This window comes from Coregonus clupeaformis, chromosome 31 (assembly GCF_020615455.1).
Source record: "Coregonus clupeaformis isolate EN_2021a chromosome 31, ASM2061545v1, whole genome shotgun sequence".
Lineage (NCBI taxonomy): Eukaryota > Metazoa > Chordata > Actinopteri > Salmoniformes > Salmonidae > Coregonus > Coregonus clupeaformis.
The window spans coordinates 14,359,819-14,489,167 of NC_059222.1; the positions used below are offsets into that span (position 1 = coordinate 14,359,819).

General features: G+C 43.6%; 3 protein-coding genes across 5 annotated transcripts; 1 reads left to right on the top strand and 2 right to left on the bottom strand.

The window, feature by feature from the left end:
* Positions 1-11,804: 11,804 nt before the first annotated feature.
* On the bottom strand, positions 11,805-25,418 carry LOC121547602 (cystatin-like protein). Its single transcript, XM_041858952.1, has 4 exons — positions 25,197-25,418; positions 24,687-24,800; positions 12,272-12,358; positions 11,805-12,173 (listed from the first exon to the last, which is right to left on the bottom strand). Exons 1-4 carry the CDS (start codon positions 25,404-25,406, stop codon positions 12,063-12,065), a joined length of 522 nt encoding a protein of 173 aa, XP_041714886.1. The 5' UTR covers positions 25,407-25,418; the 3' UTR covers positions 11,805-12,062.
* Positions 25,419-51,949: 26,531 nt separating this feature from the next.
* Positions 51,950-68,804, bottom strand: fam120b (family with sequence similarity 120B). Of its 3 annotated transcripts, none has more exons than XM_041858953.1 (11): positions 68,743-68,804; positions 67,308-68,329; positions 67,009-67,189; positions 66,762-66,863; positions 66,467-66,639; positions 64,308-64,397; positions 58,610-58,816; positions 54,976-55,078; positions 52,848-53,126; positions 52,548-52,605; positions 51,950-52,432 (listed from the first exon to the last, which is right to left on the bottom strand). In XM_041858953.1, the coding sequence occupies exons 2-11, from the start codon at positions 68,322-68,324 to the stop codon at positions 52,402-52,404; spliced, it is 2,241 nt and encodes a 746-aa protein (XP_041714887.1). In that variant the 5' UTR covers positions 68,325-68,329; positions 68,743-68,804; the 3' UTR covers positions 51,950-52,401. The 3 variants fall into 3 exon arrangements, with proteins under 3 accessions (XP_041714887.1, XP_041714889.1, XP_041714888.1); XM_041858955.1 differs by having other exon boundaries at positions 67,308-68,326; positions 68,608-68,793; XM_041858954.1 differs by having other exon boundaries at positions 68,608-68,793.
* A 4,606-nt stretch (positions 68,805-73,410) lies between these two features.
* dld (deltaD) lies at positions 73,411-79,143 on the top strand. The gene is made up of 11 exons (XM_041858956.2): positions 73,411-73,919; positions 74,039-74,329; positions 74,766-74,826; positions 74,932-75,189; positions 75,929-75,989; positions 76,103-76,233; positions 76,515-76,684; positions 76,882-77,098; positions 77,218-78,049; positions 78,170-78,296; positions 78,424-79,143. The coding sequence occupies exons 1-11, from the start codon at positions 73,866-73,868 to the stop codon at positions 78,427-78,429; spliced, it is 2,208 nt and encodes a 735-aa protein (XP_041714890.2). The 5' UTR covers positions 73,411-73,865; the 3' UTR covers positions 78,430-79,143.
* The last annotated feature ends 50,206 nt before the right edge of the window (positions 79,144-129,349 follow it).

The following is a 129,349-nucleotide window of genomic DNA, read 5'->3' on the forward strand; positions in this document are numbered from 1 at the left end:
ACTGAAGAGAGTTGGAGGAGAGTCTGAGGAGAGGTGTCGCAAAGAGATTTTTACTTTTCAATTTACATTACATCCTTGCCTTACCTTTGGATTATTATAAATTACAAGACAATAGCACATATAGCAATGCTAGCTGCCTAACAATCAAGTAACGTTAGCCTATAAAAAATGAACGATTACCCCTCCCATATATAAAAATACAGTAATCTTATCATACAGTGTCATTTATATTATACAGAGATATAAAAAAAAATCTGCATCCTCATGGAACATTTGCTACTATTTAGCTGAATGCTAACGTTAGCTGCTAGCTGAATCATAGGTAGATAGCTTTTACATTACAACTTTAGCGTATTTAAGTTTACTTAGAACAAACTAGGGGTGCGTTCAGTTCGCCTCATCATTTGCTAGGTTGTGTGACGGTTTTTACTGAATGACACGTTTCCCCAAAACGGTGTGCACCGTTCTAAAAGAGCCTTTGAGGTACGTTTGCTCCCGTTCGGTGGGTGTGGCAAGGTGTGGCCTGATCAATATGGGTGTCACCATTTGAAATCTTACAACTTGTGCAGCACACCATATGGTAATTGCCCTCTGGGCCACCAAAATAAAAATACAATTTAACTGGTCATTCAGTACAGTACCGTTTCTGTTGAATTCAACGTTGCACACCGTTCTTTCATAATGAACGCACCCAAGGCTTCATTTAATCAATATCATGCGAATCATTACATGAAATAAATGCAAAATTGTGAATGAAAACGTTGTTCATTCACTGGGGAGTTGACCCTGCTTGCCGTTGCATTGAAATGACTGTGTTCTGAGATTCCTTTATTTTAAAAAAATTAAAGCTACCGCAAAAATTTCAGAATGTAACAGGCTATAACTGGGATTATAGGTAAAAACTAAATAAAACACGACTCAAATAGAGGCCTGAGAATAAGCAGAGGCCTAAGAATAAAGTCTACTGAAGTCCGAAAAATAAGGGCGTGTGGGAAGGGGCTGGAAAACAATCAAATGACGTCCTTTTGCTCTCTTCCACCCGGGTTTTGTAGTTATTTTTGTTTTCTCACCCCTCTTGTTTGTGGAGAGGGCCAGTCTGCTCAATGGGGTCTGCTGTTGGAGAACAAACAGATGTGGGCTGTGGGAACCCCACTGCTGATCCATCTACATCAATTACAGCCTCTGGGAACACAAGTCTCCAGAGAGAAATATAATAACTGCCGTCCACCTTTCCCTGCTCCATTCACAGTGTCTTTTCACACTGTCACTAGGCTCATCCAAAAGTCTTTGTCTTTGAATGGACAAGGGATTGTTTGCTCGGTTTCTTCCTCTCTCTCTCTCTCTCTCTCTCTATCTCTCTCTCTCTCTCTCAATTCAATTTCAATTTCAATTTAAGGGCTTTATTGGCATGGGAAACGTGTGTTAACATTGCCAAAGCAAGTGAAGTAGATAGTAAACAAAAGTGAAATAAACAATAAATATTAACAGTAAACATTACACTCAGAAGTTTCAAAAGAATAAAGACATTTCAAATGTCATATTATGTATATATACAGTGTTGTAACAATGTGCAAATAGTTAAAGTACAAATTGGAAAATAAATAAACATAAATATGGGTTGTATTTACAATGGTGTTTGTTCTTCACTGGTTGCCCTTTTCTTGTGGCAACAGGTCACAAATCTTGCAGCTGTGATGGCACACTGTGGTTTTTCACCCAGTAGATAAGGGAGTTTATCAAAATTGGATTTGTTTTTGAATTCTTTGTGGATCGCTGTAATCTGTGGGAAATATGTGTCTCTAATATGGTCATACATTTGGCAGGAGGTTAGGAAGTGCAGCTCAGTTTCCACCTCATTTTGTGGGCAGTGTGCACATAGCCTGTCTTCTCTTGAGAGCCAGGTCTGCCTACGGCGGCCTTTCTCAATAGCAAGGCTATGCTCACTGAGTCTGTACATAGTCAAAGCTTTCCTTAAGTTTGGGTCAGTCACAGTGGTCAGGTATTCTGCCACTGTGTACTCTCTGTTTAGGGCCAAATAGCATTCTAGTTTGCTCTGTTTTTTTGTTTGTTCTTTCCAATGTGTCAAGTAATTCTCTTTTTGTTTTCTCATGATTTGGTTGGGTCTAGTTGTGTTGTTGTTGTTGTTGTCCTGGGGCTGTGTGGGGTCTGTTTGTGTTTGTGAACAGAGCCCCAGGACAAGCTTACTTAGGGGACTCTTCTCCAAGTTCATCTCTCTGTAGGTGATGGCTTTGTTATGGAAGGTTTGGGAATCGCTTCCTTTTAAGTGGTTATAGAATTTAATGGCTCTTTTCTGGATTTTGATAATTAGCGGATATTGGCCTAATTCTGCTCTGCATGCATTATTTGGTGTTTTACGTTGTACACGGAGGATGTTTTTGCAGAATTCTGCATGCAGAGTCTCAATTTGGTGTTTGTCCCATTTTGTGAATTTTTGGTTGGTGAGCGGACCCCAGACCTCAGAACCATAAAGGGCAATGGGTTCTATAACTGATTCAAGTATTTTTAGCCAGATCCTAATTGGTATGGCAAATTTTATGTTCCTTTTGATGGCATAGAAGGCCCTTCTTGCCTTGTCTCTCAGATCGTTCACAGCTTTGTGGAAGTTACCTGTGGCGCTGATGTTTAGGCCGAGGTATGTATAGTTTTTTGTGTGCTCTAGGGCAACGGTGTCTAGATGGAATTTGTATTTGTGGTCCTGGCAACTGGACCTTTTTTGGAACACCATTATTTTTGTCTTACTGAGATTTACTGTCAGGGCCCAGGTCTGACAGAATCTGTGCAGAAGATCTAGGTGCTGCTGTAGGTCCTCCTTGGTTGGTGACAGAAGCACCAGTTCGTCAGCAAACAGAAGACATTTGACTTCAGATTCTAGTAGGGTGAGGCCGGGTGCTGCAGACTGTTCTAGTGCCCTCGCCAATTCGTTGATATATATGTTGAAGAGGGTGGGGCTTAAACTGCATCCCTGTCTCACCCCACGGCCCTGTGGAAAGAAATGTGTGTGTTTTTTGCCAATTTTAACCGCACACTTGTTGTTTGTGTACATGGATTTTATAATGTCGTATGTTTTTCCCCCAACCCCACTTTCCATCAATTTGTATAGCAGACCCTCATGCCAAATTGAGTCAAAAGCTTTTTTGAAATCAACAAAGCATGAGAAGACTTTGCCTTTGTTTTGGTTTGTTTGTTTGTCAATTAGGGTGTGCAGGGTGAATACGTGGTCTGTCGTACGGTAATTTGGTAAATAACCCTCTCTTCAGGATATCCTCTACCGGACTTGTCATACACAGAGGCTCTCCAGTGTTCCCTCAATAACTCTTTAGTCTCCACCCACACACCATGCCTTCATAATCAATTTTAGAACTGTCATCAACTATCTCTCTCTCTCTCTCTCTCTCTCTCTCTCTCTCTCTCTCTCTCTCTCTCTCTCTCTCTCTCTCTCTCTCTCCCTCTCTCTCTCTCTCTCTCTCTCTCTCTCAAAAATCTAATCAAATCAACTCAAATAAAATTGTATTTGTCACATGTACCAAATACATCAGGTGTAGACCTTACCATGAAATGCTTACTTACAAGCCCTTAACCAACAATGCTGTTCAAGAAATAGAGTTTAAGAAAATATTTACTAAATAAACTAAAGTAAAATATAAAATAAAAAGTAACACAATAAAATAACAATACCGAGGCTATATACAGGGGGTACTGGTACCGAGTCAATGTGCGGGGGTACAGGTTAGTTGAGGTCATTTGTACATGTAGTGACTATGCATAGATGATAAACAGCGAGTAGCAGCAGCAGCTCTCTCTCTCGCGCACACACAAACACACACAAACACACACAAACACACACAAACACACACAAACACACACAAACACACACAAATCCACGCGCATGCACACACACACTGAGCTGCTCATTTTGTTTTGCCTTTAATTGAAAGAACTTCCCCAGCACTTAAGTGGGGATCCTTCTGGTGAGTTATTAATACTTTTTATTGTTATTTGCGACAGACACAGGACACGGGCCTAACCCTCTCTTCAGGATATCCTCTACCGGACTTGTCATACACAGAGGCTCTCCAGTGTTCCCGCAATAACTCTTTAGTCTCCACCCACACACCATGCCTTCATATCAATTTTAGAACTGTCATCAAGTTTAGAACGGTTTAAAATGTTTTGCATGTCAGCAATCAAGTTTTCAAGATAGAACTTTCAAAATACAGAAAGTGTCACAGTATCTGTATTTTGAAAGATCTATATCTTGAAAACTTGATTGCTGACATGCAAAACATTTTGGGACTGTATCAAGAGTGGACTAATTAAACAAATACTAAAATACACTTTTCCTTTAAGGACTGAGTCCTTGGTAATGTTAAATTCTCATGAAAGAGTGAAGATAATCTGATTCATTTTCTTCTTTCATGGCTTTTGGTGTAGGGGAGAATGGGGTAAGTTGAGACTTTTTTTAAATTCAGCATCACTCCGTCAAGGGAAATATAGTATTCTTTCTAACAAAGATACTGTATCTACATATATTTCAGGATGTGTATCCCTGGAAATAATCAGAATTTATGTAAACATTAAGGTTGAAAAGATTTTGTATGTGCCCTCAAATCCTCAAAATATACAGTTGCACCATTAAGGGCATCTTGACTGGCTGCATAACTGCTTGGTATGGCAACTGCACCGCCCTCGATCGCATGGCGCTACAGAGGGTGGTGCGGACAGCCTAGTACATCACTGGGGCTGCGCTCCCTGCCATCCAGGACCACTATATCAGGCGGTGTGAAAGAAAGGACCGGAAAATTGTTAAAGACTCCAGCCACCCAAGCCATAGACTGTTCTCTCTGCTTCTCCACGGCAAGTGGTACCAGAGCTAGCTAAGTCTGACACCAACAGGCTCCTGAACAGCTTTTATCCCCAAGCCATAAGACTGCTAAATACCTAATAAAATGGCTACACGGACTATCTGCATTGACCCTTCATTTTTGTTTTGCACTGATTGCACACTCTACACACTCACACCAACACACTCTCTCTCTCTCACACACACACACACACTTAATTTGCTCACACACACAACACGCACACACATTCATACTGAATCTACGCACATGCACACACACTCACATACAATCATCATGTACGCTGCTGCTACTCTGTTTACCATATATCCTGATGCCTAGTCACTTTACCCATATACACGTCTAACCCTACCACTCCAGTATCCCTACACATTGTAAATATGGTATTGGCACTGACCCTGTACGTATATACAGTGGGGAAAAAAGTATTTAGTCAGCCACCAATTGTGCAAGTTCTCCCACTTAAAAAGATGAGAGAGGCCTGTAATTTTCATCATAGGTACACATGAACTATGACAGACAAAATGAGAAAAAAAATCCAGAAAATCACATTATATGATTTTTAATGAATTTATTTGCAAATTATGGTGGAAAATAAGTATTTGGTCAATAACAAAAGTTTCTCAATACTTTGTTATATACCCTTTGTTGGCAATGACACAGGTCAAACGTTTTCTGTAACTCTTCCCAAGGTTTTCACACACTGTTGCTGGTATTTTGGCCCATTCCTCCATGCAGATCTCCTCTAGAGCAGTGATGTTTTGGGGCTGTCGCTGGGCAACACGGACTTTCAACTCCCTCCAAATATTTTATATGGGGTTGAGATCTGGAGACTGGCTAGGCCACTCCAGGACCTTGAAATGCTTCTTACGAAGCCACTCCTTCGTTGCCCGGGCGGTGTGTTTGGGATCATTGTCATGCTGAAAGACCCAGCCACGTTTCATCTTCAATGCCCCTTGCTGATGGAAGGAGGTTTTCACTCAAAATCTCACGATACATGGCCCCATTCATTCTTTCCTTTACACGGATCAGTCGTCCTGGTCCCTTTGCAGAAAAACAGCCCCAAAGCATGATGTTTCCACCCCCATGCTTCACAGTAGGTATGGTGTTCTTTGGATGCAACTCAGCATTCTTTGTCCTCCAAACACGACGAGTTGAGTTTTTACCAAAAAGTTATATTTTGGTTTCATCTGACCATATGACATTCTCCCAATCCTCTTCTGGATCATCCAAATGCACTCTAGCAAACTTCAGACGGGCCTGGACATGTACTGGCTTAAGCAGGGGGACACGTCTTCACTGCAGGATTTGAGTCCCTGGCGGCGTAGTGTGTTACTGATGGTAGGCTTTGTTACTTTGGTCCCAGCTCTCTGCAGGTCATTCACTAGGTCCCCCCGTGTGGTTCTGGGATTTTTGCTCACCGTTCTTGTGATCATTTTGACCCCACAGGGTGAGATCTTGCGTGGAGCCCCAGATCGAGGGAGATTATCAGTAGTTTTGTATGTCTTCCATTTCCTAATAATTGCTCCCACAGTTGATTTCTTCAAACCAAGCTGCTTACCTATTGCAGATTCAGTCTTCCCAGCCTGGTGCAGGTCTACAATTTTGTTTCTGGTGTCCTTTGACAACTCTTTGGTCTTGGCCATAGTGGAGTTTGGAGTGTGACTGTTTGAGGTTGTGGACAGGTGTCTTTTATACTGATAACAAGTTCAAACAGGTGCCATTAATACAGGTAACGAGTGGAGGACAGAGGAGCCTCTTAAAGAAGAAGTTACAGGTCTGTGAGAGCCAGAAATCTTGCTTGTTTGTAGGTGACCAAATACTTATTTTCCACCATAATTTGCAAATAAATTCATTAAAAATCCTACAATGTTGTTTTCTGGAATTTCTTTTCTCAATTTGTCTGTCATAGTTGACGTGTACCTATGATGAAAATTACAGGCCTCTCTCATCTTTTTAAGTGGGAGAACTTGCACAATTGGTGGCTGACTAAATACTTTTTTTCCCCACTTGAAACTTGTTTTGAAAACATAGCTTGTCCCACCCCCCGCCCCCTCCACCACCTTCAAAACCAGCTTTTAATTGCATATCTGAAGAAGTGCAAGCTATTGTTAATCACTCCCTGTTCAGGTACTTTCACCACTGCATTAAACTGCTATGGTGAAACCCCGTCTGAAGAAAAGTAATCTAGATTCTTCAGCTCTTAGCAATTCTTCAGCTCCTTCCATTCTTAAGTGAAATTCTGGAGAAATTGGTTTTTAAACAGCTAAATTATTTAAGTGGCAAGTATATTTTTGAAAAATTCAAATTTGGTTTTTGTGCTCACCACAGCACAGAGATCTTAGAGTCAACACAGATGCCAAAAAAGCTCTCTGTATTCTTGGATTTACAGTGGGGGGGAAAAAGCATTTAGTCAGCCACCAATTGTGCAAGTTCTTCCACTTAAAAAGATGAGAGAGGCCTGTAATTTTCATCATAGGTACACGTCAACTATGACAGATAAATTGAGAATTTTTTTCTCCAGAAAATCACATTGTAGGATTTTTAATGAATTTATTTGCAAATTATGGTGGAAAATAAGTATTTGGTCACCTACAAACAAGCAAGACTTCTGGCTCTCACAGACCTGTAACTTCTTCTTTAAGAGGCTCCTCTGTCCTCCACTCGTTACCTGTATTAATGGCACCTGTTTGAACTTGTTATCAGTATAAAATACACCTGTCCACAACCTCAAACAGTCACACTCCAACTCCACTATGGCCAAGACCAAAGAGCTGTCAAAGGACACCAGAAACAAAATTGTAGACCTGCACCAGGCAGAAGAGGATTGGGAGAATGTCATATGGTCAGATGAAACCAAAATAGAACTTTTTGGTAAAAACTCAACTCGTCGTGTTTGGAGGACAAAGAATGCTGAGTTGCATCCAAAGAACACCATACCTACTGTGAAGCATGGGGGTGGAAACATCATGCTTTGGGGCTGTTTTTCTGCAAAGGACGACTGATCCGTGTAAAGGAAAGAATGAATGGGGCCATGTATCGTGAGATTTTGAGTGAAAACCTCCTTCCATCAGCAAGGGCATTGAAGATGAAACGTGGCTGGGTCTTTCAGCATGACAATGATCCCAAACACACCGCCCGGGCAACGAAGGAGTGGCTTCGTAAGAAGCATTTCAAGGTCCTGGAGTGGCCTAGCCAGTCTCCAGATCTCAACCCCATATAAAATATTTGGAGGGAGTTGAAAGTCCGTGTTGCCCAGCGACAGCCCCAAAACATCACTGCTCTAGAGGAGATCTGCATGGAGGAATGGGCCAAAATACCAGCAACAGTGTGTGAAAACCTTGCGAAGACTTACAGAAAACGTTTGACTTGTGTCATTGCCAACAATGGGTATATAACAAAGTATTGAGAAACTTTTGTTATTGACCAAATACTTATTTTCCACCATAATTTTGAAATAAATTCATTAAAATCCTACAATGTGATTTTCTGGATTTTTTTTCCTCATTTTGTCTGTCATAGTTGACGTGTACCTATGATGAAAATTACAGGCCTCTCTCATCTTTTTAAGTGGAAGAACTTGCACAATTGGTGGCTGACTAAATCCTTTTTTCCCCACTGTATGTGCTGCATTCGACACTGTTGACCATGATGTCCTTCTAGACAGACTGGAGAGGTGGAATGGCCTCTCCGGTCCAGTTTTAAATTGGTTTAGGACCTATTTAACCAGTCTAGTTTTTTGTCACCCCTCGGTGAACATAACTCAAAGAAAATAGATATCACATGGCTTTCCACAAGGTTCGATTTTGGGTCATTACTGTTCAGTTGTTACCCCTTGGCAGCATTATCAGAAAGCACAAGATTGATTTTCATTGCTACGCAGACGATACATAACTTTACATTTCTGTGTCACCAGAGGATTTTAGCTCCACGGATAAATTATTAGACTGTATTGGTGATTTAAATACTTGCATGGCTCACAACTTCCTCCAGCTAAATAAAGATAAGACTGAGGTACTTATTGCTGGAGCCAAAGCACAGAGAGCGAATCTGGCCACACATTTTAATTCACGGGCAATAAAGATAAAACACTAGGTAAAAAACCTAAGTGTCATTTCAGATTCTGAACTCAATTTCGAATCCCACATTAGGAATGTGACCAAAATAGCTTTTTACCACCTAAGGAACATTGCCAAGGTGCGGCTGTTTCTCTCTTTGGCTGATATAGAGACTCATCCATGCTTTTATTACAAGCAGGCTTGACAACTGTAATGCTCTCCTGTCTGGTCTACCCAAGAAAGCCATTGGTCAACTGTAAAACATACAGAATGCTGTTGCACGGGTAATGACAAAGACCAGTGTCACGACTTCCTCCGAAGCTGCCACCTCTCCTTGTTCGGGCAGGCTTCGGCGTTATTCGTCACTGGCCTTCTAGCCACTGCCGCTCCTCATCTCATCATTCCATTTGTTTTGTCTTGTTGATTACACACACCTGGTTCTTATCCCCTCATTAGTACTTGTATAAGTGTTCCCTCTGCCCCCTTGTCCTTGTGTGTGATTGTTTATTGTGAGGAGAGTGTAGCTCGGTTGAGCTCCGTGTATTTTGTATTGCCGGGGTATTTTTCCCCGTGTGCCTGTTTGGTTCCAGTGCGCCTGTTTTCCTCGTAACTCTGTTTTCCAGAATAAATTCTGTATTCTGTGATTTACCCTCCTGCGCCTGACTCCTTCAAATCACCCATCACAACCAGATGGAGAGCACACATTACACAGGGTTTTAAAGTCTCTGCCTGTGAGTTTTAGAATAAATTGTACGATTCTTCTATTGGTTTTAAAATCAATCCACAATTGTGCACCACAATACATGTCAGACATGCTTTTTAGTTATGTACCCAGCAGGTCCCTCAGGTCCTCTGGCACTGGCCTTTTAACTATCCCAAAGCCTAGGACCAAAAGGCATGGAGAGGCCTTTAGTTACTATGACCCCAGCCTCTGGAATAGCCTGCCAGAGAACATGAGGGCGGCCGAAACTGTGGACATATTTAAAAGGGATCTTAAAACACTCCTTTTTAGCTCTGCTTTTCCTTAAGGTGCTTTTTAGTCTTTCAATTTGTATTGTTATTATATTTTAATCCTTTGTTTGGGATAAATGTGGTTTGACCTTCTGCAGTCAAATGACCCGGCTTCAATCAAATTTGACCAACCAGGTTAAAACAGACTAAATTGAGAATGTACGCCTGTGCAAAGTTCGGTTCTGGAATTGGAACTGTGTTCGGCAGTCTCATCATTGGATATGTCAGGAACCCATCTCTGAAGCAGCAGCTGTTCTCCTATGCTATCCTGGGATTCGCCCTGTCTGAAGCCATGGGCCTATTCTGTTTGATGGTTGCTTTCTTAATCTTGTTCGCTATGTAAAAAATCTGTCTATAGAAACTGTAATTACAGATGTGACTACACATTTTATCGTGGCTACCAAAATTGTTCCGTGTTGGTGTCATGGAAATGTACATTTTCAAGTCTGTCCGACACTCTAAAAATAACGAAAACATGTATTGTAAAAATGTAAGAAATTACATAATTAAAATGCATGGATTTGACTATTTAACATATGGCAGTAAGTTTTCTATGTTAGGAATTATGTTTCAACACAATCAAGAAGACAAGCTTCTATTGAATGTCAACATGGGATTATACAAAGGAACTGCTTAGACTTAATGTAAATCAGTGTGGTGCATTTGCCATTAATGTTGTCGTTGGTTCAAGTGCAGGTCAATAGCATTGTTAGTAGGCAGCAAGTGGGCGCTTGCACTTGTAAATGGCATTAAATAAATCTAGACCACAATTTGATTGTGCTAAATAGTGGTCACTAGTCCAGATTATTTGGGATGTTCTCTGTATGAATTTGTGTAGTCTGTCAAAAAGCCTGGAGATCATGACATAATTGCCATTAACAACTATTACAGTTTGGTTCACGCAAAGCATAAAGTTGGTTTATCCCTTGGTGATAGATTTTAGAGCTTTTCAATGTGCCTAAGAACACTAGAGGTACATTGTCAAATCGGATGGGCCTAGAGGAAATTGGATCTATAATGTATTTGACGCAATGGTTACATTCTCATACAAATGCCATAAAAGATCAGAAAGATAATGTAAAAGGAAAATGTATGTATTTTCTGGAGATGGTCACCCTTCATACCCCGGCTCCCGGATGTCGCATCCAGTTTTACCCAGGGAACAGAACATGTTAAAACTGAGGATGGTACTACTTGAACTTGTCCAACAAGAATACTAATTTTCGCTTTCAGTTATTTGAAAGGTTTTGCTATTTTGTGTGCTCTGAACAAGACCATGGTGTGTGTACATGACTGTAAGTCGCTTTGGATAAAAGCGTCTGCTAAATGGCTTATTATTATTATTATTTGTGTAGTAAGTATTTGTATTTATGTTTTTTCCCGTGAAGCACATTTCGTTGCATCCACGTCTGAAATGTGTTATGTAAATAAAGCTTGATTTGATTTGAATACCAGTAATGTCCGCAAAAACACTACAGTAAATACTGCAGTAAACTACAGTCATGTCTGCAAAAACACTATAGTAAATACTACAGTATACCAGTCATGTCTGCAAAAACACTACGGTAAATACTGCAGTAAACTACAGTCATGTCTGCAAAAACACTATAGTAAATACTACAGTATACCACAGTCATGTCTGCAAAAACACTACGGTAAATACTGCAGTAAACTACAGTCATGTCTGCAAAAACACTAAAGTAAATACAACATTATGCTACAGTCATGTCCACAAAAACACTACAGTGAATACTATAGTACATAAATATAGTAATACTGCAGTATTTAGACCATGGTATAATATAGTATTTTTTAAATGGGAGGGTTCGAAGTGTGAGCTTCACTTTCTGGCATGTTGACTTTGTGTTCTTAGTTTATTAGGAGATTTGACTCTGCTTTGCAACAAACCACACATAACTGTTAGTTCACAGGCACCATTCTAGTAATCCCACTCCCTCACCATGATTGTTTTGAAGTATATACTCTGGTTACAATGATTCAGGTAGACCTTTAAGGGCACATCAACACAACTTTCACCTAGTCAGCTCAGGGAACACTCGCCTATAAGGACTGCCTCTGAACATCAGTGCTGGACAATGGCTTTCATTAGTTATCAGAAACATCCAAGGCATCCAGTCTGAAGGTCTTCTTCATTGGTTGAGGCTAAAATTGTAGCCCCTCCACGATGCATCAGAGGTGAACATTTCTCGTGTTGGATGGCAAGCTGAAAAGTGTTTTAATTAAATTAGGATTCTAACACATTGTTGTAAGATAGACTAGAAGTTAATGTATGACACATTTTTTAAATGTTTAGAAGCTTACCTCCTTCACATCCTTGTAGCGAACACAGTCAATGTGGGCGTCAGTGCTGCTGATGTTTTTGTTGCAAACAACACAGATTATATAGGGCTACAGAGAAAGGAGATAAAGTAAGATATTATAGACGTAGACAGTGGTTGATTGACTATATCAAATACTAAAGTGCTGCATTCGGCATGGGTGAACTTCAACTGTCCCCGTTCGCTTTGAATTCAAAGTCCAGAGTCCAGATAAATTACTTAACTGAGGTCTACACGTCTTGTGCTTCAGTTTCATTATCTACACCAATCAGAAATGATCACAGAGGGCTACACCTCTAATCACACACATGGAGGAGCCAAACTGCATGCCCCCATCCACATCGACGGGGCTGCAGTGGATCGAGTCGAGAGCTTCAAGTTCCTCGGCGTCCAAATCACTAAGTACTTAAAATGGTCCACACACATGCGCACAGCCGTGAAGAAGGCGTGACAGTGCCTCTTCCCCCTCAAAAGGTTGAAAAGGTTTGGCATGGGCCCTCAAATCCTCAAAAAGTTATACAGCTATACCATTGAGAGCAACTTGACTGGCTGCATCACTGTGAGCTCTCATTCTCCATGGCCGACGTGAGTAAAACATTTAAGGGTGTTAACCCTCGCAAGGCTGCCGGCCCAGACGGCATCCCTAGCCGCGTCCTCAGAGCATGCGCAGACCAGCTGGCTGGAGTGTTTATGGACATACACTATTTATACAAAAGTATGTGGACACCCCTTCAAATTAGTGGATTCGGGTATTTCAGCCACACCCGTTGCTGACAGGTGTATAAAATTGAGCACATAGACAAACAATGGCATTAGAATGGCCTTACTGAAGAGCTCAGTGACTTTCAACATGGCACCGTCATAGGATGCCACCTTTCCAACAAGTCAGTTCGTAAAATTTCTGCCCTACTAGAGCTGCCCCGGTCAACTGTAACTGCTGTTATTGTGAAGTGGAAACGTCTAGGAGCAACAACGGCTCAGCTGCGAAGTGGTAGGCCACACAAGCACAGAACCGCCGAGTGCTGAAGCGCGTCTGTCCTCGGTTGCAACACTCACTACCGAGTTCCAAACTACCTCTGGAAGCAACAAGAATTGTTCATCAGGAGCTTCATGAAATGGGTTTCCATGGCCGAGCAGCCACACACAAGCCGAAGATTACCAAGCGCAATGCCAAACGTCGGCTGGAGTGGTGTAAAGCTCTGGACCAGTGGAAACGCGTTCTCTGGAGTGATGAACCACGCTTCACCATCTGGCAGTCCGACGGACGAATCAGGGTTTGGCTGATGCCAGGAGAACGCTACCTGCCCCAATGCATTATGCCAGCTGTAAAGTTTGGTGGAGGAGGAATAATGGTCTGGGGCTGTTTTTCATGGTTCGGATTAGGTCCCTTAGTAACGTTACAGCATACAATGACATTCTAGACAATTCTGTGCTTCCAACTTTGTGGCAACAGTTTGGGGAAGGCCCTTTTTCTGTTTCAGCATGACAATGCCCCTGTGCACAAAGCGAGGTCCATACAGAAATAGTTTGTCGAGATCGGTGTGGAAGAACTTGACTGGCCTGCACAGAGCCCTGACCTCAACGCCATCAAACACTTTTGGAATTAATTGGAATGCCGACTGCGAGTCAGGCCTAATCGCCCGACCTCACTAATGTTATTGTGGCTGAATGGAAGCAAGTCCCTGCAGCAATGTTCCAACATCTAGTGGAAAGCCTTCCCAGAAGAGTGGAGGCTGTTATAGCAGCAAAGGGGGGACCAAATCCATATTAATGTCCATGATTTTGGAATGAGATGTGCTGTCCTCACTTGCTTCAAGATGCCCACCATTGTTCCTGTACCCAAGAAAGGAAAGGTAACTGAACTAAATGACTATCGCCCCGTAGCATTCACTTCTGTTATCATGAAGTGCTTTGAGAGGCTAGTTAAGGATCATATCACCTCCACCTTACCTGACCTCCTAGACCCACTGCAATTTGCAGATGATTGATTGATTGCAAATCAATTTATAACCATTTTTGACATGCGTTTTTCTGGATTTATCTGTTGTTATTCTGTCTCTCACTGTTCAAATAAACCTACCATTAAAATTATAGACTGATCATTTCTTTGTCAGTGGGCAAACGTACAAAATCAGCAGGGGATCAAATACTTTTTTTCCCTCACTGTATGTCAGAATGCTGTTCATAAACTACAGCTCAGCCTTCAACACCATAGTACCCTCCAAGCTCATCATTAAGCTTGGGGCCCTGGGTCTGAACCCTGCCCAGTGCAACTGGGTTCTGGACTTCCTGACGGGCCGCCCCCAGGTGATGAAGGTAGGCAACAACATCCCCCTCCTGTACTCCCTGTTCACCCATGACTGCGTGGCCACACACTTCTCCAACTCAATCATCAAGTATGATTACCGACATCGACGAGACAGCCTACAGGGAGGAGGTGAGGGCCCTGGTGGAGTGGTGCCAGGAAAATAACCTCTCCCTCAACGTCAACAAAACGAAGGAGCTGATTGTTGACCAGGAGACAGCAGAAGGAGCACGCCCCAATCACATTGACGGGGCCGCAGTGGAGAAGGTGAAAAGCTTCAAGTTCCTTGGCGTACACATCACTGACCATCTGAAATGGTCCACCCACACAGACAGTGTGGTGAAGAAGGCGCAACAGCACCTCTTCAACCTCAGGAGGCTGAAGAAATTCGCCTTGGCCCCTAAGACCCTCACAAACTGTTACAGATGCACCATTGAGAGCATCCTGTCGGGTTGTATCACCGCCTGGTACGGCAACTGCACCGTCCGCAACTGCAGGGCTCTCCAGAGGGTGGTGCGGTCTGTCCAAGGCATCACCAGGGGCACACTGCCTGCCCTGCCCTTCACAACATCTACGGCACCCTGTGTCACAGGAAGGCCAAAACGATCATCAAGGACCTTAGCTACCCAAGCCACGGCCTGTTCACCCCGCTACCATCCAGAAGGCGAAGGCAGTACAGGTGCATCAAAGCTGGGACAGAGAGACTGAAAAACAGCTTCTATCTCAAGGCCATCAGACTGTCAAATAGTCTCCACTTGCCGGCCTCCGCCCAGTATCCTACCCTGAACTTTAGTCACTGTCACTAGCCGCTACCACTCGATTATTCAACCCTACACCTTATAGGCTGCTGCTTATATACATAGACATGGAACACTGGTCACTTTAATAATGTTTACATACTGTTTTACCCACTTCATATGTATATACTGTATTCTAGTCAAGGCCTATCCTATTTAACTATTGCTGTACATACAGTGGCTTGCGAAAGTATTCACCCCCCTTGGCATTTTTCCTATTTTGTTGCCTCACAACCTGGAATTCAAATAGATTTTTGGGGGGTTTGTATCATTTGATTTACACAACATGCCTACCACTTTGAAGATGCAAAAAAATTTTTTCTTGTGAAACAAACAAGACCCGAAAACTTGAGCGTGCATAACTATTCACCCCCCCAAAGTCAATACTTTGTAGAGCCACCTTTTACAGCAATTACAGCTTCAAGTCTCTTGGGGTATGTCTCTATAAGTGTCACGGATTCAGTCAAGGCTGCCCCTCCTCCTTGCTCGGGCAGGCTTTGGCGTTCGTCGTCACCGGAGTACTAGCTGCTACCGATCTATGTTTCTGTGTTCGACTTGTTCTGTCTTGATTGTGTACACCTGTTTCCCATTATGTTGTATTGTTTTCCCTATTTAACCCTCTGTCTTACACTGTGTGTTGTGTGTGATTGTATTCCTGATCGGCAGTCGTTAGTGTGCGGGTTATTTCCTCCCTGTGTGGAGTTTGTGTATTCTCAGTTTACTTTCAAGTAAAGTACGTTTTTGGATCTGCTCTGTGTCCTGCGTTTGACTTCGCCCACCGCATTTCACTGACGCCTTTTGACAGAATCACACACCAACGACATGGAGTCAGCAGGAGCAGTGGTGCCAGCCAGATCAATGGAAGAACGCGTACAACAACAAGCGGCCATGATCCAGGCTCTCGGCACCGCCATGGAATGTGTGGTGAACACAATGGAGCGATGGGAGAGAGGAGGTCTTCCTATACCTCCTCCGATTACACCACCACCATCATCGATACCCATCGCTTCACCTCCGGGGTCCAGTGGGATTCGTCTCTCGCTCCCGAGGGCTTATGACGGCACAGCTGCCGGGTGTCAGGGTTTCCTGCTCCAGGTAGAACTCTACCTGGCAACCATCCACCCGGCCCCCTCGGGATACGAGAGCGTGTCCGCCCTCATCTCCTGTCTGTCCGGTAAAGCGCTGGAGTGGGCCAACGCCGAGTGGGGGGGAATAGACGCCGCTACTGTCAGCTATGTCGAGTCTATCCCACCTCAGACAGGGGAAGAGGAGCGCGCAGGAATTCGCACGCGACTTTCGGACTCTGGCTGCCAACGCGGGATGGAATGAGAGGGCCCTCATCGACCACTACCGATGTAGCTTGAGGGAGGACGTGCGTCGGGAATTGGCCTGCAGGGACACCAACCTAAGCCTGGACCAACTGGTGGACATGTCGATTCGACTGGATACCCTGTTGGCTACCCGCGGACGTCCGGATCCGGGGCCGTCCATTCCATCCCCCAGCACTTCCGAGCCGACCCCTATGGAGCTCGGAGGTGCTGCTATGAGGGAGACCAGGAGAGGGGCCGTCCCCTGCACCAACTGTGGCCGCAGAGGACACACTGCTGGTCGGTGCTGGGGAGGGCCTCCTAGGAGTCGAGGCAGTAGGCAGCGCACTGATGAGCCATTCCAGGTGAGTAGGCACCCAACTCACCCAGAGCTCCTTGTTGCGCATATGTGTATGAATGTTGTGTTTCCCGAGTTTTCTCCTCAGTCCCAGCATAAGGCGCTAGTAGATTCAGGCGCAGCTGGGAACTTTATTGATCGTCAGTTTACCCATAAGTTAGGGATTCCTATTGTGCCAGTCAATGTGCCCTTCCCTATCCATGCCCTAGATAGCCGCCCTTTAGGGTCAGGGTTGATTAGGGACGTCACAACGCCTCTCAGGATGAAAACACAGGAGGAGCATGAGGAGATAATTAGTTTGTATCTGATTGATTCTCCTGCGTTTCCCGTAGTGTTGGGGCTTCCCTGGTTAGCTTCTCATGACCCCACTATTTCATGGCAACAGAGGGCTCTCAAGGGATGGTCTGATCAGTGCTTGGGGAGGTGTGTAGGTGTTTCCGTAGGGGCAACGACGATGGAAAGTCCGAACCAAGTTCCCACCATGCACATTCCGCCTGAATATGCCAATTTGGCTCTCGCCTTCTGTAAAAAGAAGGCGACTCAATTACCACCCCATCGACAGGGGGATTGTGCGATAAACCTCCAGGTAGGCGCTGCGCTTCCCCGGAGTCGTGTGTATCCTCTGTCTCAGGAGGAGACGGCGGCTATGGAGACATATGTCACCGAATCTCTGAGACAGGGATACATACGGCCGTCCACTTCCCCTGCGTCATCGAGTTTCTTTTTTGTGAAGAAGGATGGTGGTTTACGCCCGTGCATTGACTACCGTGGTCTAAATCAGATCACAATAAAATACAGCTATCCACTACCTCTGATTGCTAGTATGACGGAGTCATTGCACGGGGCACGCTTCTTCACAAAATTGGATCTCGGGAGCGCGTACAACCTGGTGCGTATTCGGGAAGACAGCATTTAGTACCACCTCGGGGCACTATGAGTACCTCGTCATGCCATACGGTCTGATGAATGCTCCTTCAGTCTTCCAATCGTTTGTGGATGAGATTTTCCGGGACCTGCATGGACAGGGTGTAGTGGTGTATATCGATGACATTCTAATATACTCCGCTACACGAGCCGAGCATGTGTCCCTGGTTCGTCGGGTGCTTGGTAGACTGTTGGAGCATGACCTGTATGTGAAGGCGGAGAAATGTCCGTTCTTCCAAGAGTCCATCTCCTTCCTGGGACACCGCTTGTCCGCGTCAGGTGTGGAGAAGGAGATTGACCGCGTTTCGGCCGAGCGTAATTGGCAGACTCCAACCACGATGAAGGAGGTGCAGCGGTTCTTGGGTTTTGCCAATTACTACCGGAGGTTTATCCGGGGCTTTGGGCAGGTAGCGGCTCCCATTACCTCCTTGCTAAAGGGAGGGCCGGTGCGTCTGCAGTGGTCGGGTGAGGCAGACAGGGCTTTTAGGCATCTGAGGGACCTGTTTACTTTGGCTCCGGTGCTGGCTCATCCGGATCCTTCCTTGGCATTCCAAGTTGAGGTGGATGCATCCGAGGCTGGGATCGGTGCTGTACTGTCTCAGCGCTCGGGTACGCCACCAAAACTCTGCCCCTGTGCTTTCTTTTCTAAGAAGCTCAGTCCGGCGGAGTGCAATTATGATGTGGGGGACAGGGAGCTGTTAGCTGTGGTTCAAGCCCTGAAGGTGTGGAGGCATTGGCTTGAGGGGGCTAAACACCCTTTTCTCATTTTGACTGACCATCGTAACCTGGAGTACATCCAGGCGGCGAGGAGGTTGAACCCTCGTCAGGCAAGATGGGCTATGTTTTTCACTCGATTTGTGTTTACGCTCACTTACAGACCAGGTTCCCAGAACGCTAAGGCAGATGCCCTGTCCCGACTATATGACACAGAGGAGAGGTCCATTGAGCCCACTCCCATACTCCCAGCGTCGTGTCTGTTGGCACCAGTGGTGTGGGAGGTTGATGCGGACATCGAGCGGGCGTTACGTACCGAGCCTACTCCCCCCCAGTGTCCGGAGGGTTGGATGTACGTGCCGCTCGAGGTTCGTGATCGATTGATCTATTGGGCTCACACGTCACCCTCCTCTGGTCATCCTGGTATCGGTCGGACAGTGCACTATCTTAGTGTGAAGTACTGGTGGCCCACTTTAGCCAAGGACGTGAGGGTTTATGTTTCCTCCTGCTCGGTGTGCACCCAGTGTAAGGCACCTAGACACCTGCCCAGAGGGAAATTACAACCCCTACCCGTTCCACAATGGCCGTGGTCTCATCTATCGGTGGACTTTGTCACGGACCTTCCCCCCTCACAGGGGAACACTACGATCTTGGTCATTGTGGATCGGTTTTCGAAGGCCTGCCATCTCATTCCTATGCCAGGTCTCCCTACAGCCCTACAAACGGCTGACGCCCTGTTTACACACGTCTTCCGGCACTACGGGGTACCTGAGGATATAGTGTCAGATCGGGGTCCACAGTTCACCTCTAGAGTCTGGAGGGCGTTCATGGAACGTCTGAGGGTCTCGATTAGCCTTACCTCAGGTTTTCACCCCGAGGGTAATGGGAAGGTGGAGAGAGTGAATCAGGATGTGGGTAGGTTTCTGAGGTCCTATTGCCAGGACCAGCAGGGGGAGTGGTCGGGATATATCCCCTGGGCAGAGATAGCCCAAAACTCACTTCGCCACTCCTCAACTAACCTTACGCCTTTTCAGTGTGTGTTAGGTTATCAGCCGGTCCTGGCACCTTGGCATCAGAGCCAGATCGAAGCTCCTGCGGTGGGACGAGTGGTTTCGGCGCTCGGAAGAGACCTGAACGCTGCGCATGTACACCTGCAGCGGGCTATCAGGCGACAAAAGGCGAGCGCCGATCGCCACCGCAGTGAGGCTCCGGTGTATGCACCGGGAGATCGGGTCTGGCTCTCGACCCGAAACCTGCCCCTTCGCCTGCCCTGCCGGAAGCTGGGTCGGCGGTTTGTGGGGCCATTTAAAGTCCTGAGGAGATTGAACGAGGTTTGTTATAGGTTACAACTTCCTATTAATTACCGTATTAACCCCTCGTTCCATGTGTCTCTCCTCAGGCCGGTAGTAGCTGGTCCACTCCAGGAGTCTGAGGTACGAGAGGCTCCTCCGCCCCCACTGGACATCGAGGGGGCTCCGGCGTACTCAGTCCGTTCCATCTTGGATTCGAGGCATCGGGTGGGGGGCCTGCAGTATCTCGTGGAGTGGGAGGGGTACGGTCCGGAGGAACGGTGCTGGGTCCCTAGGAGGGACATCCTAGATCCCTCCATGTTGAGGGATTTCCACCAGAGTCATCCGACTCGCTCTGCTCCGCGTCCTCCTGGCCGTCCCCGAGGCCGGGGTCGGCGCACGGCTGTAGCCGCGCGTCAAGAGGGGGGGTACTGTCACGGATTCAGCCGAGGCTGCCCCTCCTCCTTGCTCGGGCAGGCTTCGGTGTTCGTCGTCACCGGAGTACTAGCTGCTACCGATCTATGTTTCTGTGTTCGACTTGTTCTGTCTTGATTGTGTACACCTGTTTTCCATTATGTTGTATTGTCTTCCCTATTTAACCCTCTGTCTTACACTGTGTGTTGTGTGTGATTGTATTCGTGATTGGCAGTCGTTAGTGTGCGGGTTATTTCCTCCCTGTGTGGAGTTTGTGTATTCTCAGTTTACTTTCAAGTAAAGTACGTTTTCGGATCAGCTCTGTGTCCTGCATTTGACTTCGCCCACCGCATTTCACTGACGCCTTTTGACAATAAGCTTGACACATCTAGCCACTGGGATTTTTGCCCATTCTTCAAGGCAAAACTGCTCCAGCTCCTTCAAGTTGGATGGGTTCCGCTGGTGTACAGCAATCTTTAAGTCATACAACAGATTCTCAATTGGATTGAAGTCTGGGCTTTGACTAGGCCATTCCAAGACATTTAAATGTTTCCCCTTAAACCACTCGAGTGTTGCTTTAGCAGTATGCTTAGGGTCATTGTCCTGCTGGATGGTGAACCTCCGTCCCAGTCTCAAATCTCCCTCAAGAATTTCCCTGTATTTAGCGCCATCCATCATTCCTTCAATTCTGACCAGTTTCCCAGTCCCTGCCGATGAAAAACATCCCCACAGCATGATGCTGCCACCACCATGCTTCACTGTGGAGATGGTGTTCTCAGGGTGATGAGAGGTGTTGGGTTTACGCCAGACATAGCGTTTTCCTTGATGGCCAAAGAGCTCCATTTTAGTCTCATCTGACCAGAATACCTTCTTCCATATGTTTGGGAAGTCTCCCACATGCCTTTTGGCGAACACCAAATATTTGCTTATTTTTTTCTTTAAGCAATGGCTTTTTTCTGGCCACTCTTCCGTAAAGCCCAGGTCTGTGGAGTGTATGGCTTAAAGTGGTCCTATGGACAGATACTCCAATCTCCGCTGTGGAGCTTTGCAGCTCCTTCAGGGTTATCTTTGGTCTCTTTGTTGCCTCTCTGATTAATGCCCTCCTTGCCTGGTCCGTGAGTTTTGGTGGGCGGCCCTCTCTTGGCAGGTTTGTTTTGGTGCCATATTCTTTCAATTTTTTAATAATGGATTTAATGGTGCTCCGTGGGATGTTCAAAGTTTCGGGTATTTTTTTATAACCCAACCCTGATCTGTACTTCTCCACAACCTTGTCCCTGACCTGTTTGGAGAGCTCTTTGGTCTTCATGGTGCCGCTTGCTTGGTGGTGCCCCTTGCTTAGTGGTGTTGCAGACTCTTGGACCTTTCAGAACAGGTGTATATATACTGAGATCATGTGACAGATCATGTGACACTTATATTGCACACAGGTGGACTTTATTTAACTAATTATGTGACTTCTGAAGGTAATTGGTTGCACCAGATCTTATTTAGGGACTTCATAGCAAAGGGGGTGAATACATATGCACGCACCACTTTTCCGTTATTTATTTTGTATAATTCTTTGAAACAAGTTAATTTTTTCATTTCACTTCACCAATTTGGACTATTTTGTGTATAATAATATGCCATTTAGCAGACGCTTTTATCCAAAGCGACTTACAGTCATGCGTGCATAAATTTTTTGTGTATGGGTGGTCCCGGGGATCGAACCCACTACCTTGGCGTTACAAGCGCCGTGCTCTACCAGCTGAGCTACAGAGGACCATTACATGAAATCCAAATAAAAATCCATTTAAATTACAGGTTGTAATGCAACAAAATAGGAAAAACGCCAAGGGGGATGAATATTTTTGCAAGGCACTGTATATGTATACTATTATATCCTACATATTCTTCTGATATACCACATATTCTATCCATATACTGTCCATAATGTCTATACATCCCATCATATATATATATACACAGTGGGGAGAACAAGTATTTGATACACTGCCGTTTTCCTACTTACAAAGCATGTAGAGGTCTGTAATTTTTATCATAGTTACACTTCAACTGTGAGAGACGGAATCTAAAACAAAAATCTAGAAAATCACATTGTATGATTTTTAAGTAATTAATTTGTCTGGGACTCCATGTAAGATCTCACCTCGTGGAGCATCAATGATCATGAGGATGGTGAGGGATCAGCCCAGAACTACACGGCAGGACCTGGTCAATGACCTGAAGAGAGCTGGGACCACAGTCTCAAAGAAATCCATTAGTAACACACTACGCCGTCATAGATTAAAATCCTGCAGCGCACGCAAGATCCCCCTGCTCAAGCCAGGGCATGTCCAGGCCCGTCTGAAGTTTTCCAATGACCATCTGGATGATCCAGAGGAGGAATGGGAGAAGGTCATGTGGTCTGATGAGACAAAAATATAGCTTTTTGGTCTAAACTCCACTCGCCGTGTTTGGAGGAAGAAGAAGGATGAGTACAACCCCAAGAACACCATCCCATCCGTGAAGCAGGGAGGTGGAAACATCATTCTTTGGGGATGCTTTTCTGCAAAGGGGACAGGACGACTGCACCGTATTGAGGGGAGGATGGATGGGGCCATGTATCACGAGATCTTGGCCAACAACCTCCTTCCCTCAGTAAGAGCATTGAAGATGGGTCGTGGCTGGGTCTTCCAGCATGACAACGACCCAAAACACACAGCCAGGGCAACTAAGGAGTGGCTCCGTAAGAAGCATCTCAAGGTCCTGGAGTGGCCTAGCCAGTCTCCAGACCTGAACCCAATAGAAAATCTTTGGAGGGAGCTGAAAGTCCGTATTGCCCAGCGACAGCCCCGAAACATGAAGGATCTGGAGAAGGTCTGTATGGAGGAGTGGGCCAAAATCCCTGCTGCAGTGTGTGCAAACCTGGTCAAGACCTACAGGAAACGTATGATCTCTGTAATTGCAAACAAAGGTTTCTGTACCAAATATTAAGTTCTGTTTTTCTGATGTATCAAATACTTATTTCATGCAATAAAATGCAAATTAATTACTTAAAAATCATACAATGTGATTTTCTGGATTTTTGTTTTAGATTCTGTCTCTCACAGTTGAAGTGTACCTATGATAAAAATTACATACTTGCTTTGTAAGTAGGAAAACCTGCAAAATCGGCAGTGTATCAAATACTTGTTCTCCCCACTGTATACTCCAGACTCTGACATTGCTCTCACTAATATAATTATTTCTTAATTCCATTTGTTTACTTTTTTAGATTTGTGTGTACTGTTAGATATTACTGCACTGTTGGAGCTAGGAACACAAACATTTAGCTACACCCGCAATAACATCTGCTAAATATGTGTATACGACCAATAACATTTGATTTAAACCTCCCTCGATCGCATGGTGCTACAGAAGGTTGTGCGGACAGCCCAGTACATCACTGGGGCCGAGCTCCCTGCCATCCAGGACCTCTATATCAGGCGGTGTGAATGGAAGGCCCGGAGATTCGTTAAAGACTCCAGCCACTCAAGCCATAAACTGTTCTCTCTGCTTCCGCACTGCAAGCGGTACTGGTGTATCAAGTCTGACAACAACAGGCTCCTGAACAGCTTCTATCGCCAAGCCATAAGACTGCTAAATAGCTAACAAAATTGCTGCACAGACTATCTGAGTTGACCCTTTTATTTTTTGCACTGTCTCTATTCACACTCACAGGGCCCTACACACTCATGCACACTGACACTCCAACACACACATAATATGCACATACATTTATACTGACTACACACACACATACACGTTTATTCATATATCCTGATGCCTAGTCACCTTACCCCTATACATACTGTATCTACCTCTATCACTCCAGTATCTCTGCACATTGTAAATATGGTACTGGAACTGACTGACCCTGTATATAGTATGCTTACTTACTTTCTCGTGTTCTTCTTATTTCTTATTTTTATTTCTTATGTGTTTTTGTTCTACCTGATGTTATTTGATGTATTACATTGTTATTGATTACTGCATTGTTGGGTTTACAGCTTGCAAGAAAGGCATTTCACTGTACTTGTGCATGTGACATTAAAACTTGAAACTGCTGCCATGAAGCACTGCTCTACACCAGATCATGCAGTTATCTGGAGCAGTCCAATGTGCTCTTAACAGGAGTTGAATGTATCTTCATAATTTACAAGAAAACTATTTCAAATAGTATGTGGATATTTAAAACTCACAGCTATGATATGTTAACGAGTGATAAGAGCATAGTAGTCACACACATGGAGGATCTGAACTACTCACCCTTCCGGATTTAAATCCACATTCATTTCGATGTTTATGTTCACTGTTACTTCTGGCCTTAAGGCAGTTTGTTGCTTTCAAGTACAAGTTGATTTTAACGTCCTTAGCTTTGATCTATAGACAGAAAAAAGGGAAGGAGTGATTTATGTCAATAGTGAATCATAAACAAAGAAAATAATTACATCTTAGTCATTTAGCAGACACTCTTATCCAGAGCGACAGTTAGTGAGTGCATACATTATTTTTCATACTGGCCCCCCGTGGGAAGCGAACCCACAACCCTGGCGTTGCAAACGCCATGCTCTACCAACTGAGCTACATCCCTGCCGGCCATTCCATCCCCTACCCTTGACGACGCTGGGCCAGTTGTGCGCCGCCCCATGGGTCTCCCGGTCGCGGCCGGCTACGACAGAGCCTGGATTCGAACCAGGATCTCTAGTGGCATAGCTAGACCACTGCGCCACTCGGGAGACCAATAATTCAAGACTAAAATGTATAATTGAATCTTACCACAGATTTTCCCGCAATTCTGAAGAAATTGAGGTGTTCTTTTGGATCGTTTTTCTGAAGCTCGTTATTCTTATTTGCATATGTAATAGCCATGTCAACATATTTCTTCTCAACCTCCCTCAACATATCATAGTCGCTCTGTCCCTTAGCTGTAAACAGCAAGGTTGCTGATGTGACCAATAGGACCCTCAGGAGGCCACTCATCTTCATCTCAACCCTGGACAGTTAGACTCAACGCTAGGTATTTATACAAGCAGATCAAACATTAACTTTGGATTTTGGTCAGCTGCAGTGGAAACAAGGGACTTTTATTTGGTTTGGCAGCCTCATATGTTGTCTTGTCTTCTGCTAAAGTCCAGTGAACTGATGCTAATAATGAACTCATGATGGTTTTGGCGTGCTCTCATAAAAAAATAGTGTTTTTTACGTACACTGAACACAAATATATAAACGCAACATGTAAAGTGCTGGTCCCATGTTTCATGCACTGAAATATTTAAATTTCTGTGTCACCAAAAGCTTTTTAGCTCCACGGATAAATTGTTAGACTGTATTGGTGACTTAAATACTTGGATGGCTCACAACTTTCTCCAACTAAATCAAGATAAGACTGAGGTACTTATTGCTGGAGCAAAAGCACAGAGAGAGAATCTGGCAGCACATTTTAATTCATGGGCAATAAAGATAAAACACTAGGTAAAAAACCTAGGTGTCATTTTAGATTCTGAACTCAATTTTTAATCACACGTTAGGAATGTGACCAAAATAGCTTTTTACCACATGAGGAACATTGCTAAGGTGCAGCCGTTTCTCTAAGGCTGAAATAGAGAGACTCATACAGTGGCTTGCGAAAGTATTCACCCCCCTTGGCATTTTTCCTATTTTGTTGCCTTACAACCTGGAATTAAAATAGATTTTTTGGGGGTTTGTATCATTTGATTTACACAACATGCCTACCACTTTGAAGATACAAAATATTTTTTCTTGTGAAACAAACAAGAAATAAGACAAAAAAACAGAAAACTTGAGCATGCATAACTATTCACCCCCCCAAAGTCAATACTTTGTAGAGCCACCTTTTGCAGCTATTACAGCTGCAAGTCTCTTGGGGTATGTCTCTATAAACTTGGCACATCTAACCACTGGGATTTCTTCCCATTCTTCAAAGCAAAACTGCTCCAGCTCCTTCAAGTTGGATGGGTTCCGCTGGTGTACAGCAATCTTTAAGTCATACCACAGATTCTCAATTGGATTGAGGTCTGGGCTTTGACTAGGCCATTCCAAGACATTTAAATGTTTCCCCTTAAACCACACAAGTGTTGCTTTAGCAGTATGGTTAGGGTCATTGTCCTGCTGGATGGTGAACCTCCATCCCAGTCTCAAATCTCTGGAAGACTGAAACAGGTTTCCCTCAAGAATTTCCCTGTATTTAGCGCCATCCATCATTCCTTCAATTCTGACCAGTTTCCCAGTCCCTGCCGATGAAAAACATCCCCACAGCATGATGCTGGATGGTGTTCTTGGGGGGATGAGAGGTGTTGGTTTTGCGCCAGACATAGCGTTTTCCTTGATGGCCAAAAAGCTCAATTTTAGTCTCATCTGACCAGAGTAACTTCTTCCATATGTTTGGGGAGTCTCCCACATGCATTTTGGCGAACACCAAACATGTTCACTTCTTTTTTTCTTTAAGCAATGGCTTTCTTCTGGCCACTCTTCCGTAAAGCCCAGGTCTGTGGAGTGTACGGCTTAAAGTGGTCCTATGGACAGATACTCCAATCTCTGCTGTGGAGCTTTGCAGCTCCTTCAGGGTTATCTTTGGTCTCTTTGTTGCCGCTCTGATTAATGCCCTCCTTGCCTGGTCCGTGAGTTTTGGTGGGCGGCCCTCTCTTGGCAGGTTTGTTTTGGTGCCATATTCTTTCCATTTTTTAATAATGGATTTAATGGTGCTCCGTGGGATGTTCAAAGTTTCAGATATTTTTTTATAACCCAACTCTGATCTGTACTTCTCCACAACCTTGTCCCTGACCTGTTTGGAGAGCTCTTTGGTCTTCATGGTGCCGCTTGCTTGGTGGTGCTTGTGGTCCTCTGTAGCTCAACTGGTAGAGCACGGCGCTTGTAACGTCAAGGTAGTGGGTTCGATCCCCGGGACCACCCATACACAAAAATGTATGCACGCATGACTGTAAGTCGCTTTGGATAAAAGCGTCTGCTAAATGGCATATTATTATATTATATTATTGGTGCCCCTTGCTTAGTGGTGTTACAGACTCTGGGACCTTTCAGAACTATGTGTATATATACTGAGATCATGTGACAGATCATGTGACACTTAGATTGCACACAGGTGGACTTTATTTAACTAATTATGTGACTTCTGAAGGTAATTGGTTGCACCAGATCTTATTTAGGGGCTTCATAGTAAAGGGGGTGAATAGATATATGCACGCACCACTTTTCCGTTATTTATTTTGTAGAATGTTTTGAAACAAGTAATTTTTTTCATTTCACTTCACCAATTTGGACTATTTTGTGTATGTCCATAAAAAAAAAATCTATTTAAATTACAGGTTGTAATGTAACTAAATAGGAAAAACGCCAAGGGGGATGAATACTTTTGCAAGGCTTGACTACTGTAATGCTCTCCTGTCTGGTCTACCCAAGAAAGCAATTGGTCAACTGCAAAACATACAGAATGCTGCAGCACGGGTACTGACCAAGACCAGACGGAGAGCACATTACACCGGTTTTAAAGTCTCTGCACTGGCTCCTGTGTGTTTTAGAATAAATTATTAGATTATTCTATTGGTTTTTAAATCAATCCACGATTGTGCACCCCAAAAAACATGTCAGTCATGCTTTTTAGTTATGCACCCAGTAGGTCCCTCAGGTCCTCTGGCACTGGCCTTTTAACTATCCCAAAGCCTAGGACCAAGAGGCATGGAGAGGCAGCCTTTAGTTACTATGACCCCAGCCTCTGGAATAGCCTGCCAGACAACCTGAGGGGGCCGGAACTATGGACAGATTTAAAAGGGATCTTAAAACACACCTTTTTAGCTCTGCTTTTCCTTAAGGTGCTTTTTAGTCTTTCAATTTGTACTCTTATTATTTGGTATGTTTTTTAACGTGAAGCACTTTTCTATGCATCTATAAAGCTTGATTTGATTTGAATACCAGTTGTGTCCGCAAAAACACTTTAGTAAATACTAGAGTATACTATTCATGTTCACAAAAACACTACAGTAAGTACTACAGTATACTACAATCATGTCTGCAAAAACACTACAGTAAATACTGAAGTATACTACAGTCATGTCCTCAGATACTACAATAAAATTATATAATATACTACAGTCATGTCCGCAAAAACACTACGGTAAATACTGCAGTATACTACAGTCATATCCTCAAAAACACAACGGTAAATACTGCAGTATACTACAGTCGTGTCCGCAAAAATACTACGGTAAATACTGCTGTAAACTACATTAATGTCTGCAAAAACACTACTGTAAATAATACAGAATACTACAGTAATGTCCGCAAAAACACTACAGTAAGTTTATTAGGAGATTTTACTCAGCTTTGCAACAAACCACACATATCTGTTACTTCACAGGCACAATTCTAGTAATCCCACTCCCTCACCATGATTGTTTAAAAGTATAGACTCTGGTTACAATGGTTCAGGTAGACCAGTAGGCCCACATACATGCCATGCTGTGGCAGACTGACTGATTGGAGACAGTTATTTGTGGCATTCCTCTACAGCTTCAGGAAGCCCATTGTTGTTGTGGGATGGTAAAGGACCACAGTTTAATCAAACTCCAAAGCAGAACCTGCTTTGATCTGCATACCTCTTCTCGAGTCTCTGTCCTCCACACACACACATACACATCACACGTGCACGTGCACACACACACACACACACACACACACACACACACACACACACACACACACACACACACACACACACACACACACACACACACGCACACACCATTGCGCCCCCCTACTTATCACACTGCATCTGTACATGGCCGCTTTCTATTCATCATCCCTGTTTTGACAATTGGGCTCATTAAAGAGGAACAGGAGATAGCAGTGGGGGCAGAGGGAGGAGGTTTGTGGGGAAAGGTAACACCCCGGTGGCGTGAGGCTGGAGCTCAGCCCTGTCTGCTCTAACGGCACCTCTCACCCACATGCTGGCTGTTATCAGGGCTCTTCTACACTCAGGGACTGGGGAGCGTTACTGTTGACAGGGCCGAGTTACCTTCTCTCAGCTACTGCACAAGTAGAGCCATGCTGCAACATGGCCCGCTGCCATTCTCTGTGCTGCTGACTTACTCATTCCTGTTCACTAATATAAAAGATCTTTGTGAGTTTTATAGTGAAGTGCAATTTATTGATTATTTGGATGATTAGATCATCATCATTCTTCAGACTACTGCAGTCAACAAGGTGTCATTTAATATACCAATATTGCATCTCTCTCTCTCTCTCTCTCTCTCTCTCTCTCTCTCTCTCTCTTTCTCTCTCTTTCTCCCCACGCCTCTCTCTATCTTCCTCTTCCTCCATGTCTCCCTCTCTCTCTGCTCATTGCAATACATGAAATTGAATTACCAATTTCAATGCTTTCTCTACCCTGCTAGCTGGATGGCTTTTCCCACAGACAGCTCCAAAGGGAAGGAGAGGGGCGCAGAACCTACACGGAGACAACAGCTTGTGGGAAAGAGATATCATGAAATCAGATCCCAAATGCAGCTTCTCTTTTCATGAAAGAAACCTATAGAATTCTAAATAGTTCATGCATTACGGAAAAACGAAAGAAACAGATGTACACTTTATTAAGTTAGAATGTTGTATTTTGTGGCAGAATGCTGGGTCACTAACAACCAAAGTATGCACTCAAGAAATTAAACCAATGCTCAGAGAGAACTGGGAAAATCTGCTGCTTGCATAAGCAAAAATGTAATGACTTAATGTAATGATTTGTTTAGTGGATAATGACAGATACGTTTTAATTGAGTTACCAAAAAAATTATAGCACATTAATGTTCCAGCATGTGTAAAACTTGACTAATGACAATTGTCATCACATATTTCGGATGACACAATTCACTTCCTGCATTTTGAGAAACGCTATACACCAAGACCCTGTATCTCAACAGACTACAGACAACAACACCATCCCTCCCTGTTGGAAAGATTTCCACTTTACGTCTTTGCCATTATGAGTGTAAAAAGCCCAAAGACAGTGAACCAGAGCACTGTGAAACACACAGGGCTTCATTAGGAGTGAGAGTGTGAGTGATCTGTCCCTCTCTGTCCTCAGAATCAGTTGTGACTGTGTTATCATATGTAGCTCATTATAAGCCTAACATCCCGAGCACTTAACCTCGCTGGAACAGAATGAATGACAAAGGTATCAGTCAAAGGAAAGGTGGGGGGACATAGAGCAGGATGCAGAGTTTCTAAAAACAGCACTCAATCAAGTGATCAGAGATAGGTGTGTGGCTCCAGCTTCCCTTGACAAACCTCAGGGTGGCTACCGAGACACACAGACACTCCCTTTCACTTTGACAGTATGAGATACTCTATCATTTACATTTTATCTAGTAAAGGAAACTGGTGTATGACACTGTCACACGTTTGGAAATAGACCATTGTGTGTACTGGAATGATGTAATGAATTTGTTTGAATCTCTTGGTCTTTGTCTCTCTTCAACTTACAATCCTGTAGCAACTAGAGCCATTTATAGAGATCTATATATATGGCTCTCATATACACTACGCAATAATAATCTAAATAAAGAAAGGATTGCTTATAAACTGACAGGTGTGCGCTTCCGACAGCCCTCTTCTTGGAGAACCCTCTATTAAAATCAAATCAAATCAAATTTTATTTGCCACATGCGCCGAATACAACAGGTGTAGACATTACAGTGAAATGCTTACTTACAAGCCCTTAACCAACAATGCATTATTATTGTTTTCTTTCTATTTTAAAAGAATAAAAGCAAATAATTAAAAAGCAGCAGTAAAATAACAGTAGGGAGGCTATATACAGGGGGGTACCAGTGCAGAGTCAATGTGCGGGGGCACCGGCTAGTCGAGGTAATTAAGGTAATATGCACATGTGGGTAGAGTTAAAGTGACTATGCATAAATAATAAACAGAGTAGCAGCAGCGTAAAAGAGGGGGATGGGGTGGGGGTGGGGGGGCAGTGCAAATAGTCCGGGTAGCCATGATTAGCTGTTCAGGAGTCTTATGGCTTGGGGGTAGAAGCTGTTGAGAAGCCTTTTGGACCTAGACTTGGCGCTCTGGTACCGCTTGCTGTTCGGTAGCAGAGAGAACAGTCTATGACTAGGGTGGCTGGAGTCTTTGACAATTTTGAGGGCATTCCTCTGACACCACCTGGTATAGAGGTCCTGGATGGCAGGAAGCTTGGCCCCAGTGATGTACTGGGCCGTACGCACTACCCTCTGTAGTGCCTTGCGGTCGGAGGCCGAGCAGTTGCCATACCAGGCGGTGATGCAACCAGTCAGGATGCTCTCGATGGTGCAGCTGTATAACTTTTTGAGGATCTGAGGATCCATGCCAAATCTTTTCAGTCTCCTGAGGGGGAATAGGCGTTGTCGTGCCCTCTTCACGACTGTCTTGGTGTGTTTGGACCATGATAGTTCGTTGGTGATGTGGTCACCAAGGAACTTGAAGCTCTCAACCTGTTCCACTACAGCCCCGTCGATGAGAATGGGGGCGTGCTCAGTCCTCTTTTTTTTCCTGTAGTCCACAATCATCTCCTTTGTCTTGATCATGTTGAGGGAGAGGTTGTTATCCTGGCACCACACGGCCAGGTCTCTGACCTCCTCCCTATAGGCTGTCTCATCGTTGTCGGTGATCAGGCCTACCACTGTTGTGTCGTCAGCAAACTTAATGATGGTGTTAGAGTTGTGCCTGGCCATGCAGTCATGGGTGAACAGGGAGTACAGGAGGGGACTGAGCACGCACCCCTGAGGGGCCCCCGTGTTGAGGATCAGCGTGGCAGATGTGTTGTTCCCTACCCTTACCACCTGGGGGCGGCCCGTCAGGAAGTCCAGGGTCCAGTTGCAGAGGGAGGTGTTTAGTCCCAGGATCCTTAGCTTATTGATGAGCTTTGAGGGCACTGTGGTGTTGAACGCTGAGCTGTAGTCAATAAATAGCATTCTCACGTAGGTGTTCCTTTTGTCCAGGTGGGAAAGGGCAGTGTGGATTGCAATAGAGATTGCATCATCTGTGGATCTGTTGGGGCGGTATGCAAATTGGAGTGGGTCTAGGGTTTCTGGGATAATGGTGTTGATGTGAGCCATGACCAGCCTTTCAAAGCACTTCATGTCTACAGACGTGAGTGCTACGGGTCGGTAGTCATTTAGGCAGGTTATCTTAGTGTCCTTGGGCACAGGGACTATGGTGGTCTGCTTGAAACATGTTGGTATTACAGACTCAGTCAGGGACATGTTGAAAATGTCAGTGAAGACACTTGCCAGTTGGTCAGCACATGCTCGGAGTACACATCCTGGTAATCCATCTGGCCCTGCGGCCTTGTGAATGTTGACCTGCTTAAAAGTCTTACTCACATCGGCTACGGAGAGCGTGATCACATAGTCATCCGGAACAGCTGGTGCTCTCATGTATGCTTCAGTGTTGCTTGCCTCGAAGCGAGCATAGAAGTGATTTAGCTCGTCCGGTAGGCTTGTGTCACTGGGCAGCTCGTGGCTGTGCTTCCCTTTGTAGTCTGTAATCTGGGTCAAAAACCTGAACAAAATCATGTTGTTCCCTACTTAGCAAAGCACAAGTTAAAATATAAACACCAAGGCCTTAAAAATGGAATCTGCATTAAGGGAACCAGCGCCACTGTTCTCCCTAGCCCTCTGTTATTGTTATTGTTTTGTTGACGAAACAGAGTTCAGGAGAGTCCAAACGGAGGTGAGCAGCGTGGTAAAAAAAAATTGCACTGCAATGGTGTCCGAGGATTTAAAAAAACAGTGTTTGTTGTTTGCGGTAACTTCTTTGTTGTTGTAATATCCCAAACAGATGTGGCAGTTCCACAATTAAGGATTCCAAAACAATGGACGTAGAAGTCACTGTATGCGTAACCTTGTGTCCCTCCCTACTTCCAGGTGTCCCTCTGTCTGTGTTGTTTCTGCCTGGATCTTTCCCAGGCCTCTGTGAAGTGGCAGCCCAGCAGGCCTTTGGCAATTGGGGATGGTCCAAGGTGAGAATGGGGGTTATTCACACCTGCCTGGCAGCAGGGGATTCTCCTCCACAGCGGTTAACGATGCGGCAGCCAGCTCCTGAGTTCCTCCTCATTGACCCCCCAATTTACTCACTCATGCACCAACACGCACACACAAACACACACACACCAGAACAGCGCCGGAGAAGATGGCTGCCGTTTTACAGCCCTCTAACCAATTGTACTATTATGTGTGTTTTTCCGCGTTATTTGTAATTTATTTTGTACATAATGTTTATGCCATCGTCTCTTATAACCAAAAAGAGCTTCTGGATATCAGGACAGCGATTACTCACCTCGCATTGGACGAAGACTTTTTCTTCAACGAGTCGGACGCTGAAGGATATTCTACAGACACCCGGCAAGGCCCAGATCCCCGTCATTCGCCTGAGGAAGAGACGGAGATATCGTGGGACGTAGGTCGGGGTGCCTTGTAAGATCCGACGGCGAGCGAGTAAACTGCCTCTCCCATCAATACTATTAGCCAACGTTCAATCTTTTGAGAATAAAATTGACGATTTAAGATTACGGTTATCCTACCAACGGGACATTAAAAACTGTAATATCTTATGTTTCACGGAGTCGTGGCTGAACGACAACAATGATACCATTCAGCTAGCAGGCTACACGCTACATCGGCAGGACAGAACGGCTGGCTCCGGTAAGACAAAGGGTGGCGGTCTCTGTATATTTGTAAACAACAGCTGGTGTACAAAATCAAATACTAAGGAAGTCTCGAGGTTTTGCTCGCCTGAGGTAGAGTATCTTATGATAAGCTGTAGACCACACTATTTACCAAGAGAGTTTTCAGCTATATTTTTCATAGCTGTCTATTTACCACCACAAACCAATGCTGGCATTAAGATTGCACTGAACGAGTTGTACAAGGCCATTAATCAACAGGAAAACGCTCATCCAGATGCAGCGCTCCTAGTGGCCGGGGACTTTAATGCAGGGAAACTTAAATCCGTTCTACCTAATTTCTACCAGCATGTCAAATGTGCAACCAGAGGGAAAAAAACTCTAGACCACCTTTACTCCACACACAGAGACGCATACAAAGCTCTCCCTCGCCCTCCATTTGGCAAATCTGACCATAACTCTATCCTCCTGATTCCTGCTTATAAGCAAAAACTGAAGCAGGAAGCACCAGTGATTCGGTTAATAAAAAAGTGGTCAGATGACGCAGATGCCAAGCTACAGGACTGTTTTGCTAGCACAGACTGGAACATGTTCCGGGATTCTTCAGACAGCATTGAGGAGTACACCACATCAGTCACTGGCTTCATCAATAAGTGCATCGATGATGTCGTCCCCACAGTGACCGTATCGTACATACCCCAACCAGAAGCCATGGATTACAGGCAACATCCGCACTGAGCTAAAGGGTAGAGCTGCCGCTTTCAAGGAACGGGACTCTAACCCGGAAGCTTATAAGAAATCCCGCTATGACCTCCGACGAACCATCAAACAGGCAAAGAGTCAATACAGGTCTAAGATTGAATCATACTACACTGGCTCTGACGCTCGTCGGATGTGGCAGGGCTTGAAAACTATTACAGACTACAAAGGGAAGCACAGCCGCGAGCTGCCCAGTGACACAAGCCTACCAGACGAGCTAAACCACTTCTATGCTCGCTTTCGAGGCAAGCAACACTGAAGCATGCATGAGAGCACCAGCTGTTCCGGACGACTATGTGATCACGCTCTCCGTAGCCGATGTGAGTAAGACTTTTAAGCAAGTCAACATTCACAAGGCCGCTGGGCCAGACGGATTACCAGGGCGTGTACTCCGAGCATGTGCTGACCAACTGGCAAGTGTCTTCACTGACATTTTCAACATGTCCCTGACCGAGTCTGTAATACCAACATGTTTCAAGCAGACCACCATAGTCCCCGTGCCCAAGAACTCTAAGATAACCTGCCTAAATGACTACCGACCCGTGGCACTGACGTCTGTAGCCATGAAGTGCTTTGAAAGACTGGTCATGGCTCACATCAACAGCATAATCCCAGAAACCCTAGACCCACTCCAATTTGCATACCGCCCCAACAGATCCACAGATGATGCAATCTCTATCGCACTCCACACTGCCCTTTCCCACCTGGACAAGAGGAACACCTACGTGAGAATGCTATTCATTGACTACAGCTCAGCATTCAACACCATAGTGCCCTCTAAGCTCATCACTAAGCTAAGGATCCTGGGACTAAACACCTCCCTCTGCAACTGGATCCTGGACTTCCTGACGGGCCGCCCCCAGGTGGTAAGGGTAGGTAACAACACATCTGCCACACTGATCCTCAACACGGGGGCCCCTCAGGGGTGCGTGCTCAGTCCCCTCCTGTACTCTCTGTTCACCCATGACTGCATGGCCAGGCACGACTCCAACACCATCATTAAGTTTGCCGACGACACAACAGTGGTAGGCCTGATCACCGACAACGATGAGACAGCCTATAGGGAGGAGGTCAGAGATCTGGCCGTGTGGTGCCAGGACAACAACCTCTCCCTCAACGTGACCAAGACAAAGGAGATGATTGTGGACTACAGGGAAAAAAAAGAGGACTGAGCACGCCCCATTCTCATCGACGGGGCTGTAGTGGAACAGGTTGAGAGCTTCAAGTTCCTTGGTGTCCACATCACCAACGAACTATCATGGTCCAAGCACACCAAGACAGTCGTGAAGAGGGCACGACAAAGCCTATTCCCCCTCAGGAGACTAAAAAGATTTGGCATGGGTCCTCAGATCCTCAAAAAATTCTACAGCTGCACCATCGAGAGCATCCTGACTGGTTGCATCACCGCCTGGTATGGCAACTGCTTGGCCTCTGACCGCAAGGCACTACAGAGGGTAGTGCGTGACGGCCCAGTACATCACTGGGGCAAAGCTCCCTGCCATCCAAGACCTCTATACCAGGCGGTGTCAGAGGAAGGCCCTCAAAATTGTCAAAGACTCCAGCCACCCTAGTCATAGACTGTTCTCTCTGCTACCGCACGGCAAGCGGTACCGGAGTGCCAAGTCTAGGTCCAAAAGACTTCTCAACAGCTTCTACCCACAAGCCATAAGACTCCTGAACAGCTAATCATGGCTACCCGGACTATTTGCACTGCCCCCCACCCCATCCTTTTTACGCTGCTGCTACTCTGTTAAGTATTTATGCATAGTCACTTTAACTCTACCCACATGTACATATTACCTCAACTACCTCAACTAGCCGGTGCCCCCGCACATTGACTCTGCAACCGTTACCCCCCTGTATATATAGCCTCCCTACTGTCACTTTATTTTACTTCTGCTCTTTGTTTTTCTCAACACTTTTTTTTGTTGTTGTTTTATTCTTACTTTTTTGTTTAAAATAAACGCACTGTTGGTTAAGGGCTGTAAGTAAGCATTTCACTGTAATGTCTGCACTTGTTGTATTCGGCGCATGTGACCAATAAAATTTGATTTGATTTGATTTGACAGTCACACACACACTTCCCTTTGGGTCTATTATGGTCAGTCTGCTTCATTAGAACATGTATTACAGTCACCTAGAGTACAACAAGCAGGCCTTGGGCTCCTCCCTCTAAAATGTATATTAGAGAGTTCCTTGGCAGGATGCTGTTTGACAAGACCCTGCCAACGGGAAGCACATCTTCTTATCAAAGAAACAGGCTGATGTCATGTACCTGCTTATTAGGAGGGATTCCTGTTTACTGCTCAATTACCCAGCTCATGTGAAGGACGTCCTCTGTCCTTAGGATGCTGTGGTAGTTTAGGATGGGATGAGTAAGTGCACTTTACTGCTACAGTAGCAGTGGTGATTTAGATAACTCAACTCAGAGCTCACTATTTAAACAGTGGCATTCTAAGGTCCTTCCATTACAGAATCCTCACACCATGAAATTAGTGTGGAATTCCTCCTTGTTCTGCATTGGTCTACTAGTACAAAACAGTTCCATCTCTTTACGGACAAATATCACGAGGTGACATTGATTTCTTTGTGACTAACTGACTAAATGAGAAACTAACTAAATGAGTAAGCCCGCTTTTGAAGTGGAAAGTATTAGCAGCATACCATGGTTACTGTATAGTGTAATATATTGGTAGGCCTATGTCGCTTGGTTTCCTGTGGAAAGATACATCTGGATCAAAATTGGAGGTTCTCATTAGCACGGCTATAGGAGGACAGGATGGCACCATGGCCAACTCCAAGCACTTCCACTGACTCTCACCTAACAGTAGCCAGGAGGCCACATCCCTTTAAGATGTAAGATCAAGGCAACACCTCCATTCAGAAAGCTGTCTTAGCTTGGAGTCTGACAATGTGAAACATGGACAGTGCTAAAGCAGCTTCAAAGCCTTTTATTGCCACAGAGGCAGGATCAAAGGGTCTGCTCTGTCGAAGAACGGCCGCCACTTCCCCATTATTTATCATAAGGAACCCATGGGAGGGAGAAAACACCTGAGTGACTCTCCCCATGCTGATCTTCCACAGCTCAGGTCATGGAAGAGAGGACCCTGGCCCGTGGTGACCCCTGCGCCTCCCTCTTAACCCCGGGCTTCAAGCATGTGATTGACATCGGGTCAGAGGAAGAGCATGGCATCTCCTCTCCAGGTGCCATCTGGGTGGAATTAGCTAGTCCATTTATAACCCAGTGTTACTGAGTGTGGGGCTGGCTGGCAGGGGCAGAAGTTTCCATGGAAAAAAACCAGGAGGAGGAAGATGCAGGGGAATCTGAGGTTGAGACTGGGAAACCTAGCCGTGCTTGTTGGACCTGTTCAGTTCACTGGCTTTTAAATGTACATGTAATTGGCTGTTTGTGGCGTGACTGCTGTTCGGCCCAGTAGGGGTGACTCCTTGCCTAACTACAAAGGCATATGCTACTGGGAGAGTCTCGCAGCTCCTCAGTCACCGGCCCTGCTAAAGACTTGCTAAATGATCACAGGGCTCATTGGACCCGCAACGCTGCTTAGAATGTTCCAGATGTCATCTACGAGCCAACAGCAGCATGTCCATTTCTCTCACATTATCCAGAAAACATAATCAGAGATAATGATGGCCAAAGAAAAGGGCCACCAATTCCCATTTCCAATAGCATAAATCTTTGTATCATTCTGCCTGTGTCATTAAGGATAATTGGGGGATCACGGTGAGAAAGAGGCAACAGTCCAAATCCTTGGTGAAATCTTCCTAAAGGGGAGAGAATGGCTCCAGTGTTCTATTGACTACATAGCCTACTATCATCCTCACTGTCTTCACCATCTTTCTGGTGGCAATATTCTACAGAATACAGTAGCTGTAAAGAGAAAGAGAAGGGACGTTTAAGTGTAAGAATCTAGGCCACGCTAGTCTTCTGTGACCGGGAGAATGCAGCCGGCTGCAAGCCTGCTGTCCATCCCCTGCTGGTAGACTGCTGCCACAATGACCCCTGACCCACAGCGACCCCTGATTAGCGCCTGAGCACAGAGAGAAAGGGCTGCTGGGCAGCCTGCCTGCCTGCCTCCAGTAAGGCTGAGCTTGAGTCAACACATTTGTGAAGGGATGCAATTTATAAACACTGACAACTAAATATAGTGGAGAGGAATGAGACTTTGCCCAAGCCTTCCTGTTAGGAGTAAAGTTATTTAAATGTCGCTGTGTTGGGACTGGGAGCGAAACAGAGAGTTTCAGCTGAAAAGGCCAGAGTGAGAATTGGGGACTACATAATGAGAGGCTTGGTACTGGGCTAAGCACCATTTTCCCCTCCTTGTTACTTTTTATTGTCTTTTCTTGTCCTTTAGGTTGACTCAGTGTCTTGCATCAAAATACACTCAAGTCTAATTTACAGAAGTCCCTCGAATGTGGGGGGAAATAAGACTGGTTTGGATCAGTTTAGAACCCTGAGGATTTTGGTGGTAAACCACAGCATAGAATCTGTGAGGTTTCATTCTTTTGTTTTCCTAGGGGAGGCTCTATGGCTGTGACTGGACTCACAGTCTCCAGTAAATCACAACTCTGCTATACTTAATGCTTAGCTTGTCTGAGGACATGTGCAGGCAATTTTGGCAGAATATGAAAGACCAACCGTTTTTTTTTTATGTAAGAAAATGAATCCCCCAACAAGCAAAGCGATACTCGCGCTTACAGCTACGATATATTATGTGTCCTTGTGCTTGTTGCGTCAACACCGTTTTTTTCTGAGTGATTAGGGATCTGTTTGCTAATGTCAACCCCAATACATTTGTGAATTTATCAAATGTAACTAAATATTGTTTAAGATATGGCCATTACTGCTGTTTGCTAAGATTATGTGTGCTTCAGTTAGCACGGTTGTTGATCCAATCCAGTGGTAGGATCTGGGGATGTTGGTGGAGAGCTAATCAAGCCATTGTTGTAACTATTTGACGACGCTGGTTCAAAATAAACAGATCCAGAGAGAACCTGTTGAGGTTTTACTTGACTTCACATTCAGTAAAATACTGTGAACCTGGACTCCAAACCAGTTGGTGGCTAAATCAAATGTTAGCAGGATGGCATGGAGATAGGAATGGAGATGAGTGTTTACACTATATAACTGGGCCCTCTATAGGCCCCAAAACCCTTACTCCTCATTAATATGCAACCTTGGCACCTCCCTCTGTTTACCCTCAATATAGATCTAGACAAAAGCCTTCCAGAGAGGGCAATGGTTGGTGACAGTCAGTGGCACATAAACCCAGATCCAACACAATGCTGTGGGAATGAGCTGCTAATATATGAGAGCACATCATGGGAATTGTAGCTACTTGCAATAGCACTGCTATAATAAATAAGTGCCATATGTTTAACACAGAGTGGAGGGCAGGGTTTATTCTCCAGAGAGAAGAAAGGTCTCCACACCGGCCACATTAATTGGCTTATTAGCATTTCTAATAGAATGTGCCTCAGCACTTGCCCTTGATGACTGGCTGTTTATAAAATCTGCATAGTTAATTAGATGATAACATTGGAGATGGTGCATTCATCTATTCCTGCATAATATGAGTCTGACTCAATGACCTAAGCAAAAAATAAATTTTGTCCAAGGGATTTTTTTTTTAATACACTGCATATACAGTTGAAGTCTGAAGTTGACATACAACTTAGCCAAATACATTTAACTCAGTTTTTCACAATTCCTGACATTTAATCCTAGTAAACATTCCCTGTTTTAGGTCAGTTAGGATCACCACTTTATTTTAAGAATGTGAAATGTCAGAATAATAGTACAGAGAATGATTTATTTCAGCTTTTATTTATTTCATCACATTCCCAGTGGGTCAGAAGTTTACATACACTCAATTAGTATTTGGTAGCATTGCCTTTAAATTGTTTAACTTGGGTCAAACGTTTCGGGTAGCCTTCCACAAGCTTCCCACAATAAGTTGGGTGAATTTTGGCCCATTCCTCCTAACAGAGCTGGTGTAACTGTCAGGTTTGTAGGCCTCCTTGCTCGCACACGCTTTTTCAGTTCTGCCCACACATTTTCTATAGGATTGAGGTCAGGGCTTTGTGATGGCCACTCCAATACCTTGACTTTGTTGTCCTTAAGCCATTTTGCCACAACTTTGGAAGTATGCTTGGGGTCATTGTCCATTTGGAAGACCCATTTGCGACCAAGCTTTAACTTCCTGACTGATGTCTTGAGATGTTGCTTCAATATATCCACATCATTTTCCTTCCTCATGATGCCATCTATTTTGTTATGTGCACCAGTCCCTCCTGCAGCAAAGCACCCCCACAGCATGACAGTGGGTCAGAAGTTTACATACACTCAATTAGTATTTGGTAGCATTGCCTTTAAATTGTTTAACTTGGGTCAAACGTTTCGGGTAGCCTTCCACAAGCTTCCCACAATAAGTTGGGTGAATTTTGGCCCATTCCTCCTAACAGAGCTGGTGTAACTGTCAGGTTTGTAGGCCTCCTTGCTCGCACACACTTTTTCAGTTCTGCCCACACATTTTCTATAGGATTGAGGTCAGGGCTTTGTGATGGCCACTCCAATACTTTGTTGTCCTTAAGCCATTTTGCCACAACTTTGGAAGTATGCTTGGGGTCATTGTCCATTTGGAAGACCCATTTGCGACCAAGCTTTAACTTCCTGACTGATGTCTTGAGATGTTGCTTCAATATATCCACATCATTTTCCTTCCTCATGATGCCATCTATTTTGTTATGTGCACCAGTCCCTCCTGCAGCAAAGCACCCCCACAGCATGATGCTGCCACCCCCGTGCTTCACGGTTGGGATGGTGTTCTTCGGCTTGCAAGCACCCCCTTTTTCCTCCAAACATAACGATGGTCATTATGGCCAAACAGTTATATTTTTGTTTCATCAGACCAGAGGACATTTCTCCAAAAAGTACGATCTTTGTCCCCATATGCAGTTGCAAACCGTAGTCTAGCTTTTTTATGGCAGTTTTGGAGCAGTGGCTTCTTCCTTGCTGAGCGGCCTTTCAGGTTATGTTGATATAGGACTCGTTTTACAGTGGATATAAATACTTTTGTACCTGTTTCCTCCAGCATCTTCACAAGGTCCTTTGCTGTTGTTCTGGGATTGATTAGCATTTTCGCACCAAAGTACGTTCATCTCTAGGAGACAGAACGCGTCTCCTTCCAGAGCGGTATGACGGCTGCGTGGTCCCATGGTGTTTATACTTGCGTACTATTGTTTGTACAGATGAACGTGGTACCTTCAGGCGTTTGAAAATTGCTCCTAAGGATGAACCAATTTTTTTTCTGAGGTCTTGGCTGATTTCTTTTGATTTTCCCATGATGTCAAGCAGAGGCACTGATTTTGAAGGTAGGCCTTGAAATACATCCACAGGTACACCTCCAATTGACTCAAATTATGTCAATTAGCCTATAAGAAGCTTATAATTCACTGTATCACAATTCCAGGGGGTCAGAAGTTTACAGACACTAAGTTGACTGTCCCTTTAAACAGCTTGGAAAATTCCAGAAAATGATGTCATGGCTTTAGAAGTGAAATGATCTGTCTGTAAACATTTGTTGGAAAAATTACTTGTGTCATGCACAAAGTAGATGTCCTAACCGACTTGCCAAAACTATAGTTTGTTAACAAGAAATTTGTGGAGTGGTTGAAAAATGAATTTTATTGACTCCAACCTAAGTGTATGTAAACTTCCGACTTCTACTGTAGCCCTTATTATTTTTCCCTAGGTCCATGAGTCAATTAAAATTGAATAGAAACTGTGAATGTTTTTCTCCTCAAGAAATAACATTGATATTACATACTGCATAACCGACAAACATGTGGGAATGTTGTCATAAACATGATGACTTTGACAGTCATGACTTTGACATCAGCAAGTCATGACTGTTGATGTGACATACAATTATAATGTCATAAATTGTCATAATGCAGTATGTAATACCAAGCTCTAAGTCATATGAATGATACCCTTTGGTAGGAATTATGATGCAACATTCAAATAAAGCATCACCGACAGTTGACTCTAGATAAGACAAAGCTAGAGCAAGGGGTCAAAGTAAAAATATCAGTTTTTATTTTTGAGAAAGTTCTGTATCCTAAAAACATCCTACAAGCAGCAGGGACGGTTTGCCGGTCCCTTGAAGACCCGATAGAGATCTCCAGCAGCACAGGGTCAACAGCCAGAACACACCACATGAGACTGGGAAAGTCGGTCATGACCGTGCAGGCTAGAGGAAGCCCACGCCTTCCCCTCTGTGCTTGGTCTCTCACATCTCTGACCTCCATGGCAGCAGCTCGCTCCATGTGGTACTTCCATCTCCCCTGCTCTGCCCTCTGGGGGACGGCTCTCATGTGGCGCAGGGCCCTCTGCCGTGATTAGTTCACACATTGTTTTTACAAACTCTGAAGGAACTTCCTTTGGCAGCTACTGTTTTTATTGCTTTCCTCATCCTTGTCATTAAAAACGTTTTGACACGTGAAGCCCCCTACCACTTCACATTCCAACATAATTGCTCACCGTGGCACACATCCATTCACAATTCAACTACATGGAAACTTTTTTTTGTGTGTGTGTGTTGGTTGGTTTGGGTACCATTATGTTAGTGTGGGGGTACAGAGAGGCCCTTTTAAGGCCCTCAAAAATAAACAATTATTTCAGGTGTATATTTGTTCAGGCTCTCATGAACCTATAAAAACATTCCCCAATTTAGAAGAATCTAAAAGTAGGGTTTAAAAACTGAAGATGTTGTAGCCTCATGTTTGTCTGACCTGTTGTTCCAGGTATTTCACGGAACCCTGTGGTGGTGAGCTCCCGTAGTCAGTTGTGTGAGATAAAGTGCTCATGCAGCAACAATGCAAGTTCTGTCCATCCTTACACTCATCACACTACAGACCACAGATGAAGGCAACTTTCTTTGACTTTCTCCTTTGTATGTTGAATGACGTCATCTCCACCAGTTTGTCATTTTATCTGTCACTGTTTCATTCAATTAGTCCACAGAATTTTAGCAAGTCACAGCTGCAACTCATAGCCATGCCCTTGTATTAATTCAGACAAGGTTACCCAAAGAGTTTGGTGCACTTTTGAGAACTTTCCCTGCTTTGTGACTGATACAGTAGTAAGTCACACGTGGGGCTGACATATGGCCACCAGGCCTGTGGAATGGAGGGTGGAGTAGGGGGTATAGGGGCTCCTTAAATCTTTGGACTGAAGTGAATACAGCATCAGTTAGATACAGTTGAGAGCAAAGTAGATGGCCAAACAGAGGCATAAGTCTTGAGGATTGGGTTTCAAGTGCTTTGACTTTCTCCCTGGTCCTTTGTGTTGGGGCGCTCCTCTCGTCTTTGTGTCTCAGGTTCACTGGAGTGACGGCAGTTGAAAGAACAGAAATCAGACACGGCTAGGCTCAACGGCACACCAAACTAGAGTGTGTGCAGCACAACTCTCGCTCTCTCTCTCTGAGAATGGCCTTCCTTTAGGAAATATGCCTGAGGTCTATAACCCTGAGACCATACCTACATTAATATAATGGAAAACAAGAGTATAAGTGCTTTGAAGGAGACTTTCCATTGGTAGAGACATAACATGTCCTAATATTACAAGATATGAGATAATATTGTAAGCATAATTATTTTGATGATCTAAATGTAGATATTGACAGCTCCTAATAGCAGTTTGGTATTAAGACTAATTGTACTATGCACAAAATAATTAGGTTGTTACTTTACAAAGTTTATTATTGCCTTCAAAAGCCTTTCCACTGACAAAAGTTGCTCTAGTTAACATCCAGTAGCAAAGACATTCCTATGTACTAGAAACACCAAACCTTGAGAAGAAATGTTTGTAGGCAGGGCTATTTCACTGAATGGACCCATTACCCTGGCAACAGGATCACTCCATCAGTTCAGTCAACAGATGGTGGGTGTGCAACAAGCAGCATATGTTCCAATAAGCACCGGCTATTACTACAGATGGAGGGTGGGAAGGAGGCTGGCACTGAAACATAACCTGACATTTCCTCCTCATTTGGTGCTGCATTGTTACATACCACAAAGCAAGATTAGCCCTACGAGGTGAATAGCACCGGAGAATCTGAAGGCAAATTACTGACAGTCCATCGCATTTTTAGACTGAACGTTACCCAAACTGGGTTTGACAACTGGCTGTATATCACTAGGCAGGATGGGGAAAAGGAGGAATGGTTTGCTAATGCTGACATGTGTATATATTTACTTCCCCTTGCTGGGTTTTATAGCTCTGTAACAAGGGAGGGTTTCATGGTACAGATGTATGATCTTAATTTGATCACCCTGTTGCAGGGAATTTAAATCCTGTAGTCGATCTGAGGTTCAAAAAGGCTTCTGAAGTTTGTAATTTCCACTTTTGGGATAATCCTTTTTGTTTTAAATAATAATTTCTCTAAATGGGCCTAGATTCCAAATACAACAAAGAGAGGGCTACAGTGTTGGCGAGGGCATGATACTGTTTACTTGACATGCACAAAGGCAGACTAGCACTCACACTCACCTCAACCCACTAAATATATGCCAACATCCAGCCAGTACACTACATGCATGCTCTTTTGGCTGTGTTCTTTTTTTCTTCCCCATTGGTTTTTGAAGTCAGTCCACAAATACAGCATCAACAAATCTGGGACCGGTTCCAGGCTTTTGAAAGAAAGGTGTCTATTTATTGTTCAGGCTGTAAATATCCCTGGCTATATTTGCTCACTTGGGCTCTTGGCATTTTAAACTATTTTTTAACTATTGTAGTATTCTATAGTTGTCCTATCCCAGCAGCTCGTCATTTTTAATTCATAAACGACTGTGTTTTGACTCAAGTTATAGGCAGTCCTAAAGGGGCTTATTATAGAAAACAGATTGGACATTCTATAATTATCATCACCACTATAAGTAAACATTTATTGACATTGTGATTGTTTATATTTTCTAAACATAAACACAAAAATGTTCAATTCAAGCCACAACTAACGGGTACTTATAATCAACACCTTGATAATGACAATCGAGAGTAGCCAACCAAGTCATAGACTGTTCTCTCTGCTACCGCACGGCAAGCGGTACCGGAGTGCCAAGTCTAGGTCCAAAAGACTTCTCAACAGCTTCTACCCCCAAGCCATAAAACTCCTGAACAGCTAATCATGGCTACCCAGACTATTTGCACTGCCCCCCCACCCCCACCCCATCTTTTTACACTGCTGCTACTCTGTTAATTATTTATGCATAGTCACTTTAACTCTACCCACATGTACATATTACTTCAACTACCTCAACTAGCCGGTGCCCCAGCACATTGACTCTGCACCGGTACCCCCCTGTATATATAGCCTCTCTACTGTTATTTTATTTTACTTCTGCTCTTTTTTTCTCAACACTTTTTTGTTGTTGTTTTATTTTACTTTTTTATTAAAAATAAATGCACTGTTGGTTAAGGGCTGTAAGTAAGCATTTCACTGTAATGTCTGCACCTGTTGTATTCGGCGCATGTGGCCAATAAAATTTGATTTGATTTGATTTGAACTGCAGCATAGGCCCTTTCACAGTTTTTGGCACATGCTACCACCACTATGCCCCCTCCCCTCTCTTCCCACACCCAACCGCCAAAACACAAAGCCAAACTGAAAACAGCAGTGTGCAGGCTTTCATTTCTTTGGGTACGGCACAGTCTCGGGGCTCTGGAATGGTTGGCTGTGCCGCCGCGCCTGCAGGCCCCACCCATCCCTCTGTCCATAGAGGAAACAGAGATGACAGTGTGCCAAGTCCTCTGGTTCCTGTGGAAGAGACCCGCCGCTCTTCCCCTCCCATCTCTCCCCCGGCCTGCCGCACAACAGACGACATGCTACCTGTTATGGCCATGAGGATGGGTGCGCCCCGCCCCTGTCACGCATTCAGCCACCGCAGCCCCCTCGCGGCACATTCAGTTCTGGCCCACTTGGCCTTGACCACAACCACAGAGCCTCTGGGGCAAAGAGACTATATTTATCATTAGGGTACATGAAGCCATGCCATAATTAAATGGGTAATTGGGGACTGTGAAACTCAAAAGGGAGGATGTGTTGCTGTTGCAGCTCCCTTGCATCTTCCTAGACTGCTTTTCAACTTACATGCACATATATGCTTCATTTAGCATTGTGTATGGGGGCCAGATTTAAAGACCTTGGTACCAAAGTTAATCTTAGTTTGGACTCTGTTTCCTTCCAGAACTCCACATCTGACCCAGCATTCTTCAGGCTAATGGTCCACCTCTAGGCTACCTGCTGCTACACCTTTGACATCATACTAATTACAGCTAAGACAAACCCTGTGGGTACTGGAAATGTATTCCAAATACTCATGCATTCAGTCCACTGTTTTCTTCCATAATCAGATTATATGAGACAGGTTAGTGCAGTAGTGCTCTAACCAGCAGTTTCCCATCATGGTGACTTCACAGGACTTTCATTATATATTGTCTAAAAGCCCATCTATCTCAGTGTCATACTGAACCCTGTGACATCATTATCACTATATCAACAACCTGGTGCTTTTCTCCTATATTTTTTCTGTAGAAATTGATCAGATCTCTTTCCTGCTCAGTCTATATGTTGCTCTGCCGCCAAGGTCAAGTCATCTGTTTATGTGGCTTTGTTTTTCATTCCAGCATGTGTTTTATTTTCTGCAGATAAGAGGAAAGAGCTGTGCTTTGACCACTTGGGCTGTGGAACTTTCTTCATATCCTATTTCCGCTTTGTCCCGTTTTACGACGTCCCGTTGGAAGAATGCTATACTGTATAGCTTCACTGACAAAGTATAGGCATCAGTTCTCCTCTTCTTTAGATGGATACATATGACTAGAGATATCACATTCACATGATGTAATAGGAACTGAATAAGAAGATGAGGTGTTACCACACATTGATGAAGACCTTGCATGTGCTAGATAAATAGACATAGCCCCTATTCTAAAAAGGTGACAAATTACTTTCACAGAATACTTAGTGGATTCGGCTATTTCAGCCACACCCATTGCTGACAGGTGTATAAAATCAACCACACAGCCATGCAATCTCCATAGACAAACATTGGCAGTAGAATGGCCTTACTGAAGAGCTCAGTGACTTTCAACGTAGCACCGTCATAGGATGCCACCCTTCCAACAAGTCAGTTCGGTGGTTTGGTGGAGGAGGAATAATGGTCTGGGGCTGTTTTTCATGGTTCGGGCTAGGCCCCTTAGTTCCAGTGAAGGGAAATCTTAACGCTACAGCATACAATGACATTCTAGACGATACTGTGCTTCCAACTTTGTGGCAAAAGTTTGGAGAAGGCCTTTTCCTGTTTCAGCATGGCAATTCCCCCGTGCACAAAGCGAGGTCAATACAGAAATGGTTTGTCGAGATCGGTGTGGAAGAACTTGACTGGCCTGCACAGAGCCCTGACCTCAACCCCATCGAACACCTTTGGGATGAATTGGAACGCCGACTGCGAGTCAGGCCTAATCGCCCAACATCAGTGTCTGACCTCACTAATGCTCTTGTGGCTGAATGGAAGCAAGTCCCCGCAGCAATGTTCTATCATCTAGTGGAAAGCCTTCCCAAAAGAGTGGAGGCTGCTATAGCAGCAAAGGGGGGACCAACTCCATATTAATGCCCATGATTTTGGAATGAGATGTTCGACGAGCAGGTGTCCACATACCTTTGGTCATGTAGTGTATGTGTGATTGGATTGGTTCCAAACCTCGAAGGCTGAAAGATAAGAGATCATCAGGGACTAATTACGGCCTGGGCTGAATATTCATCACTGGCCGTGTAGGCACGTACATCAGAGAGGAAGAGAAGAGCTGACTGTATCGTCACTGAGCCGTATATGACAGACAGGCATACTTACAGACAAAACATTGGAACATACTGTAATTACCCATCTACATTGCTTAAAACAATTAGGATTGTCAAGGCAAAGGGAGAAAAGCTTAACTATTTCATTGATTAGTATGTCCCTATTAATGTTTTTCTGCTAATTTGACCTCTGAACTTTGTCAGCTCATTATTTATACATCTGTGCGTTGGGGAGAGGGCCAGGGAACGTGGTGAATTACCACTTGTAGCAGGTGTTCTCTTTGACAGGAATAAGGAGCCCTGCTTGGTACACCATGCATGTCATAACCCACCTCGGATAGACCCAAACACTCTCTCCCTACGGGCAGACCCAGAGATTCTCTAAGTGCAAGCCTAGCGCTGCTCGCTGCTTAGCTGCCTTCTCGGTGGGAATGTGGGACCATTCTAAACACTGATAATGGTAGTGGAGCATGGCAATTGGTTTCGATAGCATTGGACATGCCCCTTGTTCAGGGCTCATGACTTATTTTGAAATGTGTCATTTTGAAAATGATGACAATCACATCTGCGTGAATAATAATAATCACACAGTAAATTACATAGGATATTTTTTATCATTTCAAAGTGACACTTGGTATAAATACATCAACAAAGTCAAGCCATCTCTCATAGCATCTCTGAAGTGATGCTTTGGAGTTTGCTCAGATTCAGAGTAACTTGATCACTACCTCAGATCCCACTGGCCCCTGACTAACATCCTAGCAAAGTGAGAAAATGTAGGGGAAAGTGGGGTAAGAAAGTTGGGTAAGTTGAGCCATTTTTTTGATTCAGCATCACTCCATCAAGGGAAATATAGTGTTCTTTCTAACAAAGATCAAAATATTTCAGGATCAGAATTCATGTAAACATTACAGTTTTGAAAAGATAGCTTGTCCAAAAAAAGGGCTCTCTTGGCACAACTTACCCCAGGTATGGGGTAAGTTGAGCCACGGGACATGTTAAGTTAAGCCACCTACACATTTCTGTACTGAATGAAATATTACCACTACCTTTTAAAAACAATATCTATTTCTATTTCCCAAACACAATTCAACACAATCACAATCGCCTTTTTGTCTATTAATAATTTTAAGCATCTTTTAACACCGGCTTAACACCTAACAAACACTTTGTACTTGTTAAAACACTTTTAACATAGGCCAGGCCTTGTTGTTACCTATATCCCAGCGATAATGCCTTTCATTATGCCTGGGAAGAAAACACTTTAAATTTGCTCAACTTGCCATTGGCTCAACTTACCCCAAGGCAAACATTTTGACTATATTAGCCCACACAGCTACAACAATGCACTTTCATGCTAGGTTTAGGACTTCATATTGAAGCTTATAGAGACCCCAACTGATGTACGGAACAATCTGAAAAGTATCTAGTTTGGTTTAGATACAAGCATCATGAAACCTCTAACACAATAAACTAATTTGACTTGGTGAAAATATTTTTGGGGGACCCAACTTGCTTACCACTTTTTCCATGTGGTTTCTTCCCTCACAGACTCCATGAAATGATGACCTCTTCCTAAATATTTTGTGTATGGTTTCCTAGAAACAAGGGCGGATCAACTTACCCCAACCTCGCCTATCCCTTCTTATTTCGGTATGTCAATACTTACTTTGGGATTTCAGATGCTAAACCAAGTGAAATGTACAGTGAGGGAAAAAAGTATTTGATCCCCTGCTGATTTTGTATGTTTGCCCACTGACAAAGACATGATCAGTCTATCATTTTAATGAACAGTGAGAGATTTGAACAGTGAGAGACAGAATAACAACAAAATAATCCAGAAAAACGCATGTCAAAATATTTATAAATTGACTTACATTTCAATGAGGGAAATAAGTATTTGACTCCTCTGCAAAACATGACTTAGTACTTGGTGGCAAAACTCTTGTTGGCAATCACAGAGGTCAGATGTTTCTTGTAGTTGGCCACCAGGTTTGCACACTCTCAGGAGGGATTTTGTCCCACTCCTCTTTGCAGATCTTCTCCAAGTCATTAAGGTTTCGAGGCTGACGTTTGGCAACTCAAACCTTCAGCTCCCTCCACAGATTTTCTATGGGATTAAGGTCTGGAGACTGGCTAGGCCACTCCAGGACCTTAATGTGCTTCTTCTTGAGCCACTCCTTTGTTGCCTTGGCCGTGTGTTTTGGGTCATTGTCATGCTGGAATACCCATCCACGACCCATTTTCAATGCCATGGCTGAGGGAAGTAGGTTCTCACCCAAGATTTGACGGTACATGGCCCTGTCCATCGTCCCTTTGATGTGGTGAAGTTGTCCTGTCCCCTTAGCAGAAAAACACCCCCAAAGCATAATGTTTCCACCTCCATGTTTGACGGTGGGGATGGTGTTCTTGGGGTCATAGGCAGCATTCCTCCTCCTCCAAACACGGCGAGTTGAGTTGATGCCAAAGAGCTCGATTTTGGTCTCATCTGACCACAACACTTTCAGTTCTCCACTGAATCATTCAGATGTTCATTGGCAAACTTCAGATGGGTCTGTATATGTGCTTTCTTGAGCAGGGGGACCTTGCGGGCGCTGCAGGATTTCAGTTCTTCACGGCGTAACGTGTTACCAATTGTTTTCTTGGTGACTATAGTCCCAGATGCCTTGAGATCATTGACAAGATCCTCCCGTGTAGTTCTGGGCTGATTCCTCACCGTTCTCATGATCATTGCAACTCCACGAGGTGAGATCTTGCATGGAGCCCCGGCCGAGGGAGATTGACAGTTATTTTGTGTTTCTTCCATTTGCGAATAATCGCACCAACTGTTGTCACCTTCTCAACAAGCTGCTTGGCGATGGTCTTGTAGCCCATTCCAGCCTTGTGTAGGTCTACAATCTTGTCCCTGACATCCTTGGAGAGCTCTTTGTCTTGGCCATGGTGGAGAGTTTGGAATCTGATTGATTGATTGCTTCTGTGGACAGGTGTCCTTTAAGAGTGTGCTCCTAATCTCAGCTCATTACCTGTATAAAAGACACCTGGGAGCCAGACATTTTTCTGATTGAGGGGGTCAAATACTTATTTCCATCATTAAAATGCAAATCAATTTATAAAAATCTTGACATGCGTTTTTCTGGATTTTGTTGTTGTTATTCTGTCTCTCACTGTTCAAATAAACCTACCATTAAAATTATAGACTGATCATGTCTTTGTCAGTGGGCAAACATACAAAATCAGCAGGGGATCAAATACTTTTTTCCCCTCACTGTATCTGCTCCCTCAGGTCCTCTTTCACCTGTTACATTCCTGCACCTCAAACAGTTAGTAAAAAAAAAACATCCTACAAAGCCCTTCTTCCTCTCCTTGTGACCCATATCCTATCCTATTGCAACCAATGTCTCAAACTATTACGTAACATGACCTACATTTCTCCAAGCCAATCCAACTGATAGTGAAGTTATGGTAACACAAACTGTGTTCTCAAAGTTCAACACAAGTCAGTATAATCTTAGACATATCCCCTGAGTGTGTTGGGCTGTGCTGGTCTTAACAACAGGGCAATTCTGTAGGAGGGTCCAGGCAAGGCATGATGGAGGAAGGATGTTCTGCATTTCACCAAAGTGGAGGCCCCCCTCTATCCATTCAACACTGACAGTCAGGGGAAATCAGGATGGGGGTTCTGCCACCTACAACAAAAACAGAGAGGCAAGACAAATCAGAATCTGTTGTTTTTTTCAAGGCAATGCTGAATGAATGAATGCAGCTTGCTCATGCAACAGTATAAAAAATGCTGACACTCACCTAGGAGCCAGGTGGTATCTACTTCTGTTTGGACGTGTTGATCTTGGTCTGTTATGTTCTGTGAAAAATATAATAAAATATGATTAATTATGAATGATATCACATGATTATTATGAAATTCAAGCAAAAATAAAACAAAAAAACATTACGTTTTAGTCAGCTGGTTGAAAATCATTCAACCAACAACAGAATCAAATTAGGTTGCTACTGCTTTGTTGTTGGTTGGTTGGAATAAACCTCAATGGCACTACGCCCTGGCCCAGGCAGCCACCAGCAGCTAGTGGTCTGTCTGTAGCCTACCATGTGACTGTGCTCTGGGACCTCTGCTCTGGGGTCTGTAGTGTTGAGGAGGGGGACCAAGCTGTCCTGATGGGGATCTGGTCTGGGGTCTGTAGTGTTGAGGAGGGGGACCATGCTGTCCTGATGGGGATCTGGTCTGAGGTCTGCAGTGTTGAGGAGGGGGACCATGCTGTCCTGATGGGTATCTGGTCTGGAGTCTGCAGTGTTGAGGAGGGGGACCATGCTGTCCCGATGGGGCTCCTCTTTCCCTCCACTGCTCGCTGTGATCCACATGCTTCCCTGAGGAAAACACCACACAAAATATTTAAATGCTCTTTTAATTATGAGTTTCAGAGTCTTGGTATAAATATTTCGCTGTGGAGACGAAACATTAAGAATCACTCCAAACACAAACCATACAATTCTGTGCTCGCAAAGCGCCACCACCATCTCCCCACAACCCTGGGGTAATGATTACTGGTTGAGTCTAAGACATAAATTAAAGACATACCTTTTTTATGTCTACACTGAATAAAAGGAGTAGAAAACATTTTTTTTGCAGCGTATGCAATCTATAAACTCAGAACAATCATTGTATGAAAGACAGACACTTAAAGTGAACATTGGCAAGGAGACAAAAAAATAAAAATAAATGCCAGTTCTAAAACATCGGCCTCCCACACGCATGCAGGCAGACACACGTACACGCACGGTCGTGGTGGCTCTGTTTTTGTCTTGTTTTTACTTCACCACTCTAATGATTAGAGGGGCCTCATTATGTTATTAGGGTCAGAATGTTTGTTTCACCTCAGAGGAACTCAATATTCTGGGAGCATAACATAATTTTTTTCTGTAAAGCACTTTCACTACGGCATATTGTAGGGCTGTGACGATACCAATATCTCAATTTTTTACATGGCAAAAATGAAAACACAGACCAAACTCTTTGTTCCTTTAAAAACCTACTGTATGTAAAATATTGTGCGCTATAACTTGGAAAATAAATACATGTGACTGGATGACAACATATTGAAGTTTGTTTCCAACATTAGGGCTGTTTTCCTAAAGAAGTTAAATCCACTTTGTGTTTTGTTTCCTTGTCACGATACTAATGAGTATCGCGATACTGGTATCGTCCTGGCTCTACTAAGCATTCCCTAAGTTCCCATTCCCATCTATACTTCAACAGTTATTTTGAGTTATGATAGATTTTGTTTACAGAACTAGTTGCTTATTCCAAACTGAAGCCCCCTTTCCACACTCAATATCTCATAGTATTTGTGGCCCACAGAAATAGGCTATCATACATTAACTAAAATACTGTGTGTGGACGAAGAGCAGACGTTACAAATCATATCATAGTAGCAAAACCAACCAAAACTAAACAAAATGTAGTTCATATTTCACGTGTTGTACAACGTCAAGAGAACGAACAGATGGATCATTTTTTAAATCTCCATAGAGAACCACAGTACGCTGGATGCCAGATGAGCAGTGGGGGTTGAGGACTTTGTAACAGGCTGGTCCTGGGATGTTATAATTTGGTTGTCTTGTTATGTTACCTAATATAGATCACATCCTATAAAAAGAATGATTCTTGTTATGACAAAGCATCTTGAGGAGCCAAAATGATCTTCCACTGGAACTTTGCCAATGGACAGAGGCCCAGATGGATCTTATTATAGACTGTAGAGACTACTGGGTATTGTTCCCCCACAAGGGGCACCAACAGTCCTGCATGGACTGTACACATTCTCTTTCAACTATAATTATTTCCTTTTATTCAGAACATATGGATAATAATGATAGGCTGTCTCTCCGAGCGTGGCAAAGAGTAGCAATGTCTTTGCCTCAGGAATCAACCAACATTGCAGCATAACTTTGAGGAGGATACTATGAACATTATTTTGTAAACTATTTGTTGTCATGGATTTTTTTAGCATTAGCCTAAACAAATAGTATAAGCAGATAAACATGTTTTGTAGATACAATATATTGAACAGTGATTACCCACTAACTGGGCAGAATGAGCTCCTATTACTATTACATTATTAGCACTAATGGACTGTGTTTATGTAAATATGTGTGCATTGTTCACCGACACTGGAACCTCAACACGTTTCATTAGTAAAATGAATGTGTCTCTAACCGGGATGTGTTGTCCGTGGTCTGGACTGGATGGTCTGGCCACGCCTGCTGCAGACTCCCAGGACAAGCTCTCTCAGAAAACGGAAGAGGGACACCCAGGATGCCTAAACAAGAGGATGAGCCAAGTTCAGTAAGAAAAACACTTCCCCCTTGAGCGTACACACAAGGTAGGGTTTCCCCTACATGATTTTGACTTCTATTGGTTTCAAAGACAACTTTGGAGCCACAATGCCTGGAAGTTGCTTTTAGGGCCTCATCTGGAAGATGATCTAGGGGAAAGATTGACTCAAAGTCTGAGGATCCAGTCACAACAGCTATAGTAGCTAATAGCTATAAATCAATCCTACCACCAGTTATAGTAGCTAATATCTACACTAAACAAAAATATAAAAGCAACATGTAAAGTGTTGGTCCATGTTTCATGAGCTGAAAGAAAATATCCCAGAAATGTTCAATAGAGCATATTTCTCAAATGTTGTGCACAAATTTGTTTACATCCGTTAGTGAGCATTTCTCCTTTGCCAAGATAATCCATCCACCTAACAGGTGTAGCATATCAATAAGCTGATTAAACAGCATCATCATTAAAACAGGTGCACCTTGTGCTGGGGGTAATAAAAGATCCCTCTAAAATGTGCAGTTTTGTCACACAACACAATGCCACAGATGTCTAAAGTTTTGAGGGAGTGTGCAATTGGCATGCTGTCTGCAGGAATGTCCACCAGAGCTATTGCCAGAGAATTGAATGTTAATTTCTCTACCATAAGCCACCTCCAACGTAGTTTTAGAGAATTTGGCAATACGTCCAACCGGCCTCACAACCGCAGACCACGTGTAACCACGCCAACCCAGGACCTACACATCCGGCTTCTTCACCTGCGGGATCGTCTGAGACCAGCCACCTGGACAGCTGATGAAACTGGGTTTGCACAACCGAAGAATTTCTGCACAAACTGTCAGAAACCGTCTCGGGAAACGCATCTGCGTGCTCATCGTCCTCACCAGGGTCTTGACCTGACTGCAGTTTGGCATCGTAACTGACTTCAGTGGGCAAATGCTCACCTTCGATGGCCACTGGCACGCTGGAGAAGTGTGTTATTCACGGAAGAATCACGGTTTCAACTGTACCAGGCAGATGGCAGACAGCGTGTATGGCGTCATTTGGGTGAGCGGTTTGCTGATGTCAACGTTGTGAACAGAGTGACCAAAGTTGGTGGTGGGGTTATGGTATGGGCAGGCATAAGCTACAGACAACGAACACAATTGCATTTTATCTATGGCAATTTGAATGCACAGAGATACCGTGACGAGATCCTGAGGCCCATTGACATGCCATTCATCCGCCGCCATCACCTCAAGATTCTGCATGGTAATGCACGGCCCCATGTCTCAAGGATCTGTACACAATTCCTGGAAGCTGAAAACGTCCCAGTTCTTCCATGTCATGCATACGCACCAGACATGTCACCCATTGAGCAAGTTTGGAATGCTCTGGATCGATGTGTACGACAGCGTGTTCCAGTTCCCGACAATACAGTGGGGGGAAAAAAGTATTTAGTCAGCCACCAATTGTGCAAGTTCTCCCACTTAAAAAGATGAGAGAGGCCTGTAATTTTCATCATAGGTACACGTCAACTATGACAGACAAAAATAGAAAAAAAAATCCAGAAAATCACATTGTAGGATTTTTAATGAATTTATTGGCATATGATGGTGGAAAATAAGTATTTGGTCAATAACAAAAGTTTCTCAATACTTTGTTATATACCCTTTGTTGGCAATGACACAGGTCAAACGTTTTCTGTAAGTCTTCACAAGGTTTTCACACACTGTTGCTGGTATTTTGGCCCATTCCTCCATGCAGATCTCCTCTAGAGCAGTGATGTTTTGGGGCTGTCGCTGGGCAACACAGACTTTCAACTCCCTCCAAATATTTTCTATGGGGTTGAGATCTGGAGACTGGCTAGGCCACTCCAGGACCTTGAAATGCTTCTTACGAAGCCACTCCTTCGTTGCCGGGCGGTGTGTTTGGGATCATTGTCATGCTGAAAGACCCAGCCACGTTTCATCTTCAATGCCCTTGCTGATGGAAGGAGGGTTTCACTCAAAATCTCACGATACATGGCCCCATTCATTCTTTCCTTTACACGGATCAGTCGTCCTGGTCCCTTTGCAGAAAAAACAGCCCCAAAGCATGATGTTTCCAACCCCATGCTTCACAGTAGGTATGGTGTTCTTTGGATGCAACTCAGCATTCTTTGTCCTCCAAACATGACGAGTTGAGTTTTTACCAAAAAGTTATATTTTGGTTTCATCTGACCATATGACATTCTCCCAATCCTCTTCTGGATCATCCAAATGCACTTCAGACGGGCCTGGACATGTACTGGCTTAAGCAGGGGGACACGTCTCGCACTGCAGGATTTGAGTCCCTGGCGGCGTAGTGTGTTACTGATGGTTGGCTTTGTTACTTTGGTCCCAGCTCTCAGCAGGTCATTCACTAGGTCCCCCCGTGTGGTTCTGGGATTTTTGCTCACCGTTCTTGTGATCATTTTGACCCCACGGGGTGAGATCTTGCATGGAGCCCCAGATCGAGGGAGATTATCAGTGGTCTTATATGTCTTCCATTTCCTAATAATTGCTCCTACAGTTGATTTCTTCAAACCAAGCTGCTTACCTGTTGCAGATTCAGTCTTCCCAGCCTGGTGCAGGTCTACAATTTTGTTTTTGGTGTCCTTTGACAGCTCTTTGGTCTTGGCCATTGTGAAGTTTGGAGTGTGACTGTTTGAGGTTGTGGACAGGTGTCTTTTATACTGATAACAAGTTCAAACAGGTGCCATTAATACAGGTAACGAGTGGAGGACAGAGGAGCCTCTTAAAGAAGAAGTTACAGGTCTGTGAGAGCCAGAAATCTTGCTTGTTTGTAGGTGACCAAATACTTATTTTCCACCATAATTTGCAAAAAATTCATTAAAAATCCTACAATGGGATTTTTCTGGATTTTTTCCTCTCAATTTGTCTGTCATAGTTGACGTGGTACCTATGATGAAAATTACAGGCCTCTCTCATCTTTTTAAGTGGGAGAACTTGCACAATTGGTGGCTGACTAAATACTTTTTTGCCCCACTGTATCCATCAACTTCGCACAGCCATTGAAGAGGAGTGGGACAGCATTCCACAGGCCACAATCAACAGCCTGATCAACTCTATGCTAAGGAGATGTGTCCCGTTGCATGAGGCAAATGGTGGTCACACCAGATACTGACTAGTATTCTGATCCACTCTCCTACCTTTTTTAAAGGTCTCTGTGACCAACAGATGCATATCTGTATTCCCAGTCATGTGAATTCCATAGATTAGGGCCTAATTAATTTATTTCAATTTACTAATTTTCTTATATGAACTGTAACTCATTAAAATCTTTGAAATTGTTGCATGTTGTGTTTATATTTTTGTTCAGTGTATAAATCAAACCTACCACCACTGTTTCAGTAGCTAATATTTATAATCAATCCTACCACCACTGTTACAGCAGCTAATAGCTATAATCATTTTACATTTTAGTCATTTAGCAGACGCTCATTTTTTTTGTTCATACATAATCAATCCTACTACCACTGTGTACACTGACTCACATTGCCCTCCAGCAGCTCCTCCTGTGGCCTCCCCAAGTGAGCCAGCAGGTACTTTGAGTGGAAGAGCAGGCCGTCAAAGGTGTTCCAGGGCATCAGCTGCTCCATGGGGAAGGGGCATCCGCAAGCGCTGTTGGCGGCCGCCAGGTGGGTCAGCCCTCGGACAAACAGAGAGCCCAGCTGAACTGCCCGGGGCGCCACATGAGAGACCTGCAGAGCAGATAGAATGAGTAGAGCTCACATGACTCTCTATTCTACATGAAAGAATCATATCTGTTCTATACCATATGTTTCTATGGGAACGTTCTGTAATGTATCGTCCTAACTGTATGGCATGACGACAGTTGAAGAGTATGCTATAGCACATACATTATGGAGCCTGGCTAGTTCCAGTTAATAAACTCTGCCCCAGAGAGTTGACCTGCAGCAACAGCACAGAGAGAGGAGAGGCAGGGGTAGCAGCAGGACAGGAGCAGTTGCTAGCTAGCCAACAGGCAGATGTTCCTTGTACAATTCCCTACATATTTATTTGGACAGGAAAGCTAAAATGTTTAATTTGGTTCTATACTCCAGCATTTTGGATTTGAGATCAAATGTTTTATATGAGGTGACAGTACAGAATGTCACCTTTTATTTTACCGTTTAGAAATGAAAACACTTTATGTACAGTGGGGAAAAAAAGTATTTAGTCAGCCACCAATTGTGCAAGTTCTCCCACTTAAAAAGATGAGAGAGGCCTGTAATTTTCATCATAGGTACACGTCAACTATGAAAGACAAAATGAGAAAAAAAATCCAGGAAAATCACATTATAGGATTTTTAATGAATTTATTTGCAAATTATGGTGGAAAATAAGTATTTGGTCAATAACAAAAGTTTTGTCAATACTTTGTTATATACCCTTTGTTGGCAATGACACAGGTCAAACGTTTTCTGTAAGTCTTCACAAGGTTTTCACACACTGTTGCTGGTATTTTGGCCCATTCCTCCATGCAGATCTCCTCTAGAGCAGTGATGTTTTGGGGCTGTCGCTGGGCAACACGGACTTTCAACTCCCTCCAAAGATTTTCTATGGGGTTGAGATCTGGAGACTGGCTAGGCCACTCCAGGACCTTGAAATGCTTCTTACGAAGCCACTCCTTCGTTGCCCGGGCGGTGTGTTTGGGATCATTGTCATGCTGAAAGACCCAGCCACGTTTCATCTTCAATGCCCTTGCTGATGGAAGGAGGTTTTCACTCAAAATCTCACGATACATGGCCCCATTCATTCTTTCCTTTACACGGATCAGTCGTCCTGGTCCCTTTGCAGAAAAACAGCCCCAAAGCATGATGTTTCCACCCCCATGCTTCACAGTAGGTATGGTGTTCTTTGGATGCAACTCAGCATTCTTTGTCCTCCAAACACAACGAGTTGAGTTTTTTATTTTGGTTTCATCTGACCATATGACATTCTCCCAATCCTCTTCTGGATCATCCAAATGCACTCTAGCAAAACTTCAGACGGGCCTGGACATGTACTGGCTTAAGCAGAGGGACACGTCTGGCACTGCAGGATTTGAGTCCCTGGCGGCGTAGTGTGTTACTGATGGTAGGCTTTGTTACTTTGGTCCCAGCTCTCTGCAGGTCATTCACTAGGTCCCCCTTTGTGGTTCTGGGATTTTTGCTCACCGTTCTTGTGATCATTTTGACCCCACGGGGTGAGATCTTGCGTGGAGCCCCAGATCGAGGGAGATTATCAGTGGTCTTGAATGTCTTCCATTTCCTAATAATTGCTCCCACAGTTGATTTCTTCAAACCAAGCTGCTTACCTATTGCAGATTCAGTCTTCCCAGCCTGGTGCAGGTCTACAATTTTGTTTCTGGTGTCCTTTGACAGCTCTTTGGTCTTGGCCATAGTGGAGTTTGGAGTGTGACTGTTTGAGGTTGTGGACAGGTGTATTTTATACTGATAACAAGTTCAAACAGGTGCCATTAATACAGGTAACGAGTGGAGGACAGAGGAGCCTCTTAAAGAAGAAGTTACAGGTCTGTGAGAGCCAGAAATCTTGCTTGTTTGTAGGTGACCAAATACTTATTTTCCACCATAATTTGCAAATAAATTCATAAAAAATCCTACAATGTGATTTTCTGGATTTTTTTTCCTCAATTTGTCTGTCATAGTTGACGTGTACCTATGATGAAGATTACAGGCCTCTCTCATCTTTTTAAGTGGGAGAACTTGCACAATTGGTGGCTGACTAAATACTTTTTTCCCCCACTGTATCTAGTCCCCCCATTTGAAAGTATCATAAGTATTTGGACAAATTCTCTTATAGTGTATTAAATTTAGTCCAAAGTTTAGTATTTGGTCCCATATTCCTAGCTTGTGACTCTACAAACTTGTTGGATGCATTTGCAGATTGTATTGATTGTGTTTCGGATTATATGTTGTGCCCAGTAGAAATGAATGTTAATAATGTATAGTGTCATTTTGGAGTCACTTTTATTGTAAATAATAATAGAATATGTTTCTGAACACTTTTACATTAATGTGGATGCTACCATGATTATGGACAATCATGAATGAATCTTGAATAATGAATCGTTACAGAGGCCTAAATATCATACCCCCCAAAAATGCTAACATCCCCTGTTATTGGCAGTGGTGAGAGGTTAGCATGTTTTGGGGGCATGATCTTTGTGCATCTGTAATTTTACATAAAGTGCTTCCATTTCTAAATGGTAAAACAGATATTAAAATACCCTCAATTAAAAAGTGACATTCTGTACTGTCGCCTCATATGAAACATTTGATCTCAAATCCAAAATGCTGGAGTATAGAGACAAATGAAAAGTTCCAGCTTCACTGTCCAAATAAATACGAAGGGGAGTGTATTTACCCTCAGGTCTCACCTGGGCCCTCCCATAGCAGATAAGAGAGGGCTGATTAGGCCCTGTCAAACACATCGGCCCAGAGACCTGCCTGCCACCTGCTCCCCATTTAAACACAGCTTCAGCTAAAGCAAACTAAGAGAGAAGAGAGATAGAGCTAAAGTCTGCGCCTTCCAGGCACACTGCCCCTAAACAAAGCACTCATCCCACATCTAAACACACATACAGGCAATCAAGGGAAGCTACTACTTTGGGGCTTATTTAAAACAGAGTATCTCTGAGCATAGGCCTAAACTGGCCAATTTGACACGTAGTAATTTGACAATGTGTGGCTACACATGTCCTGTACATTGGTTGAAATTGGCAGTTAAAGTAAGAAACACATACTTGTGTGTGGGATCCCTGGCCAATTAGGAAACCAGTAAAAATGTTCCTTTAACATTTCCAAACTTAGTCAAACCTCCTTTCCATAATTTGGTGTATTTTTCTCTAAATGCTTAAGTCAGAATGCTAATCTCCAGCCATGGAACCACCCTCAGTGAAGAGGATAAAAGTTGGGAAGGACCATGTCTTTAAGTAGATGGGTGCAGCTGTCCTCACAGCAACTTCCCCAAAGCATAAACATTCAAATCTCCTCCAACCAGATGCCTGAGACAGCCGACACCCCTGGGGGCACCCCTCTGTGTTTTGGACAACCGTCTCCCGTCCATTACACAAGAGAGGATCTTACTAGTGTATATTTGAAACAGCACCACACATCCCATTCTGCTGTACAAGCTTAGATGATCAGTGTCTCATGACCAGGGTTGCAAAATTCTGGGAACGTTCAATAAATTCTCTGGTTTTCCCGAAATCCAGGTTGTTGGATTCCCGGAATGGGGAGGGAATAAGCAGGAAATCCAGAATCCTACAATGAGGATTTCTGGAAAACCAAGGAATTTATTGAACGTTCCTGGAATTTTGCAACCCTACTCATGACACTAGTAGAAACTAGGAATGGTCTAATTTGGAGCCCTTGCCGTTGAATAAAAGGGTTTATCTGTGTGAGTGTGGATGAGGGCTGAATGCTGGCTCCCAGCAGCTCCCTAATGCAGTGGCATCCCCTGATCCCCAGCCCTAGGCTGAATGGACATTCCCCCAGTATGAGAAAGCACTGCAGGGGGAGAGAGATTAGAGAGAGAGGAGAGAGATGGAGACTCTCCAGGGGCATCAGGCTGCCCCTGGAAAGTCTCCTGCCATCTGGCTCCCCCTCCTCCTCTCTCCAACCCTCCCCGCCCCTTCTGAGATTTCAGGCAGATGTGAAATACTTCCTGATGGGATACAACAATGGTGTGGGGCAACAGGTGCACGTGGAGCCCTGGAGTAGGAAAGGCAGACAAGCCTACACACTCTTATCTGTCCAGCATCAGGCTGTCCCCACCCAGCCCGGCGTGTGCCTCTCTCTCTCCCTCCTCCAGTCCACCCATTCAACACCTGCTACTGTGCACTTACTAAACAGAAATCTCCCCAACACAAACAATCCTTATCACCCCATATATTCTGGGATCTAGTGTTACACAAGCTGGAGTTTACTGAAGCTGTTATATAAACCAACACACACAAAAACCGTACAACGTTCAATGATCACAACAAACATAACCTTTAAAAGTAAGAGAAAGAATGGAGAGTTGCACATGATAGTGGCCACAGTGAGCCGATTTGTATTAATATCAGAGTAACAGTAACAATCCTGATTTGACAAGTCCAGAGAAACTGACTGACGCTAGCTTTAGGGAGGACGCTATGGAGGCACCGTAAATCAGGAGGAGGCTTCCTGGATGTCTCCCACCAGGCTTTAATTTGTCATTGCTATCATCCATTATCTCTACCGTAAGGAGCCGCTATCAACCCGGGCTCAGGAAAACCACTGCCCGCTCTGGGCAGCTGGGGCAGAAATAGCAGGCATAGTAGGGTTTAAATTAGGGTGGGGAGCTGCAAATAGCCGCTGTGGTCAGTGTCGGGGACAGCTTGGAGTCCGTCGCCAAAGCATCATTCTCAGGTTCAGACCACAATTAGAGCAGTTTGGTAGGAATGTCACAATGCGCCCCAAAATTACGCCCCCCTCAGCAGTTTCTACTGCTGCATCTTCTTGCATATTGAGAAAGAGTCAACTGAGTTTCTTCTGTGGGACTTACTGTATTGTGGAAAAACGGCTTCTTGACTATACAATTCTCCCAAGACCTAGGATGGGTCAAATAAAATCTGTGTTCTTGCACCCTACTTGCTATGGTCTCTCAGTCTGTTGTCAGTCATTTGCGATCAGCCAATCATCCTCCATCTGACCTTCAACACACACTCTAAATAGACCTTTGTCAGGCCATTATCTTAAGTGGTTGTTTATTTGCAAACATCTCAATGACTGGGTAGGAGCCATATGATCATGGGCTATACACTATACACTCTCCAACCTAATTGGCAGGTTGCCCTCACATGATGCTGGAGTTTGCAAAATTAGAAAACTTGGATGAGTAGTATAAAGATGTAGTGTATATACCGGAAAGACTTCTATGCCTTCCGAAAAGCTTTCCAACTATCTTCAGTTTTTCCTAAATAGAAGGGTCCTACTTTAAAAACAAACTACTTTATAATCTTAATGAAGTCTTCACAAACGCTTAATAAGGCCTACATAGATGATACACAAATAATTTATAAGCAAATGTATAACTATATAAGTTACAGGTCTTTATATCTGACACTTTCCCAAATGTGATATAACCCTTTTCTGAAGCATCTATAAAGACCTTAAAGGGTTTGTCAGAGACAGCCAGAGGACACTAGTGTATCTCACTCACCCTTGTGTGAAGCAGTTCTGAGTAGGATTTGTACCTGACACAGATAGCTTGGCTGAGATAAGCATCTATGTCTTCCAAGGAGAGGCCCACCTAAAAACAAGCATGAGAAGTGTTCTAGTCTGAGGGTAATGGAAACACGGTCTCGTATACAAAACAAACATCCAAGAATGAGAAATCACTGAGAAAACATGAATAATGCATTATGCATAGAGCACCTTAAGTGCAGCAGTAGACATACAGTGGGGAAAAAAAGTATTTAGTCAGAAACCAATTGTGCAAGTTCTCCCACTTAAAAAGATGAGAGAGGCCTGTAATTTTCATCATAGGTACACGTCAACTATGACAGACAAATTGAGAAAAAAAATTCCAGAAAATCACATTGTAGGATTTTTAATGAATTTATTTGCAAATTATGGTGGAAAATAAGTATTTGGTCACCTACAAACAAGCAAGATTTCTGGCTCTCACAGACCTGTAACTTCTTCTTTAAGAGGCTCCTCTGTCCTCCACTCGTTACCTGTATTAATGGCACTTGTTTGAACTTGTTATCAGTATAAAAGACACCTGTCCACAACCTCAAACAGTCACACTCCAAACTCCACTATGGCCAAGACCAAAGAGCTGTCAAAGGACACCAGAAACAAAATTGTAGACCTGCACCAGGCTGGGAAGGCTGAATCTGCAATAGGTAAGCAGCTTGGTTTGAAGAAATCAACTGTGGGAGCAATTATTAGGAAATGGAAGACATACAAGACCACTGATAATCTCCCTCGATCTGGGGCTCCACGCAAGATCTCACCCCGTGGGGTCAAATTGATCACAAGAACGGTGAGCAAAAATCCCAGAACCACACGGGGGGACCTAGTGAATGACCTGCAGAGAGCTGGGACCAAAGTAACAAAGCCTACCATCAGTAACACACTACGCCGCCAGGGACTCAAATCCTGCAGTGCAAGACGTGTCCCCCTGCTTAAGCCAGTACATGTCCAGGCCCATCTGAAGTTTGCTAGAGTGCATTTGGATGATCCAGAAGAGGATTGGGAGAATGTCATATGATCAGATGAAACCAAAATATAACTTTTTGGTAAAAACTCAACTCGTCGTGTTTGGAGGACAAAGAATGCTGAGTTGCATCCAAAGAACACCATACCTACTGTGAAGCATGGGGGTGGAAACATCATGCTTTGGGGCTGTTTTTCTGCAAAGGGACCAGGACGACTGATCCGTGTAAAGGAAAGAATGAATGGGGCCATGTATCGTGAGATTTTGAGTGAAAACCTCCTTCCATCAGCAAGGGCATTGAAGATGAAACGTGGCTGGGTCTTTCAGCATGACAATGATCCCAAACACACCGCCCGGGCAACGAAGGAGTGGCTTCGTAAGAAGCATTTCAAGGTCCTGGAGTGGCCTAGCCAGTCTCCAGATCTCAACCCCATAGAAAATCTTTGGAGGGAGTTGAAAGTCCGTGTTGCCCAGCGACAGCCCCAAAACATCACTGCTCTAGAGGAGATCTGCATGGAGGAATGGGCCAAAATACCAGCAACAGTGTGTGAAAACCTTGTGAAGACTTACAGAAAACGTTTGACCTGTGTCATTGCCAACAAAGGGTATATAACAAAGTATTGACAAAACTTTTGTTATTGACCAAATACTTATTTTCCACCATAATTTGCAAATAAATTCATTAAAAATCCTATAATGTGATTTTCTGGATTTTTTTTTCTCATTTTGTCTTTCATAGTTGACGTGTACCTATGATGAAAATTACAGGCCTCTCTCATCTTTTTAAGTGGGAGAACTTGCACAATTGGTGGCTGACTAAATACTTTTTTGCCCCACTGTAACTATTGTTCCTTATCAGACACTATCAGCTTCATTGACTAGAAAGAACCACAGAGAAAAAGAGCTAGGATTTTCAAATCAGAGCATCGGGGGCATATTATCTATGTGATAATGCCGGCCCTCTTTTCATAACATAACAAAGGTCAATAATACGAGCTAGCAACATTGTAAAACCCCAGAGGGGTGACTGGTTCATGTAGACTTCTACGTTGTTCAATCATGATAACACTCTACTGAGACGAGAGGCTGAAGTACAGGCGTTTGTAAAGAATCAGACCAAAAAAACACTTCACACTAAAACATAGTATTTTCCCCACCTGCATGGCAATGTAGGTCACAAGGCACAGCACAGACATCAAAGAGCCATCCAGACGATCATGCTCCACTGAGAATTCATCCAACTCAAATACAGCCAAGAAGGTGGAGATGCGGAGGCATGTCGTTTCGGAGTCCTTCCCAAACCATAAACCTGTCAAATCTAGTTTTCCAACTTGGCAAGGAAAATATTATTTAAAGGTGAGATATATCCATCTACGGCACTTTGCATCAATATGCAATGAACTTCTTATTCCACATGAGTTGTTAAATTAATGTTAAGAATTCACAACATACCAGAGTGGTTCAGGGGCAAGGGAGATACTACTTTGGGCTCCTTTAGTGGGTTTCCAGGAAAGACAAACCATTCCCTCACAGTTGGGGCCCGTCCACCAATGTCTGAGAAAAGATGCATGATAAATGGCAACCTGTTTCATTGAGGTGGTGCTAGGTAGTAAAATTGACAACAAATAAGAATGCAATGTTGTAATAACCATGTAATAATCACCATGTAATATTGTAATAACTATGTAATATACAATACCTGGAGTTGTGGGTAACAGAATGCCGTAGATGCGTTCTCTGCAAGGTTGATACACAATTGCCTGTGGAGTGAGCTCAGCATCCTCCCTGTCTTCAAGTGTATTACTGCATTCCACCACACCATCATACAGTACATTGTATACCATAAAACACTCTGCTCGCATGTGCTTTTCTTTGGCTGCCTGTAAAACAAAAAAACAGGATTCAAAACAATCATCATCAACATCATATTGTTTGGCTTTTTATGTTATTAGCTCTTTAAACTGCAACAATGTATGTCTGCTTCTTCTATTGAATTACCTTGAGGATGTCAGGACTCAAGTAGCTCTTCATCAGACACACAGGGCTATGAGGAGAGGTATCACTAATGTCCCATAGTGGCTGTTGACCAGGAAGTAGATAGTACTGTATTCCTTTCTCCAGAACCTCTCTATCTGTTAGAGGCAGAGAGCTAACACCATGGGCTCCCTCTCTGGACAGCTTGTTGCTACTGATGAAATCTGCTACAGCATAAATCTTCTCCCCTTGAGGTGGAGACTGTGGATGTTTCCTCCTGTAAGCTGCCAGGGCATCACTACGCAGCCGCTGCATCCGCTGTTCTGGCACCACGTCATTACCAAGGAGACACGCGAGCAGAGGGAGCTCACTCTTCTGCAGCTGGAGGGCATGGCACAGTTTGTCTCTGGAAAACAGCACAGTGATCATGGTGTCTAGCCTCAGCCGACTCACAGACAGATAGGGGACTGAGTCATAGATAATAAAGTCTGTGTCCTGCCCCAGGATGCCCATACAGTTGTGACGGAGGGCAAAGCAGGCGATCTCATAGTCGGCCTCGCGAACAGAGCACCAAGTCTCCTGGCCCAGAGACTTGAGGGCAAAGCGAGAGAAGGTGGCCAGCCCTGAGGGGAGGCAGAACAGCTCCCGGCCAGGCTGTTGACCATGACACTTTAAATGGTGGAACACCCTGGCAACCTCCTCGTTGACCTTCAGTCGCCGTTTCACCCACTCTGCCCGTTTTTCTTCTTCCACTACCCCATCGAAGAAAAACACAAGTCGAATACCTGCAGTCGTGAATGCACCCACAAACTCCTTCAGGCAATGCATATACTCTTTCCACTGGCCACCATACACCCAGGCTTGACAGCTGTACCAGTGCCTCAGACAGGCCATGCCATCCACCACCAGTGTAGGAGGAGTGCTGCTGCTGCCCTGTTGGTGACTGTTGACATGCTGCCTTGCCATCTCCCTGAGATCCACCATCACACAGGTTTCTGGACAACATTTCTCCATGAAATACTGCAAGCCTTTTACACCCATTCCTGCTACAAAGACAAACAAATTAGATAAATACGTTTTAAATAGTGTGCTTAGCTATTCCAATAGGAGCAATATTTACACTAGATCATACCAGTCAATGTATATCATGCAAGTGAATTCATGACTGACTAAATGGGTAATGCTCACAGAATATTCAGGGCAATTCATTTCACAACATTTTAAACAGTTTCAACGGTGCACGCTCACTTTGCGCGCACTGAAATGTGCCTCCCTGGCCATGCTTTTCAGTCTGCAGGACTTGCATGTAACAGTAGCTACCTACCTTGCTAGCTAACCAACCCCTGGGCCTGGCGAGCAACTACGGGTTTGCACTGTATCTGCATTCGATGCATTGCAGTCTGCATAACTGTGTATACGTGATGCACCAAATAGCCTTCCTTAATGTGGTCTTACTTACTTCGGCGTTAAGATAACGTGGCAGCATGTGTGCTAGCTAGCTGTTAGCAGATAGGATCACTTCCTGTTTTGAACTGGACGCTGAGTTGCGTCAGCACGTAAGAGACAAAAACACACGTGCGCGCAGGGATACTTTTTGTTTAACTTTTAAAATGTAACATTCTGCAACGAGGTAACTCAAGTTTGCAACATTTGTTTCGATTTTTTAAACATCACCACAGTAGCAGTTTGGGAGACGTATTATAGCTATTGCAACTTGAAAGTTGTAACTGTTCAATGTGGTCCTCTGTAGCTCAATTGGTAGAGCATGGCGCTTGTAACGCCAGGGTAGTGGGTTCGATCCCCGGGACCACCCATACGTGAAAATGTATGCACACATGACTGTAAGTCGCTTTGGATATATTATTATACGTATTATTATTCAATAAGAAGAAGTAGGCTTAGGCTATGATTCAGGCCTAGCCTAAAAGTTGGCCCTCTTCATACCCTAATAATTGTTGAACCTTTGGATATAAAGTTGAGGAAAGCGTTTAATCAATAGTGAAGTTGGTTAACTAGGCATAATATTGAATTGATGTTAGGCCTACTGCTGTTGAAGAGAAATAGATCATCCAGGAGTTATATTACTGCGCATACAAAGCTCTATCTTCTATTGTGGCAGTGTCTTGAAAAGTGTGAATGGGTTAGAGCATATGCGGGCTGTCACCACAGGTACTTACATCTGTTCATCTCTGGGCAGATGCTCCCAGGGACATGGGGAGCCATTCTAAAGGAGTACCGCCCCGTTAAATCCTCCATTCAGTGGGATGGCGTTGTGTCGTAATTCAGTTTGCCTTGCTACGGAATTGGGGTGAGGGGCTCATAACAACGGTCTGATGGTATCTTAGCACTGGAGCTCATCCCGAGGGTGAAATAGCGAGGGTGGTTGGTTTTATGGGTGTAGGGATGCAATTGGCTATAAACAAAAAAGACTGCAGCATACAAAGTCACAACAATATTTCCTGCTAACTTATTAGGCCTATTCTAGCCTACCTTAGGCTGTGTATTTATTTTAGTTCATGATACAACAATGTAAACTATTTTACAGTGCATACTTTATTTAATTTGTAGGATCAGATGCCTTAATGTAGGCTATACGTCTAATCCACTGAATATGGGGTTTTCTTATGCTCATATGCCTAAATGACTAGGTTATAGACCTAGGCCTACGTCTTGATATCGCAGTGTGGATCACCTCTAACCTTTTATTGATTTTCTTCACACCCCCTAAGGACCCACCCTTGACACACACGTTTTTAAAAAAATACCCAGAAGAGAGGCAGATGTTCTCGGTAAAGCACGCGACTGCCCACCACTCTGCTAAATAATTCAAGAGTGGCTCAGCAGTACAAATCCGTCCTAAAGAATGCACACGAATACAGGCACGCGCGCACGCACGCTCTCACACACAGACACACACAAACAAAGTTACCCCAATCTCCCCCCATGACCCCAACAACATACAGGGCACAAAAAACGACCTCTTTGAAATGTTTTTTTTGTCCACTCACAGAGCAGCTGGCCAGAGTAATCGGACTTCTTGAAGACAAATGAATCCCGTCTCGTTCATAGAATCACAGGTAAGAACACGGGTAGGCTATTGTCATTAAAATAGGGGTAGGGCCAAAGCGAGCAGATGATTTGCTATTGAGTTTCTGTCGTCATGGGGTGATGCTCCACTGCTGCCTATCCATCATCTGGAAGCAATCGAGACACGCGACAGATTCTTTATCATTGTAATCAACACAAGCCTTTGCAGCATCACACAGGATGCCGACGAAAGCTCCATTGTCCTAAAATAAATCTAGGCCTGGAGGTTCAGCGCACTAAACAAACGATGTCTTATGTCTGAACTCCAGTTCAGTTATATCACTGCGGGAAACGATGGAGAAAAGAGATTCCTCAGCACATCTCACCTGTTGCCTGCATGCCTATTTGATAAAGCAAAACGTTAGACATTTATGTTATGTTCACTGGTGTCTGTTGATGTTCAAAACAATATACATTAATGTATTATTCACAACTAATAACATATTTATTCAACAGAGTTATAACAGCAGGTCATAATGTTGATCCAAAAGAGCAATTGCGCATTCCGCGGTACTTCAAATAAGGTCCTAAATTGATGATTGGGTTGTAGAAGTCTAGTGTTAACATAGGCCAACGCCTGAGTTGCTATCTGGTCGTTATGGTGTGATGTTCACAGTGTTTATGTTCCCACGAGCAATCTTTCCGAAAAACTTAAGTTCTGGCTTCCCTAACCATATGGTCAGCATCATACCGTTGCAGTCTCTTTAACGTGCTTCCAGTCCAATTTGGATGAAGACTGCAATATGTAGAGAAACAGTAGAGACATGCAGTTGAAGTTGGGGGGAAAACGCCATTTGGTGAGGAGCAGATGGTTGGCTTGGGGGGCTGTCCGCGTCTAAAGGCGTGTCGTGCCCTTCAGATAGAATCCCCAAGGGCTCCCCCTTGTATTCAAAATCAATGAAAATTAAAGCGCAAAGAAAAGATGAATAGTCAGACCTCGAGTCCCTCCTTTGTTCATTGGAGCTACTGGTGGGCAGGAGTTAAAGTACAACAGCCCCCTATAGAAACACTTAAGTTAAACAGTCTCCCCATAGTCCACCTTCAGAAAGAAGGGGAGTTCGAATAAGAAGCTTTCTGCTTGATTTAACCAAGACAGAATCGCGTGGCATAAATTAAGTTTGAAAAGAATAAGTGTAGTGAGCATGATTCTGAAGGATTTCACCATGCCTTTCAGTTACGCTTTGCTGCAGTAATCGAGAAATGTGTGCCACGTCAATATAATAAATCCCTGATAGAAGGCCTATATGATGATAGAAGGGTTGGGGGAAGTGGTGAATGCGTAAACCTCAAGCACGCAGAATTGCGCACACAGCAAAAACCTGTAAAAACGTGGAGCCACATCCTTCGGATTACTGCATTGAATCAACTGGTTAAATGCAATTCGGATCTTCGAACACATATGGCCATGTAGACACATGAATAATGGTATTAGTCATAGTGTTTAAATGTTCTTTCTCCTACTTTTCCTTTGGGTACAAAGGTAGGCACCTATTCCAAATCTTTATTTGGAAGTGTCATATCTTGAACATTATAAGGATTGTAAACAAAAAAATATCAGTCAGACATTATACACACAATTTCTTAGTAAACCCAAGAGTAGATTAAAACACACGACAAAAAAAACGTTGCATAATTGCGCATGAGTAAACGCTTTCCTTGTTTTTAAACTCTGCTCAAAAATGTAAATGTCGTTGCTGCCACCCGCCAAAAATTGAAATGCCGTTTCAATTAGCGTCCTAATTAAGACCACCCCGACACACACACACACACCCTCTCAGTGTCACCAGAGAGAGGCAGAGTAATCAGCTTAAAGCCACCAATACAAATGATGTCCACTTTCACATGACACAAATGTGTTTCTAAAAGTTTCAGCAATGAAAACGAATGGACAGTTTACCACATTTTATAGGCTAGGCCTAGTTGAAAAATCTCTGTTGTTGGCTAATATCGAAATAACCAAAAAGGGGTGTCTTTTTTTCTGGAATAGCAAACGACTTGTTTTTTTAACTGGACATTGTTGTAGGGACGGCAGCGTGCGCCGAGGGGAGCTCTTTCTCCCTAGTACATTGTGGAGAGAGCAGGTGCTGCTGCCTGAATTACCATACAGCTGAGAGCACAAAGAAGAAACTTATTCTTACCCCCGCACAATAACAAAGTGCCTTAATGACAGCCACGCGAACGACACACACCAACTCAGTTTTTACTGCCCAGGGTATAAGAATGGAAAATGGAAAATCTTTACATATATGCCTAAAGTCAACACAATATTTACAGTTGTAAAAATAAATAAAAATAAAATAATCCACCTGTTGATGCTAAAAGTTTTCAAAACTCATAAAAGTGTTGAGGAAACCCATGGTACATGCGTAAAGTGCAAGCATCTACGTTTGTGTAGTTTGGTTTTATTGAATTATATTGAGATAATATCCTTAGTTTTGGGCAAGATTTTCTAAGAGCTATGGGAAAACCTATTTAGGCCTATAGTTTATCGATTTTTCATTTAGATTAAATGTAAATTCATGTTGACCATTAGTTTTACATTGTGATGAAACATACTCATTGTAATGGTGTGAATAAACAGTTTATGTTGGCGAACTATAACAAAATACAAAAATGAAATAAAAAACAAAGTTTCAAAGAAAAGGGTGATGAAAAGCTGGAAAATAAGGTTGAAATAGTCTTACATTGGAGGCCTAGGCTATTTGAAGCGGGTACATGGAGCCTACATGGGTCTTACGATGTGGAGATGTTCTGTGATGTAATTTGAGCTTTATGTCAGAGAGGGATGTAAAGGATTCTTGAGGTTAAAAATTTGTTGGAATGTAAATGAGAATGTTTTGTTTTGTGCCATGGGGAAGGAGGGTTGCACATTTTACAGCTCAGTGACCATTTGGCGATCTTTTGAGAGGGAGGTTTTGAAAAGTGTCCCTTTGTGACAGCTCGAGACAGATTGGGGAGTACCTCATTTGCATCTCATTACTCTAGCAGCGCAGTCTGTATATAACCAGCGGCAGGCTGACTGGGATATCAGACACACGCATAGCTACATAGGGAGAAGAACTGAGAAAGCCTTGGGGAAGTGTTTTGGATCAGTAATTTTTTTCTCATTATCAATCAAGGTGAAATAAATAAAACACAAGCAACCCTAAAACTGGGTTGTCTTCTTTGTGTTGAACTGCATTATCTAATAACTGGATTGGAATTAACGCCTTGGCACGGAATTTCGACTTCATTCCCACATTTTTCGTCGTGATTTTTCGTCACCAGCACCACTGTTCAGGATTACATTGTACTGTAAACTTTGTTCATGAAAATACACTGAGAAGCATCGAGATAAACTGAAGTTCCATTCAAGACGTCTGAAGACCGTACGGATTTTTTAATTGGGACTTTTGATAACGGAAAATAACTTTCTCGATGATTTTCTGAGCTGGGTCATACATAAATTACCCTGGCTCCTGGACATTTAACTATTTATTGAATATTCTCACCACAATGGGACACCAGTCGCTCGCGATAGCTGTCATCCTTTGTGTCTTGATATGCCAGGTATTGCGAATTTGACTCTCCTTTGAATTGATTTGTAATTTAAGTGTAGGCATATTCATTAGTCATGTGTACATATCGAAAACATATTAAACCTTCATGTTTTTATTGTGTTTTTACAGGGTCTTTGTTCAGGGGTTTTCGAGTTGAAGTTACAAGAGTTTCTCAACAAGAAAGGAGTGACAGGCAATACAAACTGCTGCAAAGGAGCCTCTGGGATTCAGCAGTGTGAATGCAAAACGTTTTTTAGAATCTGCTTGAAGCATTATCAAGTTAACGTAACACCGGAACCCCCTTGTACCTATGGCGGTGCCGTGACTCCTGTCCTCGGATCAAACTCCTTTCAAGTGCCTGAAACAACTGCAGAAGCCTTCGCCAATCCTATTCCGTTTTCTTTTGGATTCACGTGGCCGGTGAGTGTTTCAGCGCATTTTTGTCAAATTATACAATGTAATCTTTGTCAGCATGCTCAGGGCTCACCACTTATGGGGCATTGACAATATCAGTAACGGTCGTAGTGAAATGTAGTCTATATCGGGACAGGAGGGGGACTTGGGCACGTTTAACAAATGCTATCAGGGTGGGAACTTCACGTCCTCATAGATGGCATATAATTGCCAGCTCTGCGTGAAATTCCGAAACGTTTCATTTTACAGCTGTGAGTAAGTGTGAAAGTGGTTGAATTAAGTGTGAAGCCTAAAAGTGGCACACCTCTATTATTAGGCCTAACAGACGCCACCCTTCACATGTGAATTAGCCTGATGTTTATGGACAGTGGTGCCTCAGCATCTTATAACCCTTTTGCACAGTTGTTCATTATTCGATTTTTTCCTTCTATTTTTTCATCAGGGGACATTCTCTCTCATCATTGAGGCCCTACACACAGATTCCGAGGATGATCTTTCAACAGGTAAATTCCATAGAGAGCAACAGGTCACCAAATACATTTACATAATCATTCATTGTAAATATGTATAGGGATATATGTACTAATTCCTGTATTCACCATTTTCAGATAACCCTGAACGTCTGATCAGTCGCTTCACCACTCAGAGGCATCTGACAGTGGGAGATGAGTGGTCCTCTGATTTACAGACTAGTGGAAGAACAGAGCTGAAGTACTCCTACCGATTTATTTGTGATGAGCATTACTACGGGGAGGGTTGTTCTGTTTTCTGCCGTCCACGAGATGATGCCTTTGGTCACTTCACCTGTGGGGAACGTGGTGAGATCATTTGCAACTCAGGATGGAAGGGAACCTACTGCACAGAACGTAAGTAGGCTGCATCCTCCTTACTTTTGCTTTCCCATACTTAGCCTACTTTAACTTTTGTTGTTCCGTTTTTTCTTTTTCTTTCACAAAAGTATTCTTAATGTGGTTAATTTGCAGTCTTTAGTCAGAATAAACCATGCGTTATTACCAAATAGTTTCACTTATCAAAAATGTGGGTTGCAACAGGTGTCTATGCTACTGTTTAGGCAAATTTAAATGAGAGAAGTTTGCCGAATAATCTCACGCGTGCCATAGATTAAATGTAATGCCTGATTGGCTACTTGGCAGTGCGCTTGGCGTTGATTGGCTTAGTGTGGTGAGGCATTGTTGGAAGTGGGCAGCTGCTGAGTGAGAGTAGACAATGGAGCAGCTGTCCTGCACTGGCACCATGTACACCAGCTGTCCACTCTTATCTGCACAGACTCGGGGACATTAAGGGGAGGGGCTGTATGAGCAGAAAGAAAAAAAGGGACTTCTGACCCATAGTTAGGAGAAAAAGAAGCCTTTGTGTGTGAATCTTTTGTGTGGGAGCAACTGTGTTAAGCAGAATGTTGGTCCCCCTGGTGACAAGGGGAGCGTATTTTCTAGGTAACGGCTAATGGGGCCACCAGCCCACTGAAATGAATTAGCCAGTGTTTACTGAAAAGGGCCCATCTGAAAAGAAGCTCTGCTGGTATAAACACATGTTCCAATGAGTTAGATTCCCATGATTCACGTGTGATGGTCTCTCTCATTGCAGCGATCTGTCTTCCTGGTTGTGGTGAGGAGCACGGGTTCTGTGACAAGCCTGGTGAATGCAAGTAAGTCCCAATGACCTGTCCATCTCTGTGTTAAACACCAGTCAACAGGATCACAGTTTGGTATAGTTTCATATATGCTAGTATCTAACCATTTGCATTGTGTGTGGTTACAGGTGTAGAGTTGGCTTCAGTGGGCGTTACTGTGATGACTGCATCCGCTACCCAGGGTGTCTTCACGGCACCTGCCAGCAGCCGTGGCAGTGTAACTGCCTGGAGGGATGGGGTGGCCTCTTCTGCAACCAAGGTGAGTTCTGTTTATCTCCCATATGCAACTGACTAGTGCTCTTCTGTCATTCTCCACCATATTCAGACTCTACTGGTCTTGAGACAGCATACAGTATCTCCACTAAGTTCTTTAAGCCACTATTCCAATCAGGTTCAAAGAATAGGACACTGCAATTCAAACATGGTGAAAACATTGGTGGGGGGGCTTTCTTCGCCTTAAAATAAGTCGGAAAACATCCTGGATATAACTGTACATTAACTTTCAGAAGACTAAGCCACATGTGCCATTGTCTGTTTCAGATCTCAACTACTGTACACACCACAAGCCCTGCATGAATGGAGCCACTTGTACCAATACTGGCCAGGGTAGCTACACCTGCTCCTGTAAGCCCGGCTTCTCTGGGGCCAGCTGTGAGATTGAGGTCAACGAATGTTCCGACAACCCCTGCCGGAATGGGGGAAGCTGCACTGTAAGTAGTTTTGGCTGAGCTGCCCCTCATTAGTTACATTAGAAAGCATTTCTCAGTGATGTAATGTCACATAGTGTGTGGTGCTGCTATGCTAGAGCTGGCAAGCATTCCTCGTATCATGTTGATAACAAGTTAATAACAAGTCGTTAGGGAGTTGTAACTTTTGCTAAGCAAGTGCTTTGTCTTTCCTCTGACAGGATCAAGAAAACACATTCAAATGTGCCTGCCCCCCAGGCTTCTATGGCAACAACTGTGAGCTCAGTGCCATGACCTGTGCTGATGGGCCTTGCTTTAACGGCGGACGCTGTGCTGACAACCCAGAGGGAGGATACTACTGCCAGTGTCCTCTCGGCTATGCCGGATTCAACTGTGAGAAGAAGATCGACCACTGCACCTCCAACCCATGCTCCAACGGTAAGCTGAAACAAAGTTCTCCAGTTCTGAGTTTACCAGTTGAATCTTTCTATTGAAAGTATGAGGACATGAATGAATACTTGAACAGACGGTTTAACATGTCTTTCTAATGTCTCCAGGTGCCCAGTGTATGGACCTTGTGAACTCCTACATGTGCCAGTGCCCTGAGGGTTTCTCCGGAGCCAACTGCGAGGACAACATTGACGAGTGCGCCAACTACCCCTGCCAGAATGGTGGCACATGCTCGGATGGCATGAACGATTACACCTGCACCTGCCCACCTGGATACACCGGAAAGAACTGCAGCTCGCCCATCAGCAAATGCGAGCACAACCCCTGCCACAACGGAGCCACCTGCCACGAGAGGAAGAACCGCTACGTGTGCGCCTGTGTGCCAGGCTACGGTGGCCATAACTGCCAGTTCCTCCTGCCATCGCATCCCCAGGGACAGCCCGGGGTGGAGGGAGCTGATAAGAGATACTCTGATGACCAGGACCAAGGTACATTCCCCTGGACCGCGGTGTGTGCTGGGATAATCCTGGCGCTGCTGCTGCTGGTGGCCTGTGCCGTGCTGATGGTTTACATCCGGGTCAAGGTGCAGCAGAGGAGCCAGCAGGGAGACAACCACAGTGAGAGTGAGACCATGAACAACCTGGCCAACAACTGTCAACGACCTGACAAGGACCTATCTGTCAGCGTAATCGGCACGACAGGGGTCAAGAACACAAATAAGAAAGTGGACTTTCACTCGGACAATGCTGGAGGAGAGAAGAATGGCTACAAGTCCCGATACTCGTCAACGGATTATAATCTGGTGCATGAGCTGAAGCCAGAAGATTTGTCGAAAGAGGACCAAGAAAAGAGCGAGGCGAAGTGTTCCGAATCAAATTGTTCCGAATCTCTGTGTTCGGACAGTGATTTCGAAGAGAAACACAGAAAAAGTTTAAAGAGGTGAATATCTACACATTTGGATATAAATTATTTGTGACGTTAATGGGAGTAGTCATGCTTGTGTCTGAAGAGTCTTGGTGAATGTTGATGTTAATGTCTTTATTTTTCTTGTGTTCTCAGTGACGCCTCAGAAAATAAACGTCCAGAGGAGTCGATGTGCAACGAAGCATCGATGTGCAACGACACAAAGTACCAGTCAGTCTACGTCATATCAGACGAGAAAGATGAATGTATCATTGCGACTGAGGTGAGTTGAGTTGGCTCTTTTTCACTGCTGCTAATATCTCTTTGCAGTTTGCATATTTCGTTTTCACTGGTCCGCGAATAGCTCAACACTCTGAAACTAAAACATCTTTCCCTCTTGTCCTCCCCAGGTGTAACACCACAACTGAGCTGTAGCTCATCTTCTCTACAGGAGGTTTTACTCCGGTGAATGCTGCTCAAACCCAGGGGGAAGGTTTCCCTTCTTGTGACTGCTGCTGTGAGACTAAGACATTGAAAGTGATATTCAGAATGAGCTGGTTCTCAACTGAAGTAAGCACAGTGACTGCAGATAAAGGATGTTGGACCACACTGGCCCGCGCTCTCACAAGTTATGTTTCCCAGGAATGTGCATAATATGGACTTGTTGCACTGCCTGTGAGGACAGTTTTTACCTCATTGCACTATGGAGGGTTGCTTTTTAGTATGTATTTAAACATACACATTTGAGTTAATTACTGTGTATAATGAGTATGCACTGACTGCAGTGTATATTTGTAAATCCTTTGAGCCAGTCTTCTGAATTGGTTTAGAGAGGGGGAAACACTACCTTCAAATTTGTTAAAATACTGTTGCTTTTTTTCAAAGATGTATTCTTTTAATTTAATTACATTATGTGTTCCATTTGTTTGTGAGTACACTTTGATATAATTTAAGTTAATTTTGTTTGTTTTGCAAATATGTATAATGTATATAAGGCACTTCAGGTCAATGTGACGTTGTTTTCCAACATAAATGTATTTAAGAAGCATTGTACAGAACCTATTGGAATTGTTTTATCACTGTTGCCCATGAAGGAAATCAACTAAATATTTTTCCAAAATAAATAATGTATGAAATAATTAACATAACGTAGAAGTGTCTTTGTGATATCCACATACACCATAACATGTCACCCAAAACATCCAACATTGAATACTAGAGTTACTTCTCTTGCATTTTCTCTTTGACATACAGTACATGCACACAATGTTTGACCTCAAGTTCTCTAAGTAGTCTCACTGCAAACTGTGTTCTTGTCCTGATGCAACAGGCTGTCTCCCTGTGGTACCTCACTAAGTGAGACAAAGACACACCCGGTAATCACAAATTACTACCCTCATCTTGATGGCAATTTATTTTTAGGAAGAAAGAACCCTCTGACAAAAAAGAAACCACCCCTGGTAAATGTGCTGGTCAGAGTTTTCCAACTTTCTTTAAACCTTAGTCAATGTCATTTAGTAAGGCTGGGTGGTAGTGTACAAGCAACTTGCATTTGGTCCATACTCAAGGAGAAACCAAACCAGCATGACAAATGGTTACAAATATAGACTTTTGGAAAAAAAGGTGCCATCTAGAACCTAAAAGGATTATTCGGCTGTACCCATAGGAGAACCCTTGGAATAACCCTTTTTGGTTCCAGGTAAAACCCTTTTGGGTTCCAGGTAGAACCCTTTCCACAGAGGGTTCTACATGGAACTCAAAAGGGTTCTACCGGAACCTAAAAGGGTTATCCTATGGGGACAGTCGAAGAACCCTTTCGGAACCCTTTTTTCTAAGAGTGTATATGAAAGCAGAAAGAAAACACATAATTACTATACTATGTATGTAAGTCTTTCTTTCTTCATTCATAATCAGTCTTTGAAGCATTGAGTGAGCAGTGGACAGCTGAAAACTAGACTGAATAACACATTGACTTGCAGCTGTCCAGATGGTGACTAGAGAGACACCCCATTCCAGAGTTGGGGAGCATGAGGCAGATACAGTATACTGGACCAGTGTATAAGCACAAGAGAGCCAATCAATAATATTGACTATAGAATGCTGATCCAGAGTTGTCATTATGTTTATGTTCGCTCCGTTTTCTATTTGATAAATAGCATCCATCTGTAAACATGCTACAGTAAGATACCTAAGAAATGTATCAGTTAACTGACACATTGTTTCACTCTAAAGTGAAAAATTAGCTCCTCTAGTTCGCCATCTGAACAAAGATCTGACTGCAGCAGTGGCATATAGATTTAATATTCTGACCAGAATGGGTAGTTGAATGTGTACCATCAGCTTACTCACTGAAATGATAAACAAGCTCTTGAATCAAACAGCTGTGAGAGTGCTGGCATTTTTTACTAGCAACTTCAATCAGGGACGAGGAAAGTCAGTCAACCTCATGTTCTGACCATTTTAATGATGTGGCACAGCAAATGTTCATCAACCAGACCTGCTTTATAAACCTGCTATTTTTATCACAATATTTTCCCAGGTTATTGGTAATGTATAACAAGCAATCTTTTTGAGAACTCACTTTGTAGTTTATTTGGACTCTTTCTTTATTCCGAAAGCGATGTTGCTGTCTTGAATAAGGTTAAAATGAGGGAAGGGCAATAGCAGCATTGACCCTCTTTGGCATTACCTTTCTAACAACAATAATGAAAGTGTAAATATTATACTCTCCCCTGGAATATGCTTTCAAATACAAAGCAGAGTGTCTCTAAATAAATATATATTTTGTGCTTTATAAATGTAATAGAAAGTCTCCTTAGCCTTGGTTAAAACAATACAGACCACTTCCATGTGCCCTTTTTGATTGCAAATGAAATAATCTCAACTTTGTTTTATAGCCAGTCAGAGAGGAGCGGTGAGAGAGTTTGCCCTGTGAATGCAGGGAGAATATAGTAGCTCCGATAGGGACCAGTGAAAAGTATTTGCTAGTATTACACAACTGTTGGACAGTTGTTTTCACATACCATGCTAAGCTTTTAACTTAACTTTTTTCAGTCACACAATGGCTTTTCGCTGAGTTGGAAAATATCAGGAGGCAGCCCTAAAGCAGCCCTTTTGTCTCTTCATTCAGTGTAGTCCTGGTCCACGGCTCTGCGTCCAATGGGGAATATCTTATTTTTAATATTTTTATTTTCTTCAGTTTGTGTCTATAATCAATCATAATGACAATCAAAGGTCACCGATTAATGCCAATATGCCAGAATGTTTTGAATGCAGAACTTTGAAGCTCTTTGATCGGCATGAAATAAAGGATTGTTAAAAAGGAAAGAAGGATTTTGAAAGTTTGATTTACTTTAAGTTATGTTTGGACTTACACTTAACAAAGATTAATTATCTTACTAAATGTTTACTTTTGTTTCCTACGTTTTAAACTTTGTCTACATCTGGCTTATTCTAACAGCCTGTATAAACATATAAACACTATAAATCCGTGTGGAATGCATTACATACAGTACCAGTCAAAAGTTTGGACACATCTACTCAATCAAGGGTTTTTCTTTATTTGTACTATTTTCTACATTGTAGAATAATAGTGAAGACATCAAAACTATGAAATAACACATATGGAATCATGTAGTAACCAAAAAAGTGTTAAATAAATCAAAATCTATTTTATATTTGAGATTCTTCAAAGTAGCCACCCTTTGCCTTGATGACAGCTTTGCACACTCTTGGCATTCTCTCAACCAGCTTCACATGGAATGCTTTTCTAACAGTCTTGAAGGAGTTCCCACATATGCTGAGCACTTGTTGGCTGCTTTTCCTTCACTCTGCGGTCCAACTCATCCCAAACCATCTCAATTGGGTTGAGGTCGAGTGATTGTGGAGGCCAGGTCATCTGATGCAGCACTCCATCACTCTCCTTTTTGGTCAAATAGGCCTTACACAGCCTGGAGGTGTGTTGGGTCATTGTCCTGTTGAAAAACAAACGATAGTCCCACTAAGCGCAAACCAGATGGGATGGCGTATCACTGCAGAATGCTGTGGTAGCCATGCTGGTTAAGTGTGCCTTGAATTCTAAATAAATCACAGACAGTGTCACCAGCAAAGCACCCCCACACCATCACACCTCCTCCTCCATGCTTCATGGTGGGAACCACACATGCGGAGCTCATCCGTTCACCTACTCTGCGTCTCACAAAGACACAGCGGTTGGAACCAAAATCTCAAATTTGGACTCATCAGACCAAAGGAAAGATTTCCACCGCTCTAATGTCCATTGCTCATGTTTCTTGGCCCAAGCAAGTCTCTTCTTATTATTGGTGTCCTTTAGTAGTGGTTTCTTTGCAGCAATTCGACCATGAAGGCCTGATTCACACAGTCTCCTCTGAACAGTTGATGTTGAGATGTGTCTGTTACTTGAACTCTGTGAAGCATTTATTTGCAATAATGGAGGTTGGTAACTCTAATGAACTTATCCCCTGCAGCAGAGGTAACTCTGGGTCTTCCTTTCCTGTGGCGGTCCTCATGAAAGCCAGTTTCATCATAGCGCTTGATGGTTTTTGCGACTGCACTTAAAGAAACTTTCAAAGTTCTTGAAATATTCCGGATTGACTGACCTTCATGTCTTAAAGTAATGATGGACTGTCGTTTCTCTTTGCTTATTTGAGCTGTTCTTGCCATAATATGGACTTGGTCTTTTACCAAATAGGGCTATCTTCTGTATATCACCCCTACCTTGTTACCGCACTACTGATTGGCTCAAACGCATTAGGAAGGAAATACATTCCACAAATTAACTTTTAACAAGGCATACCTGTTAATTGAAATGGATTCCAGGTGACTACCTCATGAAGCTGGTTGAGAGAATGCCAAGAGTGTGCAAAGCTGTCATCAAGGCAATTGAAGAATCTCAAATATAAAATATATTTTGATTTGTTTAACACTTTTTTGGTTACTACATGATTCCATATGTGTTATTTCATAGTTTTGATGTCTTCACTATTATTCTACAATGTAGAAAATAGTACAAATAAAGAAAAACCCTGGAAGGAGTAGGTGTGTCCAAACTTTTGACTGGTACTGTACATAAAATATATTACATTATAATAATAATCATAATGGTTATTTTAACAAACTACACCTATACATGCTTATAAATACATTTGTAATTCAATACACACAATGTAATGGGTGTAATGCACACAAGTGTGTACTTCTTGCGTACTTGTTCATGTTTAGGCAGGATTCTACCTTGAACACAATTCATTCACACACAAAGCTCAAACCTCTTGCCATTCCATAGCAATGATCAGAGCATTGGTTTTGATGGAATCACGCAGGGCAACTGTCTGCTTTTCAGCTATTAGTGCTGGATTCATCCTTAGGATTTGCGGCTTCTATTCATTCACTGGGGGGGGGGGGGGGGGGGGAGGTTGATCCAACTATATGTTTGGAATCTGGTGGGATGCCAAATGTTTGTGTGGGCATTCTTTTCTTTTGAAAAGATGCACATAAGCTCTAGGTCCTAAACATCTTCCCACCACGCAACAGGACTGAGATCCCCATGAGAACACTGAAGTTTCAACGGTTCCTGAAAATTTTGGCGCCATTCTTCAGATACATTCTTCAGTTTTCCATGAATGATATTTGAAGTAGATGTCTTTTGTCAATGGTCTTGATTAGATGTGACACCATCTAGTAATCAACTCACACAATATAGCCGCAGGATCTTTTTCGGAACTTTCTGTCACTGTGTACTGTACTGTACACCCAAGAGATGCCCAATGGTGGCGTTGTATCATTTTAACTTTTACTTAAATGTACCCAATTGTTTCAGGCTACGGCTAACAAACTGGCTTTGTTATCTGTAGGTTATTTCTTAAATCCACCCTGGGCCCTCTGTGAAGACAGAATTAGTTTGGGCCTAATCTATATTACCATGACAAGAGAGCGGTTAGTGCTCTGGTTAGTACAGTCAATGACTTGTTTAAGTGTTACTTTCCCATGATCTTATTAATCTGGTCACAGATATCCCCCTTTTTCTTCATCTGTCTTTCTTTTTATTATTTTTCAAGTAAAAAGGAGAGATGCTGGTGTTGTGGACCCCCTTTGGATGAGTCTGTATGCGCACTCTTACTTCTGCATGGATTAGTCAATATAAAGCTGTTTTCTGCTGCCAAGCCCCTCAATGGCAAGTACAATTTTGACAGATTGTGGAGAGAGGGGAACATGGGCAGAAGAAAGGGGATCCTGGTCCGACAATGAGCCATCCTTTGTTCCTGTATAGTGGTCACCTGTCACTCCCCACAATGCGGAGCCACCCCCCTTTAGAACCACTGCAACCTGGAGCCTCAGATCTCATTCGACGAGCTAAGGATAGGATTTAGGGTTGTGCCAGGGAAGTCTTGGGAAACAAAACTGTTTCATGCAGGACAATGGAAAGGACACAAAGGAAAGCAGTGGGTGTAAAAGCTAGTGTGTCATCACACACATCCCCACAAAGGGGAATACTGTTGACACAACACTCTCGACCAGTCTCCACGCCGCACACTTTAAACAGCCCTCTCCATGCTCCATTCACTATAGACCGGGGGCTAAACTGAAGACATTTGTAGATAAAGTTACTATGCAAAATGAAGAGGATATTATACAAAGGAATGAAGAGGACCACTGCTTGAAGTGAGGACGTAGTTGATAACGGACCGGCTGATATGTCCTCCTAATCACAGCAATACAAATGTTTAATCAATCAGATACTGTATAGTGAAGGAAAAGGAACACAGCATTTTTGGGGTGCACATAGATAGAACAAGAACACACATCGTTTCTCAAAGTAAATGTAGCTAAATTGATCAATTTGACAAAATAAACCTAAAGCTAGTGAATTAGATCAAAGAACTAAAGGTACAAATAGAGAAGGAATTCAAATGTGGTGAACTCAAATGATTTACAACCAGGTCTGATCATCTTTCCATTGGCATGAACCAACATTGACGACCATTCAAGACAGGAGAGGCATGCCTCCATTCCATTAGTACCACACAGGTTGAGGAAAGTAAAATTCCACATGTAGCATAATGACCATACCCACTCTGGCCCTTTGGTGCCCCTTGACTTTGCCCAAGAGGGACCACCCAGCTGGGGGGGTTATAGTCCACCTCAGCCCCACAGGGACCATCCATCCATCACACCCCTTCTCATCTTGAAAGGGACAGAGCTCTCCACCCTCTGATACAAAACTCAGTGATCCAGAGAGCAACAACAATCCCACTTTGTTTTCTCAACGCATGTTGTAGCTGACACTTTTACTGTCCGGGGATGGCCAGCACCCTTTCGGAGAGCGTTGGTCCTCCTGAAAACCTCTTCAGGAATCCAAGGGTTCCACATTCCCTTAGTCATGGAAAACAGACAAGAAACCAGTTCAAGCTCCTCATCTGTCCAAACAGAGATTGTGTCAACATGTCAGCAAATATGACCGACTAATTCGGGCAAAGGTAGTAAACAAGCTTGAGTGTGGAGGTAGAAATGTATTGAGAAGAGCTTATTAAAATCATTGAATTTGATTGAACACTTTTGAGAATCAACCTGAACTTTGGATGAACTGTGAAATGCCAGCATCTTTGTATGCCTGAAAATCCAGCCAACATCAATATATAAAATAGTCCTGAATGCACTGAGTAAACTGAGTTTATATTTTCTGAGTGCAAGATGGACGCATGCACAAAAAATGCAAACAAGCGCCTTACATTGATTACTTTATTGATAATCAACAGACCAGCAGTTGACATTATTTACATGTAGATCTAAATTTGAAGCACAAATGTAGCTCACATAGACTGCAACAAACTCAATAAAGATTTGCTTCTCTTTAGTCTGCCATAAAGGTTAATCTTCTCTTTCCAAATGAGTGATGGCCAAACTCTTCATTAATAAACGATTGCCACATTAAAGTACAAGTACATTTAGAAAATATACGTCAGAAACTGTAAGACAGTATAATTATAAATATTTTCTGTGGTCACAAACACATTTGTTTTATAACGCACAGCTTGTCTGAAGAGCAAACACTCGCTTAGGTGCCAAATGTTATTCTTAAGTGTGGCAAAAGCAAGCCTCTTTTGTGGTGTGGCAGAAATATCATGCAAGTCTTTTATGTTGTCTGCAGCTTAGCATGCGAGTGAAACAGACCAATGGCATTCGCGCTGAGGAGGAGGACGGTGAGCAAAGTTTATCATTAACATCTGCTGTGTCTTCCCCACCAACCCCATGGTGGGCTATTCTGTTGTGACACTGTGGACATTGTCAGGAGTTAAAAGTCGGTCCCTAGGGACCAAGCTTCTTTGAATCCCTTGTGCTCGCCTCTCCCAGAAGGGGCTCTTGGAAATCGTACCAGCTGACAGATACACCCCAGGAGACAGGGAATCTACCAACTCAAACCCCAAACCCAGATTTTACTAATCTTTTAACTGACCATATTGGACAGATAGTTAGTTCTAAGTTGTCAAAGTAAGCTGGGGTGAAAAAGCCACATTTTTATAGGTTCACTTAATTTTCTTCAACATTTTTCTGTGCTCATTAATTTTCCAGTTCAATAGAAATTTCAGCAGTTCCTCCTTGATTACCGATGTCATTAAACTCATCTTTTCAAAAGTGTATTTTTCTTCATGCCTCATAGTAAAAGTGGCAATCACTGCGCAGAGGCAATGACAACAGGTTTTTAAGCATGGCAATAACTTCCTTTGCACAATTCGTGGGAACCGCCTGCGGCAGACAATGATTGAATTCACAATGGTGCATACAAAGGCCACCTTTGGGAGAAACCATATCCCACAGCATGCTGGGAAAGGGGAGCAATGGCAGCAGATGTTGTCAGAACTATAAGCAACAGATGCCTCCTTGCAAGTATTCAGCCCTGCACACAAGCCAAGCCAAAGAGCTCAAGAATGGGAGTGCGCACAAATAATAGTGGATGTCTCTATTTTGGTGGAGAGTAGGAGAATGTGATGAGATCAAGATACGATTGATTTGTGATTGTTTTAATTTTATTCAACATTGCACGTTGATGGAAACGTATTGGTTACTTTTTTACTTTTTTATATTTTTAATCATGCCAAAAGAATAAAGATGTCCAAAAAATTCTGGGTAAAGTCAACAACATACATATTTCAGACCAGGAAGACAAGTCAGTTATTTACATTTATCAAATGTTCAGTGAAATGGTTTTCATATCCATATAACATTATAATGAAATAGATGAAAAATAAAATATACAATGTTCGTGTTTTATAAGCTGTGAGTAAAATAAATTGATCATAATGAGTTTTATCCAACAGACCCATTTTGGAAAAAAGCGTCTTCTAAATGGCATATTTATTTAATATTAAGCTCAGACTAAAGGCTTTGAAATCACTGGTGATCCAGTCCCTGCTTGGTGTCTTTGCTTTGCTCATTCATAGACCTGCCGAAAATGGAAATGTATAATAAGAGTCAGAATGATCAACCCTTTATCACTGAGAAGCCACAAGGAACTCAGTGGCATATATGAGAGGTGATTATAAATAGTGTCAATGACTCTAGTTGCATTTATTCTGTGAGTTGCTGTTGTTGTTCCAAGTCAATAATCAATGGTGTTTTCTTCTATTTTCCTCTGTTTTGTGTTGCCTGTCCCTGTGGCCCATGTGGGTTCTGGTCAACATGGTTACGCCAGGCCACAGAGAGTCACACAGAGCAGCTGGCTGTGCTTGTTTGTGTAGATCCTCTGAATATGATGCTTTTTCTGAGGGCTCCTCCCTGACCTATGGAGGTCACAGGACACAGGACACAGGATCTTGATCCCAGGCACCATAATCAACACAGTGGCAAGAAAAAAGCCACAACACCCCAATAAATAGCGTGCCCCTGTCACATGCGAGCAAATATAAATTATAATGTGTATATAAATGCACAGCACCTTGACTCTCGTGCTTGGAAAGCGCCGGGTTGCCAGGTCTTCTCCATTGAAGCGAGAGTGGGGCGTGCCCCTTGGAGACAGCGTTCAGTGTGGGGTGTGTGGGAATGGACCTGTGGACTGACGCCTGATTAATGACCACAAACACTGAATGCTCTGCTCTCTTGAGATGATAATCATTTCAAATGGCAGATGGGTAGGAAAGTTGAGGTTTGGCCACAATCAACTCGCAATGAATGAAAATCCCTTCAGTTGAGAACAAAGGAAAAAGTATCCCATGTTCTTCGTTGGCCTTTAGTTTAAGGCAAATTACTGGGGGGAAACAAGAGAGGGGACCGATGTGTGCTGTTCACTAGATTAACCATGAGGAGGCATCTCACTGAGATTATTGTGACAAGACATGTTAGATGTGACTCATCGTTTCTGTTGTTTATTAATAAATATAGAGTTACAACTGTGAAAAAAAAACAAGAGAGGCAGAGGAGCAAATTATATCATTTGAAATAGTACTGAAGTAATGGAAATAAATCAAATATGTGTTTAGGTAAATAACTCAACCACTTCCAGAGGAGTGTTATCCAATGTTGTTCTACAATTTTCTGCTCTAGAATTAGTAGGGTAGCAGTGGGCAGAGAGATGTAACAGGTGCGTTGACTTGATGCTACCTCACACACCTCTCTGACTTCTCATACGCCTCTAAAGCACATTCATCACTGGGCCTCTAATGCTGTAATGCACTGCTGTCATCCCTGACACTGCACCTGTATCTTTGAGCCTGCAATGCTGACACAAAACCTAGAGAAAGTCAGTCTCACATTCAGACTAATGACAATAATAATACTAATACTAATAATAATAATACTATTGCGCCTTTCCACCTACAGTAGGTGCTCAAAGCGCTTTAAATAGTAAGGGGGGAAATTCACATTTTCCACTACCAATGTGTAGCACCCAATTGGGTAATGCACGGCAACCATTTTGTGCCAGAACGCTCACCACACATCAGCTATCATGGTGGAGATGACACAAGACAGTGTGAGTATGCAAAGTAATGGCGGGGGATGGATGAAACCATATACATCAGTGCTGAACAGCCCCTATCTCACCCACCCATCCCCCGAGTGCATTGTCCTCTCCTCTTGTGTCTGTGTGGGACTGCTCTAGCCAGTGGAACTCTGGGGACCTCACTCTGGCTCCAGCCTGCCTGTGATGCCATGCGGCTGGGAGTTGACACATACGCCTCGCCACTCTGACGGACAGATGGTGAGCAACGCCCATTAATGGGCTGAGCAGCATTGCTTCGTTCCTGCCCTGGTAACTGCCGGCATGTGCTGGCATTTTCTCATCCCTCTTCTCCAGCAGACTTGCCAGGCCCTGGCTGGCTTGTCCCACACTTCTCTCCAGAGTATGTAAATAACCAGACAGAAAAGGCCTGCTTTCATCTGAATATGAATAGAGGAAAAGAGGAGGCTGAGGGAGAGAGAGAGAGAAAAGGGGGGAAACCATAGCCCCCCCATCGCCCCTCCCTTACAGACTTCATTATAAAAACAAAACTCAGACAGGACACAATCAAACTGATTAAAACAATGAGATATGCCCCATTGTCTCCCATCTTTTTTTTCTTCTTCATTGTGCTTAGCATAACCATAACAATAATACTTGATATTTTGGTCATATAGAGCAAACAGTTTACTTGAACACAGAATGGAATTCGGTTTGTGATTAGTCTCATTCTTTGAAAGGAGTAACTTCTGAAGGGATCTAATGAGTGAGTTGAATTGACCCCAGTCTCTATGAATGAACACGCACATCAGAAAGTCTAAATCAGAGAGCAAAGAAAGTCCTAAAGGCATGGACAAATGGCAAAACACACCCTGAACCACACTTATCAAAATGAGACAGACCACTGAGCAAATGTGTGTGAATTAGCCATGTTGTTATGTACATGTAAAAACTAATATTCCACAAACACTGAAATGTTTATTCTATTCTACTGAGTCATTTACTTTATGTTTGTATTCTTATATTTTATAATTTCTTATTGTTGTTGCATCTGCCGAACGCATTACCGGGGGCAAACTACCCACCCTCCAAGACACATACAGCACCCAATGTCACAGGAAGGCCAAAAAGATAATCAAGGACATCAACCACCCGAGCCACTGCCTGTTCACTCCGCTATCATCCAGAAGGCGAGGTCAGTACAGGTGCATCAAAGCTGGGACCGAGAGAATGAAAAATAGCTTCTATCTCAAGGCCATCAGACTGTTAAATAGCCATCACTAGCACATTAGAGGCTGCTGCTGCCTATTGAATCACTGGCCCCTTTAAGAAATGGAACACTAGTCACTTTAATAATGTTTACATATCTTGCACTACTCATCTCATATGTATATACTGCATTCTATTCTATAATATTATTCTGTATCTTAGTCCATGCCGCTCTGTCATTGCTTGTCCATATATGTATATATTCTTAAATCCCATTCCTTACTTTTTTGTGTGTATTGGGTATATGTTGTGAAATTGTTAGATATTACTGCACTGTCGGAGCTAGAAGCACAAGTATTTCGCTACACCCGCTATAACATCTGCTAAACACGTGTATGTGACAAATAACATTTGATTTGATTTGATTTGTCCAGAAGGAACCTGCAAGTAAGCATTTCGTTGGACGGTGTATACCATGTGTATCCTGTACATACGACTAATACAATTTGAAGTATTAGTCACACGGTAACAAGTGTGATTGACCTAGGTTTCATCCCTGCCTTTCTCCTTTGACACAGTACCGTAAAGTGTGTGGTTGAGCATGATGATCAGCTTGATGTGTACTGAACAAGCCTAAATACACTTTCGCCAAAGGATAATTACACTTTTTGAAATAACATTTACATAGATGAGATATTTTCCTGTCAAGGTCCAAAGTTAATTCATCTTTTGAATTTAAAGAAAATATTTGTGCTCCTTTTCACATTGAAGTACTAAAGAGACTGGGTATCAGTTTTGGAAAATTCATTTGTATCTATGCAACCCCTATTGGAAACTACAATATGGTTCAAACTAGAGTGTTCCTCCCAGACCAGGGTGGTAGAGCAAGCCTTCAAGCCAAACAACGATGCTTCCTCTGCTGGTAGGATAACAGAGAGTTGCTGATTAAGAATGTGTTGGCCGAGGGGGGATCGCAGGCTACCAGAGTTATTGCAGCAGGAAACTGTGCCTGCTTCCTCCCAGGAGGTCCCTGAATAGAGCAAAAACAAGTGATAGATTCAGACTTGGATTAGGAGATTAACACTTTGTACATGTTAATTGGTCTAATTGTCCATCAATTGAGCGCCAAAATTTTACAGACAGTTATGAACCTGTTATAGACATGGGTAATGAGGAATGCAACTGTAGTTATGTAGTTGTAATAACTGATATGATAACAATTTGACCGGAAAGTAGCACAATAACAGCATTGTCATAGAGTTGTTTCTTTTCCATGTCCTTTCCGTATTCTGTATTTGAACCTTAACCACAAAGAAACTCATTGCCGCTCAGTACGAGGGAACTTTGGGAGCAAACTGTGCATTCTGACTGGACAGAGAACCATTTGGTTAGGGTACAAATCTCTTCAATAGCTTCTCGCTGGTCCACATGGAGGGGGATAACCTCTCTGCCTGTCATCTACTCCAGTATAATCAAACTAAATCAAACTCTCTGCAATGACAGTCAACACGAGACCCTAAAACAAACACAGAACACACTTTCCCTCCCCAAGTTATCGTGTCAGAGCAAATAAAGCAGCCACGTTCCCAAATGTTGGCATTTCTTTCAGAGAAGCCCGCTGCTAGCTGTCAAGTGGGATGAACGTTAAAACCGTTTCGGGCCGGCCCAGTTCGTAACTGAAAGGGGCTTTCTGCCTGGCCTGCCTAATGGGGCGCCAGTGTTAAAAGCAAATTTGCTGCTGCACAGGGTTTACCGCATGCCCGGATTTGTCATTTGTGAGATTTCATTTGTCCAAGAATGAGCCCGAGTCAGAGGTCAGCGGGCAGGAGAGCAGACCTGCTGACAGGTTCACCGTTCACGGGGGACTAATGAGAGCGCTCCGCCAAGTAAACGGAACAAAGGCAGACGGATTACATGAACTCATTTGTTGACTGGAATCAATAACACCAGTCACTTGGACTCACATTTTCACCCTACGGTCGCCACTGGCCTGGCAAAGGCGCCCATTCAGAAAGCGTCACATGTCGTCTTCTCGCCCCATGCGCACGCCGGCTCGCGTAGCAGTGGGCGACATTGATTTTGTGTCTCATTCCACTTGGCTTGCAGCATTGTCATCATCCCTTTGGTGGGGAGCAGAGGAGGGGTAAAACAGAGCTAAATACAAAATGATCACTTTGACAAACTTAGAAACATTATTTGCTCTCTGGTTAAAGCTAATTGGGCAAGAACAGTGTGTGTGTGTGTGTGTGTGTGGCTTTGTGTATGTGTGTGTTCCCGAGAAATGCTTGAGATATTGTTCACACAGATGAGGTCTGGGCAAGAGATTTACTGAGGAAGTGCATGGGGACTTAGAGGAAGCCCTTGCTAGTATCCGCCCTCTATCTGCTGAACAAGGAAAGGGAAAGAGAGATGCTAGTGTAAACAGTGCTACAGCAGTAAACCATCTGATTATACCTGAAACAAAGTAGAGAGTATTTACTTTGTAACTCCAACATTGATTGATTGCTGTTGGTTGAAATTACATCATCATGTTTGTGCCCATTGGTTTAATTTGGTGTTTCCAAAAACAGGTGAGAAAAGCACAGAAATTGGCAATCCACATATGGAGCAGCAGATTATCAGTTGGGTAGTTTTATCCGAAATCACACTAGGGACTGGACTGTTTCCAAAACAGTCAGTATTCTGTCCTGACGATACATAAGTGTTACTGAAAAGTGCAAGTTTTTATTTTATTTAAAGACGTCATAAAATTATTCCAATGCACCTGCAACAAGCTTACTCAGATGTGCAAGTGTTTTTCCTAACACCCTGACTAGATCGGACACGTTGCACGTGCAAGCGTTGCAAAATAAATGTACACATTCATGTTATTCAATCATTTCATCCACACTGCTCGCGTGCATCAATGAGCATCTGTGATGCTGAATGCTAACTGTGCTGATTAACTGAAGACAATGTGGAGCTATGAAACAAAGGAATCCATTTACATTTTTGCAAATTTATAAAAAAAATACAAAACTGAAATATCACATTTACATAAGTATTCAGACCCTTTACTCAGTACTTTGTTGAAGCACCTTTGGCAGCGATTACAGCCTCGAGTCTTCTTGGGTATGACGCTACAAGTTTGGCGCAGCTGTATTTGGGGAGTTTCTTCCATTCTTGCCTGCAGATGCTCTCAAGCTCTGTCAGGTTGGATGGGGAGCGTCACTGCACAGCAATTTTCAGGTCTCTCCAGAGATGTTTGATTGGGTTCAAGTCCGGGCTCTGGCTGGGCCACTCAAGGACATTCAGAGACTTGTCCCGAAGCCACTCCTGCGTTGTCTTGGCTGTGTGCTTAGGGTCGTTGTCCTGTTGGAAGGTGAACCTTCACCCAGTCTGAAGTCCTGAGCGCTCTGGAGAAGGTTTTCATCAAGGATCTCTCTGTACTTTACTCCGTTCATCTTTCCCTCGATCCTGACTAGTCTTCCAGTCCCTGCCGCTGAAAAACATCCCCACAGCATGATGCTGCCACCACCATGCTTCACCGTAGGGATGGTGCCAGGTTTCCTACAGACGTGACGCTTGGCATTCAGGCCAAAGAGTTCAATCTTGGTTTCATCAGATCAGAGAATCTTGTTTCTCATGGTCATAGAGTACTTTAGGTGCCTTTTGGCAAACTCCAAGCGGGCTGTCATGTGCCTTTTACTGAGGAGTGACTTCCGTCTGGCCACTCTACCATAAAGGCTTGATTGGTGGAGTGCTGCAGAGATGGTTGTCCTTCTGGAAGGTGCTCCCATCTCCACAGAGGAACTTTGGAGCACTCTCAGAGTGACCATCAGGTTCTTGGTCACCTCCCTGACCAAGGCCCTTCTCTCCCGATTGCTCAGTTTGGCCAGGCGGCCAGCTCTAGGAAGAGTCTTGGTGGTTCCAAACTTCTTCCATTTAAGATTGATGGAGGCCACTGTGTTCTTGGGGACCTTCAATGCTGCAGAAATGTTTTGGTACCCTTCCCCAGAGCTGTGCCTCGACACAATCCTGTCTCGGAGCTCTATGGACAATTCCTTCGACCTCATGGCTTGGTTTTTGCTCTGACATGCACTGTCAACTGTGGGACCTTATACAGACAGGTGTGTGCCTTTCCAAATCATCATGTCCAATCAATTGAATTTACCACAGGTGGACTCCAATAAAGTTGTAGAAACATCTCAAGGATGATAAATGGAAACAGGATGCACCTCAGCTCAATTTCGAGTCTCATTGCAAAGGGTCTGAATCGCCGAGTATTTGCATAAAGTTCAGCTTTCCCCAATTTACCGCATTCGGAAAGTATTCAGACCCCTTGACTTTTTACACATTTTGTTAAGTTACAGCCTTATTCTAAAATGTATTAAATTATTTCCTCATCAATCTACACACAATACCCCATAATGACAAAGCGAAAACAGGTTTTTAGAAATGTTTGCAAATTTATAAAAAAAACTAAAACAGAAATACCTTATTTACATAAGTATTCACTGAATACTTATGTAAATAAGGTATTTCTGTTTTAGTTTTTTTTATAAATTTGCAAACATTTCTAAAAACCTGTTTTCGCTTTGTCATTATGGGGTATTGTGTGTAGATTGATGAGGAAATAATTTAATACATTTTAGAATAAGGCTGTAACTTAACAAAATGTGTAAAAAGTCAAGGGGTCTGAATACTTTCCGAATGCGGTAAATTGGGGAAAGCTGAACTTTATGCAAATACTCGGCGATATCGTGGTGAGATTGACCAATCGAAGCTCACTATAGCTTCCAGCCCCTATTGGATTGCAGGGTTGGGGTTAATTCTGAATTGAGTTGCGAATTGCTCTTTAATTCCAATTAAATTATTACATTTTTTATTAATTTGAATTGGCCACACCCCACAGGAAGCAGAATTTGAACTGAATTTGAATTAAAGGAAGTCAAATTTAATTTAATGAAATTCAATGAAATTCAAATGGATTATTTATTCTACCCACCACCAAATACATTTTTATTTTGACATAATGTATGGTATGTATGTCACGAACGTTGAACGGAGTAGACCAAGGCGCAGCGTGATGAGCGAACATACTTTATTATCTTTAGTGATAACAAGAACAAAACAATCAACGAACAACGTGACGTCCTAGGTTAAACAACCAACACGGAACAAACCAAACGGAACAAGATCCCACAACTACTGTGGGAAAACAGCCTGTTTAAATGTGGTTCCCAATCAGAGACAACCAGCAACAGCTGACACTCGTTGCCTCTGATTGAGAACCACTCTGGCCAACATAGAAATAGAACAACTAGACTAATTAACATAGAACACAAAACACATAGAATCTACACACCCTGGCTCAACATATAGAGTCCCCGGAGCCAGGGTGTGACAGTACCCCCCCCCAAAGGCGCGGACTGCGACCGCGACCGCGCCTCAACATAAACCAAACAGGGGAGGGCTGGGTGGGCATTCCTCCTCGGAGGCGGTTCCGGCTCCGGGCTTGACCACCACCCTTCAACCATCCCCCCATAGCGCCCCTGGTCCGGTCTGGCCCCGCTGGCTGGAGCTGGACTGGACATCGTAGGAGCGGATTGCTTAGGCTCCGGTGTGGAGCAGCTGACCGGTACCTGACCAGGCACCGGTGACCCAGGCACGGGTTGTGCCGGACTGACGACGCGCACCCCTGGCTTGGTGCGTGGAGCAGGAACGGGCCGGACCGGGCTGACGATGCGCACCCCTTGCTTGGTGCGTGGAGCAGCAACGGGCCGGACCGGGCTGACGATGCGCACCCCTGGCTTGGTACGTGGAGCAGGAACGGGCCGTACCGGGCTGACGATGCGCACCCCTGGCTTGGTGCATGGAGCAGGAACGGGCCGTACCGGGCTGACGACTCGCACCCCTGGCTTGGTGCGAGTGGCAGGAACAGGCCGGGCCGGGCTGGCGACGCGCACCATAGGCTTGGTGCGAGTGGCAGGAACAGGCCGGGCCGGGCTGGCGACGCGCACCATTAGCTTGGTGCGGGGAGCAGGAACAGGCCGGGCCAGGCTGGCGACGCGCACCGTATGCTTGGTGCGAGTGGCAGGAACAGGCTGGGCCGGGCTGGCAACGCACACCGTAGGCTTGGTGCGGGGAGCAGGAACAGGCCGGGCCGGGCTGGCGACGCGCACCATTAGCTTGGTGCGGGGACCAGGAACAGGCCGGGCCGGGCTGGCGACGCGCACCATTAGCTTGGTGCGGGGAGCAGGAACAGGCCGGGCCGGGCTGGCGACGCGCACCGTAGGCTTGGTGCGAGGGGCAGGAACAGGCCGGGCCGGGCTGGCGACGCGCACCATCAACTTAGTGCGGAGAGCAGGAACGGGCCGGACCGGACTGGTGACGCACACCACTTGCTTGGTGTGAGGAGCGGGACTGGGTTTCTTCATAACCCTCCGCTCCCTCAGCTGCCTACACAGTTCCTCTCGCCGTGCCTCTACTCTCACCTTCTCCCTTATCGCCTCCAGTAGCTCCACCCTCTGAACCACTAACTCCTGCTCCCTCTGGACCAATAGCCCCCTTAACCTGGTGGCCTCCTCACCTAACCTCCCAATACGCCCTGTAGCTGCCTCCTGCTGCCCTGTTGCCCATGCCGTGTGCCCCCCCCTAAAAATGTTTTGGGGTTGCCTCTCGTCCGACACTGTTGACGCCGTTGCTCCTCTCTCCGTCGCGCCTCCACCGTTTCCTTCCATGGACGGCGATCCATCCCGGCCTGGATTTTCTCCCAGGTCCAGGACCCCTGCCCGTCCAATATCTGCTCCCACGTCCAGGCTGCCTGCTCCTGGATACGCTGCTTGGTCCTGGTATGGTGGGATCTTCTGTCACGAACGTTGAACGGAGTAGACCAAGGCGCAGTGTGATGAGCGAACATACTTTATTATCTTTAGTGATAACAAGAACAAAACAATAAACGAACAACGTGACGTCCTAGGTTAAACAACCAACACGGAACAAACCAAACGGAACAAGATCCCACAACTACTGTGGGAAAACAGCCTGTTTAAATGTGGTTCCCAATCAGAGACAACCAGCAACAGCTGACACTCGTTGCCTCTGATTGAGAACCACTCTGGCCAACATAGAAATAGAACAACTAGACTAATTAACATAGAACACAAAACACATAGAATCTACACACCCTGGCTCAACATATAGAGTCCAGAGCCAGGGTGTGACAATGTATGATCCTGTTGTGGGTTGTCTATAATAATTCATAATTCCCTTGATGTTTTTAAATATCAGAAGAAGAAAAAAAACATTTCCTGGGATGCATTAGATTAAACACTACAGTATGGAAGGGAACAATCTAACATATCATGATAAAGAAAAATACTGTTTGGCATCTTTGCGTTATAATCAACTAATATTTGAAATGGTATGTGTATTCTTTGTATTAATAAGTGGGATATCCTTTTGATAAAACTTTTATATTTCATGTCTCAGTTGAATTGTTTTAAATCGTTTCAAATTAAATTCTACTTCCTTCTATTCAAATTCTATTCAAATTCTGCTTCCTGTGGGTTGTGGCCAATTCAAAGTCATGCTTTGAATTTAATTAGGAGAACCCTTTTGGGTTCCACGTAAAAACCTTTTGGGTTCCATGTTGAACCCTCTGTGGAAAGGGTCATACATGGATCCCAAAACGGTTTTACCTGGAACCAGAAAAGGTTATTCAAAGGGTTCTCCTATGGGGACAGCCGAAGAACCCTTTTAGGTTCTAAAAAGCAACAAAAAAATGAAGAGTGTAGTGTTATGGAATAGGTTAGGTAGGTTAGGTCTTAGGAGCATGACTAGATACTACCACTACCACTTCCACAGTCCATCCCCAGGAGGCAGCAGCAACCAGATGCTCTGTCAAGCCTTGATAAAGTGCGCAGGTGTGGGCAATTCAAATCAAATCAAATCCAATTTCATTTGTCACATGCGCCGAATACAACAGGTGTAGACCTTACTGTGAAATGCTTACTTACAAGCCCTTGACCAACAATGCAGTTTAAGAAGAATAAGATTTAAGAAAAATAATTACTAACTAAACTAAAGTCATATCAGGGCAACAATAAAATAACAATAACGAGGCTATATACAGGGGGTACCAGTACTGAGTCAATGTGCGGAGGTACAGGTTAGTCAAGGTAATTGAGGTAATATGTACATGTAGGTAGGGGTAAAGTGACTATGCATAAATAATAGATAATAAACAGCAATGCAAATAGTCCAGGTAGCCATTTCATTAGCTGTTCAGTAGTCTTATGACTTGGGGGTAGAAGCTGTTAAGAAGCATTTTGGACCTAGACTTGGCGCTCCAGTACCGCTTGCCGTGCGGTAGCAGAAAGAACAGTCTATGACTAGGATGGCTGGAGTCTTTGGCAATTTTTAGGGCCTTCCTCTGACACTGCCTTTTATAGAGGTCCTGGATGGCAGGAAGCTTGGCCCCAGTGATGTACTGGGCCATACACACTACCCTCTGTAGGGCCTTGCGGTCGGAGGCCGAGCAGTTGCCATACCAGGCGGTGATGCAACCAGTCAGGATGCTCTCGATGGTGCAGCTGTAGAACCTTTTGAGGATCTGAGGACCAATGCCAAATCTTTTCAGTCTCCTGAGGGGGAATCGGCGTTGTCGTGCCCTCTTCACGACTGTCTTGGTGTGTTTGGACCATGATAGTTTGTTGGGGATGTGAACACCAAGGAACTTGAAGCTCTCAACCTGCTCCACTACAGCCCCGTCGATGAGAATGGAGGCGTGCTCGGCCCTCCTTTTCCTGTAGTCCACGATAATCTCCTTTGTCTTGATCACGTTGAGGGAAAGGTTGTTGTCCTGGCACCACACGGCCAGGTCTCTGACCTCCTCCCTATAGGCTGTCTCATCGGTGATCAGGCCTACCACTGTTGTGTCATCAGCAAACTTAATGATGGTGTTGGAGTCGTGCCTGGCCATGCAGTCATGAGTGAACAGGGAGTACAGGAGGGAACTGAGCACGCACCCCTGAGGGGCCCCCGTGTTGAGGATCAATGTGGCAGATGTGTTGTTGCCTATCCTTACCATCTTGGGTTGGCCCATCAGGAAGTCCAGGATCCAGTTGCAGAGGGAGGTGTTTAGTCTCAGGGTCCTTAGGTTAGTGATGAGCTTTGAGGGCACTATGGTGTTGAATGCTGAGCTGTAGTCAATGAACAGCTTTCTCACGTACAGTTGAAGTCGGAAGTTTACATACAGCTTAGCCAAATACATTTCAACTCAGTTTCAATTCCTGACGTTTAATCCTAGTAAAAATTCCCTGTTTTAGGTCAGTTAGGATCACCACTTTATTTTAAGAATGTGAAATGTCAGAATAATAGTAGAGAGAATTATTTATTTCAGCTTTTATTTCTTTCATCACATTCCCAGTGGGTCAGAAGTTTACATACACTCAATTAGTATCTGGTAGCATTGCCTTTAAATTGTTTTACTTGGGTCAAACGTTTCGGGTAGCCTTCCACAAGCTTCCCACAATAAATTGGGTGAATTTTGGCCCATTCCTCATGACAGAGCTGGTGTAACTGAATCAGGTTTGTAGGCCTCCTTGCTCGCACATGCTTTTTCAGTTCTGCCCACAGATTTTCTATAGGGTTGAGGTCAGGGCTTTGTGATGGCCACTCCAATACCTTGACTTTGTTGTCCTTAAGCCATTTTGCCACAGCTTTGGAAGTATGCTTGGGGTCATTGTCCATTTGGAAGACCATTTTGCGACCAAGCTTTAACTTCCTGACTAATGGTTTGAGATGTTGCTTCAATATATCCACATCATTTTCCTTCCTCATGATGCCATCTATTTTGTGAAGTGCACCAGTCCCTCCTGCAGCAAAGCACCCCCACAGCATGATTCTGTCACCCCCATGCTTCACGGTTGGGTTGGTGTTTTTCGGCTTGCAAAGCGCCCCCTTTTTCCTCCTAATATAACGATGGTCGTTATGGCCAAACAGTTATATTTTTGTTTAATCAGACCAGAGGACATTTCTCCAAAAAGTACAATCTTTGTCCCCATGTGCAGTTGCAAACCGTAGTCTGGCTTTTTTATGGCGGTTTTGGAGCAGTGGCTTCTTCCTTGCTGAGTGGTCTTTCAGGTTATGTCGATATAGGACTAGTTTTACTGTGGATATAGATACTTTTGTACCTGTTTCCTCCAGCATCTTCACAAGGTCCTTTGCTGTTGTTCTGGGATTGATTTGCACTTTCGCACCAAAGTACGTTCATCTCTAGGAGACAGAACGCGTCTCCTTCCTGAGCGGTATGACAGCTGCGTGGTCCCATGGTGTTTATACTTGCATACTATTGTTTATACAGATGAACGTGGTACCTTCAGGCGTTTGGAAATTGCTCCCAAGGATGAACCAGACTTGTGGAGGTCTACAATTCTTTTTCTGAGGTCTTTGCTGATTTCTTTTGATTTTCCCATGATGTCAAGCAAAGAGGCACTGAGTTTGAAGGTAGGCCTTGAAATACATCTACAGGTACACCTCCAATTGTCTCAAATTATGTCAATTAGCCTATCAGAAGCTTCTAAAGCCATGACATCATTTTATGGAATTTTCCAAGCTGTTTAAAGGCACAGTCAACTTAGTTTGTGTAAACCTCTGACCCACTGGAATTGTGATACAGTAAATTTTAAGTGAAATAATCTGTCTGCAAACAATTGTTGGAAAAATTACTTGTGTCATGCACAAAGTAGATGTCCTATCCGACTTGCCAAAACTATAGTTTGTTAACAAGACATTTGTGGAGTGGTTGAAAAACAAGTTTTAATGACTCCAACCTAAGTGTATGTAAACTTCCGACTTCAACTGTAGGTGTTCCTTTTGTCCAAGTGGGAAAGGGCAGTGTTGAGTGCAATAGAGACTGCGTCATCTGTGGATCTTTTGGAGTGGTATGCAAATTGGAGTGGGTCTAGGGTTTCTGGGATGATGGTGTTGATGTGAGCCATGACCAGCCTTTCAAAGCACTTCATGGCTAAAGACGTGAGTGCAACGGGTCAGTAGTCATTTAGGCAGGTTACCTTGGTGTTCTTGGGCACACTATGGTGGTCTGCTTTAAACATGTAGGTATTACAGCCTCGGCCAGGGACAGGTTGAGCATGTCAGTGAAGACACTTGCCAGTTGGTCAGCGCATCCTCGGAGAACACGTCCTGGTAACCCATCTGGCCCTGCGGCCTTGTGAATGTTGAACCGTTTAAAGGTCTTACTCACATCGGCTACGGCGAGCGTGATCACATAGTTGTCCGGAACAGCTGGTGCTCTCATGCATGCTTCAGTGGTGCTTGCCTCGAAGCGCGCATAGAAGTCATTTAGCTCATCTGGTAGGCTTGTGTCAATGAGCAGCTAGTGACTGGGCTTCCTTTTGTAGTCCGTAATAGTTTGCAAGCCCTGCCACATCCGACGAGCATCAGAGCTGGTGTTGTAGGATTCAATCTTAGTCCTGTATTGACGCTTGCCTGTTTGATGGTTCATCTGAGGGCATAGCGGGATTTCTTATAAGCGTCCTGGTTAGAGTCCCGCTCCTTGAAAGCGGCTGCTCTACCCTTTAGCTCAGTGCGGATGTTGCCTGTAATCCATGGCTTCTGGTTGGAGTACAGTGGGGGGAAAAAGCATTTAGTCAGCCACCAATTGTGCAAGTTCTCCCACTTCAAAAGATGAGAGAGGCCTGTAATTTTCATCATAGGTACACGTCCACTATGACAGACAAAATGAGATTTTTTTTTCCAGAAAATCACATTGTAGGATTTTTAATGAATTTATTTGCAAATTATGGTGGAAAATAAGTATTTGGTCAATAACAAAAGTTTCTCAATACTTTGTTATATATATACCCTTTGTTGGCAATGACACAGGTCAAACGTTTTCTGTAAGTCTTCACAAGGTTTTCACACACTGTTGCTGGTATTTTGGCCCATTCCTCCATGCAGATCTCCTCTAGAGCAGTGATGTTTTGGGGCTGTCGCTGGGCAACACGGACTTTCAACTCCCTCCAAAGATTTTCTATGGGGTTGAGATCTGGAGACTGGCTAGGCCACTCCAGGACCTTGAAATGCTTCTTACGAAGCCACTCCTTCGTTGCCCGGGCGGTGTGTTTGGGATCATTGTCATGCTGAAAGACCCAGCCACGTTTCATCTTCAATGCCCTTGCTGATGGAAGGAGGTTTTCACTCAAAATCTCACGATACATGGCCCCATTCATTCTTTCCTTTACACGGATCAGTCGTCCTGGTCCCTTTGCAGAAAAACAGCCCCAAAGCATGATGTTTCCACCCCCATGCTTCACAGTAGGTATGGTGTTCTTTGGATGCAACTCAGCATTCTTTGTCCTCCAAACACGACGAGTTGAGTTTTTACCAAAAAGTTATATTTTGGTTTCATCTGACCATATGACATTCTCCCAATCCTCTTCTGGATCATCCAAATGCACTCTAGCAAACTTCAGACGGGCCTGGACATGTACTGGCTTAAGCAGAGGGACACGTCTGGCACTGCAGGATTTGAGTCCCTGGCGGCGTAGTGTGTTACTGATGGTAGGCTTTGTTACTTTGGTCCCAGCTCTCTGCAGGTCATTCACTAGGTCCCCCCGTGTGGTTCTGGGATTTTTGCTCACCATTCTTGTGATCATTTTGACCCCACGGGGTGAGATCTTGCATGGAGCCCCAGATCGAGGGAGATTATCAGTGGTCTTGTATGTCTTCCATTTTCTAATAATTGCTCCCACAGTTGATTTCTTCAAACCAAGCTGCTTACCTATTGCAGATTCAGTCTTCCCAGCCTGGTGCAGGTCTACAATTTTGTTTCTGGTGTCCTTTGACAGCTCTTTGGTCTTGGCCATAGTGGAGTTTGGAGTGTGACTGTTTGAGGTTGTGGACAGGTGTCTTTTATACTGATAACAAGTTCAAACAGGTGCCATTAATACAGGTAATGAGTGGAGGACAGAGGAGCCTCTTAAAAAAGAAGTTACAGGTCTGTGAGAGCCAGAAATCTTGCTTGTTTGTAGGTGACCAAATACTTATTTTCCACCATAATTTGCAAATAAATTCATTAAAAATCCTACAATGTGACTTTTTGGATTTTTTTCCCTCATTTTGTCTGTCATAGTTGACGTGTACCTATGATGAAAATTACAGGCCTCTCTCATCTTTTTAAGTGGGAGAACTTGCACAATTGGTGGCTGACTAAATACTTTTTTTCCCCACTGTATGTACGTACGGTCACTGTGGGGACAACGTCACAATGCACTTATTGATGATGCTGGGGACTGATGTGGTATACTCCTCAATGCCATCGGATGAGTCCCGCAACATATTCCACCCTGTGCTAGCAAAATAATCCTATAGCTTAGCATCTGCGTTATATGACCGCTTCCGTATTGAGCGAGTCACTGGTACTTCCTGCTTTAGTTTTTGCTTGTAAGCAAGAATCAGCAGGATATAATTATGGTCAGATTTGCCAAATGGAGGGCGAGGGAGAGCTTTGTACGCGTCTCTGTGTGTGGAGTAAAGGTGTTCTAGAGTTATTTTTCCACTTGTTGCACTTGTAGAAATTGTAGAAATTTGGTAAAACAGATTTAAGTTTCCCTGCATTAAAGTCCCCGGCCACTAGGAGACCCGCCTCTGGATGAGCATTTTCTTGTTTGCTTATGGCTTTTTACAGCTCGTTGAATGTGGTCTTTTAGTGCCAGCATCGGTTTGTGGTGGTAAATAGACAGCTACGAAAAATATAGATGAAAACTCTCTTGGTAAATATTTATCATGAGATACTCTACCTCAGGTGAGCAAAACCTTGAGACTTCCTTAATATTTGATTTTGCGCACCAGCTGTTAATGACAAATAGACCCACCCCCCCCCCCCCCCACCCCTTGTCTTACCGGAGAAAGCTGTTATTTCTTGCCGATGCACGGAAAAAACAGCAAATTGTATCTTATCCATGTCATCGTTCAGCCACGACTCTGTGCAACATAAGATATTACAGTTTTTAATGTCCCGTTGATAAGATAGTCTTGAACGGAGCTCATCCAGTTTATTCTCCAATGATTGCACGTTGGCCAATAGGACGGATGGTAGAGGCGGGTTACCCACTCGCCGACGAATTCTCACAAGGCACCCGGACCTGCGTCCCCTGTAACGGCGTCTTCTCTTCATGCGAATGATGGGGATTTGGGCCTGGTCGGGTGTCTGGAGTCAATCCTCTGCCTCCGACTCGTTAAAGAAAAAATCTTCGTCCAGTTCGAGGTGAATAATCGCTGTTCTGATATCCAGAAGCTCTTTTCAGTCATAAGAGACGGTAGCAGAAACATTATGTACAAAATAAGTGACAAACAATGTGAAAAAACTAAATAGCACAATTGGTTAGGAGCCCGTAAAATGGCAGCCATCTCCTCCGGCGCCATTCTTTCAGGTTTGTCAGTACTTGAGAGAGAGGTAGCCATACAGACTCTAGGCCTGCCAATCTTTATTTTGTTTTAGTTCACTTCTTCAGTTTTGGACCAGCCTTTTGGAGTTTATTTTTGTAAATATGTATATTGGTCATCCTTTTGAACAACAAACAATAATCTGCTTGGGCTAGCCGACCCATGGGAGTCAGGATGGAGCTGGGCTGGCCGACGGAGGTCATACGTAGCTGTGTCCCTGAGTTTGGTCACGGTGTAAGAAGTATTTTGTCAGCAATGAAGAAGTAATTCTGCATTGATCATTTCTTGTATGCGTTCCCATAATTTAGATGTATTTATATTTTTAAAGTAGATCATAAATATGGTATTTATGATGGAGTGTCATTCAGGATCTATCTACAAATCATGTAGTATCATAAAATAACCTGCAGCTCTGCAAGTAAATACTGTAAATGTGACTTTTATCAACTGACAACCTAGACACCAGTGCTGATACGAATATACCAATAAAATACGAATATACCCATAACATTTTATAGTTCTCAGCTAACAAGTGACAAGCAGTACTTAGCATCGTTGAAATAACCGTTGACTGGATTCATCATACAGCAGCAGTCCAGAGAGCGAGAGAGAAAGTTCAGTTGGTGTTAAAGGTCAGATGAGCTCTGTCTGCCCCAGGACCAGAATGGTAACTGTGGTATAGTGTTGATGTTATGGTATGTCCTAGTTGGATTTTGGCACATTGAAGAGGAACTTCCCTTTTCTGTGATGGTATGTGGATTTCCAAGGCTACCGTTGGAGCCGTTAGATGACCTGGGATGAAGGAGTGACACTGAGAAAATGTCCTCTGAGACAGACAAATGGCTCTCACTTTCACCTCTTTGTCGACTCAGGATACAGTAGTAACAGACAGAGAGAAAGTGCATTTCATGGCAAAAAACATTTGACCGGAAAAAAAAACATTTTGTCAAACAAATAGAATAATATTCTAAATGTTTCAGAGAAAAAACACAATTTCCAAAAGTAAAACGTTCTTAATTAAAAAGAGACCAGTGAAAGTTTTATGTTGCCCCAGTTTTCCCTTCTGCTGGAGCGGAGTTGTGAGTATGAGGTTAAGGCACTCTTGCCAATATTTACTGACTCAGTCAGGAAGTCCTGTACAAAGTCATTATCATTAATCTGTCGAACAATTCGCCTGACAACAATACAGTGAGAGACACTAATGCAGAGCCGTTCAGAGCAGTGTGAAAATGGACTCTAATCTGAATCCATTTATCATACTCACGCATGTCACAGTGATATACAGCAGGGGTAAATAAACTGGAAAATGATATTTGTCTCCCTTAATCTCATAAAGCACATATTAAGTATCAAATAGTTCATGAAGTTTATACATATGATCATCATAAAAAAAAAAACTGCAAACAAGTTCTAAAAGGATTTGCCTGTGTTTATCACCAATATAAACAGTAACTGAATTCACATAATCACCGTTATAAACACTAACTGAATTCATGTAATCACCATTATAAACACTAACTGAATTCATGTATGAGTACGGTCCCATGTGGCTCAGTTGGTAGAGCACGGCGCTTGCAACGGCAGGGTTGTGGATTCGTTTCCCACGGGGGGCCAGTACGAAAAGTATGAAAATACACTACATGACCAATAGTATGTGGACACCTGCTTGTCGAACATCTCATTCAAAAATCATGGGCATTAATATGGCGTTGGTCCCCCCTTTGCTGCTATAACAGCCTCCACTCTTCTGGGAAGGCTTTCCACTAGATGTTGGAACATTGCTGTGGGGACTTGCTTCCAGTCAGCCACAAGGGAATTAGTGAGGTCGGACACTGATGTTGGGCGATTAGGCCTGACTCGCAGTCGGCATTCCAATTCATCCCAAACGTGTTCAATGGGGTTGAGGTCAGGGCTCTGTGCAGGCCAGTCAAGTTCTTCCACACTAATCTCGACAAACCATTTCTGTATGGACCTCGCCTTGTGCACAGGGGCATTGTCATGCTGAAACAGAAAAGGGCCTTCCCCAAACTGTTCCCACAAAGTTCAAAGCACAGAATCGTCTAGAATGTCATTGTATGCTGTAGCGTTAAGATTTCCCTTCTCTGGAACTAAGGAGCCTAGCCCGAACCATGAAAAACAGCCCCAGACCATTATTCCTCCTCCACCAAACTTCACAGTTTGCGCTATGCATTGGGGCAGGTACCGTTTTCCTGGCATCTGCCAAACCCAGATTCGTCCGTCGGACTGCCAGATGGTGAAGCGTGATTCATCACTACAAAAAACGTGTTTCCACTGCTCCAGAGTCCAATGGCGGCGAGCTTTACACCACTCCAGCCGATGCTTGGCATTGCGCATGGTGATCTTAGGCTTGTGTGCGGCTGCTTGGCCATGGAAACCCATTTCATGAAGCTCTTGACGAACAGTTCTTGTGCTGACGTTGTTCCAGAGGCATTTTGGAACTTGTTAGTGAGTGTTGCAACCGAGGACAGACGGTTTTTACGCGCTACGCGCTTCAGCACTCGGCGGTCCCGTTCTGTGAGCTTGTGTGACCTACCATTTCGTGGCTGAGCCGTTGTTGCTCCTAGACTTTTTTCCACTTCACAATAACAGCACTTACAGTTGACCGGGGCAGCTCTAGCAGGGCAGAAATTTGACAAACTGACTTGTTGGAAAGGTGGCAGCCACATCGAAAGTCACTGAGCTCTTCAGTAAGGCCATTCTACTGCCAGTGTTTGTCTATGGAGATTGCATGGCTGCATGCTCGATTCTATACACCTGTCAGCAACGGGTGTGACTGAAATAGCCAAATCCACTAATTTGAAGGGGTGTCCACATACTTTTGTATATATAGTGTATATGCACTCACTACTGTAAGTTGCTCTGGATAAGAGAGTCTGCTAAATGATGTAAAATGTAAATTTTATTATCAAAGACACTGGGGACCAGGGGGGCTGGTGAGTGTGTGGCTTGGCTGTGAGGTAGGCTTCAGGGGCCATTTCACTCTGCCACCCTCCTCAGGGACAGAAAGAGACGGGATAAATGCCCGTCCAGGGAAACCTGAACAAATAGTGAGTTTGTGCCTTACCCTATAGGGTTAAAGATGCACTCCAGGATCCTAAGCACAACGAATTCTTAACATATAGTACAAATTGGATTCGTAACATATCATACGAATTGCATGATGTAACCATACAAAAATGGATGACAAGGTACACAAGTTTGAAGGTGCATCTTTAACTGAGCCCCTCAATCTCTCATTTTTATTAATCAACCCAAAACAACATCCAACTGCTGGTTGTTAGATGAGATGCTTGTTGGAGTGTGTTTGTGATTTCATCTGCATTTGATGTAGTGACAGTAGATGTTATGTTGGCAGGGTGATTATAATGATACAACATCAACTAACCATGTTGTGGCTTATAGATTCACCTACTGCTTAACTAATACTGCGCTTGTCACATCCAGCAGACAGTTTGTGTACCAAATGGTGTTCCAGTAGGCTATCTGTATTATTTCAATTGTAAAAAGTATTGTTGATAGCCAAGATATGAGCCTGTGATAGAAACCATGGGCTAATATGGAACTCTAAGCAATGACTCACATCATGTCCTAACAGTCTTGCCAAAGATATTCCTCCACACAGTAGTGGACTCCTCTCCTCTGTGACCTGTGCTGTTCCTACCCCTGCTCCAAAGTGCTGTCCAGACAGACAGACAGACGGACGAACAGCACTGCTGGAGGGAGAGGCTGGATCAAAGTAGAGTGCCTGCCCAAATGATTAGTCACGAACACAGACAGTTTCCTTGGAATCAGTGCCCATTTTCTTTTCAAGCTAGCGGAGAACGAGTCTTTCCTTACTCGGGCCATTTCCCTCCCATATCCTGAGCCCACCCTTTCCAACCGCCGAGCTTGTTACCAACTTAACTGTTTCAACACCCTTAAAGGAAGCATTGGGAACAATGTTCAACTCACTGTTTGGGGCCTTGTCCCAGATCTCTGCCTGCACCCTCCCCTCCATTCTGTCTTGTCATCGCTTTTGAGACCCAGTTCTTTTAGGCCACACGGACCATCGCCATGTCACTGAATGTATTTCATTTTGAACTAACCCAAAATTATATCAAGGTCTATACAGTGGTGTAAGTAAAGTACTTAAGTAAAAATACTTTAAAGGACTATTTAAGTAGTTTTTGGGGTATCTGTACTTTACTTTACTATTGATCTTTTTGCTAACTTTTACTTCACTACATTCCTAAAGAAAATAATGTACTTTTTACTCCATACATTTTTCCTGACACTCAAAAGTACTTGTTACATTTTGACAGGAAAATGGTCCAATTCACGCACTTATCAAGAGAACATCCATGGTCATCCCTACTGCCTCTGATCTGGCAGACTCACTAAACACAAATGTTTGTTTGTAAATTATGTTTGAGTGCTGGAGTGTGCCCCTGGCTATCAGTAACAAAAAAATAAAAAATTAAATAATAAAACTATTGGGCCATCTGGTTTTCTTAATATAAGGAATTTGAAATGATTTATACTTTTACTTTTGATACTTAAGTATATTTAAAACCCAATATTTTAGACTTTTACTCAAGTAGTATTTTACTGGGTGACTTTCACTTTTACTTGAATCATTTTCTATTAAGGTATCTCTACTTTTACTCAAGTATGACAATTGAGTACTTTTTCCAGCAATGGGTCTATACTTGTTCACACACATTATATCCTCTCCACTTTTCTACATTTCCATTTGCATGTTTGGCTGTAATTTTAGGGTTCTAAATTTGTCTGGTAATAAAGGTGCATTACACAACACACACTTTTGTTCCGCATTTTTTTTACATGAAGATAAGGCCATTATACACTTTTCCATCCACAGTTTTTATGTGAGTAAAGTAATACCGTATATAAATAAATCAAGACAGCTGTGATGGAAACATGAAGTGTCAGTACAATTTCAGAAACGTCAACAGACAATTTGTTCGTTCGACATTGCTTACTTACTTAATCCTCTTTGTCCCGGTGGGTCATAAGGCTGCAACAATCCTCTGCCACTGGAGTATGTCTTTGGCCACAGTTTCCGTCCTGAGAGATCCATCTCTTCCAGCTCAGCCACCACTGTCCGTCACCACGTTGTTTTTGGCCTGCCTCTCTTGCGCTTTCCAGTTGGTGTCCATTTGAGGGCAAATTTGGGGATCCTTTCTGGCTTTGTCAGCACATGACCAAGCCAACGTAACCTGCGTATTTTTTTTTCCAGGACAATGTTCTTACAGCCCGTCCTATACAGGTTCTCGTTGGAGATCTTGTTTGGCCAGGAGATGTTGGAGAGCTTATGGGGACAACCATTGTGGAAGGCATCAACCTTGCTCATCTCACTCTTGACTACCCTCCACACTCAGAACCATATAAAAGCAGCGACTTCACATTGCAATCATAGAGCCTGATCTTAGTTTTGAGGCTGTATACTTTTGAGCTCCATATGGGTCGGAGTCGACTGAAAGGTATAATGAACTTCACAGGGTGGTGAAAGTGCACTGATGAGTTTCATCCTTTCTAATAAATATTGAGGGTCTTAATTTGCATGCTAGTGACATGATGATCAGTGCTTGGCTGCCAATTAACAAATAAGAATGATCTCATCATATAAGTTAACTTGTTTACTTTATCAGCGAATCGTTGTCTAGGGCAGGGGTTTTCAATCTGGGGTCTGCGGAATGTTGGGATATTGTTATGGGAATATCGCTAGCTGCAACAGAATACCATTGTGGATACCATTTTTATGTCTCTGCGTACAGTATGAAGGAAGTTAGAGGTAGTTTAACAAGCCAATGCTAACTAGCGTTAGCACAATGACTGGAAGTCTACAGGAAGAGTTAGCATGCTAGCGGTTCCTGTTCATCCGACACTGGGGAACTAGATAAAGGGCTTCATTGCCAAAATCTCGAACTATACCTTTAATAAGGATTACAGTAATTGGAGCTAAGGCGTGCCGTCTAAGTGGTAATTTTTGGGATGGAAAAACAGTTTCAGTGTCAGCTTAAACAACCAAAACATGCAGAAAAGATATTGAACTATACATATTTTTAAATAATACCATCTTTGAGAACTAATAAATAAAAGCTAGACAATCAGGTAGAATCGAAAATTCTAAAAACCGGGCATTCAGGGCACATAACCATGGATTTTGTTAAAATGAGCAGAAGAACACAGCATTAGCCATGGCAAAATTCATAGAATTGCTGGAAACTATCTTTACTACAGAAACATTTTCTCTACGCTGCCAAGACACATTTACCTTTCTAGCTAATAGACTATGTTAGAGTTTACTTCCTCTTCCAATGAACTGTGGGGAGGTCAAAATAATGAAACTGTCTACCAAATCTATTCATTTTAAAATGTTGATAACTTCTACTTGCCATTATCAATTCACCTGATTATAAGACGTTACATATGATGGGGGTCCCTGGGTCACCGGTTTGCCTACGCGGGGGTCCCTGGGCAAGAAAAGTTTGAAAACCACTGGTCTAGATAACATGCGCAAAAACCAGATTGGGCAAGTTTGCCATTTATCGCAAAGGTTTGTGTGACAAATCAAATAACATTTTATACAACAGGGGTATAGCGTACCGTGAAATGCTTACTTACAAACCCTTAACCAACAATGCAAAGTTTTTAAAAATAGGTAAGAAAAATTGGCTAAATAAAGGAAAAATAGTAACACAAAATAACGAGGCTACATACAGTGGGGAAAAAAAGTATTTAGTCAGCCACCAATTGTGCAAGTTCTCCCACTTAAAAAGATGAGAGAGGCCTGTAATTTTCATCATAGGTACACGTCAACTATGACAGACAAAATGAGAAAAAAATATCCAGAAAATCACTTTGTAGGATTTTTAATGAATTTATTGGCAAACGATGGTGGAAAATAAGTATTTGGTCAATAACAAAAGTTTCTCAATACTTTGTTATATACCCTTTGTTGGCAATGACACAGGTCAAACGTTTTCTGTAAGTCTTCACAAGGTTTTCACACACTGTTGCTTGTATTTTGGCCCATTCCTCCATGCAGATCTCCTCTAGAGCAGTGATGTTTTGGGGCTGTCGCTGGGCAACACAGACTTTCAACTCCCTCTAAAGATTTTCTATGGGGTTGAGATCTGGAGACTGGCTAGGCCACTCCAGGACCTTGAAATGCTTCTTACGAAGCCACTCCCTTCGTTGCCCGGGCGGTGTGTTTGGGATCATTGTCATGCTGAAAGACCCAGCCACGTTTCATCTTCAATGCCCTTGCTGATGGAAGGAGGTTTTCACTCAAAATCTCACGATACATGGCCCCATTCATTCTTTCCTTTACACGGATCAGTCGTCCTGGTCCCTTTGCAGAAAAACAGCCCAAAAGCATTATGTTTCCACCCCCATGCTTCACAGTAGGTATGGTGTTCTTTGGATGCAACTCAGCATTCTTTGTCCTCCAAACATGACGAGTTGAGTTTTTACCAAAAAGTTATATTTTGGTTTCATCTGACCATATGACATTCTCCCAATCCTCTTCTGGATCATCCAAATGCACTTCAGACGGGCCTGGACATGTACTGGCTTAAGCAGGGGGGACACGTCTCGCACTGCAGGATTTGAGTCCCTGGCGGCGTAGTGTGTTACTGATGGTAGGCTTTGTTACTTTGGTCCCAGCTCTCTGCAGGTCATTCACTAGGTCCCCCCCGTGTGGTCCTGGGATTTTTGCTCACCGTTCTTGTAATCATTTTGACCCCACGGGGTGAGATCTTGCGTGGAGCCCCATATTGAGGGAGATTATCAGTGGTCTTGTATGTCTTCCATTTCCTAATAATTGCTCCCACAGTTGATTTCTTCAAACCAAGCTGCTTACCTATTGCAGATTCAGTCTTCCCAGCCTGGTGCAAGTCTACAATTTTGTTTCTGGTGTCCTTTGACAGCTCTTTGGTCTTGGCCATTGTGGAGTTTGGAGTGTAACTGTTTGAGGTTGTGGACAGGTGTCTTTTATACTGATAACAAGTTCAAACAGGTGCCATTAATACAGGTAACGAGTGGAGGACAGAGGAGCCTCTTAAAGAAGAAGTTACAGGTCTGTGAGAGCCAGAAATCTTGCTTGTTTGTAGGTGACCAAATACTTATTTTCCACCATAATTTGCAAATAAATTCATTAAAAATCCTACAATGGGAATTTCCTGAAATTTTTTTCTCAATTTGTCTGTCATAGTTGACGTGTACCTATGATGAAAATTACAGGCCTCTCTCATCTTTTTAAGTGGGAGAACTTGCACAATTGGTGGCTGACTAAATACTTTTTTTCCCCACTGTACAAGGGGTACCGGTACCGAGTCAATGTGCGGGGGTACAGGTTAGTCGAGGTAATTGAGGTAATATGAACATGTAGGTAATAGCAGCAGCGTATGTGAAGAGTGTGAAGGAATGTGAATGAATGTGTGTGTGTGTGTATGTGTGTGTTCGTGTGTGTGTGTTGGAGGGTCAGTGTAGTATGTGTGAGTGTGTGGTTAGAGTCCAGTGAGTGTACACTGAGCCTGTGCAAGAGAGTCAGTGCAAAATTTTTTACAAATAAATAAGAATAATATAAGGGGGTCAAGGCAAATAGTCCGGGTAGCCATTTGAGTAACTGTTCAGCAGTCTTCTGGCTTGGGGGTAGAAGCTGTTAAGGAGCATTTTGGACCCAGACTTGGCGCTTTGGTACCGCTTGCCGTGTGGTAGCAGAGAGAACAACATTGACTTTGGTGGCTGAATTCTTTGAACATGTTTTGGGCCTTACTCTGACAGGTCCTGGATGGCAGGAAGCTCGGCCCCAGTGATGTACCTCTTCACTACTGTCTTGGTGTGTTTGGACCATGATAGTGATGAGGACACCAAGGAACTTGAAGCTCTCGACCCGCTCCATTATAGCCCCGCCAATGTGAATGGGGGCGTGCTCTGCCCTACTTTTCCTGTAGTCCATGATCAGCTCCTTTGTCTTGGTCACGTTGAGAAAGCAGTTGTTGTCCTGACACCACACTGTCAGGTCTCTGACCTCCTCCCTATAGGCTGTCTCATCGTCATAGGTGATCAGGCCTGCCACCGTCGTGTCGTCGGCAAACTTAATGATGGTGTTGGAGTTGTGCATGGCCAAGCAGTCGTGGGTGAACAGGGAGTACCCCTGAGGAGGCCCATCAGGAAGTCCAGGATCCAGTTACAGAGGGAGGTGTTCAGTCCCAGGGTCCTTAGGTTAGTGATGAGATTAGAGGGCACTATGGTGTTGAACGCTGAGCTGTAGTCAATGAACAGCATTCTCACGTAGGTGTTCGTTTTGTCCAGGTGGGAACGGGCAATGTGGAGTGCAATAGAGATTGTGTCATCTGTGGATCTGTTGGGGCGGTATGTGAATTGGAGTGGGTCCAAGGTTTCTGGGAGGATGGTGTTGATGTGAGCCATGACCAGCCTTTCAAAGCAATTCATGGCTACAGATGTGAGTGCAACGGGGTGGTAATCATTTAGGCAGGTTACCTTGGTGTTCTTGGGCACAGGGACTATGGTGGTGTGGATGAAACATGTAGGTATTACAGACTGGGTCAGGGAGAGGTTGAAGATGTCAGTGAAGACACTTGTCAGCTGGTCAGCGCATGCTCTGAGTACGTGTCCTAGTAATCCGTCTGGCCCTGCAGCCTTGTGAATGTTATCCTGTTTAAAGGTCTTAATCACATCAGAGTTTTTGCTTGTAAGCAGGAATCAGGAGGATAGAGTCAGATTTGCCAAATGGAGGGCGAGGGAGAGCTTTGTACTCATCTCTGTGTGTGGAGTAAAGGTGATCTATAGGTTTTTTCCCCTCTAGTTGCACATGTGACATGCTGGTAGAAAATACAGTGAGGGAAAAAAGTATTTGATCCCCTGCTGATTTTGTACGTTTGCCCACTGACAAAGACATGATCAGTCTATAATTTTAATGGTAGGTTTATTTGAACAGTGAGAGACAGAATAACAACAACAAAATCCAGAAAAACGCATGTCAAAAATGTTATAAATTGATTTGCATTTTAATGAGGGAAATGAGTATTTGACCCCCTCTCAATCAGAAAGATTTCTGGCTCCCAGGTGTCTTTTATACAGGTAAAAGTGTTTTTCACTTTTTCTTGTACGTAATGTTTCCACCATTGTTTCTTATGACTGAAAAGAGCTTCTGGGCATCAGAACAGCGATTTCTCACCTGGAACTGGCCAAGTTTTTTTTCTTGAATGAGTCGGACGTGCTTCTAATCTCAGCTTGTTACCTGTATAAAAGACACCTGTCCACAGAAGCAATCAATCAATCAGATTCCAAACTCTCCACCATGGCCAAGACCAAAGAGCTCTCCAAGGATGTCAGGGACAAGATTGTAGACCTACACAAGGCTGGAATGGGCTACAAGACCATCGCCAAGCAGCTTGGTGAGAAGGTGACAACAGTTGGTGCGATTATTCGCAAATGGAAGACACACAAAATAACTGTTTATCTCCCTCGGCATGCAAGATCTCACCTCGTGGAGTTGCAATGATCATGAGAACGGTGAGGAATCAGCCCAGAACTACACGGGAGGATCTTGTCAATGATCTCAAGGCAGCTGGGACCATAGTCACCAAGAAAACAATTGGTAACACACTATGCAGTGAAGGACTGAAATCCTGCTGCGCCCGCAAGGTCCCCCTGCTCAAGAAAGCACATATACAGGCCCATCTGAAGTTTGCCAATGAACATCTGAATGATTCAGAGGATAACTGGGTGAAAGTGTTGTGGTCAGATGAGACCAAAATCGAGCTCTTTGGCATCAACTCAACTCGCCGTGTTTGGAGGAGGAGGAATGCTGCCTATGACCCCAAGAACACCATCCCCACCGTCAAACATGGAGGTGGAAACATTATGCTTTGGGGGTGTTTTTCTGCTAAGGGGACAGGACAACTTCACCGGGCCATGTACCGTCAAATCTTGGGTGAGAACCTCCTTCCCTCAGCCAGGGCATTGAAAATGGGTCGTGGATGGGTATTCCAGCATGACAATGACCCAAAACACACGGCCAAGGCAACAAAGGAGTGGCTCACGAAGAAGCACATTAAGGTCCTGGAATCCCTCCTGAGATGTGTGCAAACCTGGTAGCCAACTACAAGAAACGTCTGACCTCTGTGATTGCCAAAAATGGTTTTGCCACCAAGTACTAAGTCATGTTTTGCAGAGGGGTCAAATACTTATTTCCCTCATTAAAATGCAAATCAATTTATAACATTTTTGACATGCGTTTTTCTGGATTTTTTTGTTGTTATTCTGTCTCTCACTGTTCAAATAAACCTACCATTAAAATTATAGACTGATCATGTCTTTGTCAGTGGGCAAACGTACAAAATCAACAGGGGATCAAATACTTTTTTATCTCACTGTAGGTCAAACGGATGTACGTTTTTCTGCATTAAAGTCCCAGGCCAATAGGAGTGCCACCTCTGGATGAGCATTTTCTTGTTTGCTTATGGCCTTATACAGCTCGATGAGTGCGGTCTTAGTGCCAGCATCGGTTTGTGGTGGTAAATAGACAGCTACGAAAAATATACAGTACCAGTCAAAGGTTTGGACACACCTACTCATTCATGCGTTTTTCTTAATTTTTTACTATTTTCTACATTGTAGAATAATACTGAATAAATCAAAACTATGAAATAACACATGTGAAATCATGTAGTAACCAAAAAAGTGTTACACAAATCAAAATATATTTAAGATTTTAGATTCTTCAAAGTATCCACCCTTTGCCTTGTTGACAGCTTTGCACACTCTTGGCATTCTCTCAAACAGCTTCATGAGGTAGTCACCTGGAATGCTTTTCCAACAGTCTTGAAGGAGTTCCCACATATGCTCAGCGCTTGTTGGCTGCTTTTCCTTCACTCTGCAGTCCAACTCATCCCAAACCATCTCAATTGGGTTGAGGTTGGGTGATTGTGGAGGCCAGGTCATCTGATGCAGCACTCCATCACTCTCCTTCTTTGTCAAATAGCCCTTACACAGCCTGGAGGTGTGTTTTGGGTCATTGTCCTGTTGAAAAACAAATGATACTCCCACTAAGCCCAAACCAGATGGGATGGCGTATCGCTGCAGAATGCTGTGGTAGCCATGCTGGTTAAGTGTGCCTTGAATTCTAAATAAATCACTGACAGTGTCACCAGCAAAGCACCCCCACACCATCACACCTCCTCCTCCATGCTTCATGGTGGGAACCATACATGCGGAGATCATCCGTTCACCTACTCTGCGCCTCACAAAGACACGGTGGATGGAACCAAAAATCTCAAATTTGGACTCATCAGATCAAAGGACAGATTTCCACCGGTCTAATGTCCATTGCTCGTGTTTCTTAGCCCAAGCAAGTCTCTTCTTCTTATTGGTGTCCTTTATTAGTGGTTTCTTTGCAGCAATTAGACCATGAAGGCCTGATTCACACAGTCTCATCTGAACAGTTGATGTTGAGATGTGTCTGTTACTTGAAGTCTGTGAAGGATTTATTTGGGCTGCAATCTGAGGTGCAGTTAATTGCCGATTTCTGAGGCTGTTAACTCTAATGAACTTATCCTTTGCAGCAGAGGTAACTCTGGGTCTTCCTTTCGTGTGGCGGTCCTCATCATAGCGCTTGATGGATTTTGCGACTGCACTTGAAGAAACTTTCAAAGTTCTTGAAATTTTCCGCATTGACTGACCTTCATGTCGTTTCTCTTTGCTTATTTGAGCTGTTCTTGCCATAATATGGACTTTTACCAAATAGGGCTATCTTCTGTATACCACCTCTACCTTGTCACAACACAACTGATTGGCTCAAACGCATTAAGCAAATTAAACTTTTAACAAGGCACACCTGTTCATTGAAAAGCATTCCAGGTGACTACCTCATGAAGCTGTTTGAGAGAATGCCAAGAGTGTGCAAAGCTGTCAACAAGGCAAAGGGTGGATACTTTGAAGAATCTAAAATCTAAAATATATTTTGATTTGTTTAACACTTTTTTGGTTACTACATGATTCCATATGTATTATTTCATAGTTTTGATATCTTCACTATTATTCTACAATGTAGAAAATAGTAAAAATAAAGAAAAACTCTGTAATGAGTAGGTGTGTCCAAACTTTGGACTGGCACTGTAGATGATAACTTTATTGGTAAATAGTGTGGTCTACAGCTTATCATGAGGTACTCTAACTCAGGCGAGCAAATCCTCAAGACTTCCTTAATATTAGAGATTGTGCACCAGCTGTTGTTGACAAAGGAGGCTGCTGTTCTGTCTTGCAGAGCCCAGCTAACTGTATATTATCCATGTCCTTGTTCAGCCACGACTTCGGGAAACATAGGATATTATAGTTTTTAATGTCCCGTTGATAGGATAGTCTCGAACGGAGCTCATCCAGTTTATTCTCCAGTGATTGCACGTTCGCCAGTAGGACAGAGGGTAAAGGAGGATTATCCACTCGCCGACGCAGTCTCGCCAGGCTTCCGGCTCTACAACCTCTATAACGGTGTCTCCTCTACATGCAAATGATGGGGATTTGGGCCTGGTCCGGGAGGAGCAGTATGTCATTCACGTCCGACTCATTCAAGAAAAAAAACTTGGCCAGTTCCAGGTGAGCAATCGCTGTTCTGATGCCCAGAAGCTATTTTCAGTCATAAGAAACAATGGTGGAAACGTTACGTACAAGAAAAAGTGAAAAACAGTGCAAAAAACACAAAATAGCATAATTGGTCAGGAGCCTGTAAAACGCTGGCCATCCCCTCCGGCGCCATTCACATGAATCGATAGAGTGAAAAATGCAATGGAAACACATCAAATGTTTTTTATTCGGTACATGTGAACTTTAGCACAAAAGTGATTTTTATGTGCAATACGTCATCACGCACATCCTTTTATCCGCAACAAGTCCGTTTTGATGGAAACAAACCTCTGGTGGGAAAATGTGCATCTTTTTTTAATGCATATTTTATCATATTTGCTGGAAAATCTGTCGTAAATTAGATGGAAACCTAGCTATTGAATTTGTAAGACAAACTGCATTATGTAGTTTCTCAAATATCCAATCCAATTGAGTCTTCGGTATAATTGAATAACGTATTTTTTTATACTTTACATCACTTCAGTACATTCCAGTTCATGACATGTTCCATCATGTTTTCTTCATAATATCAAAAACTGTAGTAAATTATTTATTTTTATATTGAAATTCCATCTCTCAAGCCTGCCAATAAAAGTTGTTTTGTTCCATTTTTTCTTCCCACCGGCCAAATAGAGAAAAAAATAAAAGGGGGCATGTCACTTGTGTATTGTTGGCAATGTGGACTGACCGAGTGAGTGCTGGGAAAAAATAGTTGGGGAGCGTGGCCCACATGCTGGCCAGCGACAGCGAGCTGGCCCGGTTGGGTTTATGAAGTGGAAAGTTTAATGAAGTAGCGAGCGAGGGGATGGTTGGGACAGTTCTCCCTGCACAGATGGCCCTTTGTAACTCCTGACACCTGCCAGCTGCTCCGGCTTCAAAATGATGGCGCTGGGGGGAGCAGAGCAAGCGGGGAGAGGGCCCTGCCTTCTAAGCTGCCTACAGTGGCTGGGGCTGAACCCCTGACCCCTGGTGTCAGACAGGGCCACTGAATGTTTTCTCTCCTCTCAGTGGGTCTCCAGCCCCTGTCTATGGCACCTCTCTCTCACCACAGTGGGCTGCTTGGGGGGACCGCCCACTTCGGCCACCCGGCCTCAGCCACACCACGGCAGAGCGTTTCTGTTTGGTCACTTCTTTCTCTGAGACAAACTGGATTAAGGGTGTCCTCAGACTGAAAATCAGACTGTTGTTGGATCTATTTAGATCCATGGTCACTAAATAGCCAACGGTTAATTAATTAATACACCATTTTCAATTTTTTGTTTATTTTATATTAATGAAAAACATCCAAGAAATTGACATACAGTGCATTCGGAAAGTATTAAGACCCTTTTTCAACATTTTGTTACATTACAGCCTTATTCTAAAATTGATTAAATTAATTTATTTCCTCGTCAATTTACACACAATAACCCATAATGACAAAGCAAAAACAGGTTTTTGGACATTTTTGCAAATGTATTAAAAGTAAAAAAACAGAAATACCTTATTTACATAAGTATTCAGACACTTTGCTATGAGACTCGAAATTGAGCTCAGGTGCATCCTGTTTCCATTGATCATCCTTGAGATGTTTCTACAACTTGATTGGAGTCCACCTATGGTAATTTCAATTGATTGGACATGATTTGGAAAGGCACACAGCTGTCTATATAGTGAGGGAAAAAAGTATTTGATCCCCTGCTGATTTTGTACGTTTGCCCACTGACAAAGAAATGATCAGTCTATAATTTTAATGGTAGGTTTATTTGAACAGTGAGAGACAGAATAGAAAACAACAAAATCCAGAAAAACGCATGTCAAAAATGTTATAAATTGATTTGCATTTTAATGAGGGAAATAAGTATTTGACCCCCTCTCAATCAGAAAGATTTCTGGCTCCCAGGTGTCTTTCATACAGGTAAGGAGCTGAGATTAGGAGCACACTCTTAAAGGGAGTGCTCCTAATCTCAGTTTGTTACCTGTATAAAAGACACCTGTCCACAGAAGCAATCAATCAGATTCCAAACTCTCCACCATGGCCAAGACCAAAGAGCTCTCCAAGGATGTCAGGGACAAGATTGTAGACCTACACAAGGCTGGAATGGGCTACAAGACCATCGCCAAGCAGCTTGGTGAGAAGGTGACAACAGTTGGTGCGATTATTCGCAAATGGAAGAAACACAAAATAACTGTTTATCTCCCTCGGCATGCAAGATCTCACCTCGTGGAGTTGCAATGATCATGAGAACGGTGAGGAATCAGCCCAGAACTACACGGGAGGATCTTGTCAATGATCTCAAGGCAGCTGGGACCATAGTCACCAAGAAAACAATTGGTAACACACTACGCCGTGAAGGACTGAAATCCTGCAGCACCCGCAAGGTCCCCCTGCTCAAGAAAGCACATTTACAGGCCCGTCTGAAGTTTGCCAATGAACATCTGAATGATTCAGCGGAGAACTGGGTGAAAGTGTTGTGGTCAGATGAGACCAAAATCGAGCTCTTTGGCATCAACTCAACTCGCCGTGTTTGGAGGAGGAGGAATGCTGCCTATGACCCCAAGAACACCATCCCCACCGTCAAACATGGAGGTGGAAACATTATTCTTTGGGGGTGTTTTTCTGCTAAGGGGACAGGACAACTTCACCGCATCAAAGGGACGATGGACGGCGCCATGTACCGTCAAATCCTGGGTGAGAACCTCCTTCCCTCAACCAGGGCATTGAAAATGCGTCGTGGATGGGTATTCCAGCATGACAATGACCCAAAACACACGGCCAAGGCAACAAAGGAGTGTCTCAAGAAGAAGCACATTAAGGTCCTGGAGTGGCCTAGCCAGTCTCCAGACCTTAATCCCATAGAAAATCTGTGGAGGGAGCTGAAGGTTCGAGTTGCCAAACGTCAGCCTCGAAACCTTAATGACTTGGAGAAGATCTGCAAAGAGGAGTGGGACAAAATCCCTCCTGAGATGTGTGCAAACCTGTTGGCCAACTACAAGAAACGTCTGACCTCTGTGATTGCCAACAAGGGTTTTGCCACCAAGTACTAAGTCATGTTTTGCATAGGGGTCAAATACTTACAGTGGGGGAAAAAAGTATTTAGTCAGCCACCAATTGTGCAAGTTCTCTCACTTAAAAAGATGAGAGAGGCCTGTAATTTTCATCATAGGTACACGTCAACTATGACAGACAAAATGAGAAAAAAAATCCAGAAAATCACATTGTAGGATTTTTAATGAATTTATTTGCAAATTATGGTGGAAAATAAGTATTTGGTCAATAACAAAAGTTTCTCAATACTTTGTTATATACCCTTTGTTGGCAATGACACAGGTCAAACGTTTTCTGTAAGTCTTCACAAGGTTTTCACACACTGTTGCTGGTATTTTGGCCCATTCCACCATGCAGATCTCCTCTAGAGCAGTGATGTTTTGGGGCTGTCGCTGGGCAACACGGACTTTCAACTCCCTCCAAAGATTTTCTATGGGGTTGAGATCTGGAGACTGGCTAGGCCACTCCAGGACCTTGAAATGCTTCTTACGAAGCCACTCCTTCGTTGCCCGGGCGGTGTGTTTGGGATCATTGTCATGCTGAAAGACCCAGCCACGTTTCATCTTCAATGCCCTTGCTGATGGAAGGAGGTTTTCACTCAAAATCTCACGATACATGGCCCCATTCATTCTTTCCTTTACACGGATCAGTCGTCCTGGTCCCTTTGCAGAAAAACAGCCCCAAAGCATGATGTTTCCACCCCCATGCTTCACAGTAGGTATGGTGTTCTTTGGATGCAACTCAGCATTCTTTGTCCTCCAAACACGACGAGTTGAGTTTTTACCAAAAAGTTCTATTTTGGTTTCATCTGACCATATGACATTCTCCCAATCCTCTTCTGGATCATCCAAATGCACTCTAGCAAACTTCAGACGGGCCTGGACATGTACTGGCTTAAGCAGGGGGACACGTCTGGCACTGCAGGATTTGAGTCCCTGGCGGCGTAGTGTGTTACTGATGGTAGGCTTTGTTACTTTGGTCCCAGCTCTCTGCAGGTCATTCACTAGGTCCCCCCGTGTGGTTCTGGGATTTTTGCTCACCGTTCTTGTGATCATTTTGACCCCACGGGGTGAGATCTTGCGTGGAGCCCCAGATCGAGGGAGATTATCAGTGGTCTTGTATGTCTTCCATTTCCTAATAATTGCTCCCACAGTTGATTTCTTCAAACCAAGCTGCTTACCTATTGCAGATTCAGTCTTCCCAGCCTGGTGCAGGTCTACAATTTTGTTTCTGGTGTCCTTTGACAGCTCTTTGGTCTTGGCCATAGTGGAGTTTGGAGTGTGACTGTTTGAGGTTGTGGACAGGTGTCTTTTATAATGATAACAAGTTCAAACAGGTGCCATTAATACAGGTAACGAGTGGAGGACAGAGGAGCCTCTTAAAGAAGAAGTTACAGGTCTGTGAGAGCCAGAAATCTTGCTTGTTTGTAGGTGACCAAATACTTATTTTCCACCATAATTTGCAAATAATTTCATAAAAAATCCTACAATGTGATTTTCTGGATTTTTTTTCTCAATTTGTCTGTCATAGTTGACGTGTACCTATGATGAAAATTACAGGCCTCTCTCATCTTTTTAAGTGGGAGAACTTGCACAATTGGTGGCTGACTAAATACTTTTTCCCCCACTGTATTTCCCTCATTAAAATGCAAATCAATTTATAACATTTTTGACATGCGTTTTTCTGGATTTTTTTGTTGTTATTCTGTCTCTCACTGTTCAAATAAACCTACCATTAAAATTATAGACTGATCATGTCTTTGTCAGTGGGCAAACATACAAAATCAGCAGGGGATCAAATACTTTTTTCCCTCACTGTATAAGGTCCCACAGTTGACAGTGCATGTCAGAGCAAAAACCAAGCCATAAGGTCAAAGGAATTGTCCGTAGAGCTCCGAGACAGGATTGTGTCGAGGCACAGATCTGGGGAAGGTTATCAAAAAATTTCTGCAGCATTGAAGGTCCCCAAGAACACAGTGGCCTCCACCATTCTTAAATGGATGAAGTTTGGAACCACCAAGACTCCCCAGTCAAACTGAGCAATCGGGGGAGAAGGGCCTTGGTCAGGGAGGTGACCAAGAACCCGATTGTCACTCTGACAGAGCTCTAGAGTTCCTCTGTGGAGATGGGCGAACCTTCCAGAAAGACAACCATCTCTGCAACACTCCACCAATCAGGCCTTTTTGGACGGAAGCCAAAAATGCACATGACAGCCCGCTTGGAGTTTGCAACCAAGATTGAACTCTTTTGCCTGAATGCCAAGCGTCACGTCTGGAGGAAACCTGGCACCATCCCTATGGTGAAGCATGGTGGTGGCAGCATCATGCTGTGGGGATGTTTTTCCAGTGGCAGGGACTGGGAGACTAGTCAGGATCGAGGTAAAGATAAACAGAGCAAAGTACAGAGAGATCCTTGATGAAAACCTACTTCAGAGCGCTCAGGACCTCAGACTGGGACGAAGGTTCACCTTCCAACAGGACAATGACCCTAAGCACACAGCCAAGACAACGCAGGAGTGGCTTCAGGACAAGTCTCTGAATGTGCTTGAGTGGCCCAGCCAGAGCCTGGACTTGAACCTAATCAAACATCTCTGGAGAGACCTGAAAATAGCTGTGCAGCAACGCTCCCCATCCAACCTGACAGACCTTGAGAGGATCTGCAGAGAAGAATGGGAGAAACTCCCCAAATAAAGGTGTCACACCCAAGAAGACTCGAGGCTGTAATCACTGACAAAGGTCCTTCAACAAAGTACGGAGTAAAGGGTCTGAATACTTATGTAAATGTGATATTTACGTTTTTATTTGTAATAAATTAGCAAACATTTCTAAAAATCTGTTTTTGCTTTGTCATTATGGGGTACTGTGTTTAGACTGATGAGGGGAAAAAAGAATGTAATCATTTTTAGAATAAGGCTAAAACGTAACAAAACGTGGATAAAGTCAAGGGGTCTGAATACTTTCCAAATGCACCGTATGTTTGTGTGTTTTCGTTTGCTTGTTTACTCTATTTTCCAGCCAAGTGTTTATATCCCTGCTGAGCTAAGTTTTTCTAATACCTCGCATGGCATACCACACAGCTTGGAAAAATACACTCTGTTATTCCCTAAGTAGCCTAATCATGTCACTGACACACAGAAGCCTATTTTACCATCCACATGAAAGATAATGGTATGTGCCTTGCTTGTGGATGAACCATACCACATAGCAGCTCCACTGGCAGACTTAACATTAGGCAGAAGAGGCAATTGCCTCAGGCCTCACATCATCAAGGGGCCTCATGAGCTGAGCATAAAAAATTGTAATACAAAAATGTTATATATTTATTTATCCGCTTGAGGCCCTTTTATGCTCCACTCAAGGCATAATAAACTAAAAACTCCCATCAAAATCTGTCTGTTTAAGCTGGAGATACTGTATCTGTTTTTTAGGCATGGGCAGTGTCTCAATCCACCGCATCCGCCGATGTCGGCCTTCCGCATCTGCGGTGGAAGGTGGCCAAGCTACAGCTGTGTTTGTCAGACCAGGAGACATTCAGAAAATCAGTCTTCTCACGAAAAGGTCTGTAGCATCGAGCAGTTTGGGCTACACACTAATATGACCCCACTCAGATGAGACTCTCACGAACACGATTGTCTTCTCCGTTTTGCTCTACGACCCCCCACAAGTGTCACGGGACTCGTCTGATGGTAACCCGAAAAATGAACGGAAGTGAATAGGGCATTTCCACGTGAAAGGGCAGACACTTCAAAACATACTTCCTTTTGATTACAATCTGATCTGTTTTTTCATGTATGAATCTGTTATTCTATGCGTTTCTCTGGGCTAATAGGCCAAATTCAATGTTATCAAATATTTCATTTGTATTTATATTTTATACCTACAGGGGTCCTACAATTCTAAATCAAATAGCTAAATGATCCTTGGTATGACCATCTTAAAACAATTCCATATGCTAGCTTAGTAGAAACTCATCCCCAGGCCCTTAGACTCTAGGAGAATACAATATACATTTCTTTAGTCAAAAGACGGGTGCTGCTGATAATACTGCAATTGTCATCGAGGCAGAGGATGTACTGTATGTGTAGCCCATGTATTTGATGCTGTCTGGCCAAAAATATTATGGCATGTCATACTCTTTTTGGCCAGACGGCATCAGATACATGGGCTACATATAGTAAGACAGAGGGGCGCTGTTTCGCTCACTCGGATGCTTTCTCCGGTGACATGGTTTCAGCCACTTGCGAATTGAAGGAAGGTTGGCGAGTGCACAGCGCACTGTTCAGATACTGGAATTATTTTGGATGAACATGTGAAGGTAACCTACTTTTTGAAGTGATTTGTGACTGGTTGTATTCATGGCACTTTAAAAGGTAATACATTTTTACAGTAGTGCTGAGCGACTAACCGAAATGTTGGTTATTTTTCGTTTTTTAAACAATTAATTGCCAATGTAATTCTTTATCTTTGAGCTCAATGTGCACATTGTGCTGCAGTTTCTCTAGAGATAAATCAGATCATGCCCGAACTGTGCGATGTAGTAGGGAGTTGTAGTTTCCAACAGGCCAATGTTCTACATAGTTTAGCGCAGAAAAAGTGATAAGTAACTACAATGACCATTATCCATTGCGTGTCTATGTGTCCCGTCTGTTTCGTAAGAGACAGAAGAATGCGCAATCAAGAGGCATCAGTTGCTTCGCAAGGTATTTTTACCTGAAAATACATGATCTATGTGACTGATACCTAAAACCCTCACAAACTTTTACAGATGCACAATTGAGAGCATCCTGTCGGGCTGTATCACCCTCCTGGTACGGCAACTGCACCGCCCGCAACCGCAGGGCTCTCCAGAGGGTGGTGCGGTCTGCCGAACGCATTACCGGGGGCAAACTACCCACCCTCCAAGACACCTACAGCACCCGATGTCACAGGAAGGCCAAAAATATAATCAAGGACATCAACCACCCGAGCCACTGCCTGTTCACCCCGCTATCATCCAGAAGGCGAGGTCAGTACAGGTGCATCAAAGCTGGGACCAAGAGAATGAAAAACAGCTTCTATCTCAAGGCCATCAGACTGTTAAATAGCCATCACTAGCACATTAGAGGCTGCTGCTGCCTATTGAATCAGTGGCCACTTTAAGAAATTGAACACTAGTCACTTTAATAATGTTTACATATCTTGCACTACTCATCTCATATGTACAGTGGGGGAAAAAGTATTTAGTCAGCCACCAATTGTGCAAGTTCTCCCACTTAAAAGGATGAGAGAGGCCTGTAATTTTCATCATAGGTACACGTCAACTATGACAGACAAATTGAGAGAAAAAAATCCATAAAATCAGATTGTAGGATTTTTAATGAATTTATTTGCAAATTATGGTGGAAAATAAGTACTTGGTCACCTACAAACAAGCAAGATTTCTGGCTCTCACAGACCTGTAACTTCTTCTTTAAGAGGCTCCTCTGTCCTCCACTCATTACCTGTATTAATGGCACCTGTTTGAACTTGTTATCAGTATAAAAGATACCTGTCCACAACCTCAAACAGTCAAACTCAAAACTCCACTATGGCCAAGACCAAAGAGCTGTCAAAGGACACCAGAAACAAAATTGTAGACATGCACCAGGCTGGGAAGACTGAATCTGCAATAGGTAAGCAGCTTGGTTTGAAGAAATCAACTGTGGGAGCAATTATTAGGAAATGGAAGACATACAAGACCACTGATAATCTCCCTCGATCTGGGGCTCCACGCAAGACCTCACCCCGTGGGGTCAAAATTATCACAAGAACGGTGAGCAAAAATCCCAGAACCACACGGGGGGACCTAGTGAATTACCTGCAGAGAGCTGGGACCAAAGTAACAAAGCCTACCATCAGTAACACACTACGCCGCCAGGGACTCAAATCCTGCAGTGCCAGAAGTGTCCCCCTGCTTAAGCCAGTACATGTCCAGGCCCGTCTGAAGTTTGCTAGAGTGCATTTGGATGATCCAGAAGAGGATTGGGAGAATGTCATATGGTCAAATGAAACCAAAATAGAACTTTTTGGTACAAACTCAACTCGTCGTGTTTGGAGGACAAAGAATGCTGAGTTGCATCCAAAGAACACCATACCTACTGTGAAGCATGGGGGTGGAAACATCATGCTTTGGGGCTGTTTTTTCTGCAAAGGGACCAGGACGACTGATCCGTGTAAAGGAAAGAATGAATGGGGCCATGTATCGTGAGATTTTGAGTGAAAACCTCCTTCCATCAGCAAGGGCATTGAAGATGAAACGTGGCTGGGTCTTTCAGCATGACAATGATCCCAAACACACCGCCCGGGCAACGAAGGAGTGGCTTCGTAAGAAGCATTTCAAGGTCCTGGAGTGGCCTAGCCAGTCTCCAGATCTCAACCCCATAGAAAATCTTTGGAGGGAGTTGAAAGTCCGTGTTGCCCAGCGACAGCCCCAAAACATCACTGCTCTAGAGGAGATCTGCATGGAGGAATGGGCCAAAATACCAGCAACAGTGTGTGAAAACCTTGTGAAGACTTACAGAAAACGTTTGACCTGTGTCATTGCCAACAAAGGGTATATAACAAAGTATTGAGAAACTTTTGTTATTGACCAAATACTTATTTTCCACCATCATTTGCAAATAAATTCATAAAAAATCCTACAATGTGATTATCTGGAATTTTTTTCCTCATTTTGTCTGTCATAGTTGACGTGTACCTATGATGAAAATTACAGGCCTCTCTCATATTTTTAAGTGGGAGAACTTTCACAATTGGTGGCTGACTAAATACTTTTTCCCCCCACTGTATATACTGTATTCTATTCTATAATATTCTACTGTATCTTAGTCCATGCCGCTCTGTCATTGCTTATCCATATATGAATATATTCTTAAATTCCATTCCTTACTAGATTTGTGTGTATTGGGTATATGTTGTGAAATTGTTAGATAGTACATGTTAGATATTACTGCACTGTCGGAGCTAGAAGCACAAGCATTTCGCTACACCCGCAATAACATCTGCTAAACACGTGTATGTGACAAATAAAATTTGATTTGAGTGGCTACTTTGAAGAATCTTAAATATATTTTGACTTGTTTAACACTTTTTTGGTTACTACACGATTTCATGTGTTATTTCATAGTTTTGATGTCTTCACTATTATTTTACAATGTAGAAAATAGTAAAAATAAAGAAAAACCCTTGAATGAGTAGGTGTGTCCAAACCTTTGACTGGTACTGTATATGCACACCAATAAAGAGCATAGCCATACATCTTGTCGTTATTTCTACCCCATCATGGCTTCACAGTTTGTACCAAAAGCCTACAATCTGCATTACAGCTTTAGAGATGGCTAACACAGATCGACAGGCAAATGCTTTGGCCCTGTTACTCTGCCCTCAAAAGGGTCTGCCTTTCTCCCTGAGAATGGCCAAGGAAACAGTGGAAGGGAGTTAATAGTGACAGCTGGTTGGCTGCATCCCTTCCGGCAGATTCCATCATCTTCTCCCTGGGCCCAGAGTAAATGAGTGATCCCAGAGGTCAAAGGTAGCGCTCCCTTTCCCAGGAGTCCACCCAGCCAGAACAACATTCCCTTGAAACAGGAAGGGAGGGCATTGTCCATATGTTGTCTTCACTCACAGGGATCCCAACAGTGCTTCAGCAGCTCAGTGACAAGGCGGGCCCACTGTTTGGAACAGGACTGTGAAACTATCCCAGAGGCCAGAGAAACTGTAATGAGCTGTAAAATGAAGACTGCCCGCCCACCCCCAACGCAGCAACACAGACACTCAGGGGAGAGAACAGGGTTTACATCAAAGTCTAGCTTATTACAGAAGGTCACCCCTCCCTCCCATGTTGTGGAGGAACAGGTGTTGGAAATGGGAGGTGGTCACTTACTCACTTCAGGGGTGGTATGTATGTCACAGGCAGGACAGCACATCTAGGTGTTGTGTATTGCTTATACCGACACTAAAAACAATTCCCATTTCAAATAAAAAAATTATTTGTCACACGTGTCGAAT

Excerpts from the sequence above, each read along its gene's own strand:
- LOC121547602 (XM_041858952.1), bottom strand. The coding sequence starts at position 25,406 with ATGAAGATGAGTGGCCTCCTGAGGGTCCTATTGGTCACATCAGCAACC. Across the intron at positions 12,359-24,686 it reads GTGGATTTAAATCCGGAAGG|CCCTATATAATCTGTGTTGT; the intron begins GTGAGTAGTTCA and ends CTTTCTCTGTAG. Across the intron at positions 12,174-12,271 it reads GCTACAAGGATGTGAAGGAG|CTTGCCATCCAACACGAGAA; the intron begins GTAAGCTTCTAA and ends AACACTTTTCAG.
- fam120b (XM_041858953.1), bottom strand. The coding sequence starts at position 68,324 with ATGGGTGTAAAAGGCTTGCAGTATTTCATGGAGAAATGTTGTCCAGAA. Across the intron at positions 66,640-66,761 it reads CTTGCCCCTGAACCACTCTG|TTGGAAAACTAGATTTGACA; the intron begins GTATGTTGTGAA and ends TTCCTTGCCAAG. Across the intron at positions 58,817-64,307 it reads CAGAACTGCTTCACACAAGG|GTCTCTCATGTGGCGCCCCG; the intron begins GTGAGTGAGATA and ends TCTGCTCTGCAG.
- dld (XM_041858956.2), top strand. The coding sequence starts at position 73,866 with ATGGGACACCAGTCGCTCGCGATAGCTGTCATCCTTTGTGTCTTGATA. Across the intron at positions 74,827-74,931 it reads CGAGGATGATCTTTCAACAG|ATAACCCTGAACGTCTGATC; the intron begins GTAAATTCCATA and ends CACCATTTTCAG. Across the intron at positions 77,099-77,217 it reads CTCCAACCCATGCTCCAACG|GTGCCCAGTGTATGGACCTT; the intron begins GTAAGCTGAAAC and ends TAATGTCTCCAG.